Below are 144,179 nucleotides of genomic sequence, written 5' to 3' on the forward strand. Positions count from 1 at the left end.
GAAACTGCTCTTAAACCATAACGAATTAGAGAAAATGATAGATATGAAAAAGGTACGCCTCAACGATGTCTTTCCAACGGTGCATCATTTGTTTCGTTCCGACAAGCGGTTTAGAAGAAATCGCGAATAAACGCTCGCTGCCACTCGTCATGGGCCACACCATTTTCAAAACTGCACTTAAACCCTGTGGAATCTCGAAAAGTGTTCAACATGTCGAAGTTGCGCCTAATCCATAGCTTTTCAACGGTATATTACACGCCTCATTCCCATAAACGGTGAAAGCTAGAGCGAAAACAGTACCAAAAAAACAACACGTGCAGTTTTTTCTGACGAGAAGTTCACTCGTGTGAGTACTGCAGCACACTTTGTTCAAAGAATGACGTGCACTTGCATTGAGCGTGCAGTGCGGAATTGTTATCAGAATAGTTATTCTTCTAATATTAGCAGAATAGACCGGCTGTATATATATATATATATATATATATATCTTTTGAAATTGATGGTGAGTTGTGTGTTACTCTATGTCATGTACAAAGAATTCTTCTTTGCCTATTTTCGCTGCAATGACAATGTTTTAGTAGTGTATCTCCCGTTGCAACACACGGGCAGTTTTCCTCGACTTGAAGTCCTATCTCTAAGAAAGATTGCGGAGAACACTAATGAGAACCTCATTGCTAAACATCTACACCTGGAAGCTATGACCGACATGCTAGGCCGTTCTCACAGCCTTGCTCAGCAGCTTGCGCAGCAGTTGCCACGCAAGGCTAACCTTTGTTGAACTGTCTTTGAAGTGGTCTTTGTTCAGTACTATTTTGTTACGCTGCAATGGCACCCAGTTTTTGTAATATGCTTCTTCGTTGCGCTTTATGATCACTGGTGGCGAACTTTGATGCCCAGTGGATGTAATATACCATAAGTCCCTTATTGTATAGTGTAGGTTTATTCTAAGTTATTATGCCGTAATATCTTTATTGTGTAGAGTAGTTTTGTTCTTAATTCCTACTAGTTACTGCCATCATTCGCTATTTGAAAATAAATGGAGAAAATTTGATGTAGTCGACCGGGCCGAAACATTCGCCTCTAACTGGCCTTCTCTTTTACGGGCCACAATTGGGCTGACCTGCAACTTTCTTGGGCCTGAAAGGCCATTGGGGCCTTCACACTTTGCGCCAGGCCCGCAACTTACACGGGCCTACATTCGGCCCAAAGTTTTGTTGGGGCTTCAGTGGACCTAGCGCTTAATTGGGCTGATATTGCTTTGGGCCACTAACAGGCTGAATATTATGCTGGCCTGTTACGGTCCAGACGAAACCATGGGCCTTTAGCGGGCCAAAATGCATGTTGGGCCTCAATTTTCACTAGTCGTCGACGGGCCTTCGGCAGGCTAAATTGTAGACCAGCCTTTTTTGGCCCAGTTATATGACGTGCCATTACCAGGCCAAGACATATCTCGGGCCTTAGTTGGCCCACTGATATCATGGGCCTTTAACATGCCAAAAGCTTAGTAGAGGCATCAACGGGCCGAATTATACGACATGCCTTTAATAGGCCCAGAGTCACGTTGGGCTGAATTGTTGCCACCTTTATCATGGGCCGTTAGAGGGCCGGATGTCGCGTCGAACCATATATGGCCCATCACTACTAGGGAAAAGCCTAGCAGTAGCGCGGGTTATTGGCATATCAGTAGCGTGGGTATCCGTGCTACTGATACGTCGCTACAGCTAAAGGTTAGCAGTAGCGTTTGTTGACACGCGCTACTCCTATATCTACTTACACTACTAGGAAAAGGCCTACTAGTGGCACACCAGTTTTGCCTACTAATGGCGCACTACTGGTGCGCCACTAGTACCACGCCACTAGTATTTTTTACTAATGGCGCACCTGTGGTGCGCCATTAGTATCTGGTATACTAATGGCGCACCGCGGGTGCGCCATTAGTATAGCCCATGGTGCGCCATTAGTATGCCTCCCAGGGGGCCATATTTACCCAGGTGCTTTGGCATACTAATGGCGCACTGTGGTGAGATGTGCCATTAGTATCCTTTGGCATACTAACACTACTATGGCCTATTAGTAGCGCGGGGACCGGCGCTACTAATAAGGCGCTACAGCTAACGTATAGCAGTAGCGCGGGTGCGACCCGCGCTACTACTACGTCCTTTAGCAGTAGCGCGGGTGCCAACCCGCGCTACTACTAATCTCTAATCTCTGATTTTTTTTTGAAATTTTTCGAAAAAAAATTTCGATTCTTTTTCACTAATTTTCAAATTTTTGAATTATTTTAACCTCAAATCTCTAATCACCCCTCAGCGCTGCTCAATTTAATCTCTAATCATTCCAAAAAATCTAACTTCCCGGACGGTCACCCATCCTCTCACTACTCCAGCCTAAGCACGCTTAACTTCCGGGTTTTATTCTCCCTCGTTTCCAAGTCTGCACTTGTTGTTTTCCTGACAATAGTAAGATGTCAATCCTATTAACCTCAGGAATTTAGCTTGAGCACGAAGTCATACATTTCACTGTTTGAGTTTGAAACTATTGTTCTAAAAATTTAGTAACACTAATATTTCTAGAATAATTAGTTTGACCACAGTTTGACCATAGTTTGACCAGATTTGACCACAGTTTGACCATAGTTTGACCAGATTTGACCAAAATTCAAAAAAACTAAAATAATTATTTAGTAACACTAATATTCTTGAATAATTAGTTTGACCATAGTTTGACCAGATTTAACAAAAATTTAAAAAAAACTGAATTTTTTTTTGAATTTTTTGCCTCCAGATCTTAAAAGCCCCGTAACTTTTTTTTTCTGTTAGGTTTTTGAGGATTTTAAAAATGTTTAATGAGGTCCCCCCAGTTCAATTCGGATGTAACTTTTCGAGTAGATAATTTTTCATATAAAAAACTTTTTCATCCGAGTTAGTATGCAAAAGTTATGCCCATTTTACTAAATTCTAGAGAGATTTTGCAAATAAAGTCGAAATTCATATTTGTAAATTTTCCCAACAACTATACCACATATCACATGGGAAACTTATTTTCTTTTATTTTTTTGACATTTTCATCATTTTCTTTTATTTTTTTAAATTGAAAAGGCGATCCACGGGGGGGGGGGTGGTAGAGTTTGAAAATGGGACCTTTAGTAGTAGCACGGGTTTTTACCCCCTCGCTACTACTATGGCACCACTTAGTAGTAGCGAGGGATAAAAACCAACGCTACTGCTATCAAACTTAGTAGTAGCGAGGTTTTAAAAACCCGCGCTACTACTATGGCAATGTCCCGGGAGGCACGTAGAGACCGCTTAGTAGTAGCGAGGGTTAAAACCCGCGCTACTGCTATCAACTTAGTAGTAGCGAGGTTTAAAAACCTGCGCTACTACTAAGTAGCAGTAGTGAGGGTTTTTAACCCTCGCTACTAGTAAGATTCTGTGTATAGGCTTTTCCCTAGTAGTGTAATGGCGCACTGTGGGGTGATGCGCCATTAGTATCCTTTGGCATACTAATGGTGCACTTTGTGGTATGCGCCATTAGTATGAATATTAGTTTTTTTTACTTTTCTGATTTTTGCACAGGTTACAAAATGTATTATTGGACAGAATATAGACAACACCACACAGCAACAGCAGATTCATCGAATACAATAGAAGATTAGTCTCCGAATACAATTCATCATATTAGTCTCCGAATTCAAAAGACCGAACAAAGATAGAACATTACAAGTCTCGGAGACCGCGAGTAGCAAGTTTGTCTTCACATTACAAGTTGATATCGATCATCTAAACTACCATCACATAGAAGAGAGCTGCGGTCATCATGATGAGCATCATCGCGATGAAACTGGTCTTCATCCGGTTCCTCCAATGCTCCGTCCTCTATCCCGCTAGATAGCGGGCGTATCTAGATTCCGCCTCCGCCCTAGTGGTGTACCCTTTGTAACCCACTGAAACGGTGAACCTGTCTCCGACACTCCTCCTAGTCGTCGTAGACTCCGGGAACCTTACCCTTGTACACGACATACGACGGCATCTCTATGCACAAGCCAAACAGCAGACAATACATAAGCAATATATACGTATGCAACAAAAGGATCGGAAGAGAAAAGCAAGACATCAATAGCACGATTCATGGTCCTACTAATAAATAGCATCGATTACATCTAAGTTGAACGACTGTCCAAACCAAAGAGACATACAAGTTCATTAAAGTTTAATTACAACATGAGCTAATCGATGTTTCAGAACTACAAATAGCATCACTACTTTCGACTCGACTCATGGGACCGGAGCATGGATGACATGTCAGGTGCGCCATTAGTATCCATTTCATCTATAGCCCTTTTCCTAGTAGTGTTAGTAGTAGCGCGTGCTTCAACATCCACTACTGGTAATTACTAGTAGCGCTTCTCTCTGCTCGCGCTACTACTATTATTCTGTATTCTATTTCTTTTTAATTTTAGGTCGTATTCGTACACCTTTATTCAAGTTTTCATATAGCAATTTAGAGATTGTTTTTACATTATAACGAGTTATTAAATCGCTAGGTGAAAGAACCGCATATTAGTTTCAAATGGATGGATCCTAAGTGACCAAGTCATGGATAATATAGATTAGTTTCAAATGGATGTATCCTAAGTGACCAAGTCATGGATTATCACGATGATCCATGACTTGATCACTTAGGATCCATCCACTTGAAACTAATCCGCGGTTCTTTCACCCAATGATATAATAACTCATTATCATCATCACATTAATATAAAAACTCTTGCATCATATCATCACCAACAACACTAGCTAATAATCATCATAGTCATTACCACCAACACTATTTAATCATAATAGTTACAGCTAATTACCACCAACACTAGCTAATAATAATCATCATAGTCATCACCACCAACACTCATTCTAGCTAGCTAATCACTCCTGCTGCTCTCTCTTAGGTAAAATAGCATAGAACATCTGTAGCACTCCTAATTCATCATATTGGAGCATGCAGATGAAACTGTCTCCTATTTGTGGGTTGCCTTTCTGTTGGCTGCCCCCTAGTACTTCTCTGTGATCCTTCACAATTTTTCTCCAGTCTTTGACTATTAAAACTTGCCCGCTTCTAGAAATCCTGAATGCACTCATGTGCAATGTAGGATGTCTTGGTCATAAGCTAACCATGGACATGCGACCTTTAGCCTCTATCCACTAAGTCACAACTATCATCGGGAGTCCCTGTTGAAGAACATCGTAGTAACATACTTAACAATGAAGTTTAGCTTAAAAATAATGTATGCAAAAGATGCACCGAGGACAAATAGCAAAAATCTTACCATCTTTCCTAAATAGATGTGACCGTAGTTCAGTACGAACACTATTGGTCGCACGTTTTGAGTACTAAGATTTTCATGTTCAGAAAAATAATTTGTCTTGACAGTGTGAAGATCCTCAAGCCATGAAACATAATGACTTATGTCCTCGCAGTTTAGTTCAGCCCCGGGACAGTAGTAGGTCATGTCTACCAAGCGCCGAACATGTTTGCTTGAATGGAAATAAGGTGTTAATAGAAATTAGTTGTCAACTATTTTTGAATAAACAATATCCAGGACATAAATATGGTTGAGAAACTCACATAACGGTAGAACTGGAGGCGTCTGCACATCGACCCAGATGTCGATATTATCTTCAATATCATCTTTTGGACGAATATCAAAGGTGATAAGCATATCAAGCTCAAATGCATAAGCCTTGCATAGTGCTCTCCACTGGTTGCATTCAAAATGGGTGTAGGTGTGTGAATTGTATAATTTTGCGGCAAAAGTATAACCATGCTTGGTCCTCAAGTTAACTCTTTTTACCTCCATAGTTTCCATAGTACCCAAACCAACCTTATCCAAGACATACATTCTTGCATGGCAGGGGATACACTAGTAGAATAGTAAAAAAATAAAATTATAAGTTGAAGCAAAAGAAGCAGAAGTCATGCTTAATTACGAAAAAAGACTTGTCATTGTGACTTACTGTATCCACTTCAAAGGTGTCATCCAGCTTGATGCTGAAGTGCCTACCACCAACTAGGTGAGGCCTATTACACAGGTCGCGCTCGTCTTCGCAGTATTCGCACATACCGAATTCCTTTTCGTCGTCAGACATTTCCTATGTTCATAGTTGAAACATTAACTAAAAATCGACTGAAGGCAACTACCAGGAAACTCAACACACAGATCACTATTACTCAATATGCAATGGGTGGACTTTAGGTCTGTCTAGTCTTCCTTCCTAAACTCTCATCTCACGTATATGGTGGGCACTCCCTCTATGATATTGCGATCGTCAGTGATGGTCGCTAATCCTCCTTTCCCTAGTGGATTACAAATATCTAGCACAAGGAAAAGAAGGAGAAGTGACCCCCACGACAACAGTCGACATTCTTCTTCTCTCATATACAGTGGACACTCCCTCACCAATTTTTCAATCGTCGATAATGGTCGCTACTCCTTCTTCCCCTAGTGCATAACAACGGTCCAGCACAAAGAGAAGAAGGAGAAGCGACCCCCACGACAACAGACGACATTCTTCTTCTAGCACAAGTATGGAGCCCCGACAGACTTCTAAATGTCGTTTAATTATCTTTATAGCAAATCCGGGGCACTCCATATTTCCTACATATTCTAGCACAAGTCATGCTTAAATTCACGGAAAAATTCGGCATGACCTTTGCTAAAATAGGACATATCGAGAGCCTGAAATTTGAAGGAATGGAAATGAATCAACACCCTGGCAAAACATAGGTCACTCGGATTTTCCCTGCGATGCGCATACACATACAATGATGCTTAACTTGCAATTCCATCCGGATATATATAGGTGTTCGGTGCGCTTTACCGTCGAGTGTTGTAAACCTCCTTTTTCTGAGCCATATGGAGTTAAGTTTCTCATATTTAGCCTTAAGTTTCTTTCCGGAGAGCTCTACGGAAGGATCACCAATTATGCGTCCGACGTCTCCTTGTTCGATCGAACGGTACACGTGATTCTCCCGCGGCAAACGAGCGTTGCGTAATTCCAATTTCGAGCCCTATCATGTTAAGTTTATCAATCTTCTTCACTAAGTTTCTTTCTGATTTTTGCGCCTTCGTTCAGCATTTGCACATGGTTATTAAACCAACACCTCATGATAAGAGACCATTATGTATATTTCAGGTCGGTACTTGTCGTTGCAAAATCTCTCAACAAAAATGACCATTAATATTTGCAATATATGGATGCATAGCTCTTTAAAACGAGGCACTAGGTGGAATATATATCGGTGTGCGTAACCGGTGAGCGTCGGAAACCTCCTCTTTTTGAGCCATATGAAGTTAAGTTTCTCATATTTACCCCTAAGTTTCTTTCCCGTGAGCTGTACGGAAGGGTGACGAAATATGCGTTCGCCGACTCTATCGTGTTAAGTTTCTATATATTACTCACTAAGTTTCTATCTGATTTTTTCGCCTAGGGAGGCTGCTCATTTAAATGAGGCACTAGGTGGAATATATATAGGTGTTCAGTGTGCGTCACTGGCGAGCGTTGTAAACCTCTTTCTGAGCCATATAGAGTTAAGTTTCTCATATTTAGCCTTAAGTTTCTTTCCCGTGAGCTCTACGAAAGGGCACCAAATTTGCGTTGGATGACTCCTGGTTCGACCGAATGGTACACGTGATTCTCCCGTGGCAGACGAGCGTTGCCTAATTCCATTTTCGAGCCCTAACATGTTAAGTTTATTAATCTTCTTTACTAAGTTTCTTTCTGATTTTTGCACCCTTCAGCATTTCCACATGGTTATTAGACCAACACCTCATGATAAGAGACCATTGTTTATATTTTAGGTCCATGCAAAATCTCCCAACAAACATGAGAGGAATTCTTACATCACAAAAAAATCCAATCCCAGCACTTCCCTTTCATAATATATTAGATCATTTATTAGACATAGATACACGATAGAAGAACATATCTGATTCACCTATGACAAGGCACTAGGTGCAATTTTCTCAAGACAAGGCAAAATCTCTCAACCAGTGCCAGTAGAGACGGATGGTGATCAAATAACCATTTATATTTGCAGCATATGGATGCGTAGCTCATTAAAACGAGGCACTAGGTGGAATATATATAGGTGTGCATAACCGGTTAGCGTCGGAAACCTCTTCTTTTTGAGCCATATGGAGTTAAGTTTCTCATATTTACCCCTAAGTTTATTTCCCTTGAGCTCTACGGAAGGGTGACCAAATATGTGTTCGCCGACTCTATCATCTTAAGTTTCTCAGTCTTCTTCACTAAGTTTCTTTCTGATTTTTGCACCTAGGTAGGCTACTCATTTAAATGACGCACTAGGTGGGATATATATAGGTGTTCGGTGCGCGTCACCGGCGAGCGTTGTAAACCTCCTTTTTCTGAGCCATATGGAGTTAATTTTCTCATATTTAGCCTTAAGTTTCTTTCCCGTGAGCTCTACGGAAGGGTCACCAATTATCCGTCCGACGTCTCCTTGTTCGATCGAATGGTACACGTGATTCTCCCACAGCAGACGAGCATTGCCTAATTCCAATTTCGAGCCCTATCATGTTAAGTTTATCAAGCTTCTTAACTAAGTTTCTTTCTGATTTTTGCGCCTTCCTTCAGCATTTGCACATGGTTATTAAACCAACACCTCATGATAAGAGACCATTATGTATATTTCAGGTCGGTACTTGTCGTTGCAAAATCTCTCAACAAAAATGACCATTGATATTTCCAACATATGGATGCATAGCTCATTAAAACAAGGCACTAGGTGGAATATATATAGGTGTGCATAACCGGTGAGCGTCGGAAACCTCCTCATTTTGAGCCATATGGAGTTAAGTTTCTCATATTTACCCCTAAGTTTCTTTCCCGTGAGCTCTACGGAAGGGTGACAAAATATGCGTTCGCCGACTCTATCGTGTTAACTTTCTCAATCTTACTCACTAAGTTTCTATCTGATTTTTGCGCCTAGGCAGGTTGCTCATTTAAATGAGGCACTAGGTGGAATATATATATAGGTGTTCAGTGTGCGTTACTGGCTAGCGTTGTAAACCTCTTTCTAAGCCATATAGAGTTAAGTTTCTCATATTTAGTGTCGATGGAAATGACACCTATGGGATCACGGGAATCCCTACTACGGTTATGGGGAGCGGGGTCGAGAGAAGAGCGGGATCAACAGTCAATCCAAGCACATAGGGCATTTACCCAGGTTCGGGCCACGACGTGCGTAATACCCTAGTCCCGCTTTAGTGTCTATTTGAGTGTTCTTGCTGTTCTTGAGCTAGCTATGATGCATCCCTTGCTTGGGGTCCCAAACCCTCTCTAGTATGCCTTGGGCCTCCTTTTATAGTCAAGGGGATCGCCACAGTGGCACACAGGAGGTGGCATCAGGGTACTGTGGCTAAGCTTATCGCTAGCCATTACGGGAGAAGGTGCATTAAATGCGAACCCCGTCTTGTCCGTCGCCGCTCCACCCTGCTCCAACACGCGTCCAGGCCAGTGGGGCGCGTGGTGCCATGTAGGCTGGCAGGCAGTTGAGATGGCACGGTGGTAGGGTCTTCACGAAGATTTGCATGCCACCACGTAGGCATCGCTAAGTTGGCCTAGAGACCTCCTGTTGACATGCAGGTGCCTGCCTAGCTGGTGGGCCGGCAGCTGCACGGGAACGGCGGTGGCATCTAGGCGGGCATGGGCCTGGCCGCGGCCCCACAGATGCACCCGTCAAGGGCCTTGCCGGGGCACCGGCAAGGGTCTTGCTGTGGCACTGTGGTCGTCTCCGACAAGGATCTTGCCAGAGGTCTTGTGGGTTTCCTTGGCAGGGATCTCACCGAGGATCATCGCCTTCTACTCTTTGTCTCCACAAAGATCTGCATGCCACCATAGAGGTGCCTCCCGAGCCCTGTTTCCAATGAGGTTGATGGTGTTAGGAAACCTTGGGTCCAAGGGTAGCGCGTTCTTCTGGCGTAGGATTGGGAAGTTGTCCTGGCAAGGCTCCTGCCGGAGCTGCGGAGGCTGCCCCGGCAAGGATCTTGCCAGGAGGAACCACCTCGCCCTCTTTCTCCTTGCGCTCTTGGTCTTGGTGTTGCTTTGACTGTCCCGCGGCTTTGACTCCTCCCTCTGCCCTGCTTAGTGTGGTTGTGCGCGTGGCTCTGATTGCCCGTGCACTTAGTAAGGGGTACAAAGGAGAGCCCCTAATTTAGTACACCGACAGGAGCCCCCGGGCCTGGGCCACACATAAGCGCAACGCGTTGTTGGGTTAGGCCCAAAACGGTGCGCGGGTATGTGGGGCGGAATTTACCGCGGTAACTTCTCCTTTCTGCTGCGCTTTCCCATGACCCGCGTTGAACCGTGCGACGTGGGGGTCGTGCGTGACGTGGGGGTCACGCGCAGGGATGACTAAAGCATGCTTGCATCATCCAGCAGTGAATAGCAAAGGGGCGGCTTGCATATTCTTTGGAAACCACAAGGGTGCCGCTTATCTTCTTTCGACGTTTCCCACTACACCCGTCCCTTGTGCCACGTACGCCGCATGCACAGCGTGGGGCAGGTAACGGGTGCACGGAATATGGGAAGGCGTGCATGCGGGCCGATACCCACATGACTTTAATTGGGCGAGGAGAGCGGTCGATGGCCCCGCCTGCGCCACTTTAATGAGGCGGACCGGTTGAGGGAGAGGGCCGAGCCCCGATCCCGCCCCTTTATAAGGAGGGGAGGGAGAGGGACGGTGCTTCTCAACCTTCCACCATCTGCCTCACTCCATCTTGGCTTCTTTCTTTCCTCCATTATGGCGAGAGGAGGCGCCGTTGCTTCGATGGTGGCGGCGAGGGTATCCGCTCGACAATGCGCCCCTCCTTCCCAAGAGCTCGCAGCGGCGGAGCCAGCTACAAGGGGAAGGGGGAGAGGGTGAGGCCGAGGTCGTCATGGTTCTTAGGGAAGAGGAGGACGGGGCGGTGCATCGGCCTCGCCTCTGCCGGCTGTCCCTCCCCTCATAGAGGGCCACGTATTCAAGCAAAGCATTAAAATTCTTTTGTGAATTCATAAACTCTTTAACACTACTCTCAAATTCAGAGGGCATCTTATTAAAATTTCCATAAGAGTTGTTGTAGGAATTTCCATAATTATTAGAAGGATTACTAGGATTAAAATTCCCTCTATAAGCGTTGTTTCCAAAACTATTCCTACCAATAAAATTCACATCCATAGATTCATTTTTATTATCAAGCAAAGTAGATAAAGGCATATCATTGGGATCAAGAGGAGTATTTTTAGGAGCAAACATCTTTATAAGTTCATCCATCTTTTCACTAAAAACATTGATTTCTTCTATAGCATGCACTTTTTTACTAGAAGATCTTTCGGTGTGCCATTGAGAATAATTAGCCATAATATTATCAAGCAATTTGCTAGCATCCCCTAACGTAATTTCCATAAACGTGCCTCCCGCGGCCGAATCTAAAAGATTTCTAGAAGCAAAATTCAATCTGGCATAAAATTTTTGTAGGATCATCCATAAATTCAAACCATGAGTAGGACAATTACGAAGCATCAATTTCATTCTTTCCCAAGATTGGGCAACATGCTCATGATCAAGTTGTTTAAAATTCATGATATCGTTCCTAAGAGTGATAATCTTAGCAGGAGGAAAATACTTAGAGATAAAAGCATCTTTGCACTTATTCCAAGAATCAATACTATTTTTAGGCAAAGACGAAAACCAAGTTTAGCGCGATCTCTAAGTGAAAATGGAAATAACTTCAATTTGACAATATTGTTATCCGTATCTTTCTTCTTTTGCATATCACACAAATCAACAAAATTGTTTAGATAAGTAGCGGCATCTTCACTAGGAAGGCCGGCGAATTGATCTTTCATAACAAGATTCAGCAAAGCGGTATTGATTTCACAAGACTCATCATTATTAAGAGGAGCTATCAGAGTACTAAGGAAATCATTATTATTGGTATTCGAGAAATCACACAATTTGGTATTATCTTGCGCCATGGCAACAGCGCCAGAAATTCTTCTTGCTACCTCTTGAGCACTGCGTTGGATTTCTCCGAAGAGGAGAGGATGATGCAGTAAAGTAGTGTACGTATTTCCCTCAGTTTTTGAGAACCAAGGTATCAATCCAGTAGGAGGTCACGCGCAAGTCCCTCGTACCTGCACAACACGATAGCAACTCGCAACCAACGCTTAGGGGTTGTCAATCCCTTCACGGTTACTTACGAGAGTGAGATCTAATAGAGATAATATTTTTGGTATTTTTGATAGATAGATGCAAAGTAAAAAGTAAAGAAATAAAAGTAAAAACAAAGCAAATCAATAAAGTGATATAGATTGATATGATGAGAATGGACCCGGGGGCTATAGGTTTCACTAGTGGCTTCTCTCAAGAGCATAAGTATTCTACGGTGGGTGAACAAATTACTGTTGAGCAATTGATAGAATTGAGCATAGTTATGAGTATATCTAGGCAATGATCATGTATATAGGCATCACGTCCGTGACAAGTAGATCGAAACAATTCTGCATCTACTACTATTACTCCACTCATCGACCGCTATCCAGCATGCATCTAGAGTATTAAGTTAAAAACAGAGTAACGCCTTAAGCAAGATGACATGACGTAGAGGAATAAATTCATGCAATATGATAAATACCCCATCTTGTTATCCTCGATGGCAACAATACAATACGTGCCTTGCAACTCTTTCTATCACTGAGTAAGGACACCGCAAGATTGAACCCAAAGCCATGCACTTCTCCCATTGCAAGAACTACCAATCTAGTTGGCCAAACCAAACAGAGAATTCGAAGAGACTTGCAAAGATAACTCAATCATACATAAAAGAATTCAAAGACGAATCAAATATTTTCCATAGATAATACTGGATCATAAACCCACAATTCATCGGTCTGAACAAACACACCGCAAAAAGAAGATTACATCGAATAGATCTCCACAAGAGAGGGGGAGAACATTGTATTGAGATCCAAAAAGAGAGAAGAAGCCATCTAGCTACTAGCTATGGACCCGAAGGTCTAAAGTAAACTACTCACACTTCATCGGAGGGGCTATGGTGATGATGTAGAAGCCCTCCATGGTGGATGCCCCCTCCGACGAAGCTCCGGAACAGGCCCCAAGATGGGATCTCGTGGATACAGAAGGTTGCGGCGGTGGAATTAGGTTTTTGGCTCCTGTTCTGATCGTACGGGGATACGTAGGTATATATAGGAGGAAGGAGTACGTCGGTGGAGCTCCGAGGGGCCCACGAGGTAGGGGGGCGCGCCTAGGGGGAGGGGCGCGCCCTCCACCCTCGTGACCGCCTCGTGGCTTTCTTGACGGAGTGTCCAAGTCTCCTGGATCTTATATGATGAGAAAATCATGTTCCCGAAGGTTTCATTCCGTTTGGACTCCGTTTGATATTCTGTTTCTTCGAAATACTGAAAAAGGCAAAAAACAGCAATTCTGAGCTGGGCCTCCGGTTAATAGGTTAGTCCCAAAAATAATATATAAGTGGAAAATAAAGCCCAATATAGTCCTAAATAGTAGATAAAGTAGCATGGAGCAATCAAAAATTATAGATATGTTGGAGACGTATCAAGAGCTCCTCCGATGACGAAGATTCTTCCTCGAGCTTGAGTGACAAGGAAGACAGCAACAACAACAATGGATGCACTAGAGCTATGAATGCTCAACAAAAGAAAACTAGTGGGTGTGCATCCAACTTGCTTGATCATGAAGACCTAGGGCATTTTGAGGAAGCCCATCGTAGGAATATACAAGCCAAATTCTATAATGTAAAATTCCCACTAGTATGAACAAGACAACTTAAGAGACTCACTATATGAAAAACATGGTGCTACGTTGAAGCACAATATATGAGACTCACTACATGAAGAACAAGGTGCTACTTTGAAGCACAAGTGTGGAAAAAGAGATAGTAGCATTGCCCTTTTTATATTTTTTTGGGCCTTTTTTTTATTTTGGCCTTTCCCCCTTTATTTTGGGCCTTTTTTGGCCTTTTTTTGGGCAATGCTCTAATAATGATGATCATCACACTTCTATTGATTACAACATAAAGATTACAACTCGAAACTAGAACAAGATATGACTCTATATGAATGCCTCCGGCGGTGTACCGGGATGGTGCAATGAATCAAGAGTGACATGTATGAAAAATAATGCATGGTGGCTTTGCCACAAATACAATGTCAACTACAAGATCATGCAATGGCAATATGACAAAAGTAATGCATGTCACGATCATGATGGTGGAAGTTGCACGGCAATATATCTCGGAATGGCTATGGAAATGCCATGATAGGTAGGTATGGTGGCTGTTTTGAGGAAGATAATAGGAGGTTTATGTGTGACAGAGCGTATCGTATCACGGGGTTTGGATGCACCGGTGAAGTTTGCACCAACTCTCAAGGTGAGAAAGGGCAATGCACGGTACCGAAGAGGCTAGCAATGGCGGAAAGGTGAGAGTGCGTCTAATCCATGGACTCAACATTAGTCAAAAGAACTCATATACTTATTGCAAAAATTTAGAAGTCATCAAAAATTCAAATACTACGCACATGCTCCTAGGGGGATAGATTGGTAGGAAAAGACCATCACTCGTCCCCGACCGCCACTCATAAGGATGCACAAGCCATGTACACTTCACGTTTCAAATTTGTTACACAACTTTAAACATACGTGCATGCTACGGGATTTGCTAACTTCAACACAAGCATTTCTCAAATTCATAATCACCCAACTAACACGACTATGATATTATCACCTCCATATCTCAAAACAATTATCAAGCATCAAACTTATCTTAGTATTCAACGCACTCAAAAGGAAGTTTCACATATCTTGAATACCAAGTATATTAACATTAAGCAAATTACCATGCTATTAACGACCCTCAAAATAATCTAAGTGAAGCATGAGAGATCAAGTTTCTTTAAAACAAATCCACCACCGTGCTCAAAAAGATCTAAGTGAAGCACTAGAGCAAAAATTATCATGCTCAAAGGATATAAGTGAAGCACTAGAGTATTCTAGCCATTTTTCAATTCATGTATGGCTCTCTCAAAAGGTGTGTACAGCAAGGATGATTGTGGTAAACTAACAAGCAAAGACATAAATAATACAAGACGCTCCAAGCAAAACACATATCATGTTGGTGAATAAAAATATAGCTCCAAGTAAATTACCGATGGAAGTGGACGAAAGAGGGGATGCCTTCCGGGGCATCCCCAAGCTTTGAATTTTTGGTGTCCTTGGATTATCTTGGGGTGCCATTGGCATCCCCAAGCTTAGGCTCTTGCCACTCCTTGTTCCATAATCCATCAAAAGAATTCACCCAAAACTTGGAAACTTCACAACACAAAACTCAACAGAAATCTCGTGAGCTCCGTTAGAGAAAGAAAACAAAAGACTACTTCAAGTTACTGTAATGAACTCATTATTTATTTATATTGGTGTTAAACCTACTGTATTCCAACTTCTCTATGGTTTATAAACTAATTTACTAGCCATAGATTCATCAAAATAAGCAAACAACACACGAAAAACAGAATCTGTCAAAAACAGAACAGTCTGTAGTAATCTGTAACTAACGCTATCTTCCTGAACTCTAAAAATTCTACCAAAATATGAAGTCCTGGAAAATTTGTTTATTGATCAGCAGCAAAAAGAATCAACGTAAAATCACTCTCCAGTGAAAAATGGCAGCTAATCTCGTGAGCGCTAAAGTTTCTGTTTTTCAGCAGAATCAAATCAACTATCATCGTAGGTTATCCTATAGGTCCTACTTGGCACAAACACTAACTAAAACATAAAACCACATCCAAACAGAATGTAGATGGATTAATTATTGCTAAACAGAAGAAAAAACAAAAAACACAAAATAAAATTGGGTTGCCTCCCAACAAGCGCTGTCGTTTAACGCCCTTAGCTAGGCATAAAAGCAAAGATAGATCTAGGTGTTGCCATCTTTGGTAGGCAATCCATAAGTGGCTATCATAATAGATTTATATGGTAATTTTATTTTCTTTCTAGGGAAGTGTTCTATGCCCTTCTTTAAGGGAAATTGGAATCTAATATTCCCTTCCTTCATATCAATAATTGCACCAATCGTTCTAAGGAAAGGTCTACCAAGAATAATAGGACATGAAGGATTGCAACTATATCAAGAACGATAAAATCTACGGGCACATAATTCCTATTTGCAACAATGAGCACATCATTAATTCTTCCCATAGGTTTTTTAATAGCGGAATCCGCAACATACAAGTTTAGAGAGCAATCATCAAAATCACGGAAATCTAGCAAATCACATAAAGTTTTGGGAATAGTAGAGACACGAGCACCCAAATCACATAAAGCATGAAACTCAAAGTATTTAATTTTAATTTTAATAGTAGGTTCCCACTCATCATAGAGTTTTCTAGGGATAGAGACTTTCATCTCAAGTTTTTCTTCATAAGATTGCATCAAGGCATCGACAATGTTTTCGGTAAAAGCCTTATTTTGACTATAAGCATGAGGAGATTCTAGCACGGATTGCAACGAGGAAATACAACCAATCAAAGAGCAATTTTCATAATTAAATTCCTTGAGATCCAAAATAGTAGGTTTAGCAACATCACGGTTTCTATTTATTTCAATCCCACTTTCATCAATTTCATCATCAAGATCTAGAAACTCCGAATTCTTAGAACGCCTTCTAGGTAAAGGAAGATAATCTTCAGATTCATCAAGATTCGTATTGCTAAACAAAGATTTAATGGGGGACACATCAATAACTTTTAGATCTTCATCTTGATTTTCATAGGGATTAGAAGAACACGCATTAATAAAGGCATCTTTGGAAGCACGCATAGCGGTTCTTTCTTTGCACTCATCAATGGAAATTCTCATGGCTTTGAGAGACTCATTGATATCATGCTTAGGAGGAATAGATCTAAACTTTAAAGAATCAATTTCAAGAGAAATTCTATCAACATTCCTAGCCAAATCATCAACTTTAAGCACTGCATCGGCCTCGCCTCCGCCGGCGGTCCCTCCCCTCATAGAGGGCCACGTATTCAAGCAAAGCATTAAAATTATTTTGTGAATTCATAAACTCTTTAACACTACTGTCAAATTCAGAGGGCATCTTATTAAAATTTCCATAAGAATTGTTGTAGGAATTTCCATAATTATTAGAAGGATTACTAGGATTAAAATTCCCTCTATAAGCGTTGTTTCCAAAACTATTCCTACCAATAAAATTCACATCCATAGATTCATTGTTATTCTCAAGCAAAGTATATAAAGGCATATCATTGGGATCAAGAGGTGTATTTTTAGGAGCAAACATCTTCATAAGTTCATCCATCTTTTCACTCAAAACATTGATTTCTTCTATAGCATGCACTTTTTTACTAGAAGATCTTTGGGTGTGCCATTGAGAATAATTAGCCATAATATTATCAAGCAATTTGCTAGTATCCCCTAACGTAATTTCCATAAACGTGCCTCCCGCGGCCGAATCTAAAAGATTTCTAGAAGCAAAATTCAATCTGGCATAAAAATTCTGCAGGATCATCCATAAATTCAAACCATGAGTAGGACAATTGCGAAGCATCAATTTCATTCTTTCCCAAGATTGGGCAACATGCTCATGATCAAGTTGTTTAAAATTCATGATATCGTTCCTAAGAGTGATAATCTTAGCGGTTGGAAAATACTTAGAGATAAAAGCATCTTTGCACTTATTCCAAGAATCAATGCTATTTTTAGGCAAAGACGAAAACCAAGCTTTAGCGCGATCTCTAAGTGAAAACGGAAATAACTTCAATTTGACAATATTGTTATCCATATCTTTCTTCTTTTGCATATCACACAAATCAACAAAATTGTTTAGATGAGTAGCGGCATCTTCACTAGGAAGGCCGGCGAATTGATCTTTCATAACAAGATTCAGCAAAGCGGTATTGATTTCACAAGACTCATCATTATTAAGAGGAGCAATCGGAGTACTAAGGAAATCATTATTATTGGTATTCGAGAAATCACACAATTTGGTATTATCTTGCGCCATGGCAACAGTGCCAGAAATTCTTCTTGCTACCTCTTGAGCACAGCGTTGGATTTCCCCGAAGAGGAGAGGATGATGCAGTAAAGTAGCGTAAGTATTTCCCTCAGTTTTTGAGAACCAAGGTATCAATCCAGTAGGAGGTCATGCGCAAGTCCCTCATACCTGCACAACACGATAGCAACTCGGAAACAACGCTTAGGGGTAGTCAATCCCTTCAGGTTACTTACGAGAGTGAGATCTGATAGAGATAATATTGTTGGTATTTTTGATAGATAGATGCAAAGTAAAAAGTAAAGAAAGAAAAGTAAAAACAAAGCAAATCAATAAAGTGATATAGATTGATATGATGAGAATAGACCAGGGGGCCATAGGTTTCACTAGTGGCTTCTCTCAAGAGCATAAGTATTCTACGGTGGGTGAACAAATTACTGTTGAGCAATTGACAGAATTGAGCATAGTTATGAGTATATCTAGGCAATGATCATGTATATAGGCATCACGTCCGTGACAAGTAGATCGAAACGATTCTGCATCTACTACTATTACTCCACTCATCGACCGCTATCCAGCATGCATCTAGAATATTAAGTTAAAAACAGAGTAACGGCTTAAGCAAGATGACATGATGTAGATGAATAAATTCATGCAATATGATAAATACCCCATCTTGTTATCCTCGATGCAACAATACAATACGTGCCTTGCAACTCTTTCTGTCACTGAGTAAGGACACCGCAAGATTGAACCCGAAGCCATGCACTTCTCCCATTGCAAGAACTACCAATCTAGTTGGCCAAACCAAATGGATAATTCGAAGAGACTTGCAAAGATAACTCAATCATACATAAAAGAATTCAAAGAAGAATCAAATATTTTCCATAGATAATACTGGGTCGTAAACCCACAATTCATCGGTCTTAACAAACACACCGCTAAAACAAGATTACATCGAATAGATCTCCACAAGAGAGGGGGAGAACATTGTATTGAGATCCAAAAAGAGAGAAGAAGTCATCTAGATACTAGCTATGGACCCGAAGGTCTGAAGTAAACTACTCACACTTCATCGGAGGGGCTATGGTGATGATGTAGAAGCCCTCTGTGGTGGATGCCCCCTTCGACGGAGCTCCGGAACAGGCCCCAAGATGGGATCTCGGGGATACAGAAGGTTTCGGCGGTGGAATTAGGTTTTTGCCTCCTGTCCTGATCATACGGGGATACGTAGGTATATATAGGAGGAAGGAGTACGTTGGTGGAGCTCCAAGGGGCCCACGAGGTAGGGGGGCGCGCCCAGGGGGGAGGGGCGCGCCCTCCACCCTCGTGACCGCCTCGTGGCTTTCTTGATGGAGGGTCCAAGTCTCCTGGATCTTATTTGATGAGAAAATCACGTTCCCGAAGGTTTCATTCCGTTTGGACTCCGTTTGATATTCTGTTTCTTCGAAATACTAAAAAAGGCAAAAAACAGCAATTCTGGGCTGGGCCTCCGGTTAATAGGTTAGTCCCAAAAATAATATAAAAGTGGAAAATAAAGCCCAATATAGTCCAAAATAGTAGATAAAGTAGCATGGAGCAATCAAAATTTATAGATATGTTGGAGACGTATCAAGAGCTCCTCCGATGACGAAGATTCTTCCTCGAGCGGGAGTGACAAGGAAGACAGCAACAACGACGAGGAGGGCATCAGGACGGAGGATGACGTGTCCGACTAGGCGCCGGACTCGCCATCGCTGGGCGGTGCCGGCAACAGCAGCATCTGCACCTGGCCCTTCTTCCGATAGAGCGATTTGCTAGGGGCGGAGCCAGCTCCTTGAACTTCTCGGGGTCGTCTCCTTGGGCGGCTGGCGTAGAAGGGCCGAAGAAGACGAAGAAGGCGGGTGGCGGGCCGTCAAGTCAGAGTACGATGGTACTGACGCCTTCGTAGCGTATTGCTGGCCCGCTGCCTCATCTTCTAGCTCTTCTCCCGGTGCCATCATCATCAGCCCTCTTCTAGACGGCCACCGATATGTTCTCTTGGTGTCTTCTGCTGCTCGTGCCTCACCTAGGCGCCCCTTTTGCCCTTCTGTCATCTTCTTCCATTTCCTGGGGAGAGGGACAAGGAAGGGATTACGGGCACGTTATCTCTTTGTAATTTGTAAGCCTACGGGCCTTAGTCTAATTTAGAATTTGTAATCCCCTTGCTCATGTTTGCATTCTGTACAAACTGTACCTATATGGGATGTTTTAATAAAAAAGGGTGCTTCCAGGGTTCTTTGTGCGTGAGCGAGGCCCATGCCAAGGAATAAATCCTTGTTATTTTTAAGATAAACATTTTTGCCCGGCAACAGACCTTGCCATCCCCCGACTCCACTCAACTGTACTCATGCGCTTGGCGGAGGCAGGAGCGAAGTAAGGTCAGGCACTATGCTTGCCTCCTTGTTGCCGTGACTACAACCAAGTTCCGATCCAGGATAAAGTCCTAGGATAGAGAAAAAGGGGAGCACGGCAATGTAGGAGTAAAACAAGGTTTCATACTTCCCAACTTCATACGAGAATGCATAACAGGGGATGAAAACTTATCTGAATCTATAGCCCATCCCTGGCAGTCCTGGTTTGCCGGGATTGGACCCTTGTGTTTGCAGCCCCCGGCAACTTTGGCTTGCCGGGACCGGAGCGCGAACTCGTTCTCTTTCTTTCAAGCAGCTCAGCAGAGATGCCCATGTATCCTGCGAACCAAAGAGGACGGAAAGGAATAGAGAGACGCGGACTCGACCTCTATGCTAGGGGTTAGTCGCTGCTAAGCACTATCAACCCTAACCGAGGAAGAGACTCGACCTAGCATGCATGCTATAACTTAGAGCACCAGCGCTTCACTTATTTATGCTCAAGGTCTACGCCTGGCTCTGTACAAAGGGTTACATGCCTTGCTGGCAAAGCTCATACAAAATGTGGCTTGCTGGGGGGCCCGGAAAGCCGCGCCTTATCGCTACCGCTTAGTGATAAACTAAAGCATTTACAGGGCGTTTGCATTTCATACAATAAAGCGACAACCATATGGCTCCTGCCAGTTGCCGATAACTCGGTTACAAAACATGATCATCTCACACAATAAAATATAGCATCACGTCTTGACCATATCACATCACAACATGCCCTGCAAAAACAAGTTAGACATCCTCTACTTTGTTGTTGCAAGTTTTACGTGGCTGCTACGGGCTGAGCAAGAACCGTTCTTACCTATGCATAAAAACGACAACGATAGTTTGTCAAGTTAGTGCTATTTTAACCTTCGCAAGGACCGGGCGTAGCCATACTCGGTTCAACTAAAGTTCGAGAAACTGACACCGGCCAGCCACCTGTGTGCAAAGCATGTCGGTAGAACCAGTCTCGCGTAAGCGTACGCGTAATGTCGGTCCGGGCCGCTTCATCCAACAATACCGCTGAACCAAAGTATGACATGCTGGTAAGCAGTATGACTTGTATCGCCCACAACTCACTTGTGTTCTACTCGTGCATATAACATCAATGCATAAAACCTAGGCTCTGATACCACTGTTGGGGAACATAGTAATTTCAAAAAAATTCCTATGCACACGCAAGATCATGGTGATGCATAGCAACAAGAGGGGAGAGTGTTGTCCACGTACCCTTGTAGACCGTAAGCGGAAGCGTTATGACAACGCGGTTGATGTAGTCGTACGTCTTCACGATCCGACCGATCCAAGTACCGAACGCACGACACCTCCGAGTTCCGCACACGTTCAGCTCGATGATGATCCCCAGACTCCGATCCAGCAGGGTGTCGGGGATGAGTTCTGTCAGCACGACGGCGTGGTGATGGTGATGATGTTCTACCGACGCAGGGCTTCGCCTAAGCACCGTAACGATATGACCGAGGTGGAATATGGTGGAGGGGGCACCGCACACGGCTAAGGAACGATCACGAAGATCAACTTGTGTGTTCTAGGGTGCCCCCTGCCCCCGTATATAAAGGAGCAAGGGGGAGGCCGGCCGGCCCTAGGGTGCGCGCCAAGGAGGGGGGAGTCCTCCTAGTGGGAGTAGGACTCCCCTTTCCTAGTCCAACTAGGAAGGAGGAAGGGGGAAGGAAAGAGGGGCCGCGCCCCCCTCCCCTAGTCCAATTCGGACTCCCCATGGGAGGGGGCGCGCCACCTCATGGGCTGCTGCCCTCTCTCTCCCCTCAGGCCCACTAAGGCCCAATACTTCCCCAGGGGGTTCCGGTAACCCCTCCGGCACTCCAGTTTTCTCCGAAATTACCTGGAACACTTCCGGTGTCCGAATATAGTCGTCCAATATATCAATCTTTATGTCTCGACCATTTCGAGACTGCTCGTCATGTCCGTGATCATATCCGGGACTCCGAACAACCTTCGGTACATCAAAACTTATAAACTCATAATAAAATTGTCATCGTAATGTTAAGCGTGTGGACCCTACGGGTTCGAGAACTATGTAGACATGACTAGAACTGTTTCTGGTCAATAACCAATAGCGGAACCTGGATGCTCATATTGGCTCCTACATATTCTACGAAGATCTTTATCGGTCAAACCGCATAACAACATACTTTGTTCCCTTTGTCATCAGTATGTTACTTGCCCGAGATTCGATCGTCGGTATCCAATACCTAGTTCAATCTCGTCATCGGCAAGTCTCTTTACTCGTTCTGTAATACATCATCCCGCAACTAACTCATTAGTTGTAATGCTTGCAAGGCTTAAGTGATGTGTATTACCGAGAGGGCCCCGAGATTCCTCTCTGACAATCGGAGTGACAAAACCTAATCTCGAAATACGCCAACCCAACATGTACCTTCGGAGACACCTATAGAGCACCTTTATAATCACCCAGTTACGTTGTGACGTTTGGTAGCACACAAAGTGTTCCTCCGGTAAACGGGAGTTGCATAATCTCATAGTTGTAGGAACTTTGTATAAGTCATGAAGAAAGCAATAGCAACATACTAAACGATCAAGTGCTAGGCTAACGGAATGGGTGAAGTCAATCACATCATTCTCCTAATGATGTGATCCCATTAATCAAATGACAACACATGTCTATGGTTAGGAAACATAACCATCTTTGATTAATGGGCTAGTCAAGTAGAGGCATACTAGTGACATTAAGTTTGTCTATGTATTCACACATGTATCATGTTTCCGGTTAATACAATTCTAGCATGAATAATAAACATTTATCATGATAGGAGGAAATAAATAATAACTTTATTATTGCCTCTAGGGCATATTTCCTTCAGCTGCATCATCTTCTTCCTCTGCACCACTTCGCTTGGTCGCATAGGCTCTGTCTTACTGGCGTCAGATTCTGCCGGGTGCCCCGCCCTGCCGGGACCAGGCCCTGCGGGGGGAAGCTTTGGCTCGTCATCCACCAGGCCCGCCATCGCTTATGTCTCTTCATCGACCTCCCTCTGCGCCACTAGTGCGGCACTAACCACCTGATTTGTCACCGCTAGATACAACAGCAGCGGCTCTTGTGGTTTAGGCGCAACTAGTATCGGTGTGGAGGAGAGGTACTTCTTCAAATCTTGTAGCGCTACCTTGGCCTCTGGGTCCACTCCATTGGGCCTGCCTTTTTCAAAATTTTGAAAAAGGGAAGGGCATGCTCAGCAGACCTGGAGATGAATCTGCTCATGGCGGCAATGCAGCTAGTGAGCCGACACACGTCCTTGATCCGCTTAGGTGCCTTGATCTGCTCGATGGCCTTGATCTTGTCGGGATTCGCCTCAATCCCACACTGCGACATAAAGAACCTGAGAAGCTTGCCAGACTGAATGCCGAAGACGCACTTCTCAGGGTTCAGCTTAAGATTGATCTTGCGTAGATTTGCAAATGTCTCTTCCAAATCTTGCACAAGTGTTGCCTTGTCCTTGGTCTTGACCACTATGTCATCCATATAAGATTCCATATTTCTATGTAGCTGGGGCTCAAAACCAATTTGGACTGGTCTCGCAAAAGTTGAACCAGCACTCTTCAACCCGAAAGGCATCCGTAAAAAGCAATACGTACCACATGGGGTGATGAATGCTGTCTTCTCTTCATCTTCTCTTGTCATGAAGATCTGATGATATCCGAAGTAGGCGTCGAGGAAGGACAACAGGTCACACCCAGCCCTGTAGTCAACAATCTGGTCGATGCGCGGTAATAAGAAAGGGTCTTTTGGACAAGCCTTATTGATATCCGTGTAATCAATACACATCCTCCACTTCCCATTTGCCTTGCGCACCACTATCGGATTGGCCAACCACGTCGGATGGAGTACCCCTCTCACCAAGCCTGCTGCTTCTAGCTTTCTGATCTCTTCCATGATGAATTCTTGCCTTTCTAGAGCATGCTTCCTGACCTTCTGCTTGACGGTCCGTGCATGAGGACATACAGCAAGATGGTGCTCAATCACTTACCTGGGAACGCCGGGGATGTCGGAGGCTTTCCATGCAAACACATCAACATTTGCCCGTAGGAAAGCGATGAGCTCGCCTTCCTATTTGCTGTCAAGGGAGGAGCTTATGGTGAAAGCCCCTCCCGTGCCACCCTCCTTGACGGACACCTTCTTGGTCTCTGGTGGTGCAGCTCTGGACTTCTTTCTCTTGCCGGTGGATCTCTCTGGCATGTCCTGAGTGGGAGCACAGCACTCCAAGGAGGTGCGCTTGCCGGAGTGGGTGCGAGTGGTCCTACCGGTTCCCTTCCCTCCCGGGGCTTCAACGGCAGGAGCAATTGCCTTGGCAGCAGTCGCTGCAACTGCTTGCCGATAAAGTTGATCAACACAGATCAACGCGTCTTTCTTATCGGCGGGGACGGTGATGATGGTCATCGACCCGGGCATCTTCAGCGTGTTGTAGGCGTAATGTGATGCTGCCATGAACTTAGCTAGTGTCGGGCGGCCGAGGAGCCCATTGTAGAGCAAGGGGATCTCGGCTACGTCGAAGACAATCCTCTCTGTCCTGTAATTCAACTCACTTCCAAATGTCACGGGCAGCATGACCTTTCCCTTTAGCTGGTTCCTTCTCGGGTTGACCCTTAAAACGTGCCCGTTCCTTCACGGAATCTGTAGCCATTTGATCACGACTGGCGAGATCAAGTTCAGGCCGGCCCCCGCCATCGACTAGCATCTTCGTCACCTTGAGGTTGCATATTGTTGGTGAAACCAACAACGGCAAGCACCCGACCGCTGTTATGCGATCAGGGTGGTCGTCGGTGTTGAAAATGATAGCCGTGCTGGACCACTTCAGTGGCTTCCGAGCGTCGATTGATGGTTCCGTCGCCACAATCTCACGCGCCCACTGCTTGAGCTGGCGGTGAGAAGTGTGTAGCGAGGTGCCACCATCGATGCACATGGCCTCCGTAGCTTTTTGGAACTCATGGTCGTCGGGCTCGTCGTCCTCATCATGATCATCGTCTTCTTGCTTCTTGTCGCGGCCCCTGGCGTGCCTCTCTTGCTGGTTGTCTTTGCCTCGACGACCTCCTTGGTCGCCACGCTTCTTGCCGGACCCTCCGGCACCATCCTGGCGGTTCTCCTTGTCCCGCCTCTTGTACTCAGCTTTTTGCTTCTCAGCATGCAGCTCAACTTGTCGGCAGTTCTGGAGGTCGTGGCCCTTGGTGTGGTAGATCTTACAATACTGCTTATCAGAGCTTCCTGGCTTGTCGGTAGCCGCCAAGGCCCAGCAAGCGGCACATCTGGCAACCTCCTTGCCGGGGTCACTTTCCTTAGCCTTCCTAGTGGCACCGGTGTCGTCGGATCCCTTGACTGCAAGCACTGTCTTACCCTTGTGCTTTCAGTTATGGCGCCGCCCCTCCTTTGTCGGGGCGGTGGTGTCGTCTGTGAAGTCGGTTTCCGCACCGGCATCCTTGCCGGGGTACTTCCTTCCCTCTTCAGCCCGGGCACACCTATCGACCAAAACATAGAGTTCGGCCACATCTTTGACCTTGTTCATTGCTAGCTCTTCACGCATCTTGTGGTTGTGCACATTCTGGTGGAATGCACTGATCACGATGGCAGGATGAATGTCTGGGATGTTGTATTGCACCCGGCTGAACCTCTGGATGTACTTGCATAGGCTTTCACTTTCCTTCTGGGGAATGATATGCAAATCACTCGCCTGGCCATGAGCTTGATGGCCTCCAGTAAAGGCGCCAACAAACTCATGACACAGATCCGACCAAGAAGAAATGGAATCCGCCGGCAAATGCATCAACCATGACATGACATTGGGCTTGAGTGCTAACAGGAAGTAATTGGCAAGCACCTTGTCGTCGCGTGCCCCAGCAGCCTGCATTGCGATGGTGTAGATGCTGAGGAACTCCAAGGGGTGAGTCTTGCCGTTGTATTTCTTGCCCACGTCGGGCTTGAACGCGTGGTGGGAGGGCCATTAGAACTGCCACAGCTCACAAGTGAAAGGCGGGAAACCCACCTCGTAAGGTAGGCCACCATAGCCTCCCGGTGTCGGGTGGTCTGTAGCAGGTCCCGCCCGCCTATCTGATTGGTGGCGCGTGTCGCGCCGGCGCTCGATGGTGGTTCAAGCGTCTTCGTGGGCTCGTTCCCGAAGAACTTGGCGTTGGTCGCGGTGGGTCCGTGGGTCTGATGACGCTATGGACATGTTGTCACGAGCGTCATCACGACGGATCGACACCCGGGGTGGCTGGCGTGGGGGAGAGAGTGCACCATGGCTGCATCTCCCTTGGCCCCTCCTCTACTAGGATGCGGTGGCTCGACGGAGCATCGGTCTACGGGCGCCGCTGGTCACGGCTCATCCCTGTTGGCGATGCCGACAAGGCTCCAGACGGTGGCTCTCCACTCGTCGAGCTTCTCCGCAGCAGGAGGAAAATCAAGGTGCAGCTGCACGCGTGCCAAAGCTTCTGGTGGCGTGGCTGGTGGCGAAATTTGCATGGACCGTGACGCGCTCAGACCTCTAACCATGTTAGAAGGAGCTCTGCCACGGTCCTGCGGCCATGCGCCATTTTCGCCAGTGCTTCGGTGTGCATGTTGGCCTTCTCCGCCCCGCGAGTGATGCGCAGGGCTCTTCCCATGATGGCGTCCTGGGTCACCAAGGGGGTGACATTTCTCATCATGCACAACTTGAGAGGAGCGTGCAGTAGGCGCCGGCGTGGGTGTCTTGGAGGTCGCCACGCTACCAGCAGGCGGCATGGTGACGGCTCTGGAGGGCCTCGCTCCGCCTACAGGGTGCACAACTCCATCTCTGGATCCGGTGGCATGCGGCTCGTCTTCATGCTCACGAGCGACGCCGCTCGCCAAGGTCTGGCTGCCAGAGCGATGCAGGTGTTCACGGGCCGCACCCTGGGTTCTGTCCGTGACGACCCCGCTCCTCGCCCACACTGGCACAGGCAGTCCGGCTCCGGATGAGCCGATCGCCGTTGTCGTCTTCCTCTTGGGAGCCATGACGACGAAGAACTACTGAACTGGCTACTGAACCAGGTTCTCTCAACAGGCGCCCCCTACCTGGCGCGCCAAAGATGTCGGTGGAAATGACACCTATGGGATCACGGGAATCCCTACTACGGTTGCGGGGAGCGGGGTCGAGAGAAGAGCGGGATCAACAGTCAATCCAAGCACATAGGGCATTTACCCAGGTTCGGGCCACGACGTGCGTAATACCCTAGTCCCGCTTTAGTGTCTATTTGAGTGTTCTTGCTGTTCTTGAGCTAGCTATGATGCATCACTTGCTTGGGGTCCCAAACCCTCTCTAGTATGCCTTGGGCCTCCTTTTATAGTCAAGGGGATCGCCACAGTGGCACACAGGAGGTGGCATCAGGGTACTGTGGCTAAGATTATCGCTAGCCATTACGGGACAAGGTGCCTTTAATGCGAACCCCCGTCCTGTCCGTCACTGCTCCACCCAGCTCCAACACGCGTCTAGGCCAGTGGGGCGCGTGGTGCCATGTAGGCTGGCAGGCAGCTGAGGTGGCGCGGTGGTAGGGTCTTCACGAAGATTTGCATGCCGCCATGTAGGCGTCGCTGAGTTGGCCTAGAGACCTCCTGTTGACACGCATGCGCCTGCCTAGCTGGTGGGCTGGCAGCTGCATGGGAACGGCGGTGTCATCTAGGCGGGCGTGGGCATGGCTCAGCCCCGCAGATGCACCCGGCAAGGGTCTTGCTGTGGCACTGTGGTCGTCCCCGGCAAGGATCTTGCCGGAGGTCTTGTGGGTTTCCTTGGCAGGGATCTCACCAAGGATCGTCGTCTTCTACTCTTTGTATCCACAAAGATCTGCATGCCACCACAGAGGTGCACTACAAAAAAAATACACTTCCATGATGATACGTATTTGTCAAAGTAGGTCATGTTTTTTGTCATGCATGTACATCCATGACGATTTTATGACAGAATCAAGATAGTCATACCTGTGCTGTCATAGAAGTGTTCCATGACATTACCAAAATTATCATCACGGAAGTGTCCACTTCCATGACGATAAATCGCGCGTCATAGAAGTGCTTTCGTCAAGGGTGACCGACACGTGGCATCCACCATAATGGAACACCGTTAAGCTATCGGGTCGGATTTTGGATCCGATAACCCGTTAACAGCCCAGACCAATGGGGATTTTCCACGTGTAAAATCATCATTGGCTGGAGGAAACCTGTGTCGGCTCATCGTTGGGACAGATATCATCCACTCATTGGATAGAAGGCGCCTATGATACGTCGACACGTGGCACGGCCCAACAGAGGCCCATTCCTATGAAAAGGCCGACCCGTTTGACTTGGTCAAAAGGTGGCGGGCCGGCCCATGGAAAGTGTGTTAACGACCTGTTCGCATATAGCCCATTTACAGCCCGCTAACCCAAGGCCCATTACGCCCTATCCGAATTAGGCCCAGTATCGTCATCTGGGCCATCCAATATGATTCCATCCCGTTTTCACTTCTGGCCCATGTATGGCCCATGACGTCTTTCGGCCCATATGAGGCCCTTTGTAACTCTTGGCCCATTAACGGCCCGTGGTGAAACTGGTCCGCAATGAACAGTGTATCACTTTATACCCATTAATGGCCCGTGGTGAAATTGGCCCGTAATGAACAGTGTATCACTTTATACCCATTAACGGCCCATTATTCCATTGGGCCGTTTCCAGCCCATGTTATCTTTCGGCCTTCTCAGGGCCCATTTATTCTTGGGCTCATTTCCAGCATTCGGTTACTTACGATCCGTTACTGTCATTTTCTGCTCGTGGGCCATATTCAGCCGGTTGTAACAGTCGGCCCGTTTGTGGCCCATTAATACGTTGGGCCCTTTTCATAGCGTCATCAAATACGGCCTATTAACGACGGCCCGTTATGGTCGGCTCATGAACAGACGATTCCAACTCTAGCTAGCCCATTTACGGCCATAATGCAGTCTGTTATTGGCCCATGTTTGGCCGATCGACCGGCCGGCCCATATAAAGCCCATTGATGATACGGCCCGTAGAAAGCCCATTGTGTCTATGGCCCGTAGAAGGCCCATTGTTTCTATGGCCTGTAGAAGGCCCATTGTTTCTACAGCCGGTAGGAGGCCCAGTGCCACTACAGTAAATATGTAGCCCATGGTTATTGTGGCCTAGTTTTAAAAAATAGGTTATTGCGGCCACTAGCAAACCGCGGAAAAAGAACTGCACTGACTACAAGCAAACAAATAAACAAGACAACAAGGAAATAAATAAGCAAGCAACTTATGCTAGGCTATCACGGCTATTGCACATATTACATCCACTAGGCATCAAAGTTTGCCACCAGTGCAAATATAGGGAACAAAGCAGCATATAAACGCCGCAGCAAAACAAGTCCAGAACTGAAACCACTTCAGAAGAGCTCAAGAAACAATATCCTGGGTACCCATAATGCTGGCAAGATGCTTAGCAAGCTTATTAACTTTCTCTTGTTTGGCGCTTAAATCCTCCAGCGCTTGCTGTTGCACAAGAAAGTACGCATCTGAATTCTGCAGGGACTTCTTCAGTCCTTTGGCTTCTTGCCACAACACAGCTGACTGATGCCTTTCAGCTTGTAGCTGAGACTGAAGAAGCCGAAGTGATTCAGGCAGCGAGTTCGAAGAGCTTGTGCCAGCGGTACTGGCCAGTTACTCGAACACTACATCAACGCAGGACTGTGGGGTTTTCTCACTGTCTACAATATCGTTTTATCACCTTTCTTGGAGACCAACAGGGTTGTCTCACTATCTTGAACCTTATCTGCATTACTTTCTCTACCATTGCATAGTGGGGTGCTCTTATCCAATATTCTGTTTGCATACTACAAGAGAAACAAGCAGACACATCACAGGTTTAGCTTGTAGTATACGAAACTCATTTTGGTAAACCGGTTCAGTAGTAGGGTGGACAGGATAACAACATGAAACAAACATATATCTATGTACTATGGTCACTGTATTGTCCATATCATTCTAGTTTATGTTGCCTAATCAAGATAGAGACACAGTTCAACTCATATATTTTTAAGACACAGCAGCATAGACAGAATATAAGTGTGAGAAACTACACAACATTGGCAGCACTTGTAATGTGCATCACATGAGAACATAACTGTGTATACAACTTAAACTGAAATCAACATAGAGCAAGAAGTTAGAACAACAATCCAGTTAAAGAAATAGGTTTAAAACATACCTGTTGCGCCATTGGAGTTTCAATTGGACCCTTCAAATTCGAAAGTAGTTGGTATGAGTAAATACAGTGATGCAATAGCAAAGGAGTATGGACCATAGCTACGGAACCTGACCTGAGAACAGTTGCTCTTCTGCTTTAAACGTGGAGTTTGGGTTAGCTGTGGTGGTCTTCGTGCTTTGGGCACTGCAGTAGCTTTACAAACTGCTCGTGTGGGGGTACTCTGTGGTGGACATGGTGCTTTGTCAACTAGAAGTGGGTTAGTATCCGCTGGGGTTGCGGTTAGATGGGTTGTAGCTGGTTCTCTGCCCAACGGTGTAAGTGTGCAATCTGGAAGAGTCTCGGTTATGTGTGGTGGGGCTAGTTTGTGGGCCAGTACAACCATGGTTCTATCTGCATCGACGGGTAGCACTGTCTTTTGTGAAGAACGGGTTTTTGCTCCCTTAGATACTGCCATCACCCCCTCCAATTCAAATGGCTGATAAACAAGAAAAGAAATTGAACGTACAGACATTGAATGATAGACAGATGTGGTAATTCACATATATGTTGTCTAACCAAACAAGACAGCATGACACAATTTCACATATATGATGCCTAACTAAACAGGATAGCATGACACAGTTTCAGATATATGATGGATAACTTAACAGGACATAATGGCATAATTCACCATATGATGAGTACCTAAACGGGATGACATGACAAAACTATATGATGTCTTTCTAAAATAGGTTGGGATGAAATAATTCACATACATGTTGTCTAAGTATACAGGATGGCATGATATAATTAACATAATTGATTCATATACTAAGCAGCTGGCACTCACCTGTATGATCTCTAAACTAAGCAGATGGAATTCAATATTGTGCATATGATGTCTAAACTAAGCAATGCAAGACATCATATGCATCATATGAGAAATATAAAACATTGCAACTTAGAGCATACACCTCAGGTGGGATATAGGACTGGTCATCTGTCTCTGAATCCTCCTCTGAGGAGCTCCCTGTAACCATCGAGATATATGCTTCAACATGTACCATTGCCTGCTCTGAAGACCTTGTTTTCACTCCAGATTTTTCCATAACCGGCTCAAATGGCTGATACACATGAAGAGTAGTTCAATATACACAGATTGTCGACAAATGGAATACGTAATGAAAAAAAAGATGGCATGAGATAATTCACATATATGATGCTTGGCTACATGGCTGTGCATAATTCACATATATGATAACTGGCTGAAAAACATGGCATTGCATAATTCACATATCTGATATAGAAAGCAAACAGGAGGCATTCACACAAAGCATGTCTAATCTAAGCAGATGGCATGGCAATGCAAGACACCATATGCATGATATGAGCAATATAACCCAGCCAAGTTAGAGCATGCACCTGGGGGGGGGATACGACTGGTCATCTGTCTCTGAATCCTCCTCCGAGGAGCTATCTGTAACCAGCAAGAAATCTGCATCGACAGGTAGCACTGGCTGCTCAGAAGACCTTGTTTTCACTCCAGATTTTCCCATGACCGACTCAAATGGCTGATGCACAGGAAGAGTAGATGAATGTATAAACATTGTTGACAAATGGAATACATTATGGAAAAAAATATGGCACGATACAATTCACATATACGATAACTGGCTTAACAGGATGGCATTGCATGTTCACGTATATGATGCCTGGCTAAAGAAGATGGCATTGCATAATTCCCATATACTCCCTCCGTTCCTAAATATTTGTCTTATTAGAGATTTCAAATGGACTAGCACATACGGATGTATATAGACATATTTTAGAGTGTAGATTCACTCATTTTGTTCCGTATGTAGTCACTTGTTGAAATCTCTAAAAAGACAAATATTTAGGAATGGTGGGAGTATGATATAGAAACCAAACAGGTGGCATTCACACAAAGCAAATCTAAACTAAGCTGATGACATATAAGATGTATAATGTAAGCAATGCAAGGCGCCATATGCATGACATGACCAACATCAGCATGCCAGGTTAGAGCAAACACCTCAGGTGGTAAACAGGCGTGGTTGGCTCCTTCTGAATCCCCATCTGAACAGTTATCTTCCTCTGGAATACAATCTGGAAATGCAGGAGGGGGGGGGGCACTTCGCCCACCATGGAGCGGCGTCTGCATGACATTATATACCCACGCAACGGTCTTCTCTTTTTCTCTACATGTTCATTACGATTGTGTACAATATCTGACATGCATAATAAAAAAATAGTTAGATTTTGTAAGACCTAAGGGGTGCATGCAAAAATCAAGACTGATGGTAGCAAATGAGTGGATGGATCCAAAACTAATGATAGCAGGTAGATTATAGCTTCAGTTTAAAAAGATAGACAATGGATCATCTATTGTTTGTTGCCCACCCAACATGAACCACATAGAAGACCCCAGATGAACCAGATAGTAGACATATACTATTCGTTGCTGGCTCGATATGAGACCCATGGGCATTTCAAAACTCAAGTTTGAACGATAAAGTAGCATGTAATAATAACCGATGTATAACGTAAGCAAACACGAAAGACTGCGACCTCTCTTCCGGAACTTTGTAGTCCTCAGGTTCATCTGCTCAGTTGATGATGGTAATGCAGTTGGCGTGGCTTCCAGCAACGGGGAAGATGATCTGAGGCGGCGAAAGAAAGTCTGCAGGTGGGATCTCTGCTGCTGTGAACGCTTGTGTCGATGGTGCACCTCAGGTGGGGTGGATAACAGCACGGCAGGAGCAGGACATAACACACAGAGTTTTCTTTGACGCCTATCTGAAAATGAAGTAAATCTGTAAGGGCTCGTTAGAATTGGAGTATAAACGCAGGGACAGGAAAAACACAGGAATAGGATAGGAATGCACGTGCAAAACAGAGCATTTGGAAACATAGGATTTCAGTCAACCTGGGTGTTTGGTTCACATGAATTGGAAGAACACAGGAATGGAGAAACGTGGTCAAATTAAAGTCAAACCACGTGAAAATGAAAAAATAAGCATCTTATTATGCCAGTAATGCAATTAGTTCTGTTCTTCATGCATATTAATTTGAAAAGGACGTCCAAGTGAATAAAATTCCTACATTTTTTCTTCGAAAGAGACACCAAAGGAAAAAATCCTCCAGTTTTGCTTTGCTCCACTCCTTCTAATAGATTTGCATGAATAGTAGTTCCATAGCAAAGGATCCTGAGGGATCGACATGAATGCAGAGTAACAAAGTGATGCGACGAGTGTACAATCCCTTTGGCATAGCCTTGTGGACCTCAGCATCATTGGGTTGGACGTGGAGGATGGTGATGCTGGTGTGACTGTCGGAGGCGGGGAAGAAGATCTAAGGCCTCTGGAAATGGCGCCGAGGGTACTGCTCCACTGTGATGGACGGTTCCGTCGTTGGAGCAGCCCTGGTGAGGTGTACGGTGACGAGGCCGAAGCAGGACAAGATAGACAACGTTAATCTGAAGAGGGACCCTAATATCATCTGCGATAGATGATGTAAAATACATCACTAAAAAGTGCTAGGTGTAAAACGCATCAGCGGCGCCACAGACGCTCCGACAGATGCTGTAAGTACTGTTAACTCTGAACTTAACTAAAGAAAATGAACTTTACAGTCAAAACTGAATTTTACTATCGAAACTGATTGAACTAGTAGCAGAGCATTGCAATACATGTTTAGGGCGTTCGAGCACTAGTAGCAGAGAAGCAGTGATCTAAATCAGCAGACGCTCGAGCAGGGAACGCACTAGCAGAGAGTAATTTGTGCAGTAGCACCGCGAGCGAGTGCTAAAGCAGCAACTCCTATAGCTGCCGGATGTCGTGCAGCAGCAGGACAAGCAAGAGCAAGAGCAGAGTAGTAGCACGAACGAAAGCAAGAGCAGTGCAGCAGCAGGACCGATAGCAAGAACAGAGCCGCAGCACGAGCGAGAGCCAGAGCAGCTGCAGCTAGTGCCGTTGTGGAAGTCGCCGCCGAGGAAGCAACAACATGGGGGAGAGACGCCATGGATGATGTGGCCGACGACGGCGCCGTCGATGGAGACCCACCATGTCTGCTCGGTATCGAGCACCGGCAACCCCGTGAGATTGAATAAAAGATAAAATGCAGCGGTGAGTGTAGAACCTTCTTGGTGGCGCCGAGTTGGCCTCGGCTTCATCGGAGGAATTGGTGAGGGTGCTGCGGTTCCAGTGGGCAGGTCAAGACGGCGCTGTGGGGATTGAGGTGGCACGATAGACGAGGCGAACATCGGGGCAGCTCCTTGGAAGTGGAGGACGGGGCGGCTGATCCGGCGGGACGACGATATCGATGACGGATCCTCATCGGGTGCGGTGGACGAGGGAAGGAGAGCTGTTGCGGTGGACGACGTAGTCGGGGAAGAGTCTCCGGTTGGGCGGCGGTCGGGAGGCCGACGGAGGAGCGTGGGTTTTGGCGGCGTCGGCGTACGAATGGGGGGGCGAAGGGGGATTGGGGAGCCAAGCTTAGGGATGCGCTTGTCTGAAATGTAGGGTAAGTTACCAGCATACCCCCACCGATTTTGACACCGCGACGTGGAGCTTCATTTCCGGCTGAGGGGTAGAAGGGGGATTTCGCGTGTCTGGGCTGCGGGACCAATTTCGGATGAGGAGGGGGTTTTCGCGCGCGTCGAAATTTCGGGATAACAAGGCGCGGCGCGGGTTGAAGAGGCGCGAGTTTCAAAGCAGTTGAGACAAAAGATACTCGAGCTTGAAAATTTTGGGATAACAAGGTGCGGATTCCTTGTTCGGCAGAACAAACTTAATGTGTAAAAAAACAATTCATACAGGACACAAGAGAGTCAGGTCCCCCTTTACTATATTGCTATAGATGCCATTGAAAAAACTACAAGAATAATGTAACAAAAATCGGGGGAACAAGATTAACCTGCACAATACCAATTCGATTCACACTTTCCTCAACAACAACAAAAACAAATCAATTCCCACTAAAAGAAAGAGTAATGTCCCTTTTTATATGATTACAAATGCCAGGATCTCGAACTTCAATTTTTTTAATCCACATTATGTTGAATTCGAATATATTGTTAGGTGACCCTGCGGTTTATAATTGATGTAGTCGTACATTTTGATCTTCCATCATATATGAACATTTTACTCCACCATGTGAACATATATATTGTCGTCTACCATATGGACTAAATTTGAATCAATTTTCCTTATTTGAATATGATTGCTGTCAAGTTATACAATGATTTAAATATCATCTTGATAACAAAAAGCATGCATATAGTAGTAATCATATTTCACTATGAACTACATGTACCATATGCTCTCCAATTCAAATATTTGTATCCATTTTATGTTGAATTCAAATCATAGTACATTATCGGTCTATGTAGCGAGATGTTCGGGATAATCTAAACCCTGTTTTCATATGTATAATTTTTGGCTGAATTGGGATAAGTTTTGGTATAAGCTTGTTGCAAAACCGGAGATTCTCTCAACAAGCCTCGTGGTTCCGAGAGGGAATGTGTCACCTTTGTGTGCGAAACGATATACGCTACCTCCCCCCTGATTTTCTTTACAGAGGCAACATAGAACTATATGAGCTCCCTATTAAATTTTGGAATTATTTCGGATTCGTTTGGCCTTTTTATACATTAATTGATTTTCTGGACTTTTAAAGTGCATAATCTAAATATGAACTGCATGCACATGCTCCGGTGCACCAAAGTTGGTTGAAAAATCACATGTGTGTCCTTGGTTGAATTTCTAGGTCCCATGGAAGAAATGAGAATGAAATTCAAACATCTGGGCGTCGTGACTCGGCCGAGAACATCGAGAAACTTAGATTTTAAATTCATGTAAATCCAAACCTCGTCTGGAAATCATGAAACTTGGCATGGTGTCATGTCATGGCACTAACATGTTGTGGTAAAAAATTGGGCCGATTTGGAAGGTTGTGGTTCTAAGAGGGAACATGCCACCTTTGAGTGTGAAACGATATAAGCTGCCCCCACCCTTGAGTTTCTTAACAAAGGCAACATAGAACTACATGAGTGCCCTACTAAATTTTGGAATTATTCCGGGTTCATTTGTCGTTTTTTATACATTAATTGAGTTTCTGGTCATTTAATGTGCATAAGTGAAATTTGAACTACACGCACATGCTCTCGTGCACCAAAGTTGGTTGAAAAATCACATTTGTGTCCTCGGGTGAATATCTAGGTCCCATGCAAGAAATGAGAATAAAATTCAAACATCTGGGCATCGTGGCTCAGCCGAGAACATTGAGAAACTTGGTTTTAAAATTCTTGTAAATCCAAAACACGTCTGAAAATCATGAAACTTGGCATGGGTGTCATGTCATGGTACTACCATGCTGTGGTAGAAGAATTGGCCGAATAGGAACAAATTTTGGTATAAGCTTCTTGCAAACCGAAGCTTCTCTCAAGAAGGCTGGTGGTTCTGAGAGGGAACGTGCCACCTTTGAGTGTGAAACGATATATGTTGTCCCCCTTGAGTTTATTTACAAAGGCAACATAGAACTACATGAGTGCCCTGTTAAATTTTGGAATCACTCCGGCTTCGTTTGGCCTTTTTTACACATTAATTGAGTTTTTGGTCATTTAATGTGCATAATTCAAATTTGAACTACAAGTACATGCTCTCGTGCACCAAAGTTGGTTGAAAAATCACATTTGTGTCCTCGGGTGAATTTCTAGGTCCCATGCAAAAAATGAGAATAAAATTCAAACATCTGGGCATCGTGGCTCGGTCGAGAACATTGAGAGACTTCGTTTTAAAATCATGATACTTGGCATGGTGTCATGTCATGGTAGTACCATGTCGTGGTAAAAAAATTTGGCCGAATAGGAACAAATTTGGGTATAAGCTTCTTGCAAATCGGAGCTTCTCTCAAGAAGGCTCGTGGTTCTGAGAGGGAACATGTCACCTATGTGTGCATAATTCAAATTTGAAATACAAGCACATGTTCTAGTGCACCAAAGTTGGTTGAAAAATCACATGTGTGTCCTCGGGTAAATTTCTAGGTTCCATGCAAGAAATGGGAATGAAATTCAAAATTCTGGGCGTCGTGGCTGGGCTGGAAACATTGAGAAACTTAGTTTTTTAATTCCTGTAAATCCGAAACACGCATGAAAATAATGAAACTTGGCTTGGTGCTATGTCCGATTTGCGAAGGCGCACACATTAACAATCAACAAAGTCATTTTGGAAGAAGTGCTGTCACGTTACTATCAGAAACACAAGTATTATAGAAACTGTGTGCGTTCTATTTACTACCATTTACGTGCCGCCATGCGTCCCCATTTTTTATTAGCTAGGAGGCGCCATGCAGGGTAGCTATTTGAGTACGAGAGGTGTGCGATCAGACCCCTGCGTGTGCTTATCGGGGGGAGAGCCCTTTGACCTCCATTTGCCGTCTACCTCTCTCCCAAGGTCTCCATTAATGTCGTCCGAGCCTCTGTTTAATAGCGTGGCTATGTCTCACTCGACTGAGATTTAAGAGAGAAAAAGAAAATTTGAAAGCACGGATCTTGATGTAAGATCCGACGGACCTATATAGCATCTACTGTGACTTATAGCAAGACTGATGAATATATAAGGACGATTAATTGTCTTACATAATTAGAAAGATAATTAAAAAAGCCACATGCGGCTACGCCCGAAATACACAAGGGCAAAAGAAGAAGGAAGAGAAGGATCTGGCTCGCTGATCTCTACTTTCTTGATGCATTACTGAGGCCGCGGGAACTAGTCTCCGCGGCGAGCGGAGATGAGCTCTTTCATGTCCTCAAGGCGCTGCTTCAGAACATCCACGGATTCCTCCACCAGCCTTTGGCGCTCGACGCGGAGCATGTCATTCTCGTCCATAAGTTTCTTGATGATGACGTCGGTCCTCTTCAACAAGGCACTGGTCTCCTCCTACTGGTCTGCACTTCGGACGATCTTCGCCCTCAGCAGGTCGCGCTCGGCCCGGAGCCTCTCATTGCTCTCCCTTAGTTGCCGGATGACGCTGGTAGCCTATTCAAACGAGGCTTTCATGTCGTCCTACAACCTCGCCCAGCTGGAGATCTGATCCATCTGGCTATGGACGATCGCATGCATGCGCCTGTAACAGTCGTCGCCTGCCCGCGAGAAATTTTCCCAGGCCGCCGCGGCGTGGCAGGACATCTCTGCTGCATTTGCGGCATGACGGGACATCTCTGCTGCTTTCACGGCGCGGCCGGACCAGTCTGCTGCATCGACGGCGCGGTGGGACCTCCGTGCTGCTTCAGCGGCGCGGCGGGACCTCTGTGCTGCTACTTCCCCGCGGCGGGATATGTCGGCTGCTTTCGCAGTGAGGCGGGACATCTCTCGTGCTTCCGCATCCATACTCGCCTCTCCCTGGTGGCAATCTCTCGACCTAGAACTCATGCTGGCCATGGCAGACGCAAGGGAAGGATGCTGAATGACTTGTTTGTTTTTGTGGATGAGAAGTTGAGGAGGAATGTGCAATCATCTTGGCATACTAGTATTTATAACCGAGTACTAATACGCTCCTAAGTGGGAAACCGTTTAGGTTGTGATTGGTGTGAACAGGTTTGCAATTCAATATAGCATGGAGTAATTTGGAATGTGACAAGACGCAAGCTCAAAATTTGTGGACGGTTCTAGTTTCGAAGTGCGGCACTACTCCTAGATGGCATTACGTGGGCACGTGTTCTCGGCCATGGTGTAGTAGTTCTTTTTCTACTGCTGTGTACGTGCAATAACTGGCACCGTCGTATACATATCTTACGGTTAATGGCGCGTTCGACAGGAATAGCCATGTGGCGAGCTATAGGCTAGTGTTTTTTTAGACGCATTAAACCTATCTCTTGGGACTTCTCGCACGCACCATCGTGCCACCCAAAAAAACTTCTACTCTGAGTTTAGTACGTTATACAGGAAGAGAAGAGGTGCACGCACACACTCATCCTCTCACACACGCATCTATTTTTTCTCGCAAAGGACGATGATGACCCCCGGCCTCTACATCTGGGAGTCACACACGCATCTGTAGCTACGAATTGTAGTGTTCTCAACCATCCGACTGGCTCTATCATGGATGTACCTATATACTAAAACATGTCTAGATATATCTATATTTTGAAAATGGAAGGCGTGTATTATGGAACGGAGGGAGTGCTTGTCATCAAAATGGATAAAAAGGGACGTATCTAGAACTAAAATACATCTACATACATCTCCTTTTATCTAGTACTTCTTACCCAAAGGAACTTTATATCCAACAGACACAAAATGTCCGTTCGACTGTTGGAAATTACTGATCTAATGTCGAAGTAATTGCTGCATCGCCACCAAAACCCACCCTTTCTTAAGCTAAAGTAGACCGAGGTAATCCCTATATTAGCATATTACTAAGATAAACAGAAGGCACTGTAGAAACATTTAGGACGTGAGCTTGTCAATCTGAATGTGGAGGGACACCAGCTTAGCCCTGGCCAGCAGCTTGGGCGGAACTGTGAAGAAGGTCAGCTCCTACATGTCGACGTCGCCGGGATCCTTGCTGCTTGTCACCTCCATTTCCACCTTGACGGCGTCGGTCGTGCCTTTGGGCTCCCCCGGCAGGCCATTCGCCCACAGCTTGGCCACGTAGTGCGGCAGTGGGGACACCCCCGCTCTGATGTAGACGACCGACATGGCGATAGGCGCGCCGATGTCGAGCATGCCGCCGACCAAGAAAAACGCGCGGCCGTCCTCCTCCGCGAACAGCAAGAGCCGTGGCTCCGACAGTGGCACTTGCAGCTGGAGCACCTTCCCGTACTGGATCCTTTGTACGGGCATGGGATGCGCGTTGCTGATGTGGTGGTAGAGCACCGGCGGCGGGCCTTTGTAGCCGCAGACGGGCACTGGGCATTTGCAGGGCGCGAGCGGACACACGCTCTGGTGATCGGCGAGCTTGTGGTAAGTGACGTAGAGCCCACAGCCTTCGTGCGGGCACTCCACCCTCAGCGACGAAACGACGGCGTCCACCGCCATGTTCCGCACGTCCAAGCCACCGCCGCACTGGCACTTCTGGCATTGCTGCTGGTTCCCGGGCGCTCGACGCGGCAGTCCGCGCAGGCCAGGTGCCCTCCCTTACACTGCAGAAATCAATCGAACATCACATCAATCAAGAAATCTGCACCTTGCTCAATCAGCCGACCGGACGAGGTGTATTCGAACCTCATACATTGGAGGCGTCAAGGGGCAGAGGCACAAGGGGTAGTGGAGCACAGTGAGGTCCATCGAGACCTTAGTGAGCTCCATCGTCGGTTCCTGTTCCATCTGCATGATCTCGCCAATACAAAAAAAATACACTTCCGTGATGATACGTGTTTGTCACAGTAGGTCGCGTTTTTTGTCATGCATGTACATCCATGACAAATTTATGATAGAATCAAGATAGTCATACCTGTGCTCTCATAGAAGTGTTCCATGACATTACCAAAATTATCATCACGGAAGTGTCCACTTCCATGACGATAAATCGCGCGTCACAGAAGTGCTTTCGTCAAGGGTGACCGACACGTGGCATCCACCGTAACGGAACGCCGTTAAGCTATCGGGTCGGGTTTTGGATCCGATAACCCGTTAACAGCCCTGACCAATGGGGATTTTCCACGTGTAAAATCGTCATTGGCTGGAGGAAACACGTGTCGGTTCATTGTTGGGACAGATGTCATCCACTCATTGGACAGAAGGCGCCTATGATACGTCGACACGTGGCACGGCCCAACAGAGGCCCATTCCTGTGAAAAGGCTGGCCCGTTTGACTTGGTCAAAAGGTGACGGGCCGACCCATGGAAAGCCTGTTAACGGCATGTTCGCATATAGCCCATTTACAGCCCGCTAACCCAAGGCCCGTTACGCCCTACCCAAATTAGTCCCACTAGCATCATCTGGGCCATCCAATATGATTCCAGCCCGTTTTCACTTCTGGCCCATGACGTCTTTCGGCCCATATGAGGCCCTATGTAACTCTTGGCCTATTAACGGCCCGTGGTGAAACTGGCCCGCAATGAACAGTGTGTCACTTTAGACCCATTAACGGCCCGTGGTGAAACTGGCCCGTAATGAACAGTGTATCACTTTATACCCATTAATGGCCCGTTATTCAGTTGGGCCGTTTCCAGCCCATGTTATCTTTCGGCCTTCTCACAGGCCATTTATTCTTGGGCTCATTTCGAGCATTCATTTACTTACGGCCCGTTACTGTCATTTTCTGCTTGTGGGCCAAATTCAGCCTGTGGTTACAGTCGGCCCGTTTGTGGTCCGTTAATACATTGGGCCATTTTCATAGCGTCATCAAATACAGCCTATTAACGATGCCCGTTATGGTCGGCCCATGAACGGACAATTCCAACTCTAGCCCGTTTACGGCCCTAATGCGGCCTGTTATTGGCCCATGTTTGGCCAATCGATCATACTGCCCGCATAAGGCCCATTGATGATACGGCCCGTAGAAGGCCCATTGTTTCTACGGCCCGTGGAAGGCCCAATGTTTCTACGGCCCGTAGAAGGCCTACTGTTTCTACGTCCCGTAGAAGGCCCACTGTTTCTACGGCCGTAGGAGGCCCAATGTCACTACAGTAAATATTAGACCATGGTTATTGTGTCCTAGTTTTAAAAAATAGGTTATTGCAGCCACTAGCATACCGCGGAAAAAGAACTGCACTGACCACAAGCAAACAAATAAACAAGACAACAAGGAAATAAATAAGCAAGCAACTTATGCTAGGCTATCACAGCTATTACACATATTACATCCACTGGGCATCAAAGTTCACCACCAGTGCAAATATAGGGAACACAGCAGCATATAAACGCCGCAGCAAAACATGTCCAGAACTGAAACCACTTCAGAAGAGTTCAACAAACAATATCCTGGGTACCCATAATGCTGGCAAGATGCTTAGCAAGCTTATTAACTTTCTCTTGTTTGGCTCTTAAATCCTCCAGCGCCTGAATTCTGCAGGGACTTCCTCAGTCCTTCAGCTTCTTGCCGCAAAACAGCTGACTGATGCCTTTCAGCTTGTAGCTGAGATTGAAGAAGCCGAAGTGATTCAGGCAGCGAGTTCGAAGAGCTTGTGCCAGCAGTACTGGCCAGTAACTCAAACACTACATCAACGCAGGATTGTGGGGTTTTCTCACTGTCTACAAGATCATTTTTATCACCTTTCTTGGAGACCAACAGGGTTGTCTCACTATCTGGAACCTTATCTGCATTACTTTCTCTACCATTGCATAGTGGGGTGCTCTTCTCCAATATTCTGTTTGCATACCACAAGAGAAACAAGCAGACACATCACAGGTTTAGCTTGTAGTATACCAAACTCATTTTGGTAAACTGGTTCAGTAGTAAGGTGGACAGGATAACAGCATGAAACAAACATATATCTATGTACTATGGTCACTGTATTGTCCATATCATTCTAGTTTATGTTCCTTAATCAAGTTAGAGACACAAACTCATATATTTTTAAGACACAACAGCATAGACAGAATATAAGTGTGAGAAACTACACAACATTGGCAGCACTTGTAATATGCATCACATGAGAACATAACTGTTTATACAACTGAAACTGAAATCAACATAGAGCAAGAAGTTGGAACAGCAATCCAGTTAAAGAAATAGGTTTAAAACATACCCGTTGCGCCATTGGAGTTTCAATTGGATCCCTCAAATTCGAAAGTACACTACTAGGGAAAAGCCTATACACAGAATCTTAGCAGCAGCGCGGTTCAAAAAGGGGCGCTGCTGCTAACTAGTAGTAGCGCGTGTGCGGGAAACTCGCTGCTGATAAGTTTTTAGCAGTAGCGCGCTTGGTGTAAAACGTGCTGCTACAAATATCGACCGGCGGTGTTCACCTAACTCTATTTTGTAGTAGCGCGGTCGCGCAAACCGCGCTACTGCTAAGGATGTAGTAGTAGCGCGCTTTCTCTCAGATCGCTACTAGTAAATTTCAAATTGCCACACTTTTTTGTCCTAGTTAGCAGCAGCGCCGTATCCCGAAGCGCTCTGCTACTAATTACTTAGCAGCAACGCATTTTAGATCCCGCGCTACTGCTAACCGGCACCAACCCACCACCTTTCCCCACCCGTCCCTCCCCTCCCCCTCCTCTCTTTCCCTTCCCCCTACCTCCCCCTCCCCCTCCTCTCTTCCCTTCCCCCTACCTCCCCCACATGCTCCCACTCTCACTCTTCTTCTTCCTCAATACTTCTCCCCCATTACTCTCTCTCTCTTCTATCCACCTTTCTCTCTCTTCATTACTCCTACCTAACTACACCACCTCCATTAATGCTTCTCCTTTCTCTTTTTCCTTCCCCCTTCACTAGTTGAAGTTGTCTCTCCTCCCAAATTAGGTAGCTAGGTAGATGTAGGATTTAGTTAAGTGACCTATTTGCCCCCTAACTAGATCTATCTTTGTCAAGAAGAGCTTTGTGCACTTTTGATCTCCCTACAACATCATCTCCACCGTGTGCTCGATCTCGTTCGAGATAGAGGTGATGAAAATTTCATGCTTTTGCAAAATGGAAATATGTTTAGGTGTGTGTGATATGTTTGTGGAAATTGTTTGTGTGGCATGAGTTGACGCCAAATTGTGCTTTTGAGTTGCCTATGTTTTGCCGAAATGTCGATTTATTTCCGTTTCGGCGAATTCCGGGCAAACTCTAGATCCATATATGTCCTATTTTTAGGGAAGGTCATGCCAAATTTTTTTATGACTTTGATGCATGCATGCATTTTTATAATCAATTTGTTTATTATTACCGTGCAAAGTTGACGATGGTCAGTGGAACGATGGTGGATAGGTGGTTGTGGTCGGCGGTGCAGGACATGAAAGAAAATAACCGGATAGAGGTTTTATGTCCGTGTCGAAAATGCAAAGGAATAGTTTGGCTCGAACCCCATGATGATGGTCGTGTCGAAGCGCACCTGCTCATGACTGGTTTCATGGATGGCTATACTCGGTGGATAATTGAAGATGAGGATGACGATGTTGAGGATGCCGATGGGGCAGGCAATGATGACACGGGTCAAGACGAAGAGATGATCGATAATGGCGGCGGGGAAGAGGCCGGACATGGCGGCGGAGAAGGGGCCAGACATGGCGGAGGAGAAGGGGCCGGACATGGCGGTGGAGAGAACGACATGGACTCCATGCAGCAGAGTTCGTCGGTACTAAGTTCAATTGTGCGGGACCCTCATGTTCAAGCATTGCTTCGCAAGGAGACGAGTACCAAGAGAGCTGCTTCTAGAGAGGAGGCTAAGCTGGAGCAACTGGTGGTAGACTCAAACACTCCATTGTATGATGGTTGCAATCCTGTGGTGACCCGCTTGAGTTTTACGCTCCAACTCCTGAAGACGAAGGCTAAAAACAAATGGACCGACACTAGCCTCGATGAGCATCTCAAGTACCTAAAGGATGTTCTTCCCGCGGGTAATCTATGTCCTACTAGTGTTGATGAGGCCAAGAAGATCGTGTGCCCTCTTGATCTGCCACACGTTAGATACCATGCATGCATCAACGATTGCATAATTTATCGGAAGGAGCAAGCGGAAAAAACAAGCTGTCCGGTGTGCAATGCTTCTCGATACAAGAAGGCCGGGAAGAAATGTCCCCAGAAAGTTGTATGGTACTTACCGATCACTCCCCGTCTCCAAAGGTATTTTGTAGATCTCAAGGAAGCTAAGCTAATGCGCTGGCACGCGGTGAGGAAGAAGCCCGACGATGGAGATGATCCGAAGCTGAGACACGTGAAGGATGGAAGCCAGTGGAGAGCGTTGAACAGCTTCTATCGGTATTTCGAATGTGATGCAAGGAACATCGTGCTCGGCGCGTGTACCGATGGCATGAATTCGTTTGGCAACCAGAACACCAACCATAGCACATGGCCCGTGTTTGTATGGATGTACAACCTCCCCCCTGGTTGTGCATGAAATCGAAGTACATTCACATTAGCATGCTTATTCAAGGGCCGAAACGACCAGGAAATAATATTAATTAGTATCTGGGGCTACTTCAAGAGGAGTTAGACACGTTATGGAAAACATCAGCCAAGACATGGGACGCCAGCAAAGGTGAGTATTTCAACATGAGAGCCGGGCTGATCACGACAGTGCAGGACTATCTCGGTTACGGATATGTGGCAGGCCAGGTGTGCCATGGATATTGCGGATGCACACGGTGCATGGATGATACGACGTCTCAGCAGCTAACGTCAAGGAAAGATGGCGGGTCTGGGAAAATCGTGTACATGGGGCATCGAAGATGGCTTGAACAGGACGACCCATGGAGAAACCATGGAGATCTATTCAATGGTCACGCTGAGCATCGAGGACCTCCAAAGTGGAGCGGTGCCGAAATCGATGAACTGTTGAAAAACTGGAAGGAGTGCCCCACGCCGGGAAAGACGATGAGAAAGGCGCCGGAGCCGCTGCTGAAGGTATGGAAGACGAGGTCTGTGTTCTGGGACTTGGAGTACTGGCACAAACTCGATACACCTCATTGCCTTGATCAAATGCATATCTGTAAGAATGTCCTTGAGAGCTTGCTCTCAACACTGATGAACATGCCGGATAAGACCAAGGATGGGCCGAAGGCAAGAAAAGACTTGCAAGATTTGAAAATCAGGGAAGATCTGCACATGCCGCCCCGTAAAATGTCAGACGAGACAGAGACGGAGACAGAGGCACGGGAGAAGAAGGGCAAGAAAATAAAGAAAGAGGATTATTGCCCCCCTTCTTGCTTCACCTTAAGTCAGGCTGAGATCAATCAATTCTTTAAGTGCCTTACCGGAGTCAAAGTTAGTTCAGGTTACTATGGCAAGATAAGCAGATATCTAGACACGGACAAGAAAAGGTTCAGCGGGATGAAGTCTCATGGCTGTCATGTGATGATGACGCAGATACTACCTGTTGCCCTTAGAGGGATAATGGACAAGCATGTCCATGACACACTTATTGGTCTCTGCAACTTTTTCGACGTCATCTCTCGAAAGTCGATCAGTGTGAAGCAGCTCCAAAGGCTACAGGAAGAGATCGTTGTGATACTGAATGAGCTTGAGATGTACTTCCCACCCACGTTCTTCAACGTGATGGTGCATCTGTGTGTCCATATTGTGGATGACATAATAGACCTGGGGCCGTCATTCCTGCACAACATGATGCTGTTTGAGAGGATGAATGGAATCATCAAAGGATTTGTTCGTAACATGTCCCGTCCGTATGGAAGCATCGTCCAGGGCTATTTGGCACAAAAGTGCATCTCTTTCTGTGAGAATTTCTATATAGCGTAGACCAGCCGCCTGGTGTTAGTGTTGGTTTGCCCGTTTACAAGCACGATGGGAGGCTCGAAGGAGATGGTCACTGCAACGGCGGGGAAGGTACCGGCGGGGAAGGTCCGATGGGGAAGGTACCGGCCCCAATGCCTCTACCGAAAAGAGGAAGCATAAGGAGGATATGAAAACCTAACAAACTAGGGATTGGACGACTTGTGATCACAAAGATGGCACCTAGCAAGTTTGAGCCGTTAGAGCCGGAAGAACCTCGCAAGTGCTATGGGAACCAAATAAGATGCATCCTACGAGAATGCGCGAGCATCAACGATGATGACTTAAGGAGTAAAGAACATTTGACGCAGTTGCTCCTAACGAAGTTGCACAAGAGATTCAAGTTCCCCGACCGGATGATAACATAGAACAACCGTGGGATGATCCGAAGATGAAAAAGATTAACAATCACGCCATGGGCATGTTCAGCAATGATTTGGCCTCCTGGAAAGGGAAGGTGAAACGAGCTATTGAGGCTGATGAACCCTTGTCCAAGATTCTGGAGGAAAATCTGACACTTACGGAAGAGGAGTTCGAAAAGTTCAAGGACACTTGCGCTACCGAGGCAGCCAAGGCTAAGGCTGCGAAATTCAAAAGCCTTCAGCAAAGGAACACGAGGAAGCATCGCCCCGGAAGCCGTGGCTACCTCGGTAAAAGGCCCATATGGGATAAGGAGGACGCGGAACGTGAAGCCGCGGGTCTCGCAGACCCCTTCGTGAAATTCACCAACCCCTTGGAGCATGACTTCATCAGGGCCTGCTACAAGTGGGACAAGGAGAAAAAGGTTTTTACACGGACAAGATCATGAGGAAATTGATTAGACTACTGGAGAAGCAACACCGGCTTGCAGCCGAAAGCCCTACTTCTCCGATGAGGCCCAAGTGGGACACCCCTCTCAACCGGGCCTTGAATGAACTTAAGGGACTCCCTTTGGACCAGCGGCCGCAATATGGTCGTGTGCATGGCGCTGGAGATGGCGCCACATGGAAGGTGTTTTACAACGACGGCCCGGAGGCCAAGAAGCAGAAAAAGAAGTTTAGTCAGGCGGACATCAACGCGAAGGTGAAGCTTGCGGTCGAGAAAAAAGCAGCTGAGGACGCGAAAAAAGCAGCCGAGGACAAATATGAGTTGCTACAGCAGGCAGTCAATGCAGCTGTAACTGCCTGCAGAAATGATTTTGCTACTAACTTGGTTCCAGTTATCATCAACTGGGCGAAGGAAAATCCAGACAAGACGGTACATGATTTCCCGATGCCCAGTTTCATCGCGAGCAACTCCATGGACAACAACACCATCGCACCATCACTTTCTCAAGCAACCGGGCCTCCTCTCACAGCCGCTCCCGCTCATAGCAGCCCATCCTCAGTCTCAGGCGCGCTAGGTGGGCCTTCGTCTTTGGCTGAGCTCGACGCCGTCACGGTAATTACATGTCGCAGCAACATATATATATATATATATAGATAATATTCCATTTTTGTTGCCTTTCGGTTGTTTTACGCCACAGACATATGTGTTTGCAGGCGAAAGAAAGCTCGTGCACCATACTCTACTTGATCAAAGGCCAGAAGGTGGACGTGGGAAAGGGGATGATAATGGACCCCTCTCAACGCACGTTCCACAACTAGCCGATCCCCGCTGGGCACTTTAGGGTTAGCTTGAGCATTGTGAAATCGGGGCACGAGGATTTGCCTCCTCCAGTACAGTATGTGGGAGCGGACGACGAGACCCCACCGCGGATTGGAAGCTGCAAGAATTGGATGCTGCTATGGCTGAAGAATCTTATTCGTCTGGAGCCGGCCGAGAGCACACCAATAACTACCACACATCAACAAGCATGTGCGGAGACCACCACCCCGCCTATGCAATTACCAGCTCCTGTAGTGCCGGGTGAGAGCGGCGGACGACATGATGAAGGGGGTGCAATAGTACTGGCTGATGTAATTTCTCCTGTAGAACAGAGAATGGATGATGAGACGGAGGTCGACCCTATGGATTACCTCAATACAAACACGTATGACTGTGACATAGATATGATGAGTCAACCATATGACGAATCGGGCTATCAGCTTGCTAATGAGGATATGGATGATATGCCCGGGCAGGGTCGTACCATGGATTGCAAAAAGTCTCTCTTCATGAAATCCTCACAGGACACGCCTGAAGATGCCGCCTGAACACAGGCTCAACTAGCCGGGCGCGAGGGTCGTACAGTACTTAGCCCGGGAACACTGGGGCAGGGGTTAAGGAAGGGTCTGGAAGGTGTGCCCAAGAAAAAGGAGAGGAAGAGATCGGGGAAGGTAACTGCCTCCAAACAAGCTAGAGCACATAGCAGCCAGATGATGCATTCTGAAGAGCGTGTACCCGTGAAAGGTGCGGTCATGTTCCATCTCACGGGCGAGACGATGCTACCGCCGAAACCGCTGGAGGCACTATCAGGGGATCTCAGGAGACTGCACGACCATGTGCTGTCGACTGAGAAAAGCCTACTAGCCTCAAAGGATCCAGGATATCCGACATACGCGGCTCGTGTGCCTGAGGGGAAGTGCTACATTGACACATGGCTCGCGGAGGTGTTCTTCCTGCGGTTTGACCATATCTTTGAGATGTTTCTAACAAGGCGGCTTGATTTTACTATCGTCCGCCTTTTTGCGCTACATATGAGCTCAGTCATGAAGAGTGAAGAAGTCTCGCAAATCTGTGTGGCGGATCCGTACTACATGGACGAGTCTTTCTTGAGTCTCGGCGACTTTGAGCGTGAAACTGCTAGGGAGTACCTCCAAAACTTCATGGTACAAAATAAGGACCGGGAAATTGTCCTCGTGCCTTATCATCCAAAGTAAGTCAGTTCCGGACAACCCTTTCCTACATTTCAATCATTCCTTCTCTCTCATATGGGGAATAATTTGAGGTGTCTTTTCCCCGCAGCAACGGGCGCGCCGTCCTTATCGTTCTTTACCCGCAAGTCTCCCACGCCGTGTATTTTGACCCTTCCAGAGACTACGAGAAAAAAGACTACACCCACATAATGAATATTCTAGATGATGCTCTCCAAGGCTTCAGCTTTAGAGGTGGCCACGAGCAGATGAGGAAACAAAGGAACAAGAAGATGGGTTTCGCGCATAAAACTAACTTCTCCTGCATCCATGTCCCAAAACCAAGCAAGAAGGATGGATTCTACATCGTCCATCTCATGATTCAGTTCAACACGGATCACCAAAAGCTTCGCATTAACAGCAGAAATGATGATCATATCTACAAGTGGCTAGAATCTCATGGAGAAGCGTATTATAAACTTAGAGATGACTTCTTTCGCATCCAACGCGACATTGCGATGATCATCATGAAAGAAGTCGTCGATGAGAAGGGGATGTTCCACCACGGCCCTATATTGCGAGCTGACGTCCAAACTCGCATAGGCATGCAACGTCTAGACCTCACGCCGTTCAAGAAGCTAGGGTTCGTCCTCGATGATATGGAAGGATGGAACTTCTAGTGATTTATGATGCCGATGATGATGATATGTGTCGGTTGAACTTGTATACTTTTTGTAGCGATGAAACTTTGTGATGTCCACGGTCCCTGCCGAACTTGCGTAACGCTACTTTGTTAGTTTGCGTACGATGACCTGCGTACCTCTAGTTAATTAATTTGCGTACTGTATGTTCCATCTAGTTGCTAACCCTTTCTTTTTCGGTGTTTCTCTAGTATATTTTGTTGCATATATATGATTGTACATCCTCTTCATGAACATGCATCTCTAACAGGTACCTAGTTTCTTGATGGCGAGATGGAATTGCTATGTCGTGTACAAAGGGATGGTTCCGGGGGTGTACAACGAGTGGCATGAGTGTCAGGCGCAAGTGAATGGGTTCACGGGTGCCAGCCATAAAGGCTTCCAAAGCAGACAAGAAGGAGAAGCTAGTTACTTGAGGTTCATGCTAGCGCGAGAGAGGACTCGTAACCGCCACCTCATGTACTGCATAGTTCCGCTCTCACTCATAGTGATAGAACTTCTTGCGTATACCTTTGTTTAGATGGATGACGTTGTTGTAGTTGCAAGTATTCGAGACTTGCAGGTATCGCTATTTTCGAGATGATGACAAGATATCACTTTGTGTTGGATGATGATTATGATGAGACTATTTGTATGTACGTGCTATGATTACATTTGTGCTCTCGCAGGCATTTGTATGTGTATCATGATGACATTTCTATGTGCTAAAGATTCTTCTACAAAGCCTGTTCAAATACAAAACAAATATGCCAAAAAAACTACTAAAATTAGCAGTAGCGAGTGTATAAAAGTTAGCAGCAGCGCCATGATAGCAGTAGCGCGTCCAGGCAAAGCGCGCTAGAGCTACTAGCAGTAGCGAGCTTCCTCTAACCGCGCTGCTGCTACACTTGTGTAGCAGTAGCGCCGGTGGGCTCGCGCTACTGCTATGTGTTAGCTCTAGCGCCTTATTAGTAGCGCCTGTCCCCGCGCTACTGATACATCTAAAACCCGCGCTGCTGCTAGCCTTTTCCCTAGTAGTGGTAGTTGGTATGAGTAAATACAGTGATGCAACAGCAAAGGAGTATGGACCATAGCTACGGAATCTGACCTGAAAACAGTTGCTCTTCTGCTTTAAATGTGGAGTTTGGGTTAGCTGTGGTGGTCTTCGTGCTTTGGGCACCGCAGTAGCTTTACAAACTGCTCGTGTGGGGGTACTCTATGGTGGACATGGTGCTTTGTCAACTATAAGTGGGTTACTATCTGCTGGGGTTGCGGTTAGATGGGTTGTAGCTGGTTCTCTGCCCAATGGTGTAAGTGTGCAATCTGGAAGAGTCTCGATTATGTGTGGTGGGGCTAGTTTGTGGGCCAGTACAACCATGGTTCTATCTGCATCGAAGGGTAGCACTGTCTTTTGTGAAGAACAGGTTTTTGCTCCCTTAGATACTGCCATCACCCCCTCCAATTCAAATGGCTGATAAACAAGAAAAGAAATTGAACGTACAGACATTGTATGATAGACAGATGTGGTAATTCACATATATGTTGTCTAACCAAACAGGACAGCATGACACAATTTCACATATATGATGCCTAACTAAACCGGATAGCATGACACAGTTTCAGATATATGATGGATAACTTAACAGGATATAATGGCATAATTCAACATATGATGAGTACCTAAACGGGATGACATGACAAAACTATATGATGTCTTTCTAAAATAGGTTGGGATGAAATAATTCACATACATGTTGTCTAAGTATACAGGATGGCATGATATAATTGACATAATTGATTCATATACTAAGCAGCTGGCACTCGCATGTATGATCTCTAAACTAAGCAGATAGAATTCAATATTGTGCATATGATTTCTAAACTAAGCAATGCAAGACACCATATGCATCATATGAGAAATATAAACATTGCAACTTAGAGCATACACCTCAGGTGGGATATAGGACTGGTCATCTGTCTCTGAATCCTCCTCTGAGGAGCTCCCTGTAACCATCGAGATATATGCTTCAACAGGTACCATTGCCTGCTATGAATACCTTGTTTTCACTCCAGATTTTTCCATAACTGGCTCAAATAGTTGATACACATGAAGAGTAGTTCAATATACACAGATTGTCGACAAATGGAATACATAATGAAAAAAAAGATGGCATGAGATAATTCACACATATGATGCCTGGCTCCATGGCGGTGCATAATTCACATATATAATAACTGGCTGAAAAACATGGCATTGCATAATTCACATTTCTGATATAGAAAGCAAACAGGAGGCATTCACACAAAGCATGTCTAATCTAAGCAGATGGCATGGCAATGCAAGACACCATATGCATGATATGAGCAATATAACCCAGCCAAGTTAGAGCATGCACCTCGGGGGGGGGGGGAATACGACTGGTCATCTCTCTCTGAATCCTCCTCTAAGGAGCTATCTATAACCAGCAAGAAATCTGCATCGACAGGTAGCACTGACTACTCAGAAGACCTTGTTTTCACTCCAGATTTTCCCATGACCGACTCAAATGGCTGATGCACAGGAAGAGTAGATGAATGTATAAACATTATTGACAAATGGAATACATTACGGAAAAAAATATGGCACGATACATTTCACATATATGGTGACTGGCTAAACAGGATGGCATTGCATGATTCACGTATATGATGCCTGGCTAAAGAAGACGGCATTGCATAATTCCCATATACTCCCTCCGTTCCTAAATATTTGTCTTTTTAGAGATTTCAAATGGACTACCACATATGGATGTATATAGACCTATTTTAGAGTGTAGATTCACTCATTTTGTTCCGTATGTAGTCACTTGTTGAAATCTCTAAAAAGATAAATATTTAGGAATGGTGGGAGTATGATATAGAAACCAAACAGGTGGCATTCAGACAAAGCAAATCTAAACTAAGCTGATGACATATAAGATGTATAATGTAAGCAATGCAAGGCGCCATATGCATGATATGACCAACATCAGCATGCCAAGTTAGAGCAAACACCTCAGGTGGTAAACAGGCATGGTCGGCTCCTTCTGAATCTCCATTTGAACAGGTATCTTCCTCTGGAATACAATCTGGAAATGCAGGAGAGGGGGGGCGCACTTCGCCCACCATGGAGCAGCGTCTGCATGACATTATATTCGCACGCAACGGTCTTCTCTTTTTCTCTACATGTTCAGTACGATTGTGTACAATATCTGACATGCATAATAAAAAAAATAGTTAGATTTTGTAAGGCCTAAGGGGTGCATGCAAAAATCAAGACTGATGGTAGCAAACGAGTGGATGGATCCAAAACTAATGATAGCAGGTAGATTATAGCTTCAGTTTAAAAAGATAGACAATGGATCATCTATTGTTTGTTGCCCACCCAACATGAACCACATAGAAGACCCCAGATGAACCAGATAGTAGATAGATACTATTAGTTGCTGGCTCGATATGAGACCCATGGGCAATTCAAAACTCAATATTGAATGATAAAGTAGCAGGTAATAATAACCGATGTATAACGTAAGCAAACACGAAAGACTGTGACCTCTCTTCCCGAACTGTCTAGTCCTCAGGTTGATCTGCTCAGTCGATGATGGTAATGCAGTTGGCGTGGCTGCCGGCAAGGGGAAGATGATCTGAGGCGGCGAAAGAAAGTATGCAGGGGGGATCTCTGCTGCAGTGAACGCTTTTGTCGATGGTGCACCTCAGGTGGGGTGGATGACGACACGACAGGAGAAGGACATAACACATAGAGTTTTCTTTGACGCCAATCTGAAAATGAAGTAAATCTGTAAGGGCTCCTTAGAATTGGAGGATTCTATAAACGCAGGGACAGGAAAAACATAGGAATAGGATAGGAATGCACGTGCAAAACAGAGCATTTGGAAACATAGGATTTCAGTCAACCTGGGTGTTTGGCTCACATGAATTGGAAGAACAGAGGAATGGAGAAACAAAGTGATGCAACGAGTGTACAACCTCTTTGGAATAGCCTTGTGGACCTCAGCATCATTGGGTTGGACGTGGAGGATGGTGATGATGCTGGTGTGACTGTCGGTGGCGGGGGAGAAGATCCGAGGCCTCTGGAAACGGCGCCAAGGGTACTGCTCCGCTGTGATGGACGGTTCCGTCGTTGGAGAAGCTCCGCTAAGGTGTACGACGACGAGGCTGAAGCATGAAAAGACAGACAACTTTAATCTGAAGTGGGACCCTAATATCATCTGCAAATAGATGATGTAAAATACATCACCAAAAAGTGCTAGATGTAAAACACATCAGCCACGCCACGGCCGCTCCGACAGATCCTGTAAGTACTGTTCACTCTGAACTTAACTGAAGAAAATGAACTTGACAGTTGAAACTGAATTTTAATGTCGAAACTGATTGAACTAGTAACAGTGTATTACAATAGATGTTTAGGGCGTTCGGGCACTAGTAGCAGAGAAGCAGTGATCTAAATCAGCAGACGCTCGAGCAGGGAACGCACTAGCGGAGAGCAAGTCATGCAGTAGCACCATGAGCGAGTGCTAAGGCAGCAACTCCTGTAGCTGCCGGAGGTCGTGCAGCAGCAGTAGCAGCGCAAGCGAGAGCAAGAGCAGAGCAGCAGCATGAACAAAAGCAGGAGCAGTGCAGCAGCGCGACCGATAGCAAGAATAGAGCCGCAGCGCGAGCAAGAGCCGGAGCAGCTGCAGCTAGTGCCGTTGTGGAAGTCGCCGCCGAGGAAGCAACGACATGGGGGAGAGACGCCGTGGATGATGTGGCCGGCGATGGAGCTGTTGATGGAGACGCCATGTCTGCTCGGTATCGAGCATCGACAGCCCTGTGAGATCGAATAAATGATAAAATGCAGCGATGAGTGCAGAACCTCCTTGGTGGCGCCGAGTTGGCCTCGGCTTCAACGGAGGAATTGGTGAGGGTGTTGCTGTTCTGGTGGGGCAGGTCAAGACGATGCTGTGGGGATTGAGGTGGTGCGATAGACGAGGCGAACGTCGGGGCAGCTCCTTGGAGGTGGAGGACGGGGCGGCTAATTCGGCGGGATGACGAGATCAACAACGGATCCTCATCCGGTGCGGTGGATGAGGGATGGCGAGCTGTTGCGGTGGATCACGTAGTCGGGGAAGAGCCTCCGGCTGGGCGGCGGTCGTGAGGCCTATGGAGGAGCGTGGGGTTTCGCGGGTTTTGGCGGCCTCGGTGTACGAATGGGGGGGGGGGAGGGGCAGCGAAGGGGAAGGGGGGAGCCAAGCTTAGGGACGCGCTTGTCCGAAATGTAGGGTAAGTTACCAGCGTACCCCCACCGGGTTTGACACCGCGACGTGGAGCTTCATTTTCGGCTGAGGGGTAGAAGGGGGATTTCGCGTGTCTGGGCTGCGGGAGCAATTTCGGATGAGGAGGGAGTTCTTGCACGCGTCCAAATTTCAGGATAACAAGGCGCGACGCGGGTTGAAGAAGCGGTATTTTCAAAGTAGGTGAGACAAAAGATACTCGAGCTTGAAAATTTTGGGATAACAAGGTGCGGATTCCTTGTTCGGCAGAACAAACTTAATGTGTAAAAAAATCATACAAGACACAAGAGAGTCATGTCCCCTTTTACTATATTGCTATAGATGCCATTGAAAAAACTACAAGAAAAATGTAAAAAAAATCAGGAGAACATGATTACCCTGCACAGTACCAAATCGATTCGCACTTCCCTCAACAACAACAAAAAATAAATCAATTCCCACCAAAGAAAGAGTAATGTCCCTTTTTATATGATTATAGATGCCATGATCTCGAATTTCAATTTTTGAATCCACGTTACGTTGAATTCGAATATATCATTAGGTGACCTTGCAGTTTATAATTGATGTAGTCATACATTTTGATCTTCCATCATATATGAACATTTTACTCCACCATGTGAACATATATATTGTCGTCTACCACATGGACTAAATTTGAATCAATTTTCCTTATTTGAAAACGATTGTTGTCAAGTTATACAATAATTTAAATATTATCTTGATAACAAAAAGACATGCATATAGCAGTAATCATATTTCACTATGAACTAGATGTACCATACGCTCTCTAATTCAAATATCTGTATCCATTTTATGTTGAATTCAAATCATAGTACATTATTGGTCTAGGTAGCGAGATGTTTGGGATAATCTAAACCCTGTTTTCATACATATAATTTTTGGCTGAATTGGGACAAGTTTTGGTATATGCCTCTTGCAAAACCGGAGATTCTCTCAACAAGCCTCGTGGTTCCGAGAGGGAACGTGTCACCTTTGTGTTCGAAACGATATACGCTGCCTCCCCCCTGATTTTATTTACAGAGGCAACATAGAACTATATGAGTGCCCTGTTAAATTTTGGAATTATTTCGGGTTCATCTGGCCTTTTTATACATTAATTGAGTCTTTGTACTTTTAATGTGCATAATCTAAATATGAATTGCATGCACATGCTCCGGTGCACCAAAGTGGGTTGAAAAATCACATGTGTGTCATTGGTTGGATTTCTAGGTCCCATGGAAGAAATGAGAATGAAATTCAAACATCTGGGCATCATGACTCTGCCGAGAACATCGAGAAACTTAGATTTTAAATTCATGTAATCCAAAACTCGGCTGGAAATCATGAAACTTAGCATGGTGTCATGTCATGGCACTAACATATTGTGGTAAAAAATTGGGCCGATTTGGAAGCTCGTGGTTCTAAGAGGGAACGTGCCACCCACCCCCCCCCCCCCCGCGCCCTCGAGTTTCTTAACAAAGGCAACATAGAACTACATTAGTGCCATGTTAAATTTTGGAATTATTCCGGGTTCGTTTGTCGTTTTTATACATTAATTGAGTTTTTGATCATTTAATGTGCATAAGTCAAATTTGAACTACAAGCACATGCTCTCGTGCACCAAAGTTGGTTGAAAAATCACATTTGTGTCCTCGGGTGAATTTCTAGGTCCCATGCAAGAAATGAGAATAAAATTAAAACATCTGGGCATCGTGGCTGGGCCGAGAACATTGAGAAACTTGGTTTTAAAATTCTTGTATATCCAAAACACGTCTGAAAATCATGAAACTTGGCATGGATGTCATGTCATGGTACTACCATGTTGTGGTAAAAAAATGGCCGAATAGGAACAGATTTTGGTAGAAGCTTCTTGCAAACCGAAGCTTCTCTCAAGAAGGCTCGTGGTTGTGAGAGGGAATCTGTCACCTTTGAGTGTGAAACGATATACGTTGTCCCCTTGAGTTTATTTACAAAGGCAACATAGAACTACATGAGTGCCCTGTTTAATTTTGGAATTATTCCGGCTTCGTTTGGCCTTATTTACACATTAATTGAGTTTTTGGTCATTTAATGTGCATAATTCAAATTTGAACTACAAGCACGTGCTCCCGTGCACCAAAGTTGGTTGAAAATCACATTTGTGTCCTCGGGTGAATTTCTACTCCCATGCAAAAAATGAGAATAAGATTCAAACATCTGGGCATCGTGGCTCGGTCAAGAACATTGAGAAACTTGGTTTTAAAATCGTGAAACTTGGCATGGTGTCATGTCCTGGTAGTACCATGCCATGGTAAAAAAATTTGGCCGAATAGGAACAAATTTTGGTATAAGCTTCTTGCAAATCGGAGCTTCTCTCAAGAAGGCTCGTGGTTCTGGGAGGGAATGTGTCATATTTGTGTGCATAATTCAAATTTGAAATACAAGCACATGTTCCAATGCACCAAAGTTGGTTGAAAAATCACATGTGTGTCCTCGGGTAAATTTCTAGGTTCCATGCAAGAAATGGGAATGAAATTCAAAATTCTGGGCGTCGTGGCTGGGTTGGAAACATTGAGAAACTTAGGTTTTTAATTCCTGTAAATCCAAAACACGCATGAAAATAATGAATCTTGGCTTGGTGCCATGACATGGCACCAACATGCTGTGGTAAATTTGCAGTCCGATTTGCGAAGGCGCATACATTAACAATCAACAAAGTCATTTTGGAACAAGTGTTGTCACGTTGCAATCGGAAACACAAGTATTATTGAAACTGTGGGCGTTCTACTTACTAGTACCATTTACGTGCCGCCACGCATCCCCATTTTTTATTAGCTAGGAGGAGCCATGCAGGCTAGCTATTTGAGTACGAGAGGCATGCGATCAGAACCCTGCGCGTGCTTATCGGGAGGAGAGCCCTTTGACCTCCATCTGCCGTCCACCTCTCTCCCAAGGTCTCAATTAATGGCACCCGAGCCTCTGTTTAATGGCGTGGCTATGTCTCACTCGACTGAGATTTAAGAGAGAGAAAAGAAAATCTGAAAGCATGGATCTTGATGTAAGATCCGACGGACCTATATAGCATCTACTGCGACTTATAGCAAGACTGATGAATATATAAGGACGATTTTTTTGATCAAAGAAGGGCTTGCCCCTTCCGATTTTCATTACTGAAAACCACCACAATTCACAAGAAGTTCAGCACAACTCCAGCCTAACACGAAGGACTAAAAGTACCAGATGGAAATCACAACATCCTAAGAGGCCAACAAAGGCCAAACATCCGTGCTAGAACCCAACATTTCACAACCGACGACACAATCGACATCCTAAACCGATTATTACATCAAAAGAAACTAGGAAACTAAAGGAAGCCCAGCACCAACTAGAAGAACAGCAACGCCAGGGTCGCCACAGCAAGAGTTTTCCTCATTCAAGCCTCGCAACATTGATCTTCCATAGAAAGATAAGGACGATTAATTGTCTTACATAATTAGAAAGATAATTAAAAATCCACATGCGGCTACGCCCGAAATACACAAGGGCAAAAGAAGAAGGAAGACAAGTATTTGGCTCGCTGATCTCTACTTTCTTGATGCGTTGTTGCAGGCCGTGGGAACTAGTCTCCGCGGCGAGTGGCGATGAGCTCTTTCTTGTCCTCAAGACGCTACTTGAGAACATCCACGGATTCCTCCAGCAGCCTTTGGCGCTCGTTGCGGAGTATGTCATTCTCGTCCATAAGTTTCTTGACGATGACGTCGGTCCTCTTCAAAAAGGCACTGGTCTCCTCCTGCTGGTCTGCACTTCGGATGATCTTCTCCCTCAGCAGGTCGCGCTCGGCCTGGAGCCTCTCATTGCCCTCCCTTATTTGCCGAATGACGCCCGGAGCCTGTTCAAACGAGGCTGTCACGTCGTCCTGCAACCTCACCAAGCCAGAGATCTGATCCATCTGGCTATGGACGATCGCATGCTTGCGCCTGTAACAGTCGTCGCCTGCCCGTGAGAAATTTTCCCAGGCCGCCGCGGCGCGGCGGGACATCTCTTTTGCATTCGTGGCGCGGTGGGACATCTCTGCTGCGTCCGCAGCGCGGCCGGACCAGTCTGCTGCACCGACGGCGCGGCGGGACCTCCGTGCTGCTTCAGCGGCGCGGCGGGACCTCTGTTCTGCTACTTCCGCGCGGCAGGACATGTCAGCTGCTCCTCGTAGCGAGGCGGGACATCTCTCTTGCTTCCGCTTCCATGCTCGCCTCTCCCTGGTGGCAATCTCTCGACCCAGAACTCACGCTGGCCATGGCAGACGCAAGGGAAGGATGCTGAATGACTTGTTTGTTTTTTTGGATGAGGAGTTGAGGAGGAATGTGCAGTCATCTTGGCATACTAGTATTTATAACCGAGTACTAATACGCTCCTAAGTGGGAAACCGTTTAGGTTGTGATCGGTGTGAACAGGTTTGGAATTTAATATACTAGCGTGGTACTAATACGCTCCTAAGTGGGAAACCGTTTAGGGTGTGATCGGTGTGAACAGGTTTGCAATTCATGGAGTAATTTGGAATGTGACGAGACGCAAGCTCAAAATTTATTGACGGTTCTAGTTTCAAAGTGCGACACTATTCCCGGATGGAGTACTTCTTTTTCTACTCCCTCGTTTCCGGTTTTATAGGGCTTATCTCAAAATTTTAGTTTTTCCATTTTATAAGGCTCAATTTGGTTGTTCCCCAACACATGTTCAGATTCCAAGGTGCATTAAATCATTGCATGCAAGTATTAAGAGAAAATTGACCAATGCATGTACTTTATGCATGCATGCATTGCAATTAATGCATTGATAAACATAATTTTTGGAAAAAAAACAAGAGCATTAATTAGGTGCTTTTGCAAACTACAAAAAATATTCCACCACTCACCATAAATCGGAAAGGAGGGAGTACTGCTGTGTACATGCAATAACGGCACCGTCGTATACATATCTTATGGTTAATGGGGCGTTCGACAGGAATAGCCGTGTGGCAAGCACTAGGCTAGTCCTTTTTTCAGACGCATTAACCCTATCTCTCGGGACTTCTCGCACGCACCATCCTACCACCCACAAAAACTTGTACTCTGAGTTTAGTAGTACGTTATACATGAAGAGAAGAGGTGCACACACGCACTCGTCCTCTCACACATGCGTCTGTTTTTTCTCGAAAAGGAGGATGATGACCCCCGGCCTCTGCATCTGGGAATCACACATGCATTTGTAGCTACGAATTGTAGTGTTCTCAACCATCCGATTGGCTCTATCATGGATGTACCTATATACTAAAACATGTCTAGATACATCTATATTTTGACAAATGGAAGGCATGTATTGTGGAACGGAGGAGTGCTTGTCATCAAAATGGATAAAAAGGGACGTATCTAGAACTAAAATACGTCTACATACATCTCCTTTTATCCATTTTGATGACAAGTAGTACTTCTTACCCAAAGGAACTTTATATCCAACAGACACAAAATATCTGTTCGACTGTTGGAAATTACTGACCTGATGTCGAGGTTATTTCGACAGCGCCACCAAAACCCACCATTTCTTAAGCTAAAGTAGACCAAGGTAATCCCTATATTAGCATATTACTAAGATAAACAGAAGGCACTGTCGAAACATTTAGGACTTGAGCTTGTCAATCTGAATGTGAAGGGACACAAGCGTAGCCCTGGCCAGCAGCTTGGGCGGAACTGTCAAGAAGGTCAGCTCCTGCACGTCGACGTCGCCGGGATCCTTTCTGCTTGTCACCTCCATTTCCACCTTGACGGCGTCAGTCGTGCCTTCCCCGGCGGGCCGTTCGCCCACAGCTTGGCCAAGTAGTGCGGTAGTGGGGATGCCCCCGCTCTGATGCAAACGACCGATACGGCGATAGGCGTGCCGATGTCTAGCATGCCGCCGACCAAGAAAAATGTGCGGCGGTCCTCCTCCGCGAACAGCAAGAGCCGTGGCTCCGACAGTGGCACTTGCAGCTGGAGCACCTTGCCGTTCTGGATCCTGTGCATGGGCATGGGATGCACGGTGCTGATGTGGTGGTAGAGCGCCGGCGGCGGGCCTTCGTAGCTGCAGACGGGCACGGGGCATTTGCAGGGCGTGAGCGGACACACGCTCTAGTGATCGGCGAGCTTGTGGTAAGTGACGTAGAGCCCACAACCTTCGTGCAGGCACTCCACCCTCACCGATGAAAGGACGGAGTCCACCGCCGTGTTCCGCACGTCAAAGCCACCGCCACGCTCGCACTTCTGGCATTGCTGCTGGTTCCCGAGGTGCTCGACGCGGCAGTCCGCGCAGGCCAGGTGCCCTCCCTTGCACTGCGGAAATCAATCCAACAGCACATCAATCAAGAAACCTGCACCTTGCTCAATCAGCCGAACGGACGAGGTGTATTCGAACCTCATACACTTGAGGCGTCAAGGGGCGGAGGCACAAGGGGCAGTGGAGCACGGTGAGGTCCATCAAGACCTTAGAGAGCTCCATCGCCGGGTCCTGTTCCTGTTCGGTCCGCATGATCTCGCCCTCCTCGTGCACAACCATCTCTCGACTTGGGCCAGGGTATTACAAAGCTTACCGTCACATATTTTATACTCCCTCCTTTCCTAAATGTACTCCCTCCATTCGGAATTACTTGTCTCGGAAATGGATGTATCTAGAACTAAAATATGTCTAGATACATCCATTTTCGCGACAAGTAAGGCTGGCCATAGTGGGAGTAACATAAGTAGTATCATGCACTTGGGACTCGCAAACATGCTTATGTGGCAGGCAATTAAAGAAGAGAGAGATGGTTAAAGTAACATAGGTAGATACCATAACATAATAAATGTGATGCTACTATGTGTCATGCATGGCAATAAATGGGACCATCTATGATACTAATATATGATACTATGCACTATAGAGGTAGTAACATAGACTAGTAATGTATGCATGTTACTAGTCTAAGTTACTCCCCACTATGACCAGCCTCATTCGGAACGGAAGGAGTAAGTCTTTATAAGATTCCACTAGGTGGACTATATACGGAGCAAAATGAATGAATCCACACTTAAAATGCATCTATATACATCTGTATGTAATTCATAATGGAATCCCTACAAAGACTTATAATTTAGGAACGGAGGGAGTACTACTTCAAGGTGCATTAAATCAACGCATGCAAGTACTATCAAAAGAAGAGTCACTGCATGCATGCAGGCGTTGTAATTAATGCATCGGTAAACGCAAATTATTGAAATATATCGAGTGCAGTGCTTTGATGTGTCGCATCAACTCGTACATCAACGAGAAGTTTGATTATCCTCTCCCTCACGGACTTAACTGCACATGCCTTTGGCTGTATGATAGGTTGGCCACACACCTGTCGGGCCCACCTGTCATACACGCAAAGACAGGAGCGTCCCTTCCTCGCCCATGAGCGTGGTGGCTGGCAAGACTAGGAGAAGCTTTTGCTACACGCTCTCCCTCCCGCAAGCGGTGGACATGCAGCAGTTCAACCGGTGTTAGATGGCCAGAAGCGTACTGTAGTACTCCTCCAGTGCAGTAGTACACCATCATTGTTCGACTTCCCGAAGAGGCGAAGAGCCAAGCGCATCCCGGACGCTCGTGTGGCAGTTTCAAGTGTAGAGTAGTCTAGATAGCGTGTACCATGCATGTACGCTTAAAATCGTTGGGGTCGGCTCCATGCTATGTGGCCGTCTCGATTTTTTTTAAATTAAAATAGTCTTCTGGCCCTACCTGTCACCCTGGTGATTGTAGTTTGCACGCTCATCTGGTCAAGACAGGAATATATATTTTAATTTATTTTTTTTGAAAAGGGGGGACTCCCCGGCCACTGCATCAGAATGATGCATACAACCATATATATTTTAATTTGTGGTGGGTAAATGTTAGAGGTTGCAGCAAATATATTGTACACGGCGGGTCTTTCAGCCATGTTTAGAGGCAAGCATGTGGGGCCAGTGCTATGATGTGTCGCGTCAACTCGTAGAACGAGCAGAATCTTGATTTTACTACACGCCTTCTCCCTCGCCCATGCGCGCGGTTGCTCGCAAACGAGGACCGGCTTTTGCTTAGTAGTAGTACTTCTACAACAAGCTATCCGTCCCGCTCATGGTGGATGGACATGCAGCAGTGGATTCGACACTGTAGAAGCAGTAGTAGTAACATCATTGTTCGTCTTCTCGAAGAGGCGAAGAGCCAAGCACAAACCGAACGTTACAGTTGCGAACATTGGAGCACGCATATAGCCAGGCTCTTGCATGAGACAAAATTGCTATGTGAGCCCACTATTGTACTAGTACGTACAACTACTTGCTAGTATAGCCCTGTAAACCAGAAAGGAGTATTTGCCCTTCTAGAGATTTCAACAAGTGACTAGACTACACTGAGACGGAGTACATATGGTGCAAAATGAGTGAATCTGCACAGTAAATAAATACGTACTAGTTCTATCGTTTTCCTCTCCGAGGTGCACAATATTGAGTATACTGACTAGTCTCTTTTTGACACGCATTTACATTTTTTTGACACAGTACAGACGCAAGCGCTCATATACATGCGCATACACTCACCCCTATGAACGCACACATGCACGACACTATCATCTTGAAATTTACGAAGACACCATAGGCACCTTGTCGTCGACTGGTCCATAGGTGCTTGAATGCCAAGGAGGAAGAGGGTAGCGGTTCCCGAGACGTTGGACGGTCAATGATGCATTCTCAATTACATGTAGAGGGAATTAATTGGAGAAGCATACTAGAGCCAGCACGATGTGAATGCAACAGAGTTTGGACTCTCATATAATAAAGGTGCCCCACCACTCCAATCCATCTACTCCCAAGTCTCTGCGCAACACTGCTCACTCCAATCCAAGACCAAGTGACTAGAAGCCACAAGCACCTATGGAGGCGATGGACGCGAGCGGCAGTCGGTTGTGCCAAATCATCCAAGGTGCTGGCCTGCGGCCCCGCACCGCGCAGCGTTTCTAGACGGTGCTAGCGACCGCAGGCATCGTAGCCCTCGCCAACGCCGGCTTCACCTCTCGCATGGACGACATGATGGTCAACTCCATCTGCAAGTTTACCGCCGTCAAGAAGCACGCGGACGACCTTGCCATACTGCTCCAGCCCGCGCGCCCAGGCTCCTCATTGCCTGCCACCCTCATCGGCCTACATGGTGACGAACTCTTTCAAGCCCTGGTGGCCCTGCAGGTGCCGGAGGTCGCGATGAAAAATGTGCACCTCGAGGCCGCGCTCGCCGCGCAGCGCCTCGCCATGCAAGAAACTGTCGACCTGCACATCCACGTCTACGAGGAAATCGTCTACAAGGCAATCGAGGACAGAAAGACGTTGGCCTTCTTCCAGCGGCTGGAATCTTTGGACGCCATTGTTCAGAAGCACGTCGACCTGGCCACGAAAGCCGCTGCTACTTAGGCGCCGTTCGGTGGGCCGGCGCCCTGAGTCGAGGAGGTGGACATCGTCGATGGATGCATCTCTTCTTCTTGCCTCCTGTAACCAGCACTGCATCGCCTCGTGGCCTTAATGTTTTGTTAGTATAGTACTCCCTTCGTTCCCAAATTTAAGTCTTTATAAAGATTCCAACAAGTGACTACTACATACGGAGCAAAATGAGTGAATCTACACTCTAAACTATGTCTTCACACATCTGTATGTTGTATTCCATTTGAAATAGTATCTAAAAAGGCTTATATTGATGAACGGAGGGAGTATATGGCATTTTTTATTCCAGTCGTAACGTTTTCACTGTGAGGTGGGGCTGCAGTTGAGCAAACCCACCCCACCCACCGGGCGTCGGCCGAGTTTAGAGTTAGAAGAAGAAACGAGGGAGGAGAGCTAGCTTTAGCATGGACGCTGTTGTCAGATGGGACTCGTGTTTATAGAATAGGAGTATTGAGCACTCGTGCCTCTTTTTTTTGAGGGAAAAATTAGTTGTATGTCTAGTACCACTAGTTGGGTGCGTGCGACCTATAACTGTCATCACTTTAGGTCTACTTTTCGAACCGCGGCTACGCTTCACAGTACATATTTTTTCACGCATTTATCCTCCTATATGTACTCCTAGGCTATTTCCACGTGCTCCCATTCGCCGACATGTGGGACATAGAGCATCTGGGTTGTAGTGCATGCACAACTCGGAGCATATGCCGGGGTACTTTACATTTCAGACCTCACGAATTACATGCAAACCCCCCACAGAAGAATAAATAAATCAATGAATTACTACATGAAACCGGATTATTTTCGTGGAAACTGGAGCATGTTCATTAAATTTTGGACACAACACGTTTATAAAATATGACCGGACCTAAACCAGTCTAAGGGCCTCTTTGATTTTTCCCAAAAAAGGGCCTCTTTGATTCGCAGGATACTGAAAACATAGGAATGGGGAAAGTATGATGGTGATGAACCGAGACAAGGAGAACTCTAACTCAGTTAGAGGTTAGAGTTAGATTCTAACCCTGAACTAACTCTAAACCAAAGAGGTGTATGGATGGCAGGGTTAGATTGACAATAAATGCTCTATCTCAATCATTTGACTACTTTGGACCCTATTTTTAGTCAGACTAAAATAAGTCCCTTGGATCCAAGCACCCTGTTGGTGTGGCCGGCTCTTCCGTGGCCTCCTCCCGCTCACAATTGACATAAACGAACCATCTATACAAATCAAGCATGCAAAACATGATAATTTTTACTTTGTCCATACAAATGAGATATCCCACTTAAACATACAAGTCATTAGTCAAGCTTCACAAAAAAACACTCCATGAAACAAAGCATGAGATAACTCATCACGGAAGTCATTCATGATAGGGAGGGAGCCCGGAGCCCCTCACGCACCAAGGGAGAGGAGCTCGCCATTGTTGCTCTGGAGGAAGGCTCTGTAGAGCCCAAGCTCTGGGAACCCCTTCGATGCCGGCCCTTGCGAGTTGAGGTCGACACCGGCATGGGTAGCAGGGCTGCTTGCCACCGATTGGGAACTTAATCTTTGGGCCTCTAGAAATAATGCAAGCCTGAAACTAAAATACCTAGAAAGGTGAACTGAATCTTTGGGCCTCTAGAAATAATGCAAGCCTGAAACTGAAATACCTAGAAAGGTGAACTGAATCTTTGGACCTCTTGAAATAATGCAAGCCTGAAGCTGAAATACCAAGGAAGGTGAACTGAATCTTTGGGCTTCTAGAAAGATTTATTACCTCCTCAAGCAGCATCAAACAATTCCATGCGCGCACCACAAATCTATACCAAGTTTGATCAGGATCTACTTTTCCAAATCAGAATTAGCGCTAGAGCGAGCAAGATCAATGATATGGCTGTGAGACGGAGAAGGAACGAACAAACTCACCCCTCTCGCGACCTCCCTGGTAGATGCGCTGCCGCGGCGCATGACAGAGGGAGAAAAACGACCGGTGAAGGGGGAGCGGGGCGACCTTCGAAGTCGGAGGGAGAGGGCGGCCGGAGTAGGGTGGCGGAGGCCGGAAGGAGATCGAGGGCAGCCGTAGGAGAGAGAGGGCGAGCGGAGCTTGGGCGGGCGGCCCTATGGGGAATAGAGAGCAGTCGTGCTAGAGGGGGGGAGCGATCCGGTGCAGGCAGGGGAGATTTTTTTGGTTCTCTTTTAGTGGGCCCGAGGATAACTAACCCAATTAGAAGCTCTCCACCGGGCAAGTTTTTTTAGCTAGGTTACAACAAACTATCTCGAACTAACCCTCGTGTTTCGATAATTTGAGGCTATTTCAACCCAAACTAGCTCTAACATAGGGATCCAAACAAAGATGAGTGTTACCGTACATGCTACAGTGTGGACCATAGCACATTGTTTTTTATGGCCATATCACCACATTGTTTTCTACTACTAGTTCACTGGGCTGCCGTGGTTCGCACTGCTGGTTCACTGGGTTGCCGTGATTCGCACTCCTCCGACCTGAGTAGTAGTACTAGTATATACCACATCATTCTTTGCTCCTTCTTACTACTCCTACATGTGGGAGAGCCAGCATCCGGGTCAACATGTCATGCACTAGAATAGAGCGCGGAACGGAAGGGGGGCATCACCCCGGTCGGATCGTCAGTAATTCATGACTATAGTGAGTGGTCATATCACAAGTCTTTCCAGCAGTAACGCGCCATCAAATCGCACAGCCCGACCTTTCCAGCAGTATCTCTACTCTTATAAAAAATAGAGTTGGTGATGATGGTGTGCCTGCCATCCTGCAATATAAGCCGTCTGATTTATATCTGATGGATAGCAAGGAAAAATGGAAATTTTGCAAAAAGATACCCACACCCACTCAACATTTGCAAATAAAGCCTTCCCTCGTTCATCCTTTTCTCCCACAAGATAAACAACTTATACAAATGCATCTTGATGTTCCGTGCAACGCATGGGCATCTTGCTAGTGATTAAGAATCCGCCACTCGCTCACCCTCCTCGCCTCTCTGTCAAACCGCCTACCCAAAAACTGCCGCGCGTACTGCCCGGGAAAAGCCCCGCCCTCAACTTTTAACTATGCGAAAATAGTTCGAGCTTGTTCATTCTATATAAATACTTACAGTATGTTTATTCACCCGTGGGGTTGTTCAATGAATGGAGGGGCGGGGAGCACAAGTGAACAATACTAGTACTACTAGTAGTAGTTAGTAGGAGTCGTACGGTAGTCACCTTAAATAGTAGAGAGTTTCTTTTCTTTAATGCCACATACAAAAATTGAAATGCTTGTTGTGGAGAGAAAAAGATAATCACTCCACTATATATGTACGCAGGGGCCTGAGCACTTGCTTTACTAGGGTTGCTCTCTTCATTCTCTCCCATTCTCTCGTCCTCTCCAGATATAAACCAGACAGAGGTAGCGACATCTTTTCTCTGCTCACCGCTGGTCACAGATCTGGCCGGATCCCTTCGTCCGGTGTGTATAGAGGACTAAAAGGTGCATCGTTCACGTGGTCATTGCCGCCGAGGGAGGAAACCCACAGCTGCGGGAGGGGCCCGATCCTCTGCCCGTGCCGTTCTCTCCGACACAGCGCCGGCTCGGGAGGTCCTCCGACCCTCTTCCTCCCTACCGTATTGTCCGCAGATCTGACCTACCGCCGCCGAGATCCCAGTGACCCTCAGGTACAAGTTCTTCGAAAGCGGCCTTGCTCTACTGCCCAGCTCCCCACGTGTCTGCATGTGCATCTTTTTCTACTCCCATCAACTCCTCCAAAGCCACCTAAATTTTTAGTATTATTAGAGGTAAAGCTACATCATGCATTCAAATCTAGGGCTTTGTTCAAACAACGAAGAAAGGGGGGAAAGTTGTAGCATGAATCTAGGACTTGATTCAAAGAGGAAGTAATGTGGTGAAAGTAGTAGAGACCTGATACCCAACTTGTCTCTTTGCTGAAAAGGGAAATAATGGGAAAACACAGTACAAACTGGATAAGGAACAGATATATTATTGGTTGAAAAAAGGATAGAAAGTGGCGGCTGGTGGACAAGTCAACATAGTATGTACAAGATTAGATTTGCTACCCTCACATAGTAAAAGGTCTCCAGGAATAGAATTGCTGTTATCACATAGTAAAAGGTCTCAGGATTAGATTTGCTTCCCTCACATAGTAAAAGGTCTCCAGGATTAGATTTGCTGCCCTCACATAGTAAAAGGTCTCCAGGATTAGATTTGCTGCCCTCACATAGTACAAGGTCTCCAGGATTAGGTTTGCTGCCCTCACATAGCATGAACAAACTCGGCATCACCACTTTATGCCTCCTTGTAGGTACATTGTGCTAATGCGTCCACTGTCGCATGTCCTTATACCAACCTTTTACTGTTGTTAATGTAAGGGCGCATGTAAAATGAAGCGATCACACTGTTACCTTAGGGACATGTCTAACCAGTGTTATTGTTAATCTAATGCCTCCAGTGATAAGATGCAATTAAACTGTGTTACAAATGGCACTCCTGCTGTTTTCCCCAGTATGATAAGTAAGTTGCTCCTTTACGCTGCTGAGTGTCCTGGTGTCCCCACGGTCCCATGCCCTTAAACCAACTCTTTAGCTGCTGTTGATTTACTGTGTCTGGTAAACAAGCAATGCCACCATTAAAGTAATCCCATATTTGAGGAATCTCATTGTTGATCGTAATGCTTCTGGTAACATGAAGCATTGCTGACGTTTTAAAATTTCTACTGTCCTTGCGTGATTGCCATGAACATAATTAAGATGCTTCTTTTCATTTTGTATATGTTTCGTATATTCTTATTGACCAGCAACTGTTTACTTTCTATCTTTTTGTGCAGATAGGGATATCCATTTCACCTTGTTGCTATTGTGACCTTTTGGTGAACTGCACAAAACACTTTTTTTTGGAATGAGTGTCTTGTGCAGTTCAACTAAAATGTCACGTGGGCAACATCTCTCAATTTTGGTGGAACTGCACAAAATGGTGATTGGAGTTTCCAAAATCTCCGTCAAGTTCTGCTGGTAATCTCGTGCAACATTCTATTAGCCTTTGCAAGATGAGCCGTCACTGTCACCACAATGGCACTTTATTTTAGTGGAACTGCACAAAAGGATAAGAAAATTATAGTTGCACCTTACATGAGCCGGACAGCCAACCTTAATGCTCCTCAATTTTAGTGCAACTACTAAAGAAGAACCTGCCAGCTCACGAGCAGGTACTCTAGCTAAATGATGCAATCTTTGCTTCATTTCAGGTGAACTGTAGAAACAGGCGCATGAATTGAATCATGAAACTCCAGTGAGGCCTCATCCAAGTGGAGCTGTAGGTTGAGTTCAAGGAGGCCACTATTAAAGTGAAATCATGCTCTTCTTGTTTGTGTTGTGCAAACAGGAATACTCAACTACAGATGTTGTGACGGTCAAGAGCATTCGCCAAGTTCTTCGATTGTATGACATGGCTAGCATAGATGGATTTAGTCCCGATATTCACTTTATCAAAAGGCTCTAATGGGTTGGTTCTGAATCTTGCAAGCTGGAAATCAATGAGATGTGTAGGCATCTTTGTTGTACTTATTATTTGAATCTTATTTGTTGGTTCTGAATCTTGCAAGCTGGGAATCAATGAGATGTGTAGGCATCTTTGTTGTACTTATTATTTGGATCTTATTTGTTGGTACTGAATCTTGCAAGCTGGGAATCAATGAGATGTGTAGGCATCTTTGTTATACTTATTATTTGGATCTTATTTGTTGGTTCTGAATCTTGCAAGCTGGGAAACACGGCATGATGATGCAGAGGACAACAACCATAACAAACAGTTCAAACTTGGTAGTATTATCTTTCTAAAAGTGCGACAAATGTGTTGATCATGTGCGTCCCGAGAATAATAATTCTAATTGTCGTGCATGTTGATCCTGTGGCACTGATAGAACGAGACAATGCATTGGTTGTTTTAAGTATAAATTCTTATTAAAGCTAATTAAATTTAAGTAAAGTGACCACTAACTCCTGTTATTATAGTACCAATACAGACCCGCTCGTGAACCGACGTGTGGCCGGAGTAGGTTTCTTAATGGAGGCGTTTGAATGTGCCGAGGGTGCATCTTCTGCTGGGTGTGCAGCAGACGAGGGAGGGGTAGTAACTGTTGTCACATGTACACACTCACTTTACTGTTGAATCCAGTTCCCCAAGAGCTTAAAACGAACTGCTGCCGCAGCCTACACACTCGTTCACTTGAAGAGACTCCAATGGCGATCCGAGGGGTGAGCCTGCTGGATATGGACTTCAGCAAGGATTTCCCCTTTGAGTTTGTTGTTCAGTCCTATGGCTCCACCAAGTTGAATGTGATGTACACCAATGATCCGAACTTGGTGAAGCTCTGCCTCCGCGAGTTCAAGAAGTACCTACAGGACGAGAAAGCACAAGGTTGCAGGACTAGACCTAGTGCCCATCCATTCGTCTCTTGACAGGGACCAGCGGATCGCCGTCGCCCAGGTATGTCTGCGGGACGAAGTTCTCATCTACCACTTCTGCAGGGCCATCAGAGGTTCTAGAGCATTCGCCCGTTAGATCGGCAGCGCCGACTGCACCTTCGCTACGGTGGAGAGAAGGAAGAACGTGATCATTCGGCCATCTGGTGCAACAAGCTTGTCAACATCTAGAAGCAATACAAGATCATCTGCAATGGGCAGGAGAAGGACTCCGTGGTTGACCTCGCCGAGACCATCATCGAGCCCTGATATGCTAACATGAAAGAAGACAACAATACCAAGGACCTGAACACGTGGGAGGTACCTCTGAATCTAGCCTACATAACCTACGTGGCCAAGGATGCATACGCATGCTACGACATGTGTAGGCAGATCTTGGACATGAGGGCGTGTCTTCTTCCTATCGACGAGTACACAGACAGCCGCAGCGTCATGATCAAGCGTGCCAGGAAGGTCTAGATGTTGTGCTTTATATGTTTATAAGCACCTTTATCATCTGAGTGTTTCATGCATTAGCCTATGTGTTGTAATTATCTGTTTTGTCCGAGATATTTCTTTAAGAACCCATTAACCTGACTGCTTTTTTAGTGGCTATTTGCTTATGTATGTAACTAGTTCACTTGTCCGTTAAAAAAACTAGTTCACTCGGCTGCCGTGCTTTGAATCTCCTTCCTCCCAACATATTCCCCTCCTCAGGTGGACCCAGCAGGTCCCTGAATTTTCTCCCACTTTCTTTTTCGATGTAAACTGAGTTTTCTCCCAGTACTTTTCCCTACAACCAACTCAACTGTCCCACGTCTAGCCTAAAAAATAATAATACCCCACGTACTATTAACTCATCAAATTTAAATGATATTTTATTTCGTAAGTTGAAAGTTCTTACAAAATAATAATAGTAATTGTTTATATATAACTTGGCAAGTTAACTCCTAGTGATTGCGTACATAAGCTTGCAAAGATTTTACTGACCAATGCAGTAATAGACGTGCAATCATGTGTTTATGTTTTTATAACATTTCTTCGTCTAGCCCAACATGATATCTTCACCCAGCCCAGCAAGTCCCCGGATTTCGAGAAAAATGCAAATGTGATTTAAATTCTACCATATATAAATGGGCTGCATAGATGCTACATCATTGTTTCACCCAGCCCACCACATGGACTAAAAAAACAAATGGACTAGCTGACATGTGGGCCAGTAGGTCGTAGCCTAAGAAGGCGTTGGATTTACATCCAACGGCCGGCATTCTTCTTCAATCTCTTGTCTTCTTCCCCCAGCGCTGTCGGGACCGCCTGCTCCAGCCTTCGGCGTCCAGTGGCGTTGTTTTGCGCTCCTCAGCGAAACGCTACCCCGCAGACGGCCAGGCCATCCCTCCACTCCGCACCTCCTGTTATTCTCTGCCGAGTGTAGGCCCACCCTGCACCCGAACCAGTCAAGTTTCCCACTCCTCTCCGTCTGCGACTCCACTGCCGCGTCTTCCCCGTCTCCGGGTCGTTCCAGTCTGGGGCCTCACCGTCGTCCACCGCCTCGGTGCACTCGGCGTGGCATGGTCAACATACGAGAGTCATCGAAAGAGGACTATACGTTGAGAGCCTGATGGCTGGGACCCACAAGGTCCATGGTGGCAGGCAAGGAAAGTTCCTCCTTATTATGCACTGTACGTGGACAGTACGTGGGAAGGGCTTCTGTACTTCGCGAAAAAACGTCCGCCCCCACTGACAGGTCAGACCCACCATCTATATCTTCGCACGCAAGGAAGTGCCTCCTTATTACGCACACAAAAATGAATACCCCCCTGATAGATGGGACCCACCATAGTGGGTGGCTGACTTGTGGGCCTACTAAGTTGACAGGGACGGAGGGCTTTGTCAACTTAGTCAATATGAACGATTCTAGCTCCAGTGACCATACGATGTCCATCCAACAGCCATAGTGCTTCTTCAACCTCTGGTCTTCTTGCTCCAGCCGCCCAAAGCAGCACCGGTCGTGCCGCGTGCTCCTGCCTATCGTGGCCAGCTGTGATGCTACAGAGGCCTCACTGCCCCTACTACTCCCACCGTCGGCCCAGGGCATCCCTCTACTCACTCACACCCCCTGTTATTCTGCGGCGACGACAGCCTCACGCCGCAGCCGAACCAGTGAACCCTCGTATTCCTCTCCGCGTGGGCATCCACTGCCGTGTCTCCCCCGGCTCCGTGTCTTCCCCTTCCTAGGCCTCACCGTCGTCCACCACCTTGGTGCTCTCGGCGCGGCGTGGTCAATGTGGTCAACGATCGACTTCCATCGGAAGAGTACTGTACGTGGAGAGGCTGACAGCTGGGTCAACGGCCGCAGCTGGGTCCACGGCCACAACCCAGTTTTTTTGTGATTTGCCAAGTAAGTCGCTTTGTCAGAACTGTTGGGATGCAAATCTTTCATGACGAGGAGAGCTTAATTCGGCTGGCCGAGAAAATGGCCTATCATTAATGAGAAATGGGTTGTACATTTTTAAAACACATCAAACTGGCAATTAGTTTCAAATTTCTTTTTTTCATTTCAAGATTTTAAATTGCATTGATTTTTATGCGTGGACAATTTGTTGGATTTTATATTGATATACATTTATTTTTAAAATAAGTTTGAATGTGAGTCGAAATTTCGGGATTAAAAACAGTTCGGACCGCACCGAAATATGCAAAATTTCGTATAATTTTTTAACCATGGCCACAATATGGGCTGTGATGCTAACAAAAAGAATAAGGGCTCCAGAAAAAACCTTAAGAATTAGCAAATGGGCTGTAAATTATTAGAAATAATGGCAGATGGGCTGTATGCTGTTTTCCACAGATTTGAGGCTTTCCTAAAAAACGGTTGACGCACAAGCAGTGACTGTTGGATTTCCATCCAACGACCGTCGTGATTCTTCAATCTCTGCTCTTTCTGCTCCAGCCGCTCAAACAAGCGCCGGCGGGACTGCCTGCTCCCTCCTTCCCGCAGCCAGTTGTGCTGCCGCGCAGGCCTCACCGCCCCATCATACTCCCATCGCTGGCCTAGCCATCCCTCTACTCACCCACACCTGCTGTTATTCTCCGGCGACGGCAGACGAACTAGTAAACCCTCGTACAGTCGTACTCCCCTCCGCACGGGAAACAACTGTCGAGCCTTCCCTGCCTCCGTCTTGTTCCCTTCCTAGGCCTCGCCGTCATCCACCGCCCTAGTGCTCTCGGCGCGGCTGGTCAACATCGTCAACGACCGACATGCATTTGAAGTGGACTGTATGTTAAGAGGCTGACAGCTGGGTCCACGGCCGGAGCAAGGAAGTGCCTCCTTATTACGCGCAAAATAATTATTCCTCCACCTAAGAGTAGGGACCCACCGGACAGGCCACCGTATTTCGCAAAAGAAACAATTCCCCCTGACTGCTGGGACCCACCAGCTACATCTTGTTACACAAGGAAGTGCGTCCGGGCAAAAAAATGATTCGCCCCCCTGAATGCTGGGACCCACCAGCTACATCTTCGCACGCAAGGAAGTGCCTAACAGTCGGGACCCACCTAGTCGAAGCGTACGTAGTTCTGTCATTCTGGTCGCGAACGTGTACGTACATATATACTTGTCGATGTAGAGGTGCACACGTGTCGTAGTAGAGGCGCGCACGTAGCATGTACACGTACGTACAGCGGCCGGTGCGCAAGAAAGAAAATACAGCCACGTACGTACATACGGGCAGGGTCTCGAATGCCTACTCGCACATATATACGTATAGCCAGGGCTCGTGTACATGGCTGGGTCGAAACGGAGAAACAGCGTCGTCGTCGTGTTCATGGGGAAGCAACGGAATGCGTCGTGTTCATGGGGAGGCAACAGAATGCGTCGTGTTCATTGGGAGCCAACATAACACGTGGTAGCCAACCGGCTTGGACGGAACATGCGATGAAAACGAGGCCTGGCGTACTGTAGAACGGAGGAAACGGCCTTGTGTTCGACCGGCCACATTCGAAACGGAATCCTGTTCATCAGGAGGGGTCTGGCGTACCGCAAAATGGAGGAAACGGACCTCTCCTACGGTCAAAATGGGGGTCCTGTTGATCGGGAGGGGTGTGGCGTACCACAAAACGGACGAAACGGACTTGTGTTGGAGCGCTACGGTCGAAACGGGGGTCCTGTTCATCGGGAGGGGTGTGGCGTACCGCAAAACAGGACTCCACGGGATACTGTTCAGCTCCACCATCGACCTCCTCCAGCCTCCACGGGCTACTGTTCATCCACCGTCGACCTCCTCCAGCCTACACCTGCGACTGTTCATCCACGGGCTCCTGTTCATCCAGCCTCCACCGCGCGCTACTCCACCGGCTACTGTCCAACCACCCCTCTCCACGGGCTCCTGTTCAACCACCCCTCACGGGCTACTGTTCATCCACCCCTCCACCATCTACTATTCATCCAGCCCTCCACGGGGTTGTCCTGTTCATCCATCCCTCCACACCACGGGGTCCTGTTCATCCAGAGGCAACGCCACGGGTCCTGTTTCATCCACTCCCACTGCTAACTGTTCATCCACCCCCCCCACAACAATGCTCACTTGTCCATCCAAAGAGGCAGCATCGATCGGCTTCAGTTAGCAGCAGTCAGCGAAGAATCGATCGCTCGGGTTCAGTAACGCGTAGCCTGCAGTGCAATTGCTCGGGTTTAGTTAGAGCCCAACGCCTCGCTCGGGTTCAGTTAGAGCCAATGCCTCGCACACACGCCGTACGTGTACAGAGAAACGGCATCGCTCGGGCCCCCGACCACCCACCCTAACCGGGAACTCCCCGAAATTTCCTCGCCCTCACTTCTACCCATGGTTTTTTTCCGTCATGGACGGCCCAAAGAATGTCATGCAGCTGCGTCTCCGGCCCGCCCAGGACGAAAAGGCCCATTTTCTGTATCATGATTTTTTGTCATAGAAGTAGGAGCCCACCACATCTATGATGATACCGGGTTTTGTCACAATTATCGTCATAGAAGTGTCATAAGTATGACAGAAAAAATTTCGTTCGGCCCAAAATGTCACGGATGTGTCTTTTTTTGTAGTAGTGCCTCCCGAGCCCTGTTTCCAATGAGGTTGACGGTGTTTGGAAACCTTGGGCCCAAGGGTAGCGTGTTCTGCAGGCGTAGGATTGGGCAAGTTGTCCCGGCAAGGCTCCTGCCGGAGTTGCGGAGGCTGCCCCGGCAAGGATCTTGCCGGGAGGAACCACCTCACCCTCTTTCTCCTTGCGCTGTTGGTCTTGGCGTTGCTTTGACTGTCCCACGACTTTGACTCCTCCCTCTGCCCTGCTTAGTGAGGTTGTGGGCGCGGCTCTGACTGCCCGTGCACTTAGTAAGAGGTACAAAGGAGAGCCCCTACTTTAGTACACCGATATTTAGCCTTAAGTTTATTTCCCGTGAGCTCTACGAAAGGGTCACCAAATTTGCGTTGGATGACTCCTGGTTCGACCGAACGGTACACGTGATTCTCCCGCGGCAGACGAGAGTTACCTAATTCTAGTTTCGAGCCCTATCATGTTAAGTTTCTTAATATTCTTCACTGAGTTTCTTTCTGATTTTTGCGCCCTTCAGCATTTCCGCATGGTTATTAAACCAACACCTCATGATTAAAGACCACTGTTTATAATTCAGGTCCTTACAAAATCTCTCAACAAATATGAGAGGAATTCTTACCTGACAAAAAATTCCAATCCTAGCACTTCCCTTCCAAAATGTATTATACCATTTATTAGACATAGATACACGATAGAAGAACATATATGATTCGCCTATAACAAGGCACTAGGTGCAATTTTCTCAAGACAAGGCAAAATCTCTCAACCAGTGCCAGTGGAGACGGATGGTGATCAAATGACCATTGATACTTGCAGCATATGGATGCGTAGCTCATTAAAACGAGGCACTAGGTGGAATATATATAGGTGTGCGTAACCGGTGAGCGTCGGAAACCTCCTCTTTTTGAGCCATATGGAGTTAAGTTTCTCATATTTACCCCTAAGTTTCTTTCCCATGAGGTCTACGGAAGGGTGACCAAATATGTGTTCGCTAACTCTATCATGTTAAGTTTCTCAATCTTCTTTACTAAGTTTCTTTCTGATTTTTGCGCCTAGACACGCTGCTCATTTAAATGAGGCACTAGGTGGAATATATATATATAGGTGTTTGGTGTGCTTCACCGGCGAGCATTGTAAACCTCCTTTTTCTGAGCCATGTGGAGTTAAGTTTCTCATATTTAGCCTTAAGTTTCTTTCCCGTCAGCTTGACGGAAGGGTCACCAATTATGCGTTCGACATCTCCTCATTCGATCGAACGGTACACGTGATTCTCCCGCGGCAGAGGAGCGTTGCCTAATTTCAATTTCGAGCCCTATCAAGGTAAGTATATCAATCTTCTTCACTAAGTTTCCTTCTGATTTTTGCGCCTTCCTTCAGCATTTGCACATGGTTATTAAACAAACACCTCATGATAAGAGACCATTATGTATATTTCTGGTCAGTACTCATCGATGCAAAATCTCTCAACAAAAATGACCATTGATATTTGCAACATATGGATGCGTAGCTTATTAAAACGAGGCACTAGGTGGAATAAATATCGGTGTGCGTAACCTGTGAGCATCGAAAACCTACTCTTTTTGAGCCATATGGACTTAAGTTTCTCATATTTACCCCTAAGTTTCTTTCCCGTGAACTCTACGGAAGGGTGACAAAATATGCGTTCGCCGACTCTATCGTGTTAACTCTCTCGATCTTACTCACTAAGTTTCTATCTGATGTTTGTGCCTAGGCAGGCTGCTCATTTAAATGAGGCACTAGGTGGAATATATATAGGTGTTTGGTGTGCGTCACCGGCGAGCGTTGTAAACCTCTTTCCGAGCCATATAGAGTTAAGTTTCTCATATTTAGCCTTAAGTTTCTTTCCCGTGCGCTCTACGAAAGGGTCATCAAATTTACGTTGGACGACTCCTGGTTCGACCGAATGGTACACGTGATTCTCCCACGGCAGATGAGCGTTGCCTAATTCTAGTTTCGAGCCCTATCATGTTAAGTTTCTTAATATTCTTCAGTAAGTTTCTTTCTGATTTTTGCGTCCTTCAGCATTTCCACATGGTTATTAAATCAACACCTCATGATTAAAGATCATTGTTTATATTTCAGGTGCTTGCAAAATCTCTCAACAAACATCAGAGGAACTCTTACCTCATGAAAAAATCCAATCCCAGCACTTTCCTTTCATAATATATTAGACCATGTATTAGACATAGATACACGATAGAAGAACACATCTGATTCGCCTATGACAAGGCACTAGGTGCAATTTTCTCAAGACAAGGAAAAATCTCTCAACCAGTGCCAGTGGAGACGGATGGTGATCAAATGACCATTGATATTTGCAGCATATGGATGCGTAGCTCATTAAAACGAGGCACTAGATGGAATATATATATAGGTGTGCGTAACCGGTGAGCGTCAGAAACCTCCTCTTTTTGAGCCATATGGAGTTAAGTTTCTCATATTTACCCCTAAGTTTCTTTCCCGTGAGGTCTACGGAAAGGGTGACCAAATATGTGTTCGCCGACTCTATCATGTTAAGTTTCTCAATCTTCTTCACTAAGTTTCTTTCAGATTTTTGCGCCTAGACAGGCTGCTCATTTAAATGAGGCACTAGATGGAATATATATAGGTGTTCGGTGTGCTTCGCCGGCGAGCGTTGTAAACCTCCTTTTTCTGTGCCATGCGAAGTTAAGTTTCTCATATTTAGCCTTAAGTTTCTTTCCCGTGAGCTCGACGGAAGGGTTACCAATTATGCGTTCGACGTCTCCTCCTTCGATCGAACGGTACACGTGATTCTCCCGCGGCAGACGAGCGTTGCCTAATTCCAATTTCGAGCCCTATCATGTTAAGTTTATCAATCTTTTTCACTAAGTTTCTTTCTTATTTTTGCGCCTTCCTTCAGCATTTGCACATGGTTATTAAACAAAAACCTCATGATAAGAGACCATTGATAGTCTCCAGCGTATCTATCATGTTTTTCATTGTTCCATGCTATTATATTACCCCTTTTGGATGTTTATGGGCTTTATTTTACACATTTATATCATTTTTGGGACTAACCTACTAACCAGAGGCCCAGCCCATATTGCTGTTTTTTTGCCTATTTCAGTATTTCGAAGAAAAGGGATATCAAACGGAGTCCAAACGGAATGAAACCTTCGGGAGCGTGATTTTTGGAACGAACGTGATCCAGAGGACATGGAGTGCAAGCCAAGAAGCTGTCGAGGCTCCCACGAGATAGGAGGGTGCCCCCCCTATAGGGCGCGCCCCCTGTCTCGTGGGCCCCTCGGGCAGCCAAAGACATACTTATTCCTCCTATATATACCTACATACCCCGAAAACATCCAAGAGAGGGATGAAACACAATTTCCACCACCATAACCTTCTGTATCCGCGAGATCTCATCTTGGAGCCTTCGCCGACACTCTGCCGGAGGGGGAATCGACCATGGAGGGCTTCTACATCAACACCCCTGCCCCTCCAATGAGTTGTGAGTAGTTTACCACAGACCTACGGGTCCATAGTTATTAGCTAGATGGCTTCTTCTCTCTTTTTGGATCTGAATACAATGTTCTCCCCCTCTCTTGTGGAGATCTATTCGATGTAAACACTTTCTGCGGTGTGTTTGTCGAGATCCGATGAATTGTGGGTTTATGATCAAGTTTATCTATGAAGAATATTTGAATCTTCTCTGAATTCTTTTATGTATGATTGAGTTATCTTTGCAAGTCTCTTCGAATTATCAGTTTGGTTTGGCCTACTAGATTGATCTTTCTTACCATGGGAGAAGTGCTTAGGTTTGGGTTCAATCTTGCGGTGTCCTTACCCAGTGACAGAAAGGGTTGCAAGGCACGTATTGTATTGTTGCCATCGAGGACAACAAGATGGGGTTTATATCATATTGCTTGAGTTTATCCCTCTACATCATGTCATCTTGCTTAATGCGTTACTCTGTTCTTATGAACTTAATACTCTAGATGCAGGCAGGAGTCGGTTGATGTGTGGAGTAATAGTAGTAGATGCAGGCAGGAGTCGGTCTACTTGTTATGGACGTGATGCCTATATACATGATCATGCCTAGATAATCTCATAACTATGCACTTTTCTATCAATTGCTCGACAGTAATTTGTTCACCCACCGTAATACTTATGATATCTTGAGAGAAGCCTCTAGTGAAACCTATGGCCCCCGGGTCTATCTCTTATCATATTTGCTTTCAATCTACTTTAATTTGCATATTTACTTTTTGCATCTATATTATAAAATACCAAAAATATATTTATCTTATCTTACTATCTTTATTAGATCTCACTTTCGCAAGTGGCCGTGAAGGGATTGACAACCCATTTATCGTGTTGGTTGCGAGTTCTCAGTTTGTTTGTGTAGGTGCGTGGGACTTTTGAGGAGCCTCCTACTGGATTGATACCTTGGTTCTCAAAAACTAAGGGAAATACTTACGCTACTATTGGTGCATCACCCTCTCGTCTTCGAGGAAAACCAACACAAGCTCAAGACGTAGCAAGAAGGATTTCTGGCGCCATTGCCGGGGAGGTCTTCGCTGAAGTCAAGACATACCAAGTACCCATCACAAAGCTATCTCCCTCGCATTTACATTATTTGCCATTTGCCTCTTGTTTTCCTCTCCCCCACTTCACCCTTGCCGTTTTATTCGCCCTCTCTTTCCCAATCTCCTCTTCTCTTCTTCGCTTGCCTTTTTCTATTTTCTCGTGTGTTAGTTCGTTTACCTTGTCGTTATGGCTAGTCCTCCTATCCTTATTCTCACTCCCGAACAAGAAATTCTCAATTTTAAGCAAAGGGAGAGAGAAAGTTTAAAATATGCTTGGCATAGAATTTGCAATGCCCAATATAAAGCTACTAGGAAGCTTGCTACTTTTGTTCTTCTCCGCAATTTTTATGTAGGCATTACTCCTTGGAATAGATGTGTTCTTGATATTGCTACCGGAGGTGATTGTATGAGTTGCCATACGTTTGATGCTTATAATGCTATGTTAGATTTGTTTGCCTACCACTTCTTTTGGTTAATGGAACGGTTTTAACTTTAGAACATGTGATGCAACGGCTTGATATTATTGAAAATAAAATTGCCACTATTGAGTTAGTTGAAAATTTGGATAAAAAGATCCATAATCACATTACCCAATTTGGATCCAGGGTTGGAGTTACTTTGAAAAATCTTAAAGAAAAAGAACCTATAGTCAATGAAAAAATAGATCTAGACTCTGCTAGAATCGGTAAACTTGAGAATATCATGACAAACTTAGGTTCCGCGTTTTCCTCCATGAAAAACACTTCAAAAACCCCTATTAAAACTGCCAAGTTTATTTATGTTCCTAAAAATAAGGGTGAATCCTCGAGTAAAGGAGACGCGGATCTCAAATCCATAAGTGTTCTTCCCAATTGTTTTTCTATCATTAAGGAACCTTTTGCTGCCAATGAATTTCTTGAATTTTTGCCTAAAAATTTAGCCATTGCTAAAAGGGTAGAAATCCCTAGAGATCACAAGCGCTCTACTTACGAATTTAGTGCCAAAGATGGCGTTAAACGATAGCGCTAGTTGGGAGGCAACCCAATTTTCTTTATGTTTTTGTTTTTGCTCCTGTTTAGTAATAAATCTTGCATCTACCTTCTGTTTAGATGTGTTTTTATATTTTAATTAGTGTTTGTCCCAAGTAGAACCTATAGGATAACCTACGATGATAGTTGATTTGATTCTGCTGAAAAACAGAAACTTTGCTCACGAATATAATTTTGTTAAATCACAGGAACGTGATATTGCGTTGATTCTTTTTGCTGCTGTTCAACAAACAAATTGTACAGGACTTCCTAGTTTGGTAGGATTTTTACAGTTCCAGAAGTTTGCTTTAGTTACAGATTGCTACAGACTGTTCTGTTTTTGACAGATTCTGTTTTTCGTGTGTTGTTTGCTTATTTTGATGCATCTATGGCTCGTAAAATAGTTTATAAACCATAGAGAAGTTGGAATACAGTAGGTTTAAACCAAAATAAATAAAGAATGTGTTCATTACAGTACCTTATGTGGTGGTTTTGTTTTCTTTCACTAACGGAGCTTATAAGATTTCCTGTTGAGTTTTGTGTTGTGAAGTTTTCAAGTTTTGGGTAAAGCTTTTATGGACTATGGAATAAAGGGTGGCAAGAGCCTAATCTTGGGGAAGCCCATGGCACCCCAAGATATTCAAGAATAGCCAAAAGCCTAAGCGTGGGGATGCCCCGGGAAGGCATCCCCTCTTTCGTCTTCGTTCATTGGTAACTTTACTTGGAGCTATATTTTTATTCGCCACATGATATGTGTTTTGCTTGGAGCGTCATGTATTATATTAGTATTTGCTTTTTAGTTTACGACATTCATCCTTTCTGTACACACCTTTTGGGAGAAGCCTATTTGATTAGAATTTGCTAGAATACTCTATGTGCTTCACTTATATCTTTTGAGCTTGATAGTTTTTGCTCTAGTGCTTCACTTATATCTTTTAGAGCACGGTGGTGTCTTAATTTTGAAGAAATTTCTAGTCTCTCATGCCTCACTTATATCTTTTTGAGAGTCTTTTAGAACAGCATGGTATTTGCTATAGTTACAAAGTTGGTCCTATAATGATGAGCATCCAAGTTGCGTATAATAAAAACTATCAGAGAAAAAGAATTGGATGCTATGATCAATTTGATGCTTGATAATTGTTTTGAGATATAAATGTAGTAATGTTAGGGTCATGCTAGTGGGTAATTATGAAATTGAGAAATACTTCTGTTGAAGTTGGAAAGTCCCATAGCATGCACGTATGGTAAAAGTTGTGTGACAAATTTGTTGCATGAGGTGCTCTTTTGATTGTCTTCCTTATGAGTGGTAGTCGGGGATGAGCGATGGTCTTTTCCTACCAATCTATCCCTCTTGGGGCATGCGTAGTAGTACTTTGCTTCGAGGGCTAAGTAGACATTTGCAATAAGTATATGAGTTCTTTTTGACTAATGTGAGTCCATGGATATATGCACACTCATCCTTCCACTTTGCTAGCCTTTATTATTACCGCGCAACTTTCGCCGGTATCATAAACCCCTTATTTACCTTTCCTCAAAACAGCCACCATACCTACCTATTATGGCATTTCCATAGCCATTTCGAGATATATTGCCATGCAACTTTCCACTGTTCCGTTTATTATGATACGTTCCATCATTGTCATATTGCTCTTTGCATGATCATGTAGTTGACATCGTATTTGTGGCAAGGCCACCTTCATAATTTTCATACATTTCGCTCTTGATTCATTGCATATCCCGGTACACCGCCGGAGGCATTCATATAGAGTCATATCTTGTTCTAGCTTTGAGTTGTAATTCTTGAGTTGTAAATCCATAAAAGTGTGATGATCTTCATTATTAGAGCATTGTCCTAGTGAGGAAATGATGATGAAGGCTATGATTCCCCCACAAGTCGGGATGAGACTTTGGACTTTACAAAAAAATGAGAAAAAAAGGACAAAAAAAAAAAGAAAGGCCAAAGAAAAAAAAAAGAAAGAAAGAAAAAAAAGAGAAAAATAAAATGAGAGAAAAAGAGAGAAGGGACAATGCTACTATCTCTTTTTCCACACTTGTGCTTCAAAGTAGCACCATGATCTTCATGATAGAGAGTCTCCTATGTTGTCACTTTCATATACTAAGTGAGAATTTTTCATTATAGAACTTGGCTTGTATATTCCAATGATGGGCTTCCTGAAAATGCCCTAGGTCTTCGTGAGCAAGCAAGTTGGATGCACACCCACTTAGTTTCTTTTGTTGAGCTTTCATATATTTATAGCTCTAGTGCATCCGTTGCATGGCAATCCCTACTCACTCACATTGATATCTATTAATGGGCATCTCCATATAGCCCGTTAATACGCCTAGTTGATGTGAGACTATCTTCTCCCTTTTTGTCCTCACAACCACCACCATATACCACCATAGTGCTATGTCCATGGCTTGCGCTCATGTATTGCGTAAGAGTTGAAAAAGCTGAAGCGCGTTAAAAAGTATGAAACAATTGCTCGGCTCGTCATCGGGGTTGTGCATGATGGGAAGTATTTTGTGTAATGAAAATGAAGCATGGCCTAACTATATGATTTTGTAGGGATAAGCTTTCTTTGGCTATGCTATTTTGATAGGACATGATTATTTGTTAGTATGCTTTGAAGCATTATTATTTTTATGTTTTATAAGCTTTTATTTTGAATCATTTGGATCTGAACATTCATGCCACAATAAAGAAAATTACATTGAGAATTATGCTAGGTAGCATTCCACATCAAAAATTTCTTTTTTATCATTTACCTACTCGAGGACGATTAGGAATTAAGCTTGGGGATGCTTGATACGTCTCCAACGTATCTATAATTTTTATTGTTCCATGCTATTATATTACCCCTTTTGGATGTTTATGGGCTTTATTTTACACATTTATATCATTTTTTGGACTAACCTACTAACCGGAGGCCCAGCCCATATTGTTGTTTTTTTGCCTATTTCAGTATTTCGAAGAAAAGGAATATCAAACGGAGTCCAAACGGAATGAAACCTTCGGGACCGTGATTTTTGGAACGAACGTGGTCCAGAGGACTTGGAGTGCAAGCCAAGAAGTTGTCGAGGCTCCCACGAGATAGGAGGGCGCGCCCCGCCCCCTGTAGGGCGCGCCCCCTATCTCGTGGGCCCCTCCACTACTAGGAAAAGGCCTACTAATGGCGCACCGGTTTTGCCTACTAATGGCGCACTACCGGTGCGCCATTAGTATCACGCCACTAGTATTTTTTACTAATGGCGCACCACTGGTGCGCCATTAGTATCTGGTATGCTAATGACGCACCAGGCAGTGCGCCATTAGTATGTAACATCATGCGCCATTAGTATGCCTCCCGGGGGGCCATATGTAACCATGTGCTTTGTCATACTAATGACGCACTCTGTCGTGATGCGCCATTAGTATCCTTTGGCATACTAATGCCGCACCTTGTGGTGATGCGCCATTAGTATGAATATTTGGGTTTTTTTACTTTTTTGATTTTTGCACAGGTTACAAAATATATTATTGGACAGAATATAGACAACAGCACACAATAACAGCAGATTCATCGAATACAATAGAAGATTAGTCTCTGAATACAATTCATCATATTAGTCTCCGAATTCAAAAGACCGAACAAATATAAAACATTACAAGTCTCAAGACCGCGAGTATCGAGTTTGTCTTCACATTACAAGTCGATATCGATCATCTAAACTACCATCACATATAAGAGAGCTGCGGTCATCACGATGAGCATCATCACGATCAAACTGGTCTTCATCCTGTTCCTCCAACGCTCCCTCCTCTCTCCCGCTAGATAGCGGGCGTGTCTAGATTCGGCCTCCGCCCTAGTGGTGTACCCTTTGTAACTGTTACCGCTAAACTGGTGAACCTGTCTCCGACACTCCTCCCAGTCGTCGTAGACTCCGGGAACCTTACCCTTGTACACGACATACGACGGCATCTCTATGCACAGGCCAAACAATAGATAATACATAAGCAATATGTAAGTACACAACAAAAGGATCGGAAGAGAAAAGCAAGACATTAATAGCACGATTCATGGTCCTACTAATAAATAGCATCGATTACATCTAAGTTGAACGACTGTCCAAACCAAAGTGACTACGAATTCATTAAAGTTTAATTACAACATGAGCCAATCAATGTTTCAGAACTACACATCACTACTTTCGACTCGACTCATCGGACAGGAGCGTGGATGAAGCCGCCGTCTGTCATGATGGTCATGAAATCACGGTCGTTGTCACCCTGCATTTGTAGCGTTCCATCTATCTCATTGTTGGACGGTTGATATCTGAGGAAGAACTGCCCCGAGGTATGAAGGACATCTTGATGGATGATGTCCGCAGACTCTGACTAGATGCGAAAGAATCCTTGTCCGAGGTCCGCATCCTGGATTGCCGACAAGTTCGCGGCCCAATCTTTGAGATTATCTGGTAGCAGAAGGTGATGATGGTCCCTTACGATCGCCCGCATGTGATGGAGGGCGTAGTAGGCATCCTTCTGACCGCTAGGCGGCTGCTTGACACAGTAGAACTTCGTATTGTGTGAGAACATGTGCTTGCCGTACTTACGAACTGCCCTGGTGAAGGTGCCTCCAGATTTGGTGTAGCCGGGGAGAACATCATCAAGAACTTTCTTGACATTTGTGTAGTCTATCTTGGAGTTATGGTTCGGGTCGAAATACGTGGCCATGGAATATTTCGGGCTTTAGAGGATGAGTGTGCAATGTGTGTCACTGCACAGAACACAGAATGTTAGAAAAAAAAGAACGATCGAAATCTAAGAAATCATATGGTACGGGGCGGTTAAGGGATGACTTACTCAGGAAAGTAAGCCACAAGGAAGTTATCCTTATCTGGGTTTGCCAGAATGACGCCTTCGAGGTGTGAACTCGCAACTTGGTGGTCCCCAGCGCTGCTGAAGTGCTTGGCACGCATGTAGAAGGGGTCAACTATCACGATGTCTGGGGTCTTGTCTCTAATGATCTGCATCTCCATACTCAGCGAAAACAGCCGAACGAAGGTGTAGTGCAGCGGATGAAGGTTAAACATAGCAAAGATGTCATGAAACCGCAGAACGATCGTACCCCCGATGTCGCCATCCACAAAGCCCTTTCCCTCTGGCACCTTGGCCACGAAAACCGGGTATGCCACATCATTCTCTCTGAGACGCCGCTTCTCCAAAGAAAGAACACTGTCCTGCAGACTCCGCATAGCACAGGTTGCTGCATTGAGCATATTTGGCGGTAACATCGCCCTACCCGCCACATGCACCCTCCTCGAGATATCCTTAGGTGAAGGTGGCCCGTTGTCGGGGGTTGGGTGCGACATATGCCAACGGGTGGCTTATCATGGTGGGGGCGAGTAGAACGTCGCCGGTGCCTGGAAACGGGATGAGGCGAAGACATGCACACCGGCGGATCTTACCCAGCTTCAGGGCTCTCCGAGGAGATAACACCCCTACTGCTGCTCTGCGGGGTCTCCGCATGATCACTAAGCCTAGCTCTTTCCTTCCTGTATGGTCTGGTCTAGTGCTAATGGATTCGAACCCTTTGCATGGGTGCCCTGGGGGGTTTATATAGGACTACCCCCCAGGGGTACAATGGTAAAACCGGCTGGGTGCGGGTCCCAGCCGTCTGTCTCTCAGGCCGCCGTCTTCTCCGCCGACTACTGGGGCCCGCCGACTGGTGGGTCCCGCTGACTTGCCCGGTACGGGGCCGACAGCCCTTGTCCGCCGCGAGCGGGTCTTGCCAGCTACGGATTACTGTAGACATGCTTCTAATGACACTGGCTTGGTCATGGGGTCATGGCAACAGTGCCGCCGCCTGACGGGCGATCACTGTTGCCATTCCCCGTCGTGTCTGGTTAATGGCATGTGGGGCCTGTGGGAGGGGCCAGCCGACTCTGGGGGCCGACTCCCAACGGGTCCATCTTCTGGTGCCCTCGCCGTCTTTTGTACTCCTGCTGCCTAGTGGGACCCGCCGTCTCAGGGCCATACAGACAGGCCGTCGTGGGCACAGGGCTCCGCCCCCAAGAGCTGATGTCAGGCTTGGCATGGCAACAGTGCCGCGCCGGATGGAGATCTCCGTCGATACGGTGCACTGTGGCCATGCCTGCCCTCAATAAATGCGGTGATTGGGGTTGCAGGCCGACTCCCTATAGCCGGCTTCCTCGGAAGTCGCCGGCTAGGAGTCGGCTTATCTTGGAGTCGCCTCTGGGACTCGGCTTATCTTGGAGTCGCCTATGGGACTCGGCTTGTCTTGGAGTCGCCTCTGGGACTCGGCTTATCTTCGAGTCGCCTCTGGGACTCGGCTTATCTTGGAGTCGCCTCTGGGACTCGAGGGGCACAGCTTGCCCCGATGTCTTGAAAGGTTCTGGGACTCGGGTTAGCCTACATGTGGCCCATTACTCCGACAGTAGTCCCCGAAGCTGGTGAGGCTCCGAAGATGATACGTCACGGGGCCTCAATAGTTTCATTCTTCTGGTGGCGGAATCTGGGCCTTGCTTGCCGTCTTCCTTCTGGCCGATTTTCTGGAGTCGGACTCGTAGAGGGCCGTCTTGCCCCCTAAGGAGTTTGAAAGTCGCGGCGGGAACCAGGCGGCGTGCCCGATACGCTTCTCCGGGGTCACTCGCTGCGGACCCGTCGCGCGCCGCCACGCGGCGGGGACAGTCTGCCCACCCACGCGCGCGACGGGACAGGGCGTCAGGCGGGGCCCGCCACTACTGCGCCTCGGCACGTGAACGGATCCGTTGCGGCCGTGCGGACGGTTGGGTTTCCCACGTCGTTACTGCGTGCAGTAACTTCATGGGGTAAATCGTGGGGGCGTGGGGTCCCGTGTGCAGTTAATCCCACGCCCACCCCATCGGCTTCTCATCCTATGGGCCTATAAGTAGGCGGGGGGAGCGGGACGGTGAAGCACGCGCACCCATTCTTCCTTGCTCCCCCGCTTCCTCCTGCCTCTTCTTCCTCTTGCCGTCGTCGCACCAAGCCACGCCGCGCCCGCAGCGATGAGCTCTTCCTCCACCGCCGCGGCTCCTGCCATGTGCTACGGCGTGTGGGACGGCTCCGAGGTGGACGACGACCTCATCGAGCTCCTCCGCAAGACGCATCGGCTCCCCGGCGCGAACCTGGTGCGGGCCCGTGCCGCGCCGGTGAGGGAGATAAGGCCGGCACCGGAGGAGGGCGAGCAGGTCATATTACGCTCGCACCTCATGCGCGGCCTGGGGCTGCCGGCGAGCGATTTCTTCCGCTCCTTCTTGGAGTTCAACGGGCTCCAGCCGCACCACCTTACTCCGAACACGGTGGTGCTGCTGGCCGCCTTCGCTACCCTGTGCGAGGGCTTCCTCGGCGTTCTCCCCACCATCGAGTTATGGGGAGAATTCTTCCAATCCAAGCTCGGCACGCACGTCGCTGGCGTGCCAGCTCAGTGCGGCGCCTTCATCGCGATGCGAAGGTCGACCACTGACAATCCATTCCCCTCCATCCCACTGATTAGGTCGGTGAAGATGTGGTAGCGGTCGTACTTTTATGTGAAGAACGTCGCCCCAGAAGGCGACTGGGTCAATCTGCCGCCCTACGAAGCCGGCGCGCTGGCTGGAAGGCTTCCCAGCTGGTCCCACCGGGTCAAGACGCTAACTCCCGCAGGTGCCGCTGCCGTCACGCGACTCCGAATGCTGACGCAGTCGGAGGGCTTGGTTGGGGCCGACTTGCTGGCCGCCTTCGTGGCGCGCCGAGTCCTCCCACTCCAAGGCCGACCTCATCTGATCAGTCAGATGAGCGACCACCAGGACCCGAGTCGGATGTGCACCAGGGACATGCCCCATGCGGAGGTGGCGAACATGGTGAACCACATCGCGAACTGCGAGCTCGCGGCGGACTGGCAATTCGGCAAAGACCCGTACTCGCGCGCCAACCCCCTGCCAGTGGTAAGTCGTATCTTTTGTTCTTCTGTTTTTCTTTTGCAGCCGAATCCGACTTCTGATCCTCTTAGTTTCTTCGAGTCAGAACCCCCTCATCCAGCCTGCAGCCGGCGCCTCGGGACCGCCCCGTGAGTTCGTCCCCGACCGAGCGGAGAACGACGTCGACGACCCCGACTTGGGGGCGGTGGCGACGGAGGCCGACGCCGAAGGCGGAGGAGGAGGAGCGGAAGGCGGCTTTAGGCCCTCGGCCACCTTCGCCGACTGGCCTGATGACGATGACGAGGGGGAAGTCGCCCCGTGCCACCAATTGAAGATCGGTCAGCCAGGCGTGAGTTCGTCCGCCGGCTTGGCCGGTCAAGTCGGCGTGAAGAAGTGCCGGGCCGGGCCGAGTTCGCTCGGCAGCCGGCCGAACAAAGTTCAAGGGGGCGGCTGCCGCGACCAAGCGGGAAGAGGCAGTCGCGAAGGCCAATCGCTTCCGCAAGGAAGTAAAAAGGCCGCCACTCGTCTCTGCGTAAGTGCTCTGTCTTCGACTTGCTTTCTTCTGTCGAATCTAGTCATAATTTCTTACATGCCTTCCCCTATTCAGGGCCCCCCTTTCCCTTGAGAGGGTCGCCGTCCCCTCCGTCATGGGGTCGGCCGAGACATCAGCGACGGAGCGAAACGCGCAGGAGAAGCGCGACGAGGAGGAGGCCGACCGCCTAGATAAGGCGGAAGCCGAGAAGGCGGCGGCCTCCGCCCAAAAGAAGCTGGAGGAGGCCGAAGCTGCTGTCGCAGCAAGACAGCGGGCTGAGGAGACCGCGCACCGCCAATCGGCGTTGCTCGTCATCCCGCTGAACTCCGCACCTCCGCCCCCGGAGTTCACGGGGCAGACTGGAGAAGCCGGTGGGGAGAACTCCATCGTGGAGAAGGACGGCGGCGAGGCCTCCACGTCGGGCACGGCCGCGCCGCCACCGCCGCCTCCGCCGCCGGCTGGGAGCGCGCATGGTAAGCAGCCGGCGGGCCCGCCAGTGCCGCCTACTTAGGAAGAGGCCGTGGCAAAGCTGCTCCTTCAAGTCGCCTCGCCAGCGCGCCGCCGCCTTGAGAAGGCGATTTCGGCGCCACGCCCCTTGGAAGCTGGCGCCGCCAGCTCGGCCATCCCAGACGCCGAGGCGACAAGCGCCGCGCCTGTTGGGTGGGTGCGAGGAGGCGGCAACGGTCCGCTGAACCAGGCGCTCCTGGACGTCCAGGCGAAGCTGCGAGCTGAGGGCGACGCCATCCAGGGCTGCACCAAGGCGCATCTGGCGTCGCGAGCAGCTATCCGGGTATGCTTTTCTCTTGGACTTTATTTTTTCTCCTTCTTCTCTGTGGGGGCGGGCCAGCGCACCCACTGGGTGTAGTCCCCGAGTTTCGGGCCGGCTGCTGAGCAGGCAACCCGGAACTCCATCTGGCGAGTTCCTCATATTTGTCTTTGTCTAAAATACTTGTTACAGGAATATCACAACCTCCGTGTCACTGCCTTCAACCGCAACGTTGAGCAGCTGGGGAAGCGAACTACCGACTTGTCGGAGAGCCAGAGTAAGTCCTTTTTCGCGGGGGCGCGCTAGCGCACCCGCGGGCTGTAGTCCCCGAGATTCGGGCCGACTGCTGAGCAATCGGGCCGGATCTTCCCGGCGACCTTCTTTGTTGACGACTTAATGTCTTTTTCCTTTTGTTATTCAGAGGCCAATGCCGCTCTACAGGAACAGCTGGGCGAAGCCAACACCGCCTTGCGCGCCAAGGGGGAGGAGTGCAACAAACTCGCCACAAAGCGCAACCTGCTGGCTGCGCAGCTGGCGAAGCAGAGGGAGCTGCTCAAGAAGGCGCAGGACGAGGTGGAGAAGAGAGAGACCGCTCTCGTGGCCGAGTTCGAAAGCGAGCGCTCCTCCTGGACCGACAAGGAGGCGATGCTGACCTCCGGCTTCCATGAGATCGAAGACATCGTCGACGGTGAGTATCTTTGCTTTCTTTCTTTGAGCCGCCGACTATAAGTCAGGCCGACTCCTGACTCTTTCTCTTGCTTCTTTTTTTTGTTGTTTTTTTGGCAGACTTCTTCCCTGGCCACTCGCAGGCGGTCACCCGAGCCATCGAGGCTGATCGTGAGGCGCGGAGGGCAAATGGCGCGGAGATCGCCGCCAACGCCCCCCTGACCATCGACGACCAGCTCCTGAGCATCAAGACTCGTCTGCGGCCGGCCCATCAGTTGCTGCGCCGGCTTCAACGTGCCGGTGCTCACGTGATTGCCGCCCTGTGTCCAGACATGCCAGTTCTGCACACTCCCAGTCGGACTGCCGACTGGCTGGAGGTCGCGGCTGGCCGTCTTGAAGCCTGGAAGGGTTCCTCGGCCCGGGCTGGAGCGTGCCAGACCTTGGAATTCGTCAAGGCTTGGTATCCGGGGCTGGACCTGGACCGGCTGGCCGCGTTCCGGTCAGAGGCCCAGGCAGAGCTAGTGGCTGTGGAAGGCGCCCTCGTCGAGCGTGCAGCGGCGATTGCCGATTATACTGACACCAGCGTCTTCATTCCTGAGCGGGCCGCAAACGGCGAGGAGGTGCCGCCGGAGTGGTTCGGGATGAACCCGGACTACGACGAGGACTCGGCGGAGGTGATTGGTTCCAGCATCGAGGAGGAAGGCGAGGCGGAGGACGGAGGTGAGACGGAGGCGCCAGAAGACGGAGCGAGCGACCAGCCTCAGCTCGACCGTGCCTCCAGCAATGAGCCGCGTCCGGCCGAGCCGGCTGCCGCCGGGGGACGATCAAGCCGAGACTGCCTAGCCGGCCACCCCGGCGCCTGACACCGCCATCTCCATCGACCCTCCGAACCCGTCTGCCGCTTCTTAGGCTGCCGTCTTGCCTTTATTTTATCTTCTTTAATAGTCTTTTGAAAGAACTTGTTAATTTGCACAATTCCACCCGCGGGGTGTATTTTTTGAACTTGGCCAAGGGCCTATGTTATTTAGATACTTATCCGAATTCTATCTTTCCTTGCTCATCTCTCTTTTGCCTTTTTCCTTTGCCACCTTCCCTCAGACGCCGCGTTGCCAATCGGACAACCGCTCTATGGACTGTCGCTGGGTCAACTGCTTGGCTACTTTAGGGAAGGCAAGTACTTGGCCTTTTTTAGAGTCTTTTAACAAGTTGGATAGAAGGCGGCAAGCCGACTATTCAAGAGTCGGCTCTGTGAAGAGAGGCTGGAAGCCGGCTTGGGCTATGCTTATGCTTTGATTGCTTAGACATTTTTCGTGTGGGAGCTCATTCTACCTTACTCTCTGTCCACGAACAGTCGCTCTGCGAGCCGTGGCTTCTGATAGGAGACGGCTTATGCGCCGCACACTACTTGTCCGACTGCAGGAAGCATTTCATAGCGCAAGACGGCGAGTCCCCGGGCCGACTAGTCAAACCCGGTGCCAAGCGGCATAGCAAAGAGTATCATACTCGAAGGCATAATTCTTATCATACAGATAACAAAAAGTGCAGTCCCCGAGCTCGTCTCGGGGGGCCCAAAGTCTCGGTACTTTAATACAAAGGATAGCGTGTTACATACTGCATCAACTGTAAAATCTTCGGAGAAGATTTGCGTTCCATGGCCGTTCCGACTCTTTGCTGGAGTCGTCCCTCTTGCGTGCTCGGGGCTTCTGGGCGTCGATCAGGTAGTAGGAGTCATTGCCCAGCACTTTGCTGATGATGAAGGGGCCTTCCCAAGGCGCCGACAACTTGTGCTGGCCGGCTGTTCGCTGGATCAGTCGGAGCACAAGGTCGCCCTCTTGGAAAGATCTCGGCCTGACCTTCCTGTTGTAGTATCGGCGTAGGCTCTGCTGGTAGATGCTGGACCGGCTGAGTGCCAACAGCCGGCCCTCTTCCAGTAGATCGATGCTGTCTTGACGTGCTTCTTCTGCTTCCTCCTCGGTGTACATGGTGACTCGCGGGGAGTCGAACTCTATGTCCGTCAGGATGATGGCTTCAGCACCGTAGACGAGGAAGAAAGGCGTGAAGCCGGTTGACTTGTTTGGAGTCGTGCGCAGACTCCAGAGGTCGGCTGGCAGCTCCTCAAGCCAACAGCCGGCCGAACGCTCAAGTGGTTCGACCAGTCGAGGCTTGATGCCAGATAGGATAAGGCCGTTTGCTCGCTCCACCTGGCCGTTTGACTGCGGATGGGCAACGGATGCTAAGTCCAGTCGGAGGCCCTGCGTCGCGCAGAAACGGGCCAAGGCGCCTTTGGCAAAATTTGTACCATTGTCTGTGATGATGTTGTGCGGTATGCCATACCGAACTGTGATGTCAGCGATGAAAGTCACTGCAGTCGGACCATTCAACTTCTTGATGGGCTTTACTTCTATCCACTTGGTGAACTTGTCCACCGCGACAAGTAGATGAGTTAGGCCGCCTCGTGCCGTCTTGAATGGTCCCATCGTGTCCAGGCCCCAAACCGCAAAAGGCCAGGCGATTGGGATAGTCTTGAGTGCGGAAGCCGGCTGAAGCGGCTTGGAGCAGAACTTCTGGCACCCCTTGCACTTTTGGACTAACTCCTTGGCCTCTTCTAGGGCAGTTGGCCAGAAGAAACCGTGCCGAAAGGCTTTGGCGACGAGTGCTCTTGAAGCCGCATGGTGGCCGCACTCGCCTTGATGGATATCTCTGAGAATTGCTTGGCCTTGCTCTGGCTCGACGCAGCGCTGGTAGACACCAGTGACGCTGTGCCTGACCATCTCTCTGTTGATTATGGTGTAGGCTGCCGCTCAGCGTTGCACTTGCCGAGCCAAGATTTCATCGGTTGGCAACTCTTTGCGCACTAGAAACTTGAGGATGGGATGTTCCCACGAGGGTGCTGCTACTTCTTCGATTGCCACCAGCGTGACTTGGACAAGGGCGGCTGGGCTGGGCGGCGGCGGGCTGGAGTCCGCGGCCGCTTGTTGGATCGCTGAAGTCCCCGGGCCGACTGGCGCAGTCCTCGGGCCGAGCTCTGGAGTTTTCGGACTGGTTGCCGCAGTCCCCGGGCCGGGTTCTGAAGTCCCCGGGCCGGCTTCGATTGCGGTTTTCTTGGAGCCGTCTGTAGGAATTCTCGTGCCATCTGCTGGGGCTCTTGTGTCGGATCAGACTTCTTCGGGGGGAGCCGGCACAAAGATGGAGTCTGATTCTGGTGAAGGCTTGATAGACGGCTTGAGGAGACGCTGAAGAGCGACGCTGGATGTATTGCTTGGCGGGTGGAGCTGACTCGTGCCAAGGCATCTGCTTGGTCGTTGTCATTTCTTGGCACGTGGAGGAACTCGCACCCCTTGAAGTATCCGCTGAGTTGCTGCACCAGGAAGCGGTACCTCGCCATGTTTGCATCTTTGGCGTCCCAGTCGCCAGATGACTGCTGGACCACCAAATCGGAGTCGCCATAACACAGGATTCGGCGAATGCCGAGTTCTTTGGCAAGCCGGAGCCCGTGAATGAGCGCCTCGTACTCGGCAACGTTGTTGGAGGCGGCCAAGTGGATCTGCAGCGCATACTTGAGCTTGTCGCCTTTAGGGGAGGTGAGGACAACGCCGGCTCCCAAGCCGGTGCGCATCTTGGAGCCGTCGAAATGCATCCGCCAATGGGTGGAGTCAGGTGCTGGTGGTAGGTACTGGGTCTCGGCCCAGTCGACGAGGAACTCGGCCAGTGCTTGCGACTTGATGGCGATGCGGGGCTTGTAGTAGATGGTGTAGGGAGCCAGCTCTATGGCCCATTTGGCCACTCGGCCAGAAGCATCTCGGCTCCCGATGATCTCGGCCAGCAGGGCTGTGCAAACCACAGTGAATGGATGCTCTTGAAAGTAAGGCTTCAACTTCTTGGCGGCAAAGTGCACGCCATAGCACATCTTCTGGTAGTGGGGGTAGTTCTGCTTGGAGGTCGACAGTACCTCACTCAGGTAATATACCGGTCTCTGGACAAGGAACGCCTTGCCTTCCTCCTTGCGCTCAACTACAATGACTGTGCTGACTACCCGGCTGGTGGAGGCAATATATAGGAGCATGGGCTCTTTAGGAGTCGGCGCCACCAGCACAGGGGGAGTAGTCAACATCTTCTTCAGCTGGAGAAATGCTTCGTCCACCTTGTGGTTCCACTTGAAAAAGGTGGTATTCTTCATCACCTGGTACAAAGGGAGAGCCTTCTCGCCCAGCCGAGATATGAATCGGCTGATGGACGCCAAACAGCCGGTGAACTTTTGCACATCTAGCAGTCGGCTGGGTACCTCCATCCTCTCGATGGCCTTGATCTTCATAGGGTTGCACTCTATGCCGCGTTCGGAGACCAGGAAACCAAGGAGTTGGCTGGATGGTACTCCGAAGACGCACTTCTCAGGGTTGAGCTTGATCTGGAATCGGCGCAGGTTCCCAAAGGTTTCTTTGAGGTCTTCCATCAGCGTCCCACGTTTTCCATCTTCACCACTACATCATCCACGTAGACATGGGTGTTTCTGCCGAGTTGCTTGAGGAGGCACTTCTGCATGCAATGCTGAAAGGTGGCGCCGACATTTCTCAGGCCGAACCTCATGGTCAGGTAGCAGAAGGCTCCAAACGGCATGATGAAGGCGGTCTTCAGTCTGTCTGCCGGGTTCAGTTTGATCTGGTGATACCCTGAGTATGCATCTAAGAAGCTCAACAGCTCACATCCGGCTGTGGAGTCTATCACCTGATCAATTCTCGGCAGAGCAAATGGGTCCTTGGGGCAAGCTTTGTTGAGGCTCGTGTAGTCAATACACATCCGCCACTGCTTGTTCTTCTTCAGCACCAGGACCGGGTTTGCTAACCATTCTAGAAAAAACACCTCCATAATGAAGCCAGCTGCCAGGAGCTAGGCTATCTCTTCTCCAACAACTCTTCTCTTCTCTTCTGATAGGCGGCGCAAGGGCTGCCTGACGGGCTTCACATCAGGTCGGACGTGTAACTTGTGCTCGGCGAATTCCCTCGGTACACCTGGCATGTCCTTAGGGGACCATGCAAAGATGTCTCGATTCTCACGGAGGAAATCAACGAGCTCGCCTTCCTATTTGCTGTCAAGGTTTGCACCTATGACAGCGTACCTCTCTGGGTGCTCCGGGTCTAAGGGTATCTTCTTCGTCTCTTTGGCCGGCTTGAACGAGCCTTCAGCTTCCTACTCCTTGGGGTCGGGTGACATCTCTGGCTGCTTGCCGGCCATCATCACAACCCAATCAAGAAGCCGCTTCTCAGCTGCGATCACCAGGGACTCGGGCAGCCGACTGCTCTCAGCCGCGCAAGCGGACGACTTTCTGTAGTCGCCGGCGACGGTCAGAATCCCCTTGGAACTCGGCATCTTCATCTTCAAGTAGGCGTAGTGGGGGACCGCCATGAACTTGGCCAAAGCAGGTCGGCCAAGCAACGCATGGTATGGGCTTTCGAGGTCCACCACTTCAAACCAAACTGGCTCTTGGCAGAAATGATCTTTGTCTCCGAAGAGAACGTCTATCAGGATCTTGCCGATTGGCGAGCAGGAAAGGTCGGGTACCATGCCGTGGAACACAGTCCGGCTGTTCTGAAGCTGTATTTGCTTGATTCCCAGTTTCTCCATGGTATCCTTGTACAGGATGTTGATGCTACTGCCTCTGTCTATAAGCACTCGCGAGAAGCGAGCGGCCCGCCTGTCTGTGGCCAAGGCGTCACTCAAAACTAGGGCGTAGGAGCCCGGATTCGGCATCACCTCTGGGTGATCAGCTCTGCTCCAACTGATAGGCTTCTCGGACTAATGCATGAACTCCGGGGCATCTGCTGCTACTGCATTTACTTCTTGCTGCTGCGTGCTCTTCTGGGTACTCATCTCGTACTGCACTGACTGGCCTGGCAGCCGGCTGCTGGGGCGGTGGTGGAGGCAGCGGCCCAGCAGGCGGGGCAGGAAGGAGGCCGTCTCCCTTGGCGATTCTGGTAAGCCAGTGGCAGTTTCAGGTGGTATGGTTTGACGGCTTCGCACCGTTGTGGAACTTGCAGGGACCATCTAGAGTCTGCTCGTAAGAGAAGGCCGGCAACCAGTTGGACTTGCTGCCTTTCTGTCGCTTGGTCGGAGGCTGCCCCTCCGGCTGTTGGTCTTCGACGGTCGCCACCTGCCGACTGCTGGAAGTAGGTTGCGAGGCCTTGCGCTTGTTATTGTTCTATTGTTATTGCCGACTGGCATCTCCAGCCAGAGTTCTGGGAGCCTGAGGGGCCATTTTGCCAGTCGCACTAACTTGAATCTCCATCTTCATGGAGGAGTCCGCCGTGGCGTATTTGTTTGCTATGATCAGCAGCTCGTCGAGGGTCTCCGGCTCGTCGCAGAGGAGCTTGTGGTTGAGGAGGGTGCCTTCTCTGCACCCGGCGGTGAAGTACTCGATAGCCTGCACCTCGTGCACACCCTCGCAGGAGTTCCGAAGCTCGGCCCAGCGTGTGAGGTAGTCGCGTGTTGACTCGTCGGGGCCTTGCACGCAAAGGGAAAGCTGGCGAGGCTTGGGAGGTCGCTTTTATGTGCTCGTGAAGTTGCGGACGAAGGCTTCGGTGAAGTCGACCCAGTTGTTGATGCTGCGGGGCTTCAGACTGTTCAACGATGTCCGGGCCGTGCCCTGGAGCATGAGTGGAACATACTTCACAGCAACACGCTTGTTGCCGTTCGCTATGTTGACGGCCGTGGAGTAGTTAACCAGCCAGTCTTCCGGCTTCACAGAGCCGGTATACTTGGGCGTGTCTCAGGGGAGCGTGAACCCTTTGGGAAAGGGCTCATGTCGGATGCAAGGTCCGAAGCAGGGCGGACCCAACTCATCTTCTTCTTCCAACGCTAGGGATCGGTGGAGTCGGTCAATCCGGTGGCGGGCGTCGTTCTCTCCGACTCCCTCTCGGCGGCCAAGGCGGCCACTGAGAGTCGGATGCTCAATGGGCGGTGGGGGAGGCAGATAGTCGCCCTGCCGTTCCACTGCTCTCGGGCGGCCGTCTTGGACGCGCTCGATGGTGATGCGAGTCCGACTGTGGCTGACAGCCGGCTCTTTGTCTTTTCTTCCGCGGATTCCGCCAGTCGGTGTCCGAGATGTCGCGCCTTGGTCTCGGCGGGGAGGCAGGTCGTCGTTTGGTTGCTGCGGCGCCTCCGTGCGTCTGCCGGCTGCATTCTGCGCGGCAGCCGCGTCGAGGAGCTGCTGGACCCGCTCCGTCATCATGCGGCGCTCTTCACCTTCGAAGTTCTTTAGCTCGTCCGTCGCCGCCTGGGCAGCGCGGATGTTCTCCATAGGTGTGGCATACACGGGGCGATTGGCCCCGAATAGGTGGGAGATGGCCACGCCGCGCTACTGGACCGCGCCAAGGCGGCTAAGCCCAGTCGGAGCCGGCGAGCCGCCTACAGCGCGATCCATCTCACGCTGGTAGGCTTCTGACAAGCGCCTCATGCTTGCCAGCTTCTTCGCGCCTTCGATGATCTGAAGGCGACGCGCCTCCAGCGTCTCGGCATCAGCGTCCTCCGGAATAGGCGCGGTCAGGTCTCGTAGAGCTGCGTCGAGCGGGTCATGAGCTCCATCACCGGAGCGCTCGCCATGACTGATGACGAGCACCTCCGTGATGGCGCTTCCACCGCTCTCCTCGTGAGGGAGTGGCTCGTCGTAGACCACCACGTTGGTGGGGAACGCGTCGAGCAACGCGGCGTCGGAGTCGACCAGCATCGGGTCGGTGGAGCCTACGGACTCCAAGTGCACGGCAGGCTCGCCGGTGACATGGAGTTGGTCGAGGAGGCCCGCGAGGAGGTTCTCGGGGCCGCCCGTGCCTGTGTCGGATGCAAGCTCGTCGGAGAGGCGAACCTCGCCGACAAGTTTGCCGAGGCAGCTGGCTGCGTAGGCGGCCTCAGCGCCGCGCAGCACGTCGATGCAAACTTCATCTGGCGAGCCTGGCTGGCTGCGCTCGCCAGGGAGGAAAAGGGTTCCCGTCCAGAACAGATCTCCGGACGACGGTGCACCTCACCCCACGGTGGGCGCCAATTGTCGGGGGTTGGGTGTGACATATGCCAACGGGTGGCTTATCATGGTGGGGGCGAGTAGAACGTCGCCGGTGCCTCGAAACGGGATGAGGCGAAGACATGCACGCCGGCGGATCTTACCCAACTTCAGGGCTCTCCGAGGAGATAGCACCCCTACTGCTGCTCTGCGGGGTCTCCCATGATCACTAAGGCAAAGTGAGTACAAGGTTGCTCCTTGAGCTGTTTCTGGAGGTAGGAGAATGCAAGGCTAGCTCTTTCCTTCCTGTATGGTCTGGTCTAGTGCTAATTGATTCAAACCCTTTGCATGGGTGCCCTGGGGGGTTTACATAGGACTACCCCCAGGGTTACAATGGTAAAACCGGCTGGGTGCGGGTCCCAGTCGTCTGTCTCTCAGGCCGCCGTCTTCTCCGCTGACTACTAGGGCCTGTCGACTGGTGGGTCCCGCCGACTTGCTCGGTATGGGGCCGACAACCCTTGTCCGCTGCGGGCGGGTCTTACCGGCTGCGGATTACTGTAGCCGTGCTTCTAATGATGTTGGCTTGGTCATGGGGTCATGGCAACAGTGCCGCCACCTGACGGGCGATCACTGTTGCCATTCTCCGTCGTGTGTGGTTAATGGCGTGTGGGGCCCGTGGGAGGGGCCAGCCCACTCCGGGGGGCCGACTCCCAACGGGTCCGTCTTCTGGTGCCCTCGCCGTCTTCTATACTCCCGCTGGCTAGTGGGACCCGCCGTCTCGGGGCCGTACAGACACGCCGTCGTGGGCACAGGGCTCCGCCCCCAAGGGCTGATGTCAGGGTTGGCATGGTAACAGTGCCGCGCCGGATGGAGATCTCCGTCGGTACGGCGCACTGTGGCCATGCCTGCCCTCAATAAACGAGGTGGTTGGGGTTGCAAGCCGACTCCCTATAGCCGGCTTCCTCGGAAGTCGCCGGCCAGGAGTCGGCTTATCTTGGAGTTGCCTCTGGGACTCAGCTTATCCTGGAGTCGCCTATGGGACTCGGCTTGTCTTGGAGTCGCCTCTGGGACTCGGCTTATCTTGGAGTCACCTCTGGTACTCGGTTTATCTTGGAGTCGCCTCTGGGACTCGAGGGGCGCAGCCTGCCCCGATGTCTTGAAAGGTTCCGGGACTCGGGTTAGCCTACCCGTGGCCCATTACTCCGACACCTATCCTGAGCACGGATCGAACTCGGTGCCGGCTGGCTCGCACCGGCGCCCTTGTTAGTCTTTCGTTTCCGTCCCTTCTTCTTGATCTCCTATAATGGGACCGAGTTCTGCTCACAGACCGCCTTCTTGAGCATGTTGGGGCTGATAATATTTCGCACCTCAGCTATCTGAGGCTCGGTGAAGGTGGGAGTTGGAGGCATCTCCTGAGAACTGAACGCCAGACGACGCCTGTTGCAATTGGATTTCTCCGTCGTACCAGCTAGATTGCGGTCGTCTTGGTTGGGTTCTTGAGAAAGAGGCCCGTAGAACTCATCAGCGTACCCATGTTCGGCAAAGTACTTATCGACTTTGGTAAATGTACCGTCGTTGTTGTCGTCGTCGTCCGGATCCTGTGCCATAGGGCTGTCCGGATCCTATGCCATAGGGATGTCCGGCATAGGGATGTCCTGCAGGTCCGGTAGTGTTGCGGCGTTCTTGCTATGGCTTGGCGCCGGCACGACTGGCGGTCTTGTCTGTGGGGTGGTGTCCCCTGCCCCCAAATGAATCTGGCTCTTCGGCCAAAGCAGGGGCCAGTTTACGCAGGCGCTGAGGGTCATCTCATCTTCTTCGTCGGCCCCAGCGGGTCGAATCGGAGGTAATAGCTCGTCGCAGCCTGGCAGCACCCGAACCACTTCAACCCTATACACTGTGGGTGGCATCGGATTACGTGGAACATGGGGTTGCCCGGTTGAACAATTTTGCCCTTGGCGACATCGACCAACTTGCCGCCCACGAACTGTAGAAGAGTGCAAGGAACGTCGGCGGCACCCTGCGAAAACATGTAGGGCATCAGGGATGCATAGTCAAAGGCAAGGAGATGAAGTCATCGGCCGAGAGGCTTAGTTACCGTGATGCCGTCGAGCTCGGCTAATGTCGAGGCACCGCCAACGGCGTGCGTGCAACTGACGGAGGGGCCGCTTGCTGGTGAGGTGCCGGCCGGCGTACACCCGGGTGCATGAAGCTCCAATGCCCGTGCCAGCGCCGGAGACACGAATACCGCCTCCGCCAGAGACACCAATGGCACCGCCGGAGACACCAATGGCGCCGCCTGTGCGCTGTGCGAGTTGCTGGCCGTGAAGCTGGGAACCGGGGGAGGCCCCTGTTGGCCGCCCACAATCCACGTCGTCAGCCCATGAATCAACGTACGCATCATGGCGTTGAGCTTCGTTCCCAGTTGTTGTTCCACTTGCTCTTGGACAAGCTCCGGAATCCGCGCCACTTGTGCCTTGAGTGCTTCAACCTCACACGACAGGCTTTCTGAGCTGGTCTTTTTCTCCTTTCGCCCACCAGCGGTATAGTATGACGACCATTTTGTGGACAAGCCTTTGCCGGTCACACGACAGCTGACGTCGGCTTACTGAGCTTATCCTTGTTTTTCATTACGTTCAACGCCCTATTTAAAGGGGTGTCGAAAGGGGAGCTCTGAGACGACCCCGCGCTACTGCTTTCAGTGTCCTGCGGAAGGAACGTGAACCATTTAGAAATATTGGGGATTAATTAGAATGCAACCATATGGAGCTAATTACGCGGGGGTGTATTCCTTACCAGAACAAGCTCGAGCGCCTGATCTTCGGATCCATGGTAAGCTCCTTTGTTACCGGGTCCTCCTTGTACCGGGCCCTGAGAAAGTTCCTGGTCTGTTAGTCACGGTATTTCTCGAAGCGGGGCGGTAGGCCTTGCTCGGCACGCTCCGCATCCTCCTTGTCCCATATAGGCTCCGCCACTCTGTAACCGCCGGGACCGAGTTGGTGGACCCCTAAGTTCAACTTCCGCATTTCTTTCCCCCACTGACTTGATTCGGAGGTTGCGCTGCTCTCGCACTTGATCTTGAACTCCTTGTACTCATCTTCGCTCATCAAAGGATATTTTGCCTTGATCTTGTCATAACTACCACCTTTGTCAATCATTGCCTTCACCGTGCTTCTCCAAGTAGACAGGGCCATGCTCATCCTCGTGAGGGCGGTACTGTTCACTTTATTCCCTGAGAGGCGTGTGTTTGCAAACTCAGCGGGGAACTTGTATCGTTCGTGCAGCTTCGTGAAGAGGAGGCTGTGCAAATTCCCGTGGTCCTTATGCCTTAGGTTCTCGGTGTTGATCGAGATGGTGCTCCGGAGAATGCACCCAAGCTGAACCGAGTACCCCTTGACTACTTATTTGGGGGCCGTCGGATTCCCATCGGAGTCCACATCAGTAAATTCCTCCCTGACGGTGTCGAGCGCGCTCGGGCGCCGGTCCTTCCGTTGCCTCTTCGGTTGGCTGCCATCTGTGTGTGCGCCACCATCATCAGTGGTGGCATCCTCGGCGACACCATCGATGGTGTCATCCCCTACACCACTAGGGGTTGTGTAGTCACGATCAGTGTCTTCCGCGGCGTCCTCATAGCGGTGAGGTTGTTCCTCCAACTCCTGGGACAGCTCCCAGAATTGCTTGCCGCCCAAACCGCCGGCCTCATCGTTGTGGGCCATGTTTCTCTCTAAATAGGAAAAAAGTTCGTCAAAAAGTTGGTTATTGTCAAGGAAGAAGATCATGGTCTCATCATTTAGGGTTTGTCGACACCGAGGCATCCTAAAAGCTAAGCTTTTATCATTTAGGGTTTGTCGACGCCGAGGCACCCTAAAAGCCTAAGCGTACATCATTTAGGTTCTCATCGACACCGAGGCACCCTAAAAGCCAAGGTTTCATCATTTAGGGTTTGTCGACGCCGAGGCACCCTAAATGCTAAGTTAAGTTTTCATCATTTAGGGTTTATCGATGCCGAGGCACCCTAGGTTGGGCCTAATCACTTGGCACTAATCAGTTGGCTCTATTGCCACCTATGTTGGGTTTATCATCTAGGGTTTATCGATGCTGAGGAGAATTTCTAAGTTGGGCCTAATCACTTGGCTCTATTGCCACCTATGGTTTAATGCAGCAAGAATAAAGGGGCAGTTGATCCTACTTAATTAAGTACTAAGATACCCCGTCCCATGCATTAGTAGCAAGTACCTCATATGTCCGAGTTTTAGCAAAGTCATGCTAAAATTCACGGAAAATTTCAGCATGACCTTTGCTGAAAATAGGACATATGGAGTACCTGAATTTGCTGGAACGGAAGTTAATCGACATTCCGGCAAACTCAATGGCCTCTCGGGGTACCTGCAAAATCATTATCCCCGCGTAATGAAGTCTCCAATGGGTCATTTCAGAAGATCACAAGTAGCATCATCACAAGTACAACATCATCACAAGTACAACAGCAGCAGCAGTGAATACAGGCATAACAGCAGCAGCAACAGTTTTATTCTTCTTCTTCATAAACATTAATTGGTGTGGGTGACTTTATCTGCCCTCTAATGACTCACTCAACTTAACAGGACAACCCACAAGCATTGTTTTGATTCCAACAGCTACTGTAAAATACATCCAGCAAAGGTGCTCTAAAATCAGAAATACTACCCCCCAAATCTTTAGCTCAATTATGAAAATACATGGTCTTCTAGTTACAATACTACGCCCCAACAGTCAAAATTTCAAACCACACACTTACTTTCAACTATAAACAAAACTGACTTGCTGTTAATGAACAATGGCTAAAGATATAATAAACTCCATTGCAAATGTGCCATGTCAATAAAACAACTCATGGAAGTAAACTACTAGCAGGCTCAAAAGTCAAGTAAACTGAAGATTATAACAGCTTGCAAACACAGGACCATGTCATTATCATGGCAGTCCACTATATATTTTTATGACAAAATACATCATTATCAGAGCACATTATGGCCATTTTCTTACATGATGCTAACTGTACCTAACTAAACATATTTCTCACCTTGGAGGTGTTGCTGCTGCTGCACTGTCTGAACTTCACTTCCTTTACCTCCTTGGAAACCTGAAATATGCAGATGTTAGAAAGGTTCTAATTTGTATATGATGATTCTAAGAAAAGGGAAAAGGTGTATCAAGAACAGATTCACATGTGTGGCTGTTAGCCATTACAAACTTAAATTTATCTATTTCTGTATCTCACAAACTATCATAAATGAATAATAGTACACTTAGGAGCTCACTGAAAAGCAATGACATATTCATGATCTAGTTTAGCAGCAGGTTGCAAATACTTAACTGTCTAGAACATCACAGCATGCACAGTAATAAGAATAATGTAAACATTTGGCTTAGTTATAAGCACAGTATACTTCTTATAAACTGAAAGTGGAACTACACACAATGAAGAAGTATTAGCAGATAGTTTGTCAACTCATGAAATAACATTTTTTTCAGCCCAAAATGGATGCCATTTTATAACATTGCATAGCATTAGTCAGACAGAGCTGAGCCTTTCACCACTATATAATATTGCCATATAAAATTACAAATTTATGTAACCTGGATTTTTTGTATGAAACCTAGTCAATGTGACAATATATAAACTACTGATCTACTAGTTATCAAGTTGAGAAATTGACCGCATATAAGAAAAAGCAATATCAGACTTGACTAGAGATACTTGTAAAGTTGTAAGTTATATCTTACCAGTGTGCTAACGGAAACTGTACTAATTAGGGTTCTTATTATGTTCTGGTATATAAATTCTTCTCAATTACTTAGGAAAATTAGTGGATGTCTTACAAATTACAGAGGGAGTTAATAATTTCAGTTTCATAAGAAAAAATTCATCAATACTATGCATCATCTTCCTACTATGCACCATCTTCCTACTATACTTGCTACTCATCTTCAGAACCAAACCGCAGCAAAAACAGTTGAAGAGAGGCTCACTAGAGGACACTCAAATTTGCTAACCCTAGAACACGGGGGAAGAGGGTTGTGGTACTCGCGGGAGGTAGCCTAGGGGGGAGGAGGGGAAGGGGGGATAGGTGAGGAATCACCTGTGGGATAAAGGCAGGCTGCCGTAGGAGGGCGCCGGTGTCATGGAGGCGGCGGGCGGCGGCGCATCGAGGAGGAGGCGGCACGTCAAGGAGGAGGCGGCGCGTCGAGGAGGAGGCGCGTCGAGCTTGCCACCCACCTTGGAGCCGGAACCCTAGGGCGTGCAGGCGCGGTGGACGGAGGGACGGAGGGGACGGAGGGGGCGGCGCTCGCGGGGGAGGAGGGGCTCGGGGGGGAGGCGGTGCTCGAGGGGGAGGAAGGGGAGAGGGAGGCGGCGGGGGCGCGTGGGCGGCTGCGGCGGATGGAGGCGGCAGATGGCGGGGGCGCATGGGCGGCTGCGGCGGTGGCGTATGGTTGGGGTCGATCGAGGGGAATCTGGCGAGGGAGGAAGGGAGGACACAGTGCGAGGGCAGTAGGTGGAGTGGGGGAGGGTTCTAATGGCCCACCTCCCCCTCGTGCGCCATAAGTACGACTATTCTAATGGCGCACCTCCCCTCGGTGTGCCATTAGAATTTTGTTTTAATCTAGCCCGACTTGTCAGGTTATATACCACCTAACCCTATCTACAACAGAACCCGCCCACTAGCTCGACTGGTCAGCACGCAGCACACACACTAGGAGGTCCTGGGTTCGATTCCCAGGCTCCCCAATATTTTTTTATGCATTTTAAATGTTGTTTGATATTTATTTGTGTTTAAATATGTTCAAACTTGTTTAAATCATAACAGTAATAATTTTTTAAAAAATATGTTCAAATTTGTTACTTGAAAATATCATCAGCGGTGGCGGTGGAGCGGGGGAGGGTGCGGGGGTGCCCGTTGGCGGCGGTGGAGCGGGGGAGGGTGCGGTGAGCCGGGTGCTCGTCAGCGACGGTGGAGCGGGGGAGGGTTGCGGTGGGTCATCGGCGGCGGTGGAGCTAGCGGAGGAGGGTGCGGGTGGGATCGAGATGGAGGGGGATTGAGATCGAGATGGAGGGGGAATCAAGATCGAGATGGAGGGGGATCGAGATCAAGTGTCCTCATGAATTCAAAAAGTGCCCATGAAATTTAAAAATATTCATGATATCAAAAAGGGCCCATGAAATACAATCGAGAAATGAAGACTATGATTTAAATACAATCGATCTTAGCTAGCTATCTGTTCACAATCTTCTTGCCCTTCTTTTTCGCAAATGGAGTTCTTCTGTGGAATGGACGTCCTTTAGGTAGGGTGCTCCTGCTTCTTCCTGTGGTGTGTGCTGCTACTTCATCGTTGTCGTCATGTTCGATCTTCGGGTCACCGTACTTGTCGAAGTCTTGCTCATTGGCTACTCCATCCATTCCGATGATCTTCCTTTTGCCTCTCCTCACGACAACACGACTGGGCTTTGACGGGTCGGTAATGAAGAAGCATTGGTCCACTTGGGAAGCCACTACCCATGGCTCATTTTTCGCGGTGACGTTTGCACCCACGGTCTTGGATTTGGCTTCGGGTATAACCATGGTGGTGAAATACCGGTCTTCTTTTAGGACGCTCTTGGCCCATCTGACACGGAACATCGGGACCTTCTCTCTAGCGTAGCTCAGCTCCCAGATCTCCTCGATCCTTCTGTAGTATCTGTCCTTGTCGTTACCGGTGTAGGATTCCATCGTTACCCGGAGTTCTGATAACCATCGCTCTTCATGTCCTTGTTCTCGGTGTAGAATGTGTAGCCGTTGATATCGTACGCCTCATATGTCATCAGGTTGTGCTCGGCACCCTGTGACAAGGCGAATATGAGTTGTTCTTCCGCGGAAGAATCCTCATGTAAAGGGTACGACAGAAGCTTCTGCTTGAACCAACGCGTGAAACATGAGTTGTGCTCTTTTATTATATCTCCATCCGTCCTCTATTGGCCTCGGTCATTGTACGTCTTCTTAATAAAGGTTTTGTGCTCTACCACCCAAGGACCGACCACGTCTATGTGTTGTAGCGCGACTAGGTTTGCTCTTTCAAAGTCGGCGAGTCGACCCTCGAAGTCCACATGCATTTCGTGGCGACCCTCACAGTGACCCCATCCAGCGTGCCTGCCGAGGTGCCTGTTGACGAGCAGACCAACGGGGTTCTCGATGCCTAGATAATTCGTGCAGTAGGAGATGCACTCTTCTGTCAGAAAGCCCCTGGCTATACTTCCCTCTGGACGTGACATGTTGCGAACGTATCCTTTGATGACACCATTCATCCTTTCGAACGGCATCATGCTGTGCAGGAACGTCGGCCCGAGTTGGATGATATCCTCCACGATATGGACCAGCAGATGCACCATAACGTCGAAGAATGCGGGCGGGAAGTACATCTCAAGCTCGCATAGTATCACCACAATCTCTTCCTGTAGCCTTTTGAGTTGCCTCACGCCAATCGACTTCCGAGAGATGACATCGAAAAAGTTGCATAGGACAAATAGCGTTTCACGGACGTGCGCGTCCATGATCCCACGGATTGCAACTAGAAGTATCTGCGTCATCAGCACGTGACAGTCATGAGACTTCATCCCGCTGAACTTCTGCTTCGCTGGGTCTAGGTATCTGCTTATCTTCCCCGCGTAACCGTAAGGAAGTTTTACTCCTATGAGGCAGGTGAAAACTGCTCGATCTCCTCCTGACTTAGAGTGAAGCACGCGGGAGGGTAGTCATTTCTGGTCTTCTTGGCCTTTTTGCCTTTGCGACGAGTTTCTGTGAACTGCTTCGCCTCATCATCATCATCAACATCATCATCATCATCATCATCATCATCATCATCATCATCATCATCATTAGCGTGAAGCTCCTGCCTGATGCCCATTGATTTCAAGTCTGCCCTTCCTTTCGGCCCATCTTTGGTCATCTCTGGCATGTTGAGCAGGGTACCAAGCAGACTCTCGCACACGTTCTTCATGATATGCATGGCATTAAGGCTATGAGGCACACAGTCGATCTTCCAGTACGGAAAGTCCCAGAAAACAGACCTCATTTTCCATACCTTCAGCAGCGGCTCTGGCGCCTTTCGCTTCTTTCCCGGCTCTGGCGCCTTTTGCTTCTTTCCCGACAGTGGGCAATCTTTCCAATTTTTCAACAGCTCTAGCTCCTCTTTCAGTAGCCCCAGATACAGATTGATGTCGTTCCCTGGTTGTTTCGGCCCTTCAATTAGCATACTCATGTGAATGTACTTCCTCTTCATGCACAACCAGGGGGGAAGGTTGTACATCCACACAAACATAGGCCAGGTGCTATGTGTGCTTCTTTGGCTGCCAAACAGATTGACTCCATCGGTGCTCGCGCCCAGCACGATGTTCCTTGGATCCTTCCCAAATTCTGGGTATTCGAAGTTCAACGATTGCCACTGGCTCGCATCCTTAGGGTGACTCAGCATCCTGTCTTTTTTATTTATCTCCGGATCATTTCCGTCATCTTCCCGCTTCTTCTCCTCCCTATCTGCATGCCAACGCAGGAGCTTTCCTACCTTAGGATCCGTGAAATACCGCTGCAGACGAGGAGTGATCGGAAAGTACCACACCGATTTTCGAGGAGCTTTCTTCCTCTTCTTGTATCGAGTGACGCCGCACACCAGACATATGGTAGACTCCACATGCTCATCCCAATGAACGATGCAATTGTTCATGCACACATGGTATTTCATGTGCGGTAAATCCAGAGGACACACGATTTTTTTCGCCTCCTCGAAACTGGTCGGGCACTTGTTACCCTTGGGAAGACGTTCGTGTCAGAATGACATGTTCTCGTCGAAGCATGCGTCGGTCATTTTGTGTTTTACCTTCATCTCCAGAGCCATGAGCGTTACTTTCAGGCGGGTATCCTCAGGCCTGCATCCTTCATACAATGGAGTAACCGCATCTATCTCCAGTTGATCCAGCTTGGCTTTCTCTCGGGCGGCAGCTCTTGCGTTAGCCGTCTTCTTGAGAAGCAGCTCTTGAATATGAGGGTCCTGCACCCAGCCTCCATCGTCGTCTGCTCCGGCATCTTCATCTTCATGATCATGCCCTTCGTCTTGATCTTCCTCATCATCATGTACGACATCTTCTACATGATGACTGTGTACAGCATCACCATCGTGATCATGTCCTGGAGATTCTTCGTCTTCTCGCCCGCCCTCGCCGTGGTGGTTGTCTTGTTGCCCTTCCTCATTTCTTTCCCGGCCCCCATGGATGACTTCATAGTGATCTTCATCACCTTGCCACCGATGGCCATCCATGAAACCACGCAAGAGCAGGTGGTCCCGCACCTGCCCGGAATCCGGCTCCGCAATAAGGCTCTTCAACTTGCATCTTCGACACGGACATCTTACATCCGTCTCGTTCTTTTGAAGCATCTCGGCCTTCACAGAGCTCAAAAATGTATTCACGATGCTTTCGGTCATCGTGCGGACTATGGTCGCCTGCGGGTAGAGCGAAACAATATTTTAGAACCAAGAAAAAATTTGGCATGACCTTCCCTAAAAATAGGACCAAAAAGAATGCATAGTGCCAAAATTCTCGCCGAAACGGAAATGAATCAACATTCCGGCAAAATATTGGCAACTATCGCATTTCAAATACCGGTACCTGCAAACACAAACATATATGCAACACCACAAACACATGCAACACCACAAACATACATAGATCTAGCTAGGCCACAAAAAGTGCATGTGCACGTTGTTGGAGCGAGCTAGGGAGAAAAAAAGTAGATCTACATCATGAAGATAGCTTTCCCCTTACTTACCTATCAAAAAAAAGGTAATTTCACCACTTAATTTTGATGAATCTATGGTGCAAATGAGGTGAGGAGGAGGAGGCAGCCGAAAGCTTGGAGAAGGACGTGGAGGGAATGAAGTGGGGAAAGTGAGTGGGTAGGTGTGGCTGTGCAAAATATCTTGTTGGGGTCCCAGGTTACTAATGGCGCACCACCTGCAAATGCGCCATTAGTAACCCTGGTTACTAATGGCGCACCTGCAGGTGATGCGCCATTAGTAGTTTTGCAAAAAAGTAAAATATATATATATATATATATATATATACACTAATGGCGCACCTGCAGTAGGTGCGCCATTACTAGTCTAAACTAGTAATGGCGCACTTTGACACGGTGCACCATTAGTAGTTTTGCAAAAAAAAGAATAAAAAAAATCAGTACTGGCGCACTCTGTGGCCGGTGCGCCATTACTAGTTAGAACTAGTAATGGCGCACTTCTGTCGGATGCGCCATTAGTATGTACGTAAAAATGAAAAAAATTATCACTAGTGGCGCACCTTTTTTCTGGTGCGCCATTAGTGTCTTCCACACTAATGGCGCATCACCAACTGGTGCGCCATTAGTATATAGTAGTGGCGCACTACTTCTCTGGTGCGCCATTAGTGTGCATCCCATCTTTAGCCCTTTTCCTAGTAGTGCTCGGGCGGCCACCGACGTAGTTCTTCCTCCTATGTATACCTACGTACACCCAAAAACATCCAAGAGAGGGACGAAACACAATTTCCACCACCGTAACCTTCTGTATCCGCGAGATCTCATCTTGGAGCCTTCGTCGGCACTCTGCGGGAGGGGGAATCGACCATGGAGGGCTTCTACATCAACACCCTTTCCCCTCCGATGAGTTGTGAGTAGTTTACCACAGACCTACGGGTCCATAGTTATTAGCTAGATGGCTTATTCTCTCTTTTTGAATCTCAATACAATGTTCTCCCCCTCTCTTGTGGAGATCTATTCAATGTAAACTCTTTTTGCGGTGTGTTTGTCGAGATCCGATGAATTGTGGGTTTATGATCAAGTTTATCTATGAATAATATTTGAATCTTCTCTGAATTCTTTTATGTATGATTGAGTTATCTTTGCAAGTCTCTTCAAATTATCAGTTTGGTTTGGCCTACTAGATTGATCTTTCTTGCCATGCGAGAAGTGCTTAGCTTTCGGTTAAACCTTGCGGTGTCCTTACCCAGTGACAGAAAGTGTTGCAAGGCACGTATTGTATTGTTGCCATCGAGGATAACAAGATGGGGTTTATATCATATTGCTTGAGTTTATCCCTCTACATCATGTCATGTTGTTTAATGCGTTACTCTGTCTTATGAACTTAATACTCTAGATGCAGGCAGGAGTCGGTCAATGTGTGGAGTAATAGTAGTAGATGCAGGCAGGAGTCGGTCTACTTGTTATGGACGTGATGCCTATATACATGATCATGCCTAGATAATCTCATAACTATGCGCTTTTCTATCAATTGCTCGACAGTAATTTGTTCACCCACCATAATACTTATGCTATCTTGAGACAAGCCTCTAGTGAAACCTATGGCCCCCGAGTCTATATATTATCATATTTGCTTTCAATCTACTTTAATTTGCATTACTTTTTGCATCTATATTATAAAATACCAAAAATATATTTATCTTATCTTACTATCTTTATTAGATCTCACTTTTGCAAGTGGCCGTGAAGGGATTGACAACCCATTTATCGCGTTGGTTGCGAGTTCTCAGTTTGTTTGTGTAGGCGTGTGGGACTTTTGAGGAGCCTCCTACTGGATTGAGAACTTGGTTCTCAAAAACTGAGCAAAATACTTACGCTACTATTGCTGCATCACCCTTTCCTCTTCGAGGAAAACCAACGCAAGCTCAAGACGTAGCAACCATTATGTATATTTCTGGTCGGTACTCGTCGTAGCAAAATCTCTTAACAAAAATGACCATTGATATTTGCAACATATGGATGCGTAGCTCATTAAAATGAGGCACTAGGTGGAATATATATCGGTGCGCGTAACCGGTGAGCGTCGGAAACCTCCTCTTTTTGAGCCATATGGAGTTAAGTTTCTCATATTTACCCCTAAGTTTCTTTCCCGTGAGCTCTACGGAAGGGTGACGAAATATGCGTTCGCCCACTCTCGTGTTAACTTTCTCAATCTTACTCACTAAGTTTCTATCTGATGTTTGTGCCTAGGCAGGCTGCTCATTTAAATGAGGCACTAGGTGGAATATATATAGGTGTTCGGTGTGCGTCACCGGCGACCATTGTAAACCTCTTTCTGAGCCATATAGAGTTAAGTTTCTCATATTTAGCCTTAAGTTTCTTTCCCGTGTGCTCTACGAAAGGGTCACCAAATTTGTGTTGGATGACTCCTGGTTTGACCGAACGGTACACGTGATTCTCCCACGGCAGACGAGCGTTGCCTAATTCCAGTTTCGAGCCCTATCATGTTAAGTTTCTTAATCTTCTTCACTAAGTTTCTTTCCGATTTTTGCGCCCTTCAGCATTTCCACATGGTTATTAAACCAACACCTCATGATAAGAGACCATTGTTTATATTTCAGGTCCTTGCAAAATCTCTCAACAAACATGAGAGGAATTATTACCTCTCGAAAAAATCCAATCCCAGCACTTTCCTTTCATAATATATTAGACCATTTATTAGACATAGATTCACGATAGAAGAACATATCTGATTCGCCTATGACAAGGCACTAGGTGCAATTTTCTCAAGAAAAGGCAAAATCTCTCAACCAGTGCCAGCGGAGATGGATGGTGATCAAATGACCATTGATATTTGCAGCATATGGATGCATAGCTCATTAAAACAAGGCACTAGGTGGAATATATATGGGTGTGCGTAACCGATGAGCGTCGGAAACCTCCTCTTTTTGAGCCATATGGAGTTAAGTTTATCATACTTACCCCTAAGTTTCTTTCCTGTGAGCTCTACGGAAGGGTGACCAAATATGTGTTCGCCGACTCTATCATGTTAAATTTCTCAATCTTCTTCACCAAGTTTCTTTCTGATTTTTGCACCTAGGCAGGCTGCTCTAAATGAGGCACTAGGTGGACTATATATAGGTGTTCGATGTGCTTCATCGGCGTGCGTTGTAAACCTCCTTTTTCTGAGCCATGTGGAGTTAAGTTTCTCATATTTAGCCTTAAGTTTCTTTCCGTGAGCTCGACGGAAGGGTCACCAATTATGCGTTCGACGTCTCCTCCTTCGATCGAACGGTACACGTGATTCTCCCGCGGCAGACAAGCGTTGCCTAATTCCAATTTTGAGCCCTATCATCTTAAGTTTATTAATCTTTTTCACCAAGTTTCTTTCTGATATTTGCACCTTCCTTCAACATTTGCACATGGTTATTAAACAAACACCTCATGATAAGAGACCATTGATACGTCTCCAGCGTATCTATCATTTTTTATTGTTCCATGCTATTATATTACCCCTGTTGGATGTTTATGGGCTTTATTTTACAAATTTATATCATTTTTGGGACTAACCTACTCACCGGAGGCCCAGCCCATATTGTTGTTTTTTGCCTATTTCAGTATTTCGAAGAAAAGGAATATCAAACGGAGTCCAAACGGAATGAAACCTTCGGGAGTGTGATTTTTGGAACGAACGTGATCCAGAGGACTTGGAGTGCAAGCCAAGAAGTTGTTGAGGCTCCCACGAGATAGGAGGGCGCCCCCCTGTAGGGCGCGCCCCCTGTCTCGTGGGCCCCTTGGGCGGCCACCGACATACTTCTTCCTCCTATATATACCTACGTACCCCGAAAACATCCAAGAGAGGGATGAAACACAATTTCCACCACCGTAACCTTCTGTATCCGCGAGATCTCATCTTGGAGCCTTCGCCGGCACTCTGTCAGAGGGGGAATCGACCACGAAGGGCTTCGACATCAACACCCTTGCCCCTCCGATGAGTTGTGAGTAGTTTACCACAGACCTACGGGTCCATAGTTATTAGCTAGATGGCTTCTTTTCTCATTTTGGATCTCAATACAATGTTCTCCCCCTCTCTTGTGGAGATATATTCGATGTAAACTCTTTTTGCGGTGTATTTGTCGAGATCCGATGAATTGTCGGTTTATGATCAAGTTTATCTATGAATAATATTTGAATCTTCTCTGAATTATTTTATGTATGATTGAGTTATCTTTGCAAATCTCTTCGAATTATCAGTTTGGTTTGGCCTACTAGATTGATCTTTCTTGCCATGGGAGAAGTGCTTAGATTTGGGTTCAATCTTGCGGTGTCCTTACCTAGTGACAGAAAGGGTTGCAAGGCACGTATTGTATTGTTGCCATCGAGGATAACAAGATAGGGTTTATATCATATTGCTTGAGTTTATCCCTCTACATCATGTCATCTTGCTTAATGCGTTACTCTGTTCTTATGAACTTAATACTCGAGATGCAGGCAGGAGTCGGTCGATGTGTGGAGTAATATTAGTAGATGCAGACAGGAGTCGGTCTACTTGTTATGGACGTGATGCCTATATACATGATCATGCCTAGATAATCTCATAACTATGCGCTTTTCTATCAATTGCTCGACAATAATTTGTTCACCCACCGTAATACTTATGCTATCTTGAGAGAAGCCTCTAGTGAAACCTATGGCCCCCGGGTCTATCTCTTATCATATTTGCTTTCAATCTACTTTAATTTGCATCTTTACTTTTTGCATCTATATTATAAAATACCAAAAATATATTTATCTTATCTTACTATCTTTATTAGATCTCACTTTCGCAAGTGACTGTGAAGGGATTGACAACCCATTTATCGCGTTGGTTGCGAGTTCTCAGTTTGTTTGTGTAGGTGTGTGGGACTTTTGAGGAGCCTCCTACTGGATTGATACCTTGGGTCTCAAAAACTTAGGGAAATACTTACGCTACTATTGCTGCATCACCCTCTCCACTTCGAGGAAAACCAACGCAAGCTCAAGACATAGCAACCATTATGTATATTTCTGGTCAGTACTCGTCGTTGCAAAATTTCTTAACAAAAATGACCATTGATATTTGCAACATATGGATGCGTAGCTCATTAAAATGAGGCACTAGGTGGAATATATATCGGTGTGTGTAACCGGTGAGCGTCGGAAACCTCCTATTTTTAAGCCATATGGAGTTAGGTTTCTCATATTTACCCATAAGTTTCTTTCCCGTGAGCTCTACGGAAGGGTGACGAAATATGCGTTCGCCAACTCTATCGTGTTAACTTTATCAATCTTACTCAATAAGTTTCTATCTGATGTTTGTGCCTAGGCAGGCTGCTCATTTAAATGAGGCACTAGGTGGAATATATATAGGTGTTCGGTGTGCGTCACCGGCGACCATTGTAAACCTTAGAGTTAAGTTTCTCATATTTAGCCTTAAGTTTCTTTCCCGTGTGCTCTACGAAAGGGTCACCAAATTTGCGTTGGATGACTCCTGGTTTGACCGAACGGTACACGTGATTCTCCCACGGCAGACGAGCGTTGCCTAATTCCAGTTTCGAGCCCTATCATGTTAAGTTTCTTAATCTTCTTCACTAAGTTTCTTTCCGATTTTTGCGCCCTTCAGCATTTCCACATGGTTAGATAAGAGACCATTGTTTATATTCAGGTCCTTGCAAAATCTCTCAACAAACATGAGAGGAATTCTTACCTCACGAAAAAATCCAATCCCAGCACTTCGCTTTCATAATATATTAGACCATTTATTTGACATAGATACATGATAGAAGAACAAATCTGATTCACCTATGACAAGGCACTAGGTGCAATTTTCTCAAGACAAGGCAAAATCTCTCAAACAGTGCAAGCGGAGATGGATGGTAATCAAATGACCATTGATATTTGTAGCATATGGATGCCTAGCTCATTAAAACGAGGCACTAGGTGGAATATATATGGGTGTGCGTAACCGGTGAGCGTCGGAAATCTCCTCTTTTTGAGCCATATGGAGTTAAGTTTCTCATACTTACCCCTAAGTTTCTTTCCCGTGAGCTCTACAGAAGGGTGACCAAATATGTGTTCGCCGACTCTGTCATGTTAAATTTCTCAATCTTCTTTAGTAAGTTTCTTTCTGATTTTTGCAACTAGGCAGGCTGCTCATTTAAATGAGGCACTAGGTGGAATATATTATAGGTGTTCGGTGTGCGTCACCGGCGAGCGTTGTAAACCTCCTTTTTCTAAGCCATATGGAGTTAAGTTTCACATATTTAGCCTTAAGTTTCTTTCCCGTGAGCTCTACGGAAGGGTCACCAAATTTGTGTTGGATGACTCCTCGTTCGACCGAACGGTAAACGTGATTCTCCCGCGGCCGACGAGCATTGCCTAATTCCAATTTCGAGACCTATCATGTTAAGTTTCTTATTCTTCTCCACTAAGTTTCTTTCTGATTTTGCGCCCTTCAGCATTTCCACATGGTTATTAAACCAAGACCTCATGATAAGGGACCATTGTTTATATTTTAGGTCGGTACTCGCCGTTGCAAAAACTCTCAACAAACATGAGAGGAGAGGGATGGTGACCAAAGGAGCATCACACCGTCCATCGGCCGAAGTATATTTAATGTTCGCATGCGAAATCTTTTCTAGAACACATGAAATACGTTCACACGATGAGGGTTGAGATATGAAGGCATCAGGTCCATCGCCAAAATCACCTCTTTCGAGCTTGATGTAGTTAAGTTTCCTAATTAGGCACTAAGTTTGTTCTCCGTGAGCTCTGGGAGTACGTGACGGGGGAGGTATTGTGGGCAAATGTGCAACGAGTCAGTCATATACCGAAGGATACACGAGATTTGTTTGTCATCAGTAGGTCGTCTATGTATAGGGTGACATTCTATCTTCCGAGCTCGTAGACATATACATACGCTGCTCACTGCGGGGACCCAGATTCTTACCTCACGAAAAAATCCAATCCCAGCACTTCCCTTTCATAATATATTAGACCACTTATTAGACATAGATACATCCAATGAGGACTGAGATACCCGTCTATCGGGAGTTTCTACTGAAATCACATATGTCGAGCTCCCTTGTGGTTAAGTTTCTCAATTTTAGCACTAAGTTCCTTTTTCATAACCTCTATTTAGCAGGTGATGGGAGAGGGGTGGTTTCCAAATGTGCAGTGACCATCCCTCGATAGAAGAACATATCTGATTCGCCTATGACAAGGCACTAGGTGCAATTTTCTCGCGACAAGGCAAAATCTCTCAACCAGTGCCAGCGGAGACGGATCGTGATCAAATGACCCTTGATATTTGCAGCATATGGATGTGTAGCTCATTAAAACGAGGCAGTAGGTGGAATATATATAGGTGTGCATAACCGGTGATCATCGAAAACCTCCTCTTTTTGAGCCATATGGAGTTAAGTTTCTCATATTAACCCCTAGGCAAGCTTCTCATTTAAATGAGGCACTAGGTGGAATATATATATATATACAGGTGTTCGGTGTGCGTCACCGGCGAGCGTTGTAAACCTCCTTTGTCTAAGCCATATGGAGTTAAGTTTCTCATGTTTAGCCTTAAGTTTCTTTCCTGTGAGCTCTACAGAAGGGTCACCAAATTTGTGTTGGATGACTCCTTGTTCGACCGAATGGTACACGTGATTCTCCCGTGGCTGACGAGCGTTGCCTAATTCCAATTTTGAGCCCTATCATGTTAAGTGTCTTAATCTTCTTCACTAAGTTTCTTTCTGATTTTTGCGCCCTTCAGCATTTCCACATGGTTATTAAACCAACATCTCACGATAAGAGACCATTTTTGTATTCCAGGTTGGTACTTGCTGTTGCAAAATCTCTCAACAAACATGAGAGGAGAGGGATGGTGACCAAAGGAGCATCGCGTATCCATCGGCCGGAGTATATTTGAAGTTCATGTGCGAAGTATTTTCTAGAACGCATGAAATTCATTCACATGATGAGGGTTGAGATATGAGGGCATCGGGTCCATCGCCAAAATCACCTCTTTCGAGCTTGATGTAGTTAAATTTCCTAATTAGGCACTAAGTTTGTTCTCCGTGAGCTCTAGGAGTACGTGACGGGAGAGGGATTGTGGGCAATGCGGATTGAGTCAGCCATGTATTAAAGGATACACGAGATTTGTTTGTCATCAATACGTCGTCTATGTATAGGGTGACATTCTATCTTCCGAGCTCATAGACATATACATACGTTGCTCACTGCAGGGACCCAGATTCTTAGCTCACGAAAAAATCCAATCCCAGCTCTTCCCTTTCATAATATATTAGACCACTTATTAGACATAGATACATCCAATGAGGACTGAGATACCCGTCTATCGGGAGTTGCTACTGAAATCACATACGTCGAGCTCCCTTGTAGTTAATTTTCTCAATTTTAGCACTAAGTTCCTTTTTCATAACCTCTATTGAGAAGGTGATGGGAGAGGGGTGGTTTCCAAATGTGTAGTGACCATCCCTCGATAGAAGAACATATTTGATTCGCCTATGACAAGGCACTAGGTGCAATTTTGTCACGACAAGGGAAAATCTCTCAACCAGTGCCAGCGGAGACGGATGGTGATCAAATGACCCTCGATATTTGCAGCATATGGATGCGTAGCTCATTAAAACGAGGCAATAGGTGGAATATATAGGTGTGCATAACCGGTGAGCATCGGAAACCTCCTCTTTTTGAGCCATATGGAGTTAAGTTTCTCATATTTACCCCTAGGCAGGCTGTTCATTTAAATGAGGCACTAGGTGGAACATATATATATATATATATATATATATATATATATATATATACATAAACACTATTCTGATCACGGGATCAGAATAATATTCTGATCACAACCTGAACTGCCTGAGTAACACGCGTGAACTTCCCTCTGTACTGGGTTGAACTTCAGCTAAAAAGTGTCCAAATGGGGCTTGCGATATACTGTTGGAAAGCTATGGACACCAGTATCATGACCCAACTTAAATTTTTGACAAATTGTAAGCGGTTTAAGAGTAGTTTTGAAAACCTTTTTTTTCTTCACACAAAAAACGTGAATCGTATTTTCGATCGCATTTATAAACCGTTTATCGGAATGAGGCATACAATATGGCCTTGGAAAGCTGCTGCAAAACCGCTGCTTCCACATGTTGAAAGTTTTCTCTAGTTCTCTATGGTTAAAGAGTAATTTGAAAAAATGTAAAATTTCACAAACCGAACAGCCGAGTTCGTATTTTCAATGTCATTTCTAAACAGCTAATCCAATTGAGGCATATGATATGGAGTTGGATTGCTTATGAAAATGCACTACTCTTTCATTTTGAAAGTTTTTTCTAATTTTGAACGGTTTAAAAGTAATTTAGAAAACAGTACAAGTCCTACCGAGTTCGTATTTTCGATATAATTTTTTAACCGTGCGTCCGAATGCAGCAAATGATATGGCGTTCGAAAGCATGAACAAATGCGAAACTTTTTGGTATGTATTATTTCTCCCAATTCTATACAGTTTTAAGTCAGTTTCGAAAAATGGCGAAAAACGTATTTTCGCTGTATTTTCTACAAACGTTATCGGAATGGCACAAATAATATACCGCTGAAAAGCTACGGAAAATGCAAAACTTTTTCATGTTGACAGTTTTCTCTGATTCCTAGCCATTTTCAAGTAATTTCAAGAACAGCGAGATCATTCGTTCTGCCTTTATCGCGAAAGAGATTCGCCAAAAATGCATCGCGTGAAGTACCTGAACTTCTCGGTATGAAACCTTGAACTTCACTCTGTTTTTCATGTGCTTTTTTTCCTCGTATATCTCTATCCACTGCTCCTAGCTCTACATCCACTCACCGGAATTGAGCAAGTGATATACCTATGGAAAGCTGCTGTAAACACGCAACTTTCCCGGGTTGATCATTTTTTCATACTCGCAACGATTTTAAAAGTTTTTCATCTGAAATTCATTCAGCGTAGTAGTTGAACTTCATGCTATTTTCACGTTGAACTTCTGTGACGTATTTTTGTTTGTACATGCGCCTGAACTTCCCTCTGTACGAACCCGACCTTCGGGCTATCTTTGCAACCGTGGCTTCCCCCGCGAATTATTCTGGTTAGTAGTGTTCTATATGATGTTAGTGTAATCTAGAAAGGTTTTTTAGCAACTAAATACCGGTTTTAAATAGAAATCTTGCTCGCTGGCGGATTTTGCTCTCGGGTCGTGATGAAATTGCATTTTTTGCAATTTTACTGCCTGATTTGTTCGACCTGGACTTCCCCTAGTGCTAGGTTGAACTTCTGTCAACATTACCCAAATGGGGCTTGCGATATACCGTTGGAAAGCTATGGACACCAGTATCATGACCCAACTTAAAATTTTGGCAAAATGTAAGTGGTTTAAGAGCAGTTTTGAAAACCGTTTTTTCTTCATACAAAAAACGTGAATCGTATTTTCGATCGCATTTCTAAACCGTTTATCGGAATGAGGCAAATAATATGGCTTTGGAAAACTGCTGTAAAACCACTCCTTCCACATGCTGAAAGTTTTTTCTAATTCCCTATGGTTAAAGAGTAATGTGAAAAATCATAAAATTTCACAGACCGAACAACCAAGTTTGTATTTTCGATGTCATTTCTAAACGCCTAATCCAATTGAGACAAATGATATGGTGTTGGAAGGCTTATGACAATGCAATTTTTTCTCATGTTGAAAGGTTTTTCTAATTTTGAATGGTTTATAAGTAATTTAGAAAACGGTACAAGTTCCACCGAGTTTGTATTTTCAAGCTAATTTTTTAACCGTACGTCCAAACGCAACAAATGATACGGCGTTGGAAAGCTTGAAGAAATGCGAAACTTTTTGTATATATTGTTTCTCCAAATTCATTAGGGTTTTAAGTCAATTTTGAAAATGGCTAAAATGTATTTTTGCTATAATTTCTACCAACTTTATCAGAATGGGGAAAATAATATACTGCTGAAAAGCTACGGAAAATGCGAAACTTTTCCATGTTGATGGTTTTCTCTGATTCCTAGCCATTTTTAAGTAATTTCAAAAATAGCAAGATCATGCTTCTGCCTTTATCGCGAAACGAATTCGTCGAAAATGCACCGCATGAAGTACTTGAACTTCTGTGGCAGTTCTGCTTGAAATTCACTCTGTTTTTCACGTGCTTTTTTTGCTTGTAGTTCTCCATCCACTGCTCGTAACTCTCCATCCACTCACCAGAATTGAGCAAGTGATATCCAGATGAAAAGTTGTTGTAAACACGCAACTTTCCCGTGTTGATCATTTTTTCATACTCGCGACGGTTTTAAAAGTTTTTCATTTGAAATTCATTCATTGTCGTAGTTGAATTTCCTCCCATTTACACGTTGAACTTCTGTGATGTATTTTCGTTTGTAATTTTTCTCATCCATTTGTTAGTGTTATATAAATGATATTCCTTTTGCACAAACCCTTCTCACAATAATTTTTTTAACTTTCTCCAACCAATGACGTCAACTTATAACAACAAAATAACTGGACCTTGCCTTTTTAATTCATTTTTCTCATATTAAACACACACCATGTAGTAAAAGAACTTTTTCCATTTTTATAATTTTTCTCATATTAAACACTCATACAAACTGAGCATGTAAATCCTAGGTTTTTATAATCTTTGAACTTCAACACTTTTTAATATTAAACTTTTTAGTTAAAAATGATTTTTATGTAAACATTGTACAACTTTTTTTAAAATTGAACTTCATACTTTGATTTAGCATAAAAACAAGAAAAAGTTGAGCTTTTCGTGTACATCTAACTACTCCATTTTTTTAATTTGAAACTCTTGATTTTCTTTTTAAAATCAAATTTTCCTAATTTTTTTAAATGTTGAAAACAACTCTACCCTTTAGCAATAAAAAAATGATTTTTTATAAACATCAAACCACTCTCTTTTTTCAATTTTTGAACCTCTTTGTGTATTTCTAGAAATGGGAATTTTTGGAGTTTTTTTAGTAAATGTCAAACTTCTTCGTTATTTAGAAATGAACTTCTTGGTTTATTCGTTAGTAACGAAAAAAAGGAGTTTTGTAAGAAATATCGAACTCCTCCATTTTTTTAAATTTGGACTATTCTATTTATAATGAGGAAAATCTAGGTTTTTTCATACACATTGAACTATTCTATTTTTCAAAATTGAGCTTCTTGGTTTTTCCAATTTGGACTTCTTGATGTTATTCATTTTTTATGGGAAAAAAATCCTAGTTTTGTAATAAACATCGTAAAACTTCTTGGTTAGTTCAAACTAAACTTCTTGGTTTATTCGTTAGTAACGGGGAAAAAATCAAGTTTTTGTAATGAATATTGAACTGCTCCATTTTTTAAAATTGAACCTCTTGGTTTATTATTTAGGAACGAGGAAAATCTACGTTTTTCATGTACATTCAACTATTTTTTTTAAATTGAGCGTCTTTGTTTTTTCAATTTGTACTTCTTAGTGTTATTCGTTAGTAACGGTTAAAGTCTTAGTTATGCAAAAAAAAACATCAAACCATCCAACTATTTAAATTTGAACTTCTAGGGATTTTTAGAAAACAAGGAAATTTTGTTTTATAAATTTTTTGAACTGCTCTTTTTTTAACTTGACCTTCTTGGTATCTTAATAAACATTGAACTTCTGCATTATTTAAATTTGGACCTTTAGTTTTTTTGTAGAAACGGGAAAAATCCATTTTGTCTACAAGCACAAGAACAAATAGTTAAACATCAAATCACGAGAAAGTAATATTATCTTTTTGGGGCATAAACACGAGCAATTCTGATGCACACGAGCTGGCTACAAAATCTGAAATTCTCTTCAGTTCATGTGTGGCAGCACGCATGTGCACTCGTACATTTGTTTTTGCATGGATGCACTCGTACATGCATGCACCAAACACACACCACTCAGCATAGTGCATGCACACACCACTCACACGACACACCAGCAGAACGCACGCACCCAGCGGCAACAAGCGTCAACGTCACGGTTGCTTCGTCGTCTATGGCCGCACCCCATGGCCTGGCTCGACTGCTCCGGTCGGTCTGCTCTGCCAGGTCCTGGCCCCCGGCGCCTCCATTTTCTTTTACTGATGCTCTTTCATTTTCCTTCTTTCAATATACACATTGAACCACACAGACTGCCAGGATGAACTTCCGTGAGGAAAGGAGAAATATAGGATATGGAATTTTCACAGCAAGTGAATTACTCAACATAACAGGAAGGGCCCTTGTAGATTCCATGAGCAAAGGAGCCATTGCCACTTTGATAGGCTGACAGATTTTTTTTGTCTGAAAGAATGACACCCCAGTGGTGGCAGTAAAACAGGAAGGGCTCCCTTGTATATTCCGTGAGCAAAGTAGGCACACAATTGTTTGTGCAGCATCCGATTCGTACTCCTCACCCAGACCAAGTTGAACTCTATTTTTCTTCTTGTTTTCTAAACTTTGCAAGAAGATGTAACCATATACGCAAGTGGCCAAGTGCAGGTGCGGAGTCGCAGAATGGGCACAATCCAAAAGCCAAAACTAAAGAAACAGTTGTTCTAAACACCGTCCCTAATACTGAAAATGGCTCACTTATTGTCTTTTTACAAAATGTCCCTGAACTGGAATCTCTCGGCTGAACTTGTTTGTCCATCGAAACACAATTTTTTTGAGATGCACGACACACACCCCTATATCAGCTAGCAAGCAGCGGGAGCTGAGTGGTACGTTAGCAGCTAACAGCGGGGGGGAGTAGGCGCAGCAGGAGCTACACGCATGAGGTTGAGAACATCTGGACGCTGCAGCAAGGTGCAAGATGCATGCATCAGGGGGCATCATCATAAAATGAAAAACGTCCGACTATAGCGGTGGCTTGGCTGAACTTCCGCCTCAGCTTTCGTCGGGATGGCAGTGTGCGCGAGGCCGGGAGCAGATGGACGAGCGATGACGTTTGGGGCGGGTGGCATAGTAGCGGTGCCCCGATTGAGCAGAGGAAGGGAGGGCCCCGAGGGGAGGACTGTCGCTCTGCAGCTCAGACGACAGCAATAGATGGCTGGATGGCGGTGCTTGTGAGGTTAACAGCTAATGGTTTGCCAGCTCCACGCGCCATGGAGGGCGTCGCCGCATTGGAAGAAGAGCAGGCCGCCACCGCCATGAATCCAGGATGTGAGAGGGCGCCGCCGCACTGGAGGCACGGGAAGGAAAAAGGCCGCAGTGGCAGATGTGGAAGGTCGCCGAGGGGCGAATTCCGACGGCGGGGAAGGTGAGTTGGTGGCTGTTGCGCGGCGGCAGTATCCCGGCGACGGGAGGTTGGGTTGGTGGCGGTTGTGCGGCGGCAGGATCCCGGCGGCGGGGAGGTGGATTGGCGGTTGGATCCCGATGGCGGGGCGGCGGATTGGTGGCTGGATCCCGACGACGGGGAGGGGGGTTGGTGCCGGTCGCCGACTCGCCTTTGGCTGGATCCCAGCGGCGGGGCGGTGGGATGGTGGAGTTCGGGAGGTGGAAGAGATGTGGCTGCGGTGGGGCGCTATGTTTTTTTCTTTCCCATGGTTCGGCAGTTCGGGAACTTCTCCTCGCTCCCTATATAGGGCCATCGTGATCCAAATAACTATTCTGATCCCAGGATCAGAATAGTGCCACTATATATATATATATATATGTATATATATATATATATATATATATATATATATATATATATATACATATATATATAGGTGTGTGTCACTGGCGAGCGTTGTAAACCTCCTTTTTCTGAGCCATATGGAGTTAAGTTTCTCATATTTAGCCTTAAGTTTCTTTCCCTTGAGCTCTACAGAAGGGTCACCAAATTTGTGTTGGACGACTCATCGTTCGACCGAACGGTATACTTGATTCTCCCATGGCTGACGAGCGTTGCCTCATTCTAATTTCGAGCCCTATCATGTTAAGTATCTTAATCTTCTTCACTAAGTTTCTTTTGGATTTTTGCGCCCTTCAGCATTTCCACATGGTTATTAAACCAACACCTCATGATAAGAGACAATTCTTTATATTTCAGGTCGGTACTCACTGTTGCAAAATCTCTCAACAAATATGAGAGGAGAGGGATGGTGACCAAAGGAGTATCGTGCCATCCATCGGACGAAGTATATTTGATGTTCACGTGCGAAGTCTTTTCTAGAACGCATGAAATACGTTCACACGATGAGGGTTGAGATATGAGGGTAGCAGGTCCATCACCAAAATCACCTCTTTCGAGCTTGATGCAGTTAAGTTTCCTAATTAGGCATTAAGTTTGTTCTCCGTGAGCTCTAGGAGTACGTGACGGGGGAGGGATTGTGGGTAAATGTGCATCGAGTCATCCATATAGAAAAGGATACACGAGATTTGTTTGTCATCAGTACGTCGTCTATGTATACAGTGACATTCTATCTTCCGAGCATGTAGACATATACATATGTTGCTAACTGCAGGGACCCAGAATTCTTACCTCACGAAAAAATCCAATCCCAGCACTTCCCTTTCATAATATATTAGACCACTTATTAGACATAGATACATCCAATGAGGACTGAGATACCCGTCTATTGGGAGTTGCTACTGAAATCACATATGTCGAGCTCCCTTGTAGTTAAGTTTCTCAATTTTAGCACTAAGTTCCTTTTTCATAACCTCTATTGAGCAGGTGATGGGAGATGGGTGGTTTCCAAATGTGCATTGGCCATCCCTCGATAGAAGAACATATCTGATTCTCCTATGACAAGGCACTAGGTGCAATTTTCTCACGACAAGGCAAAATCTCTCAAGCAATGCCAGCGAAGACGGATGGTGATCAAATGACCCTTGATATTTGCAGCATATCACTACAAAAAAAAGACACATCCATGACATTTTGGGCCTAACGAAAAAAAATTGTCATACTTATGACACTTCTATGACGATAATTGTGAAAAACCCCGGTATCATCATAGATGTGGTGGGATCCTAATTCTATGACAAAAAATCATGATAGAAAATGGGCTTTTTGTCCTGGGCGGGCCTGAGATGCAGCTGCATGACATTCTTTGGGCCGTCCATGATGGAAAAAACCATGGTAGAAGCGTGGGCGAGGAAAATTTTGGCGAGTTCCTGGTTATGGTGGGTGGTCAAGGGCCGAGCGATGCGCGTTTCTCTTGTACACGTACCCGCGTGTGTGCGAGGCGTTGGGCTCTAACCGAACCCGAGCGAGGCATCGCCTAACTGAACCCGAGCGATTGCACTGCAGGCTACACGTTACTGAACCCGAGCGATCTAGCGATCCCTTTGCTACTGCTGCTAACTAAAGCCGATCGATGCTGCCTCTGGATGAACAGTGAGCGTTGCAAGGTGGGTTTGGATGAACAGTGAGTGTTGCGGGGGGGGGGGGGTTGGATGAACAGTGAGCGGTGGGGGTGGATGAACAGGACCCGTGGCGTTGCCTCTGGATGAACAGGACCCCGATCGATAGAGCCGGTTGGGGCTGGATGAACAGGACCCCGTAGAGGGCTGGATGAACAGGACGACCCCGTGGAGGGCTGGAAGAACAGTAGACGGTGGAGGGGTGGATGAACAGTAGCCCGTGAAGGGGTGGTTGAACAAGAGCCCGTGGAGAGGGGTGGTTGAACAGTAGCCGGTGGAGTAGCGCGCGGTGGAGGCTGGATGAACATGAGCCCGTGGATGAACAGTCGCAGCTGGAGGCTGGAGGAGGTCGGCGGTGGATGAACAGTAGCCTGTGGAGGCTGGAGGAGGTCAACGGTGGAGATGAACATTATCTCATGGAGTCCCGTTTTGCGGTACATCACACCCCTCCTGATGAACAGGACCCCCGTTTCGACCGTAGCACTCCAACACAAGTCCATTTCGTCCGTTTTGCGGTACGCCACACCCCTACCGATCAACAGGACCCCCGTTTCGACCGTAGGAGGTCCGTTTCCTCCGTTTTGCGGTACGCCAGACCCCTCCCGATGAACAGGATACAGTTTCGAACGTGGCCAGTCGAACACAAGGCTGTTTCCTCCGTTCCGCGGTACGCCAGGCCTCGTTTCCATTGCCTGTTCCGTCCAAACCCTCCCGATGAACACGATGACGCATTCCGTTCCGACCCAGCCGGTTGGCTCCCAATGAACACGATCAATGATGACGCTGTTTCTCCGTTCTGACCCAGCCATGTACACGAGCCATGGCCGTACGTATGCGCGAGTAGGTGTTTGAGACCCTGCCTATATGTACACATACGTGGCCATATTTTCTTTCTTGCACACTGGACGATGTACGTACGTGTACATGCTACGTGTGCGCCTCTACTATGACACGTGCGCCCCTCTACATCCACCAGTATGTACGTACACGTTCGCGACCAAAATGACAATGCTATGTACGCTTCGACCAGGTGGGTCCCGACTGTCAGGCACTTCCTTGCATGCGAAGATGTAGCTGGTGGGTCCCAGCAGTCAAGGGGGCGAATCGTTTTTTTGCCCGGACGCACTTCCTTGCATGCGAAGATGTAGCTGGTGAGTCCCAGCAGTCAGGGGGGAAACATTTTTTTCACAAAATACAGTGGCCCGTTCGGTGGGTCCCTACTGTCAGGTGGAGGTATCATTACTTTTTGTGTAATAAGTAGGCACTTCCTTGCTGTGGCCGTGGACCCAGCTGTCAGCCTCTCCACGTACAGTCCACGTCCGATGGAAGTCGTTCCTTAACCATGCTGACCACACCGCGCCGAGAGCACCACGGTGGTGGACGACGGCGAGGCCTAGGAAGGGGACGATGCGGAGCTGGGTAAGACACGGCAGTGGATGCCCACGCAGAGAGGAGTACGAGGGTTCACTGGTTCAGTTGCGGTGTGAGGCTGCCGTCGTCGCAGAATAACAAGGGGGTGGGTGAGTGGAGGGATGGCCTGGCCGGTGGTGGGAGTAGTATGGGGGCGGTGAGGCCTCCGCGGTAGCATAGCCGACCACGGGAGGAAGGAGCAAGCGGCACGACCGACGCTACTTTGGCCAGCTGGAGCAAGAAGACCAGAGGTTGAAGAAGCACTATGGCCGTTGGATGGACATCATACGGTCACTAGAGTATTGACTAAGTTGACAAAGCCCTCCGTCCCCGTCAACTTAGTAGGCCCACAAGTGAGCCCAACAATATGGTGGGTCCTAGCTAGCAGGGGGTATTCATTTTTTTGGGCGTAATAAGGAGGCACTTCCTTGTGTGCGAAGATATAGCTGGTGGGTCTGACCTGTCAGCCGGGGGAACGTTTTTCTCACGAAATACAGAGGCTCTTCCTGTGGGTCCTAGCTGTTAGGTGGAGGAATCATTATTTTGCACGTAATAAGGAGGCATTTCCTTGCGTGCGGCCATGGACCCAGCTGTCAGCCTCTCCACGTATAGTCCACTTCCGATGGATGTCATTCATTGACCATGTTGACTAGGCCGCACCAAGAGAACCAGGGCGGTGGACGACGGCGAGGCCTAGGAAGGGAACGACACGGAGCCAGGGAATACTCGGCAGTTGTTTCCCACGCGGAGGAGTACGAGGGTTTACTGGTTTGTCTGCCATCCCCGGAGAATAACAGCAGGTGTGGGTGAGTAGAGGGATGGCTAGGCCAGCGATGGGAGTACGGTGGGGCCGTGAGGCCTGCGCGGTAGCATAGCCAGCCGCGGGAGGAGGGAGCAGGTAGTCCCACCGGCGCTTGTTTGAGCGGCTGGAGCATGAAGAGCAAAGATTGAAGAAGCACGACAGCCGTTGGATGGACATCCAACAATCACTGCTCTCGTGTGTTGACTAAGTTGACAGGGCGTTGCGTGTGCGTCAACCTTTTTTATGAAAGCATACGCGTCAACCTGTAGTAGGCGCACAAGTCAGCCTCAAATCTGTGGAAAACAGCATACAACCCATCTGCCGTTATTTCTAATAATGTACAACCCATTTGCTAATTCTTAAGAATTTTTTTGGAGCCCATCTTCTTTTTGTTAGCATTACACCCCATATTGTGGCCACGGTTAAAAAGTATACGAAATTTTGCATATTTTGGTGCAGTCAACTGTTTTTAATTCAGAAATATCGATTCACATTCAAACTATTTTGAAAAATAATTTATATAAATATAAAATCCAAATAATTGTCCACGCATAAAAATCAATGGAATTTAAAATCTTGTAATGAAAAAAATTGAAACTAATTCCCGGTTTGATGTGTTTTAAAAATGTACAGCCCATGTCTGGGCAAACCGAATGAAACTCTCCTCGTCTTGAAAGATTTGCAGCCCAGCAGGGCCGATAAAGCAAGTAGGCCTTGTTTGGGTATTTCTTAAAAAAAATAGAACTGGGCTAGCCATTTTCAGTAAGAAAAAAACACAACTAGGCTCATGATGTGGTAAACATAAATAAAACCCTGGCTAGATGGGCCACAGCGCCTGCACAACCCCCTTGTTACCCTGATCAGTCGCTAAAACTAGTATAAATAACAACTGCTTGTTCCTAAAAAAACTGCGCGACCTGCTGGGTCCCTGGTGTCAGCCGCTCGTAGTGTAATACTCTCGTCTATTGACTACGTTGACAATGGCGTGAGCCCCAAATGTCCAACCATTAGGAGGAACCATATTTTTGGGCTTGTAATATAGAGGCACTTGCTTGCGTACTGCCATGACGCTGGGGGGTCCCTACTATCATCCTCTCCACGTACAGTCATCTCCTTGTTCCTCTCGGTTGTTGAAGACGTTGACAACGCAAGAGGGCGGTGCACCGCGCACGGCGAGCAAACCAAGGCCACAAGGCGGAGGACGACGGCGAGGCCTCGGATGGAACGAGCAGGAGCCGTGGAAGATGCGCCGGTCCCCTCGCAGGTGGAGGGGAGTATGAGGGTTGACTGGTTCGGGTGCGGGTGCGTGTTGGGGCTGACGTCGCCGGAGAATAACATGATGTGTGGGGGAATAGAGGGAGGGACTGGCCAACATTGGAGGGTACGTACGATTGGGCGGTGGAGGCGCAACCAGCCATGGGATGCGGGAGCAGGTGGAGCCAACGGGGTGGTTAGGCTTGGGCGGCTGGAGGAAGAAAACAAGAGATAGAAGACACACGACAGATGTTGGATGTCAATCCAACGGCTGGTAGGCAGAATCGTTTGTTGACTGGCTAGTAAGTTGACACTACCTTGGATAGGCTATTTCCTCGCGGGTCCCAAATGTCAGAATCCAAATCTGTCACGGTCATGCAGCCTTTCCTATGAAAATTTACAGCCAATTTGAGTGCTAGTTCGAAATAAGTTTATGGGTGCTGGTGGGGTCTAATCACTTGGCTTCTTTAATGCACAGTGAGCTCAAGCAGCCGGCGAGAGTGATGTTATTTCCCTTGGTTGGGATTTGTTACAATATTTCACTCTAAGTTAAACGAATGTCAAGCCATTTTCCTTGTTTTGAAGAAAATATGACAGTCACAATCGAGTTGAAAAGGGCAGGAACATCTAACTCCAGCTTACAAACTGTACAAAAGCACGAGGGTTAATTGTTCATCAAGATTACAAAAAAACCCAGGTAGAAAAGGGCAACATCATTTAACTCCAGCACTGTTTTTGGCAGTCACAGTCAAATGGATTGGTCAGGTCCATAGAATGAACATCCTGGGTCGTAAAATTTACTGGATTATGACCAGAATATGTTGTAAATAGAAGCCCGTCACGTTCAGGTGCTCTTTTGCCCACCTGAAACTCCTTTTTTTGCGGTTCGACATACCCATCCATCAAAATCATGCTGCTGATAAACTTAAGCCTGATGGACAATAGTAACCTCGCATTCAGCAGGAAGAATGTGACAAATCTAGTGTTTGCACGGTTGGCTACATGTCGTTCTTGCGTTATTGTCTTCAATCGAATCTCATGAGAAGTGATAAATCCCGATGCTTACGAATCCACCAATTGGTTATAACTTTCTTACCCCGTCCTGTTGCCTAAATAGACATGAAGATTGAAAACAGTTAAGGTCTAAAAAAGAGTGTCGAAAGAGAAACAGCTGAACGGTTAATTCTAGTACACTATATGCGGGCTTCCAATGTGAGTGAAATTATCACCTTTATATACAACTTCTCTAGACGTGGAAAGCATTGCAACAAGCCAATAATCTTATTCAGATCAAAACTATTCATTTGGATATATAAGATCTTGACAAAATCTAGCACCATTGATAGGCCATCCATGGAGAAACTCTTCATTGAGCATAGAACATAATATTAGTACAAAATGTGTACTCCAAGATGATATATAACTTATGCGCAGAAATTTATAATGCATCTTATAGTTACAAGTGTAGTTGATAATATAAAGTACCTAAAGAACTGTGGAGGCAAACAGCATATTGAAATGAGCACAAAGATCATGTATTACACCCGAGGTCTCCAGTTTAGGCGCAGAGAGGACTGCTACCTCTTGAGCACTACGTTGGATTTCCCCGAAGAGGATAGAATGATGTAGTAAAGTAGCGTAAGTAGTTCCCTCAGCTTTTGAGAACCAAGGTATCAATCCAGTAGGAGAGCACGCACAAGTCCCTCGTACCTACACAAAACGATAGCAACTCGCAACCAACGCTTAGGGGTTGTCAATCCCTTCACGGTCACTTACGAGAGTGAGATTTGATAGAGATAATATTTTTGGTATTTTTGATAGATAGATGCAAAGTAAAAAGTAAAAGGCAAAGTAAAAACAAAGCAAGTAAATAAAGTGATAGAGATTGATATGATAAGAATAGACCCGGGGGCCATAGGTCTCACTAGTGGCTTCTCTCAAGAGCATAAGTATTCTACGGTGGGTGAACAAATTACTGTTGAGCAATTGACAAAATTAAGCATAGTTATGAGTATATCTAGGCAATGATCATGTATATAGGCATCACGTCCAAAACAAGTAGATCGAAACGATTCTGCATCTACTACTACTACTCCACTCATCGACCGCTATCCAGCATGCATCTAGAGTATTAAGTAAAAACAGAGTAACGCCGTAAGCAAGATGACATGATGTAGAGGGATAAATTCATGCAATATGATAAAACCCCCATCTTGTTATCCTCGATGGCAACAATACAATATGTGCCTTGCTGCCCCTTCTGTCTCTAGGTAAGGACACCGCAAGATTGAACCCAAAGCTAAGCACTTCTCCCATTGCAAGAACTACTAATCTAGTTGGCCAAAACAAAAAGGATAATTCGAAGAGACTTGCAAAGATAACTCAATCATACATAAAAGAATTCAGATACGAATCAAATATTTTCCATAGATAATACTGGATCATAAACCCACAGTTCATCGGTCTCAACAAACACACCACAAAAAGAAGATTACATCGAATAGATCTCCATGAGAGAGGGGGAGAACATTGTATTGAGATCCAAAAAGAGAGAAGAAGTCATCTAGCTACTAGCTATGGACCCGAAGGTCTGAAGTAAACTACTCACAGTTCATCGGAGGGGCTATGGTGATGATGTAGAAGCCCTCCGTGGTGGATGCCCCCTCCGGCGGAGCTCTGGAACAGGCCCCAAGATTGTATCTCGTTGATACAGAAGGTTGCGGCGGTGGAATTAGGTTTTTGGCTCCTGTTCTGATCGTTCGGGGATACGTAGGTATATATAGGAGGAAGGAGTGCGTCGGTGGAGCTCCGAGGGGCCCGCGAGGTAGGGGGCGCGCCCTCCACCCTCGTGACCTCCTCGGACACTGCTTAGAGTAGGGTCCAAGTCTCCTAGATCACGTTCGGTTGGAAAATCATGATCCTGAAGGTTTCATTCCGTTTGGACTCTGTTTGATATTCTGTTTCTTTGAAATACTGAAAAAGACAAAAAAACAGCAATTCTGGGCTGGGCCTCCGGTTAGTAGGTTAGTCCCAAAAATAATATAAAAGTGGAAAATAAAGCCCAATATAGTCCAAAACAGTAGATAAAATAGCATGGAGCAATCAAAAATTATAGATACGTTGAAGACGTATCAGGCATCCCCAAGCTTAATTCCTGCTCGTCCTCGAGTAGGTAAATGATAAAAAAGAATTTTTGATGCGGAGTGATACTTTGGCATAATTTCAATGTAAATCTTCTTAATTGTGATATGAATATTTAGATCCGAAAGATTCAAGACAAAAGTTCATATTGACACAAAAATAATAATTCTTCAAGCATACTAATCAAAGCAATCATGTCTTCCCAAAATAACATGGCAAAAGAAAGTTCATCCCTACAAAATCATATAGTTAGGCTATGCTTCATTTTCGTCACACAAAGATGTTCCCAACTTCTATACCCCCGATGACAAGCCAAGCAATTGTTTCATACTTAAATAATCTCAAACTTTTTCAACCTTCACGCAATACATGAGCGTGAGCCATCGATGTAGCACAAAAAAAAGAAGAAAGTCTCACATTGACGAGGCTAATCAACGGGCTATGGAGATGCCCATCAGTTGATGTCAACATGAGGAGTAGGGATTGCCATGCAACGGATGCACTAGAGCTATGAATGCTCAACAAAAGAAAACTAGTGGGTGTGCATCCAACTCGCTTGCTCACGAAGACCTAGGGCATTTGAGGAAGCCCATCGTAGGAATATACAAGCCAAGTTCTATAATGAAAATTTCCCACTAGTATAAAAAGACAACTTATGAGACTCACTACATGAGGAACAAGGTGCTACTTTGAGGCACAATATATGAGACTCACTACATGAAGAACAAGGTGCTACTTTGAAGCACAGGTGTGGAAAAAGAGATAGTAGCATTGCCCTTTTTTATTTTCTTTTTTTGGGCCTTTCTTTTTTTTTGGCCTTTCTCTTTTTCTTTTTTTGGGCAATGCTCTAATAATTATGATCATCACACTTCTATTGATTACAACATAAGGATTACAACTCGAAACTTAGAACAAGATATGACTCTATATGAATGCCTCTGGTGATGTACCGGGATGGTGCAATGAATCAAGAGTGACATGTATGGAAAATAATGCATGGTGGCTTTGCCACAAATACTATGTCAACTACAAGATCATGCAATGGCAATATGACAAAAGTAATGTATGTCATGATGATGATGGTGGAAGTTGCATGGCAATATATCTCGGAATGGCTATGGAAATGCCATGATAGGTAGGTATGGTGGCTATTTTGAGGAAGATATAAGGAGGTTTATGTGTGATAGAGTATATCGTATCACGGGGTTTGGATGCACCGGCGAAGTTTGCGCCAACTCTCAAGGTGATAAAGGGCAATGCACGGTACCGAAAGGGCTAGCAAAGGTGGAAAGGTGAGAGTGCGTATAATCCATGGACTCAACATTAGTCAAAAGAACTCATATACTTATTGCAAAAATTTAGAAGTCATCAAAAATTCAAGTATTACGTGCATGCTCCTAGGGGGATAGATTGGTAGGAAAAGACCATCGCTCGTCCCCAACCGCCACTCATAAGGATGCACAAGCCAGGTACACTTCAAGTTTCAAATTTGTTACACAACTTTAACCGTACGTGCATGCTACGGGACTTGCAAACTTCAACACAAGTATTTCTCAAATTCATAATCACCCAACTAGCACGACTTTGATATTATCACCTCCACATCTCAAAACAATTATCAAGCATCAAACTTATCTTAGTATTCAATTCACTCAAAAGAAAGTTTCACATATCTTGAACACCAAGTATATTAACATTAAGCAAATTACCATGCTATTAAAGTCTCTCAAAATAATCTAAGTGAAGCATGAGAGATCAATAGTTTCTTTAAAACAAATCCACCACCGTGCTCTAAAAGATCTAATTGAAGTACTAGAGCAAAAATTATCACGCTCAAAAGATATAAGTGTAGCACTATGAGCAAAACTATAAAGCTCAAAAGATATAAGTGAAGCACATAGAGTATTCTAACAAATTCCAATTCATGTATGGCTCTCTCAAAAGATGTGTACAGCAAGGATGATTGTGGTAGACTAACAAGCAAAGACACAAATAATACAAGACGCTCCAAGCAAAACACATATCATGTTGGTGAATAAAAATATAGCTCCAAGTAAATTGCCGATGGAAGTGGACGAAAGAGGGGATGCCTTCCGGGGCACCCCCAAGCTTTGACTTTTTGGTGTCCTTGGATTATCTTGGGGGTGCCATGGGCATACCCAAGCTTAGGCTCTTGCCACTCCTTGTTCCATAATCCATCAAAAAAATTCACCCAAAACTTGAAAACTTCACAACACAAAACTCACCAGAAATCTCGTGAGCTCCGTTAGATAAAGAAAACAAAAGACTACTGCAAGGTACTGTAATGAACTTATTATTTATTTATATTGGTGTTAAACCTACTGTATTCCAACTTCTCTATGGTTTATAAACTAATTTACTAGCCATAGATTCATCAAAATAAGCAAACAACACACGAAAAACAGAATCTGTCAAAAACAGAACAGTCTGTAGCTCTGTAACTAACGCAAACTTATGGAACTCTAAAAATTCTACCAAAATAGGAAGTCCCGGAAAATTTGTTTATTGAACAGCAGAAAAAAGAATCAACACAAAAGCACGTTCCTGTGATTTATCATAACTACATTCGGACGCGCGAAGTTTCTGTTTTTCAGCATAATCAAATCAACTATCATCGTAGGTTATCCTATAGGTTCTACTTGGCACAAACACTAATTAAAACATAAAACCACATCCAAACAGAAGCTAGATGGATTATTTATTCCTAAACATAAGCAAAAAAAACAAAAAATAAAATTGGGTTGCCTCCCAACAAGCGCTATCGTTTAACGCCCCTAGCTAGGCATAAAAGCAAGGATAGATCTAGGTATTGCCATCTTTGGTAGGCAATCCATAAGTGGCTCTCATGATATATTCATATGGTAATTTTATTTTATTTCTAGGGAAGTGTTCCATACCCTTCTTTAAGGGAAATTGGAATCTAATATTCCCTTCCTTCATATCAATAATTGCACCAATCGTTCTAAGGAAAGGCCTACCAAGAATAATGGGACATGAAGGATTGCAATCTATATCAAGAACGATAAAATCTACGGGCACATAATTCCTATTTGCAACAATAAGAACATCATTAATTCTTCCCATACGTTTTTTAATAGTGGAATCCGCAAGATGCAAGTTTAGAGAGCAATCATCAAAATCACGGAAATCTAGCAAATCACAAAGTTTTGGGAATAGTAGAGACACTAGCACCCAAATCACACAAAGCATGAAACTCAAAATCTTTCATTTTAATTTTAATAGTAGGTTCCCATTCATCATAGAGTTTTCTAGGGATAGAAACTTTCAACTCAAGTTTTTCTTCATAAGATTGCATCAGGGCATCAACAATGTGTTCGGTAAAGGCTTTATTTTGACTATAAGCATGAGGAGAATCTAGCATGGATTGCAACAAGGAAATACAACCAATCAAAGAGCAATTTTCATAATTAAATTCCTTGAGATCCAAAATAGTGGGTTTAGCAACATCACGGTTTCTATTTATTTCAATCCCACTTTCATCAATTTCATCATCATGATCTAGAAACTCCGAATTCTTAGAACGCCTTCTAGGTAAAGGAAGATAATCTTCAGATTCATCAAGATTCATATTGCAAAACAAAGATTTAATCGGGGACACATCAATAACTTTTAGATCTTCATCTTGATTTTCATAGGGATTGGAAGAACACGCTTTAATAAAGGCTTCTTTGGAATCACGCATCCTAGCGGTTCTTTCCTTGCACTCATCAATGGAAACTCTCATGGCTTTGAGAGAATCATTGATATCATGCTTACGAGGAATATATCTAAGCTTTAAAGAATCAATTTCAAGAGAAATTCTATCAACATTCCTAGCCAAGTCATCAACTTTAAGCAATTTCTCTTCAAGCAAAGCATTAAAATTCTTTTGTGAATTCATAAACTCTTTAACACTACTCTCAAATTCAGAGGGCATCTTATTAAAATTTCCATAAGAGTTCTTGTAGGAATTTCCATAATTATTAGAAGGATTACTAGGATAAGGCCTAGGATTAAAATTCCCTCTATAAGCGTTGTTTCCAAAACTATTCCTACCAACAAAATTCACATCCATAGATTCATTATTATTCTCAAGCAAAGTAGATAAAGGCGTATCATTGGGATCAAGAGGAGTATTTTTAGGAGCAAACATCTTCATAAGTTCATCCATCTTTTTACTCAAAACATTGATTTCTTCTATAGCATGCACTTTCTTACTAGAAGATCTTTCGGTGTGCCATTGAGAATAATTAGCCAATATTATCAAGCAATTTTGTAGCATCCCCTAACGTAATTTCCATAAAAGTGCCTCCCGCGGCCGAATCTAAAAGATTTCTAGAAGAAAAATTCAACCCGGCATAAAAAATTTGTATGATCATCCATAAATTCAAACCATGAGTAGGGCAATTGCGAAGCATTAATTTCATTCTTTCCCAAGATTGGGCAACATGCTCATGATCAAGTTGTTTAAAATTCATAATATCGTTCCTAAGAGTGATAATCTTAGCGGGAGGAAAATACTTAGAGATAAAAGCATCTTTGCACTTGTTCCAAGAATCAATACTATTTTTAGGCAAAGATGAAAACCAAACTTTAGCACGATCTCTATGTGAAAACGGAAATAACTTCAATTTGACAATATTGTTATTCGTATCTTTATTCTTTTGCATATCACACAAATCAACAAAATTGTTTAGATGAGTAGCGGCATCTTCACTAGGAAGGCCGGCGAATTGATCTTTCATAACAAGATTCAGCAAAGCGGTATTGATTTCACAAGACTCATCATTATTGAGAGGTGCAATCGGAGTACTAAGGAAATCATTATTATTGGTATTCGAGAAATCACAGAATTTGGTATTATCTTGCGCCATGGCAACAAGTAATCCAACACACAAGCAAACAAAAAGGTGAAGGGAAAAAGGCAAACAGGAAATAGAGGAGGAGATTGGGAAAGAGAGGGCAAATAAAACGGCAAGGGTGAAGTGGGGGAGAGGAAAACGAGAGGCAAATGGAAAATAATGTAATGCGAGAGATAGGGGTTGCGATGGGTACTTGGTATGGTTGACTTGCTTGCATGAGCCTCCCCGGCAACGGCGCCGGAAATTCTTCTTGCTACCTCTTGAGCACTGCGTTGGATTTCCCCGAAGAGGAGAGGATGATGCAGTAAAGTAGCGTAAGTATTTCACTCAGTTTTTGAGAACCAAGGTATCAATCCAGTAGGAGACCACGCACAAGTCCCTCGTACCTACAAAAAACGATAGCAACTCGCAACCAACGCTTAGGGGTTGTCAATCCCTTCACAGTCACTTACTAGAGTAAGATCTGATAGAGATAATATTTTTGGTATTTTTGATAGATAGATGCAAAGTAAAAAGTAAAAGGCAAAGTAAAAACAAAGCAAGTAAATAAAGTGATAGAGATTGATATGATACGAATAGACGCGGGGACCATAGGTTTCACTAGTGGCTTCTCTCAAGAACATAAGTATTCTATGGTGGGTGAACAAATTACTGTTGAGCAATTAACAAAATTGAGCATAGTTATGAGTATATCTAGGCAATGATCATGTATATAGGAATCACATCCAAAACAAGTAGATCGAAATGATTCTGCATCTACTACTATTACTCCACTCATCGACCGCTATCCAACATGCATCTAGAGTATTAATGAAAAACAGAGTAACGCCTTGCTACGTCTCGAGCTAGCTTGGTTTTCCCCAAAGAGGAGGGGGTGATGCAGCACAGTACCGTACGTATTTCCCTCGGTTATTGAGAACCAAGGTATCAACACAGTAGGAGGTCACGCGCAAGTCCCTCGTACCTGCACAACACAATAGCAACTCGCAACCAACGCTTAGGGGTTGTCAATCCCTTCACGGTTACTTACGGGAGTGAGATCTGATAGAGATAATATTTTTGGTATTTTTGATAGATAGATGCAAAGTAAAAGTAAAGGCAAAGTAAAAACAAAGCAAGTAAATAAAGTGATATAGATTGATATGATGAGAATAGACCCGGGGGCCATAGGTTTCACTAGTGGCTTCTCTCAAGAGCATAAGTATTCTACGGTGGGTGAACAAATTACTGTTGAGCAATTGACAGAACTGAGCATAGTTATGAGTATATCTAGGCAATGATCATGTATATAGGCATCACGTCCGTGACAAGTAGATCGAAACGATTCTGCATCTACTACTATTACTCCACTCATCGATCGCTATCCAGCATGCATCTAGAGTATTAAGTTAAAAACAGAGTAACGCCTTAAGCAAGATGACATGATGTAGAGGAATAAATTCATGCAATATGATAAATACCCCATCTTGTTATCCTCGATGGCAACAATACAATACGTGCCTTGCAACTCTTTCTGTCACTGAGTAAGGACACCGCAAGATTGAACCCAAAGCCATGCACTTCTCCCATTGCAAGAACTACCAATCTAGTTGGCCAAACCAAACGGATAATTCGAAGAGAGTTGCAAAGATAACTCAATCATACATACAAGAATTCAGAGAAGAATCAAATATTTTCCATAGATAATACTGGATCATAAACCCACAATTCATCGGTCTCAACAAACACACCGCAAAAAGAAGATTACATCAAATAGATCTCCATGAGAGAGGGGGAGAACATTGTATTGAGATCGAAAAAGAGAGAAGAAGCCATCTAGCTACTAGCTATGGACCCGAAGGTCTGAAGTAAACTACTCATACTTCATCGGAGGGGCTATGGTGTTGATGTAGAAGCCCTCCGTGGTGGATGTCCTCTCCGATGGAGCTCCGGAACAGGCCCCAAGATGGGATCTCGTGGATACAGAAGGTTGCGGCGGTGGAATTAGGTTTTTGGCTCTTGTCTTGATCATACGGGGATACGTAGGTATATATAGGAGGAAGGAGTACGTAGGTGGAGCTTCGAGGGGCCCACGAGGCAGGGGGCGCGCTCAGGGGGGAGGGCGCGCCCTCCACCCTCGTGACCGTATCCTGGATCTTATCTGATGAGAAAATCACGTTCCCGAAGGTTTCATTCCGTTTGGACTCCGTTTGATATTCCGTTTCTTCGAAATACTGAAATAGGCAAAAAACAGCAATTCTGGGCTGGGCCTCCGGTTAATAGGTTAGTCCCAAAAATAATATAAAAGTGGAAAATAAAGCCCAATATAGTCCAAAACAGTAGATAAAGTAGCATGGAGCAATCAAAAATTATAGATACGTTGGAGACGTATCACGCCTTAAGCAAGATGACATGATGTAGAGGGATAAATTCATGCAATAAGATAAAAAACCATCTTGTTATCCTCGATCGCAACAATACAATACGTGCCTTGCTGCCCCTTCTGTCACTGGGTAAGGACACCGCAAGATTGAACCCAAAGCTAAGCACTTCTCCCATTGCAAGAACTACCAATCTAGTTGGCCAAACCAAAAAGGATAATTCGAAGAGACTTGCAAAGATAACTCAATCATACATAAAAGAATTCAGAGAAGAATCAAATATTTTCCATAGATAATACTGGATCATAAACCCACAATTCATCGGTCTCAACAAACACACCGCAAAAAGAAGATTACATCGAATAGATCTCCACGAGAGAGGGGGAGAACATTGTATTGAGATCCAAAAAGAGAGAAGAAGCCATCTAGCTACTAGCTACGGACCCGAAGGTCTAAAGTAAACTACTCACACTTCATCGGAGGGGCTATGGTGATGATGTAGAAGCCCTCCGTGGTGGATGCCCCCTCCGGCGGAGCTCCGGAACAGGCCCCAAGATGGGATCTCGTGGATACAGAAGGTTGCGGCGGTGGAATTCGGTTTTTGGCTCCTGTTCTGATCGTTCGGGGATACATAGGTATATATAGGAGGAAGGAGTACGTCGGTGGAGCTCCGAGGGGCCCACGAGGTAGGGGGCACGCCCAGGGAGGAGGGGCGCCCTCCACCCTCGTGACCTCCTCGGACACAGCTTGGAGTAGGGTCCAAGTCTCCTGGATCACGTTCGGATGGAAAATCACGATCCCAAAGGTTTCATTCTGTTTGGACTCCGTTTGATATTCTGTTTCTTCAAAATACTGAAAAAGGAAAAAAACAGCAATTCTGGGCTGGGCCTCCGGTTAGTAGGTTAGTCCCAAAAATAATATAAAAGTGGAAAATAAAGCCCAATATAGTCCAAAACAGTAGATAAAGTAGCATGGAGCAATCAAAAATTATAGATACATTGGAGACGTATCAAGGATGGTTATTTGCAACGGTGAATAACTAGAATCAAGGATCAACCTTTGAAGTGAAGGGGCATCTTGGATGATGAGCTGCCTTCCCTCAAAAGAAATTCCAATTCTTACATGGTTAGGTGACTTTATTTGGAGACAACCGATTCCAATTGTGAAAACAAGCACCAAGCACTCCAGGGCAGGGCAACTGGAGTGGATGATGTTGTGCAATGAGGCCTACGATCTATGAACCCGCACAAGTGAAAGTTTCTTGAGAAATGGGAGTTGAAGGTTTAGTACCAGATTGTCAGGTAGGTAGCAAAGTGCAAAGGTGGCGGTGTGGAGAGAGGAGGAAAACCGCGAGATGGACATCGGTGTTGAGGGCACAAGTTCATGGCGTTCGGTATGTGGTATGTGATTTCCACGGGAATAGTAGAACTCAAGCAGCTGTAGTTCTATGAATTCAGGGGATTTTAGCCAGGCGTCCACCATGCAGGGCATGGTATGATTACTCAGGTAGCATTACGGGATGTAGAGGCTTTGAACAGAGCCCTGGTGGGAGGAGATGATGGCTCTGGGGATTTCAAAATCATTGAAGAGACATAGCTGATGGCAGTCGAGATTAAGGGGCACGACGCGCAATAGAGGGCGCCACCGAATTGAGAGGACTTGGGTGCGGCAGCAATCCTTGGTGGGGAGAAGCGAGATGATCTCCCCAAGGACGGCGTCCGGGAGATCGCTGATGCGGTACACCTGAGATTCTATGGGTTCCTGGGATCCGATGGGGGCGGGGTCGCCGCTTCTCCCTGCGTTGCCGGGTGTGGGATCTACAGCAGGCATCACCGCTGACGGGAGCCTCATCTTCTTGGCGCTGGGTCAGCTGACTCGATTTTCCTCGAGGGTGTCGCGTCCCGCTCACAGATTTGAGCAGAGTAACGAATGACGAGCCTAGTGGTAGTGCGAGTGAAGAAGAAGGGGAGCTAACGTTTTTTCTGTAGTAGTGAGGAAGAAGGGGAGCTGGGGTTTTATGTAGGAGTGAGGTGAGGAATTTGGGGGTACGGGTGGAGCGAGCTGATGTCAGGTGGGTGGGAGAAAGGAGGAAGAAGAGCACCCAGGTTTTTTTGGGGGGGCGGTGTGCTGGGTGTGGGTAGCGCCTCTCATTCAGTAAATATAGGGATTTTGAATTGATTTTACTATTTACTAGTGTGGATGGTCTGTTTTGTCTTGGGCCCAGAAAAACAATTACTACTAGTATAGTGGAGACACTCTACAACTACCTAGAAAAACAATTACTACTAGTACAGTGGAGACAATCTACCGCTTCTGGCTCCTTCTAGGTCATTGAAACGTCTCCCTCTAGAAGGCAGCACGCGGGCCATGCAGCACGCGGGCCCAAATGCCATCCACCAAATTAGAAGGCAGTATGCAGGCGGAGAGTCACCCCGGTCGCAGCACGGCAGTAACGAGCCGTCGTATCACAAAACCCCACCTCCCCGCCGTCTAAGTTTGACGGATGAAGCAACCATTCACTCTTCGCTGAATCACCTTCTCCCTCACCGTCTTCAAGAAAGGCAACACTCACATCTGCCACTATTCTTCTCTCCCAACGAAGGGAAGGTAAGCGGATCCGTGATGTTGGTATATTTTCATTCAGGGAAAAAAACTTTTTCAAAGCAGTAACCGATCCTCACTCTCTTTTTTGTTTCATTGTCATTTCGATTGTGTTTTCCTTTCAGTGCTCTCCTAGTATTCATCAGTTTCATGATGGACCAAGGA

Source organism: Triticum aestivum, chromosome 2B (genome assembly GCF_018294505.1).
Source record: "Triticum aestivum cultivar Chinese Spring chromosome 2B, IWGSC CS RefSeq v2.1, whole genome shotgun sequence".
In the NCBI taxonomy this organism is placed as follows: Eukaryota; Viridiplantae; Streptophyta; class Magnoliopsida; order Poales; family Poaceae; genus Triticum; species Triticum aestivum.